The sequence below is a fragment of the Acanthochromis polyacanthus genome, chromosome 9 (genome assembly GCF_021347895.1).
Source record: "Acanthochromis polyacanthus isolate Apoly-LR-REF ecotype Palm Island chromosome 9, KAUST_Apoly_ChrSc, whole genome shotgun sequence".
In the NCBI taxonomy this organism is placed as follows: Eukaryota; Metazoa; Chordata; class Actinopteri; family Pomacentridae; genus Acanthochromis; species Acanthochromis polyacanthus.
This window is the reverse complement of record NC_067121.1, coordinates 30344877-30485742: the sequence shown is the minus strand read 5'-3', so window position 1 is coordinate 30485742 and position 140866 is coordinate 30344877. Positions and strand designations below refer to the sequence as shown.

Below are 140866 nucleotides of genomic sequence, written 5' to 3'. Positions count from 1 at the left end.
ATTTTCTAAGAGTAATCCGATCATTTCAGCATGCATGATAAGAACCGATTCCTTTATAACTATCACCAGTGATAAATCCTAATGCAGAAATATAAATAGTGTCTAAGGCTTGAGAGTTGTAGGTGATGCATGCATGTAGAAAATATTGCCATAATTCAGTAGTGTTTTCTTTAAAGTTCCCTCATTAAGACATATTTTTGTGTTTTCTTGGTTAGCTTTTCTAATTAAAAGGTTTAAAACGGTGCACTTTGTAAATGAGTCTTGAAGGGCTTCTACAGTAGATTGTACATTAAATGAACTACAGTACAACATTGTGTCATCAGCATAAAGACACATATTACAACTGGAAACAGAGGAGACAACATTGTCCATACGAACAGAAGAAGCCCTAGAATTGAGCCTTTTGGCACACCCTTTTCAATTTACACAAGTTCTGATTCAGCATTTCTGATAAACTCCGTCCATGAGGTAGATCTGCAACTTTTACAAAAGCATTTTCATTAAAACTGCACTCAAACAGCTTAAAGCCAAATCCACTCATCTTTTGCAGCTTGCTCAGTGTATATGTATCGGTTTACAAATTTCTTGTTAACTGAACTTTGAACGTCTAATATTTTTTTGTTCAGACCACTTTACAACTTCAAAACATCACTTCTCATAACATGAGTCATTTTGACTTTAAATATAGAGAAAAAAGAATAAACACCTGAGAAATCATTCATTAATTTTTCACACTGTAAAAATTTATTTATTTTTTTTACAGTTTTTCAAGTTAAAGCTTTTCTGTGATTTTACTAGAGATTATCAAATTAAATTAATCTAATTATTTCTCATTTTTCAATCCTTAATACACATATTTTTTCTTTCAAACAATAGCAAATATTATTAATACAACATTGTTAGCTGTAACATTTTTGAAATTTTGCAGAACAAATTATCATTTGTAAGAATACAGATTTTTGATGCAAAAAATTGTACAGTTTTGGCCTGTTCCTGCATTCTTCTTTTACAGTTTTACTAGTTATGATCTGTAATTTAACAGAACAGGTGAACTCTTATAATTTTAAATATACTTTTATTTACTTTACAGTGTAAGAAATTAAACCAGTTTATATGAAGACTTCTCAGTATGCGTTACTAGAGAATTAAAACTTCTCAAAAATTTACTTTGTTGTTTGAGAATAAAAGAGGTAATGGAAATTTGCTGTGAGTCTTTAACACGTTAAATCAAATTATGGTGGTGTCTTCTCAGAATAATCAAAATTATTGTAACCATAACAAAGACTAGTATTAAATTCAGTATCTACATCTGTGGACTTGTATTCTGTCCTGATGTTGCCAGGATCAGCCTCACCAATCATCTTTGTACCCACTCTAATCAACAAATGGCTTCAATAACTGAGACTGAGTTCTTACTGTTAATCTGAGAATCTTCTGTGGTCTGTCTGTAACCCCAGCCAAATTAAATATCTTAAGTTTATTGAACTTGTTTTCTAAGTTCTGCTAATTTAATTCACACTTCATAAAATTACTTTGAGCTAGCGGCAGTCAACTAATGCAACAGGAGAACTTACATTATTAGGCTAAATGAATTTGAAATCATCCACAGTGTAATTTATATCAAATTCATTTGTCCTTTGTTGTAGTTTTTTGTTTCTGCTATTTTTTTATGGTTTCAGTTTCGATTTGTGGCCTCGGTTCAACTAATTTAAAACATCCCTCTGGTGTGTGCACTATGTGACTGACATTTTATATTCATGAGTGAATTATCATTTACTCATAACACAAAATGTTAAACTATTCATTCTCTGATCACTGGGAACTGTATCTCTGTACAATAAACTGACAAATGGAATTACATAAAAAATAGTGAATTTTTGAATAATGAAACAACCCATGAAACACAGACTGGTTATGTGTATACTGTATGCCATCAGTCTCACATTTCTCTAACAAACCTAAAGTGCCAACTTGACATGGCTAAGAGAACTTCATGGATATCCTATTGATCTAACCTTCTAATCAAAAATACTTTGGGGCTAATATAGAACATTTTTCTTTGATTGTTCTACCAGGTTTTTTCCTCTGTAAGTGTTGCATTTATTGACAGGATGGACTGTGAGAAATTAAGCTTTTTTTTTTCTTGTACAATTCAGGAAGAAAACTTAAAGTGAGAGACTGTTTTTTTTTATTTTCTGACAGTGATTCATATCAAATAAAGAACATGATGTTCATCTTTGTTTGAACTGTATTGTGTTCTTGTTTTCTCTCTTTTACTCTTTTAAAAACTCTCTTTCAGGTGTGAGTTGTTTAAAATACTAAAGACAGGCTGTGATTTTCATTGTTAATCTGACAATAAAATAAAACCTTTTGTGCCTTTCTCAGACAATCTTCATTTTCTGGTTTCTATATTAGAAATCTTATGAATTATTTCAGAACAATCATGTCCAGTATCTATGCGATGATCCGTTTAAATCTCACCATCAGCGGCACGCTGCTGGTTTCACTGATGTATTTACTGAGAGACATCTCTGTCTGCTTCAGGTTTATCCTCAGTCGCCTTGATCCTCCCTGATAGACCTCAAACAGTCTTTGTAAAGCTCCTAAACCCTCAGAGGTGAAATGACCCCAGAAGCAGGTCAGTGTTCACCATCTACGGCTTCCTCTCTGTGTGAGCAGGAGAACCTTCAAGCACCGCTGGCTCCTTGACCTGAGTCAACACTAAAGCAAGCTAAGTGAAGTCACCCTAAACATTCAGCCAAAATGAGATCGACCTGGGTTTTTTTTCTGTATTGAAGTCATGGCTGGAATATGGCGACTATTCTTACTGATAATAGAAAATAAAGACGATGATTTCCTTGTTATCTTTGAGGCTGAATTCACAAGACCAAAAACTAAAACTTTCTAACATTTTTCCAAGTGAAGCAGTGAACAGAATAAGAATTGATGCTGTTTTGTCTACGCTCACATATATTAAACGAATAGAATAACCAGCTAAAACACACTGAAATGAAAACCTTCTGTTTCCATCTAATGTACAGAAACGGATCGCGCTACGTGCTCATTTAATCTTGCAGCTGATGCTTTTACAGGATGCTGCTTGTATCGGCCTGAGTTTGTACGTTCAGCAGCGGATGAGAAAAGAGGCCGTGCAGCAATAAATTATGTCCTATCAGTTGTGTTTTCAGTGAGCCTGCTGCTCTGCCACAAACGGCCCTTTATTGTGCAGATGGTGATGCAGAGATGAGGTTTATAGCACAGTCCTGATCTGTATCAGTGTGGGAACTCTGGGATGGAGACTGCAGAAAGCACAGAGAGGATGAGGAAGTATTTAAGGTTCAAGATATGATAGAAAAATGCAAGTTCATGGAAACAGAGCTGGGATGACATGAGCAGTTCTTGGTTTTGATTTGGGGGGTATTGACCAAATTCTGATACATATTCAAAAAATAAAACTTTAAAGAACAATAGAAGTCTTTGTGGAATCATATAGAGAGTAAACAAAGCTTCAACGAGACAGACTAATATTTAGTGTCAGACATCAAGTGTTTTCCAGTAAAACAAATTATTATTAGAACTGCAAATTAACTCGACAAGTTTAGATATTGGCAACCTGTATGACCTTGTTCTGTTATTGATGGTGTGATTTAATCTGAATAATTTACATCCACGAGGGATTAAAACGCTACAAAAAGTGGAAAAACCATTACTTTACCTGACAATCGTACATCTTATCTTGATCTTACAGTGTTATTGATTATGAAGAATAATGTAACTACTGTAATAATGTAGCTAAGACATAAATTATTATTATGGAATTTCACCAAACTAAAGTGAATTTTAAGGCTCAGACTCTGCAGTATAAGTAATAATAAAGATTCACTTGATGAAACATGAATTTGATTAAATCTGGAAAAAACATTGACTGTGAAATAAAAAAGGTTTAACATGTAAAAGAATAAAATGAAAGTATTGCTCTTCAAAGTCTATAAAGCGAACCTGTGTAATGGTCACAGCCTTATTGAGGGGAAGAGGATTTCACTCTTTCTTACATAAAGGAGGCAATCCATGAAAAGAATCCGTACAAGCACCATCTAAAATCTTTAAAGAATATGTTTGCTTGAGGCGTTCTAACTATGTAATCCCTTCAGTTTCCTCATATTGTTATAAAAGTAGCTGAAAACAAATTGATGTAAAATCCTAAAAGCCTTTGTTTCACTGAATGTGACATTTGGGAAGCTGTAGGACTGATGGTAAGTCCAGCTACCATTGTTTTAACATATCGATATACAATCAGCAGGAATGAAAGTCTTCACAAACATCCAGGAAGCTTACATTTCTATCTGGATATAGTTCCAACATTTATCTTTGTAAGAACATCAGCTGTTGTTTTTGTCAACCAAGTCACTGATTTTGAAGCTGCTGACAGTCTTTCCTGTCCTTCCTTTGCTTAAACGTCACTCTAGGCAAGACAGAATCAGTCTTAACCTTACTTTTTAGATAGTTAGGTCCTTATTTTTTTCAACTCATGAAGAAGCTCTTTCTTTTATTTACAAGAGACACCCAGAAAACAGAAGACAGTTGAGTGCTGTCATGTCATTAGCATAAAGTCATTTTTATATTATAATCAGATCAGGCTTTGTCCCTGCATTTTATTATATTAAACGCTATTTTCCAGCTCATGTGAGGGAGAAAAAATAACAAAATCTCAAGTAAGAATGGCTAAATTGTGATAAATCCCTTTGCAGGTCTGAGCTTCTACACTTTGAGCGTTTCCAGCTGCCTCATTTCTCTCCATCTTCACCTGGTCTGACAGCAGCTTCCTCCTCCAGCCAGCCACCACCAACCACGCAGGCAGTGAAATGACCATCCTCATCATCAAATGCTGCAAAGATTCCCTTTCAACTGCTGGTATGAAAACATCTCGGGCCAAGAGGGGAGGGCGCAGACAGAAGGGATCACTTAAACATCTCATCCAGCGCTCCGCTCGCTCTCCGTCCCTCCTTCGGCCTTTGAATTCCCCCTTAAAGAGGGAAGGGGGGCCCTTCCCTTAGCAACTCCCAGCCCCCGGCTCTGCCCGCCTTTTGTCCCCCTCCCCAACAGCAGTTTCTGCTCCAGAAGCCTTAGACAAGGCCTCCATTAATTGCGGGCCTGTGTGGAATACACGTGGGACAATGGGCCCAACAGAGTGTCCGGCCCCCAGACAAGGCTGGAAACAAGTGGTACAGGAATCCAGCAGAATAGATTCGTCCTGGCTGATGTCACTGAATACATTTACCTACCTCAGAGCGCATTCACTCCGCGCTTTGTTTTATTTGGACAAAAAAAGACGGGGTAGGGGGGAGGTAGCGCTATCAATGGAGAAGAGGAGCTGGGAGTGGGGGGGCCCCGGGATGGGAAATAACTGGTTGTCATGGTGATGCGCTGAATCAAAAATATGGTCGAATTTAGCAGAGGCAGAGATGTAAAAAGGGTAGAGGGCATTAGATTAAACCCTGCGTGAGATAAGAGAAGGCTGAAAACAGAGGTTTAGTTTTTTTAGTGCATTCAGGCCTGTTTATACGGCAATAAAGAGCGGATAAAGGAGCGGGAGATTAGGAGACTCATCTAGGCTCATGTTTGTCAACAACAACCTGAGCGGTTTCAAGTCAGCTTATTCCAAGTCAGTACACCGGCCTCGGAGGAGATGCTTAGCTATGGCAAGTGAAGCTGCGGAGGAAAAAGGGGGACCATAGCAACTGGTATTTCAGCATAACAACCTGCCATCTGTCACCTAACCTAGTGGGTCCCTTCATGAAAAAGCCAGCATTTAGATCTTCAACTTGGAGGCAAAGGCAATGAGACTGAAGTCTTATTGAACTCTGGGTCTCCTCCTTTGAAAAGGGAACCCAGTCATCGTCTTATCCCTCATCAAATTGAAAAACGCTTTGAGAGATTCTAAGAGAGGCCTCACATTTAATTTTTAAAACCCAGACATGAAAGTGTTTGCTAAACCACATTCAGCAGTGGAAACTCTTTAAAGCACTAGTTAGCATGTAGATTATATGCATTTCAGTGCATTGTCAAAGTATCTAAGTGTATTTACATGTTAATATGTTCAGGGATACTATCGTCTTGAAAAGGTATTGGGGGTAGGTTGGTGAACTGTGTATTTTCTCTCCGTGCACCATGGGAATGTGATTTCTTTGTGCCATCGATGTTCAAACACATTCCTGTAAGGCCATGGATATTATGAGCACCAAAACAACCTATGAACTTGTTGATTCTGGCACCAACAAGAGCTTCTCGTCTGTAAATATAGTGCGCAAAGTTAACTTAGCCGCAGAGGTTAAATTTGATCTTTCAAACGAGCAGTGAGTTGAAAGCTTCCCTCGAGAAGAGCCGGTGCCCTTCCATGTGGAGCTTATCCTCATCCAAGCTTGGTCCATATCCATGAGTGTGTTTGTGTTGGGATTTATGAATGTGAAGATGCCCCATTCTTGCCACTCAAGATGACTCACAAGACCAGCGTTTTGGCCACTTATGCTGTGAAAGCAGCCTGGGGGATGCCCTTTCAGCACTTGAGGACCTCTGGCTGAGTCCCCTTCACACGGCAGATCAGCCTCACTTGGGAAAAAGTCCCTGCTCTTTACAGACAGAGCTGTCCTGAGGGATGGCGCGCTCCTTGTCCCAGGGCCTCCCTTCTTCACCTGCCGGCTTAGCGCTCATCACTTATGCACATAATCCCTGGTTAGTGCATGTGATCCACCAGCCCGGGCCCAGGCCCCTGGCCCCCGAGCCTCCCCTGCTCACATGCTTGCTGGGTGGCTCCTGGGTGGCCATGGCAACTCTCATCTTCTCATGACAGTTAGGCTTCAGTCATGGCTCTAAGTCCCTCTTCAGTCACAGTGCGTCTTTTTCTGTCCACTGTTTTCCGTCTGCTAAAGCCCTCCGCTGTTTGTGTGTTGTTCCATCTATGGCTCTCTGTCTCGCTTTTCTCCCTGTTCTGGCTGTTCCCAGGCTTTGGCTGAGCCGAGCCTGAGAAACCAGCCAGAACTCAGCAACAGTGTGGCACCGTCAGAGGCCACAGAAGTGCATTTGGGTGTCATTCTAGTCCAAATTTAAAGACCGGATTCACCATCAGTGCAAATGAAGGCCTGACCTCATTTTATTGTGAGTCTGATCTGTAAACTGAGATTGTAAGATACACTTGTGCACTTCTTTTCAGCGCGGTCACTGCAGGCTTCTGAGTGCAGATCATCTTACTGCAGTGCAACCCCGCAGCCTCGACCATTAGTTTGTTTAAAGCGCTGAATATCACTCGGGCCCTCGGGGAGAGCGATGGAGGCGATCCGGCAATGTTGTGTGGCCCCACACTAACAAGTGTCACAGTGATCCGAACCGGTCCTCCCCCTGTGTGAACGCCATGTGAGAGGCGGCTCCATCCATGCCCCTGCCACCTCCGCACAAGGCCCTCCATTGACTTCTAACCTGATGAGGGACCACAGGAGACAAAGAGCCGCTGGGCGGGGCCCGTCCCTCCGACAAGCCTGTGAACAAACGTTAACACGGCTGCAACTGTCCACCCCCTGAATCACTGAATTTATTGACCAACCACAGAGCCCATTCAGGCCTGGAAGCTCTGATAAAGGAAGAGGGACATGGGATGCCACGAAGACCCAGAGAAGGAGCCCATGCTTAGAGGACAGGAGGGAGGAGAGGGCCTTTGTGACCGTCTGGTGGGTCACAGACCTTTTACCAGACGTGGTTGCCTTTGTGTCATCTGTAAAATGAGGCTAGCAGTAAGTGAGCATCAGGTTGGCCTTGTGTCCCGACTATTAATCACGACGAGGGTCTTATGACTGTCCAACGACCTTTGTACAACCTGACAGTCTTCTGTGGACTGAGGAGATTCGAAAATGTGTGCGACACAAAAAAGAGCAACTTACAGTGGAGAAAAGTGTGTCACAGTGGCCGTTACTCTACAAAACACCCGAAGCTACCCTGCCAAGACTCAGTAAACAGACTGTGTGCACGGGCCCAAATCTTGAAAGTGCACGACTCAGACAAAAAAACGTATGGGTAAAAAGAGAAAGGAGAAAAAGTCTAAAATGCTTGAAATAGCACACGTCTGAGTGCAAGCTTGAGAAAATCTTTGTGAGTGAGAAGCTAGCTGTGAGGAAGAAAGACTGTGTGTTTTAGCTTCTTTATGTCTTTCTACCACTCTCCATCTGTTCCCCTACTGATACAAAAGGAATACAGCAGAGTACACAAAAACCCATATTGCTTTGTGGAGAGGCAACACTATCCACAAAACTACATCGCAAACACGGATCGAAAGCAAGACATCCCGGCTCTGTACACAAAAGTGTTTACTGAAAAGATGATCCGCGCAAGTCACAGAGACACACATGAATTCATGATGCCTCCTCATCCTCATCATGAATATTCCCAAAAAGGCTCTTCCCTGATCTGTGGGAGATTCTTTTCTTTTTGGTACAAGCGAGGACCCCCTTCCCTTATTCAGAGTCCCCCCTAAATCCACCCATTCACTGCCTATAGGCCCTGATCTCCACATGAAATGATACCCCTCTTTCTCCTCCACTCTCGCGCCTTTAAGCGCCCATATGCCAGGCAGCGAGGAGGCTGGGAAAGCCCATAATTGATCAGTAAGTCTTGGCTGAAAAAGTGTGACCAAGGTCAGCCCCCCACGAAGCACGCAAGAGTGGCTTAATATACAGATTTATTGGGAAATGTAATGGAAGTTCTGCAGAGCAAACACTGGAATATTTGTGAACGTATTAAAAAAAACAATTCTCATATTGTAGAAATTGGGAAATAAGTACAAAAACTGTACTAACAATTAAAAAGCTTGCTCTATTTTCCAGTAAATACAGGATTCATATTCTTGGATTGATTTAATTTTTGTCAGACTGACTATAAAAAATATATACAACAGTAATTAACAAAAGTTACATGAAAAAAAATCTAAAAATCTGACATTTAAAATCGACTGTTATAAAATTGTCACAGCAGCAAGTGTCTCAATGATTCATGTTGATTAATTTAAATGCATTAATTAATCAAAACATCAGCTATGCACAGTACCTTCCTAGTGTTAAATGGTGGAATTAATCAAACTTTCACACATTATCTTGAAAAAGACAGTCAAAAACTACAAACTATTTCTGATGCATTCAAGGAACAATGAAATGGTTCGTTCTGATACAGTTTCACACTCTCTTTCACACACAAACACACAGTGGCACTGGAATTACAATTTTTGTTTTTTAAAAAGGGACACAGTAATTTCTGCCTCTCTCTTCCACAGGAAGAATTTGAACCAAAGAAACTTTAAAAAAAGAAATGCAGCACTGGAATGTTTTCTGTCTGAGAAATATAACAGCACCAGTCACACTCATTGCCTTAATAGATGCAAGTGTCTCTTGTTTCTTTGAATTTGTAAGATGTATCACTATTTTACAATTATTATGTTATAGCAGCAGCTAATGGAAGTGAATAAATGGAGCTGCATGATGAACGTGAGTGACAAAAAAACGCACCTTGTTGGATTTGGATATTTCAAAAAGTGGATCATAATCAAAACTTAAAACAACGGAATCTGACAAGTCCATATCAGTGTGTCATGTCGTAGCTGCATTTTGTAGGCCAGTGGTTAAGACAGCTAAAGACATTTTACAAAACATATTTACTGGTTTGTTTTTGCTGAGAGCTAAACGAGAAGATTAAAAGCACCTTCTTAGCTGAGGCTGGAAAGAGTAAAACAGCTGCAGTACATCCTCCTACCACCACATTATGTAGTAGGGATGTCCTTAAGAAGTTTGACTTATTTAATCTGATGCCATTTTCCCATAAGATACACATTTCAAGTACATTAAAGCCATTAAAGTCAATCCAGTGTATTCACTTGACAACTGAGCAGCTCCGCTTTGCATTAAGAGGAAAATATATTTCTGCATTCAGGCTGTTCTTTGTCGTTACGCAGGGAGTCATAAATCTTGTTGTAAAGGACACTCTGAAATGAGGGGACGGTGTACTGTGGCTCCAAGAGAAGATGGAAACTGTGTTATCTATATGCGTGACAGGAAGTGTAATGTAGATTAGCTGCAGTACATCAATGTTCCACCAGATTGAATGTATTGCTGTTTTTTTTGGTGCCATTTTTGGCTTTATTGGACAGATTAGTGAAGAGGAAGACAGGAAAGTAGGGAGAAGAATACGGAGGAAGACATGCAGCAAAGGGCCATGAGCAGGAATCAAATCCAGGCCGCTGCGTCAAGGACTATAACCCCTGTTCATCCTGATTGTCTCTAAGCGCCCCGTATTGCTGTTTAATACTGAATTTATTCAAACTATTAGCAGTTCAGTGTTGGCAAGCAGAAATGACTGTGGGAGTTTAGGTGGCAAAGGGCACCATGACAGAGGCCTTTATGATGCTTAATGTCCTCCAACCAAAGCTAAAGTTTTTGTTCCACTTGTTGCACTACAGCTTGTGCTCCCCCTTCCCTCCCCCTAGCTGCTGTATAGAAGTACTGGGCTGAGATTTGTGTCTATGCTGATCACTTAACAAATGCCATAACAGGCCCCAATCTATCACATCAGCCCAGGACATCCCCACTACGTAGCATGTCAAAAAAAGATCTGCTACGTCCCTAAACACAGTACATCAAATGCAGCATCCTAAAAACATCCAGCGTGCTTTTCTGGACATTCTGACTCACTATTCTCTGTGGAGTGAAAAACGTGTCACAACGAGACTGATTCACACAGACTGCAACGAACATAAGAAGAGTGTTTAAGCCACAACGTTACGGTTAAGTAGTATGTCTCAGCTGTATTGTATGCATACTGCAAACAACAGTACGTGTTTTGTAAGGGCAGCTGCAGTATGCTTTGAAATTAAAAACAAGTATGAGATTTGGAATGCTGGGCTAATCTACAATCTAATCATCATCATGAAGCGATTAATTATGGCACCTTAGCGAGTGAACCCTAGATGTTGTTTTGTTTTACCTTTGCACAGAGACGGTCTAGCTGGTTCTCCCTGTGTCCAGCTCTGGTACCAAGTTAAATTAACCGGCTCAAGTATCTAACTTTCAGCAACAAAGCAAACAATTGCATGTTCCACAGTGATGAACTACTCCTTTAGCAATCCTGTGGCTGAATTTCAGCAGCTTGATAGAACAGTACAGCTAAGATCCGACTGAAGGGTGTTCGTCTGTTTTGATGAAGTGAATCGAAAATAAAGAGGACTTTGTGTGTGAAATGTTCACAGTGTCAGTCAGGTGGTAGAGTAGGAGGCCTCCTCTTTATGAAGGCTGTCTTACTGGAATCCAGCAGCCTCTGAATGCATCATCAGTCACATCAGATGTCAACTCAACATACGAGCTTACTGGGAATCCAGGTTCAGTCTGTGCTGTGCTTTGGTCGGCAGTCATGTAAGGCTCAGAGAGGTGGGAGTGCTGGTGTAGGTGACTGTGGACGGCTTAGGAGGCCAGTCGGTGTCTTCCTGCAGCTCCAGAGCCAGATGCCTGTAGCGCACTCTGGGTGGCTTGTTTCTCCGACAGAACAGCCAGGTGAGGAAGGGCCTGCCCCAGCGGTCAATGGTCGTCTGAGAAGAGTATGAAAATGAATAAGAAATAATTGGTTAGTGAGCCACATCATAGATTTTATAACCCCTCTCTGATAAATGGATACAAAAAGTCTTTTCAGGACATGATTTAGTTTTGTTAACTATTTTTAGGTGAGTAGCGTTAATTCACTTTAACTTTCTGACACCCAAAATCTACCAGCGAGCTTGAAAGGCATGTCATCTTAAGGAATGATCAACATTACACCATCAGACTCAGAAACGAGGTGTTGCATTTGGAAACTTGGATTTTAAACTCGCTGACAGTCCATAAGTGTAGCATGTCATGGAAAACTAACCAAAAAGTTATGGCATTTCATTAAAATCACTTTACTCTAGATGTCTCATTTTAAAATTTATATTAACGACATTCTGTTTAAAAAAAAAAGGAGAAAACAACATTACTTGGTGCATCCATGAAGCTATTACTGACTGAGCTGTAACCACCAGTGATGTGATTAAAAAAATAGATATTTTTTTCAACTTCAACTCAACTTCAGCTTTATTGTCATCCAGCAATGCACATAGTACACAGCTAAGCAAAATGGCATTCCTCAGATTCATTCTTAGTGCAGAAATAAAAAGCTAATAATGAACATAAGGTAAAAATTAATATAAGATAAATTAAAAAGACTTAACTACAGGTTGTGTTTACACAGAACAAAGAGGGGACAAGAATGGAAACAACATAAAAATTTAAAAAGTAAAATGCCTATAGTGTGTGGAACTACCTTTTTTGTTGTAATTCTTAATTGTATTTTTAAAAACATTTGTGTAATATAAATAAACAGCTAAAGAAATTCAGCGTAGCGTTTCTTCTCTTATTTGATGATTTTTGGTGTTATAACAGTTCAATATTGCACAGAAGACATTTTGAGTTTCCTCTCCTAGTCATGGTTGTGCTGTTTCCATAGGGGTGTATGTCTTTATTTCGCAGTGGAAAATTAGCAACAAAAAAATAAAAAAATGACAGGAGCAATAAATACCTACAAACTGCTTGGGCTTCAGAGAGTTACAGGAAAATGTACTATTGTTTGTTAGTTTGAAGTGGATGAGGGTTAATTTTGAACTCCAGTGATGATGTTGGTGTATTGTAGCTGCATTTAAGATACATTTAACATGCAGAGCACATTTATGATAAATGTGCAGTAAGTTTTTACACCACTGAGGACGAATGGACGGAAAGATGACACGAAGAAAAATGAAAATGGCTTATCAGATATACTCTCAGCACAATTACTGTAAAAAAGTGCAATGAACTGATTTATATACATAAATGTTTATATTTCCTTGCTTTTATGCTTGTGTAACAGTCCGTTTCATTGACAGATTATGATATAGACCGTAGCAAAACATGCAAAGAAGCAGGAGAATCAGAGTTAAAGACAATGCGTCACCCTCTAGACATGAGACTAGACAAAACAAAGTGTAGTCAAAAGCTTCCCAACCTGCGGCGTGTCGGCTGAGGCGGACTCTGCGGGGCGATTTGCCCCCTCATTGCCTCTGAAAACTAGCCTCCACAAGATGATGTCAAGGATCAAAATCTATGAGAGATTTCAGGGGGAACTCGAGAATCAGTTGATCATGAAGATTGAGTTGCAGCCGCAGAAGCACACAAAGGCAAAAACTAAAAAAAAGCTGGAACGTGAAATTTAAAAACATGATTGATCGATTTCATTAATTAGGAAGCGATGTGCCACTGGACACTGATTCAGTCAAAATCAATGCATGCAAATCACACTGTACAAACTGAGAAAGTAGATCAATGAGAGAAGAGATGTAAGATGCGATGTTTGTAAAGTTTACCTCGAACAGGAAAGACACCAGCGCGTTAACGATGACTATGACGACCACAGTAACACGCCAGTCATGAGGAACACACACGAGCTGAGGGGAGGCAGAGAAGCAGCATGAACAACACTTTACCATCACTGCTGCAGCTTCTCTCACATATTTACACTTTCTCATAGAGTTTTGGACCTTTGACTCATTCAAATCCAAAACCTGGGGCTGAGTTACAGAATTTAAAGGCAGCAGCATAACAGCATCATCCAGACAAAATGGGAAAAACACAGTTCACCTCCAGGAAGCTGTCGATGGCAGGAATCGGATACAGCATGATGAAGAAGAGGAAAAAATACATGACCAGGCAGTACAGCATGAATGACCCTGAGGAAATAAAAATACAGACATTTACAGAGTTATTTCCTGTATAAGAGACAAGATTAGTGTCTGTAGAGGTTGGAACTGTAGAAAGTTGTGCGTCATTCATGTACTGAGTAAGAAAAGGAATGAATGCATTCAGTAAAAAGGCAATAACTAACATTAACTGTTAAACTCCAAGAAATTTACCATTGGCTTTCTATCGTTTTTTTTACACTATATCCCTTCACTATTGAATTTTAATGTTTTTTCGTTATAATATAGAATTCCACAGTTAATCCTGTAAGACTCAAATACAGAAAAAATAATTAAAAAAGAAACAAAAAATGTACAAACACACACACACACACACATATATACAAAAATACAAATAAAACTATTTTATTTTTATGTATTTATTTTTTGCTATTTTTTCTATTTTTGGGCTTATATAAACCCAAACAAATTCCAAAATGAACAAAAAATTTAAAATTAGCAACCGAGCAAAAATTATATCATACATTCATACGATAGAAAATAATAATAAAAAAAGCTGATATTGTATTTTTTCCAACAGTGGGTTTTACAGGGTTAAAAATGTTCCTAAAAAATTCTAACTCACTTTGTCGTGGCACCAACCCGACATCACACACATTACACAGACAACGCTTCAGTTCTTTAACAGCACTAAATACGTCTTACAGTTCTTGTAGCTCGGCTGTCTGAAGGGTTTCCCTTTAGAGAAGATGATGGCTACAGCCAAATACTGGAAGCAGGAGACGTAGAAGAGGGTGGTGTTCTCATAGTTCTTGATGTTTTTATGGTCATGAGGGATTGTTTCATTGACGCTGGGAGAGGGACTGGAAACATTGCAGGCGCTGCAGGAGAAGAGGACAATGCAGAAAACAAATATGAAATTCTACTTCTATAAGAATCGACAGCATACAACAAAACTGAGCATATCACACTTAAGTCGAATGGTTAAAAAATGCATCACCTTAGAGTAATCACATTATTACAGCATATTAAAAAGGCCCCACAGCAGGAACTCAATGCAACAAAAGTCATCTTTCATCACTGAGATTGTCTACCTTTATTTTGAATGACAGCGTCAATCCTCTACCATGGGGGATATCAGTATTACGCCAATTTGTGGAAAGACGTTCTGCTTCTTTGCCATTTTTTCAGCTGTTCTTTACTGAAGAGGTAGTGCTGCTTTGCTCCTCTCTTCAAAATACCCCAAAGCTGTTAGGTTCAAGTCTTGGTCTGGTCATAGTTTTCACTTTTACTTCTTTAGAAAGTCTTGTTTGATTTTGGCAGTGTGCTCTGGATTGCTATCATGCCATAATATTCCTCTTCTGTCAAACTTCTGCAGACTGAGAGTCATCTTGTCATGAAGCATTTTGATACATGCACAGACAATGATGGTGTCTTCTCTAAAGGTCATGTCCACAACAACATTTCCACTCATGCAGCCTCATATCATCACACTCCCACCTCCATGCTTCACTATCAGGACGATGCACAATAATGGTGCGCCAACACTTCTGGTGTACACTGAAGAAATAAATCAGTTAAATGCAACCAAAAAGCATAAAAGTGTAAGGCTCATGCACTGCACTTTCTACTAATTCTTTTTTCTTTAACTCTGGCTTCACTGATTTATAATCCAGAGAGCAGCTGAATGAAGAGATTGAATATTTTTTAGATTACAGCTTTGCATACAGTTCGTATAATGTGTAATCTACCAATATACAGCTTCAGACTGTCTGAGTTAACACAAATTTCAGATTTTCTCAAAGTGCAAAAGGCACTGAGGAACTACAGATGAGCCCAAAACCATCACTGTTGACAAAACAGCATTTTCAGAACACGTCTTTACCAGTCGGTTATTTCACAACGCATCACTAATTCAGCTCACACTAAGGTGAACGTGGAGAGAACACACGTTACTTACTCTGACTGAGGTGTCCATATTTCATACCAGCTCTGCTCTTTAACCAGGAGGAAAGCCAGGACCTGGAAGGCCAAGCAGGTGAGGATCTGGGTCAGGACTGAGAAGAGCAGCGGACCAGAGATCAGACTGGACGGGGGGCGACGCAAGACCAGCTCCTTCCACGCTGGATTCAGACTCACTGAAGACAGAAAAATGACAAACCTGTGAATTGCCTGACAGTAACTGTCTGTTAAATAAACTATCTGAACTTACAATAATGACCGAAAACAGTTGTTGAATTAAAAAAAAAAAAAAAAAAAAAACACGCTGCTCACTTGTAAAGACAGTGATGAGAATGATGGCGATGTCAATGAAGAGGAACTGGAAGTCTCCCAAATTGCTGAGAATCTAGAATATCAGAAAAGATAAAGTCACACAGCAGCAACAGCACAATAACGGATCTACCATCTGCACATCTGGAACATTTACTGACTTCAACGCAAATGTAAATTCCCATTTCACGCTACAGTTTAGTCAGAATATCATTAGCTGCCCTCAGACATGCACTCTTTTCTGATAATTTGATGGGAACTGAACGTGTCTGAATGAGCGCTCTGTTAAACTTGTGACCACAAGCTACATTGTGGCTACACTAAACCTAGAAACATTAATGTATCACTTTCAACGTGGCATGAGTCTGAACTACATGCCGCCACATTAGCACATAGGCACAAATGAACGAAGTATTTTGAGTTGCGTGAAAAGATTTGGGGAAGACTTTTCCCACGTTTTAGCTCCAATATTGGTCCAAAATCACCCTAAAAGACACACTTGCCACCGACCGCTACCACAAAACAGCTTTCGCTCAATTTTGTCCTACAATTCCACATGTACGACCAAATGAAATGTCCATGTAGATTCAACTTTGCTGCAGTGAAGACAATCAACCGGTCAGATTCATGAGGCTTTCCCAGTAGCGAATGTAATCTGGGTTTTGGGAGTTTATCCTCTGAGCTTAACATACCTGCAGCATCAGACAGCAATAGGATCCATGTGAGAGTGGCACACATTTATGCATTTAGCTGTAACCTGATTAATTACTTGCACCTATAAATTGTCTCCAATATGGTTTTCACCTCACAGGTGTGTCTTGTCAAGATTCATTTGCGGAATTTCTTGCCTTCTTAATGGGGTTGGGACCATCAGTTGTGTTGTGCAGAAGTTTTGTGGGTACACAGTTGAGCCCTACTTGACAACTGTTAGAATCAATATTATGGCAAGAACCAATCAGCTAAGTAAAGAGAAACAACAGTCCATCATTACTTTAAGAATGGAAGGTCAGTCAGTCCGGAAAAATCACAAAAACTTTGAATGTAACCCCAAGTGCAGTTGCAAAAACCATCAAGCGCTACGATCAAACTGTTTCAGGACTACCCCAGGAAAGGAAGACCAACAGTCACCTCTGCTGCTGAGGAGAAGTTCATCTGAGTCACCAGCCTCAGAAATCACAAGTTAACAGCAGCTCAGATTAGAGTCCAGATAAATGCCACACAGAGTTCTAGTAGCAGACACATCTCTACATAAACTGTTCAGAGGAGACTGAACAATCAGGCCTTTATGGTTAAACAGCTGCTAAAAAATCCCTACTAAGAAAAAGCAACAAGCAGAAGAGATTTGTTTGGGCCAAGAAACACAAGGAACGGACATTAGAGCAGTGGAAATCTGTGCTTTGGTCTGATGAGTCCAAATTTGAGATCTTTGGTGTCTTTATGTGATGCAGAAAAGGTGAACAGATGGAGTCTACATGCATGGTTCCCACTGTGAAGCATGGAGGAGGAGGTGTGATGGTGTGGGGGTTCTTTGCTGGTTATGCTGTTGGAGATTTACTCAAAATTGGAGGCACACTGAACCAGCATGGCTACCATAGAATCCTGCAGAGACATGCCATCCCATCCGGTTTGTGTTTAGTTGGACCATCATTTATTATTCAACATGACAAGGACTCCAAACACACCTCCAGATGTGTAAAGGCTATTTGACCAAGAAGGAGATGATGGAGTGCTGTCAGATGACCTGGCCTCCACAGTCATCAGAACTGAACTCAACCCAGATGGTTCGGGATGAGATGGACCAGAGTGAAGGGAAAAGGGCCAACAAGTGCTCAGCATCTCTGGGAGCTCCTTCAAGACCGCTGGAAAACCATTTCAGGTTCTACCTCATGAAGCTCACTGAGAGAATACCAAGAGTGTGCAAAAACAGTAATCAAAGCAAAGGATGGCTATTTTGAAGAACCTAAAATATAAAACGTATTTGGACTTGTTTCACATTTTTTTGTTTCCTCCATAATTCCATCTGTGTTCGTTCATAGTTTTGATGCCTTCAGTGAGAATCAGTCATGAGGAGGTGTGTCCAACGATTGATTGGTAGTGTACATCTGAATGGCAGAATGCCGTCACTTTAACAAATTCATGAAACTCACTGATTTTCTTCAATTCACACATCTTTTCAAACACACAACTTTTATCATCTCAGCAGCTCTTGGATCTTCTGAAACCAACATGAAAACATAAACCCTCACAACAAATGCTCTTTTTCAACATTTTTATTCAAAATTTTATCTCCTTTGTAAATATTTTTTACTCAAATGACTCAGCGATTTTACCTGCAGGTCACAAAAACAAAAATTTGGAAGGAAGTTTTAGATTTATATTCACCGAGTAGAGCAGGGTGACGCTGAGGTACTGGATGATGCTGCAGAGAGCCATGAACTTGAAGACGCAGAACGATGTTATGAGGGCGGCTCGGCCTTCCCTTTGGAAAGAAGACAAATGGAGCTCAAGTCTAAGATAAATATTCCCTTTTTTTCAGGCTAGAATCATTCTTAAACGATCAGTTAGTGACAGTAAACTGACTATCTTTGCAGCCCTCCTGATTAAACTGCTATGAAAAGGAGATGCATAAAGCGAGAGAAGAATGAGTAACACCAGTCTTGTGATTTCTTTATTTCCTCTTTGTAGAGGACTAATAACTGTACCTGATGAGGTTGGGAACACAGGAGATGTTTGAGGTGGATGAGGTGAAGGGTGAAGCAACTGAGGCCTCCAGCTCAGACAGAGAAATCCCACTGTGAGCTCTCTTCAGAGCCTGAGAGAAAGACGGATTAGTTAATTAACACGACTCACTTTGCTTTAACAGTGTTACTCAAACTTTATTGTGCTGCAACTCTGACTGAGTAATGTTCTTTAATGCTACATTTCAGGAAAGAAATTGTACTTTTCAAGCTTCCAAAACACACATTAAGACACAAATAAATATGAGATTAAACTTGACAACAAAAGCACAAACAGCATTTTTAAATTCTACTTGCAGGTCAGTGCATTCATTATTTAGACATCTTAATGATGCTGAAAGTCCATCTCCACTCACCGATTAAAAATCTAAACCCTGTGATGTGCCATTTCGCTAAAAAAAAACATCAAATCTGAACCTATAATCATATTTCATTAAGATCAATTTATTTTACATTTCATTTAAAAACTTGTCAAAAATAAAGCATTTGCAGTAACAATATTCTATAAAATAAACAGCAAAGAAGCAATAAAACCATATTGCATGACTTAACCACAAGATTATTGCTAAGTTTATCCATTTTTTAAGCTTTACAAAGACCATCTATGCTAAACGTGCAGTACGTTTCATACGACTGAGGACGTGTTGATGAAAAATGTCATTAATAGAAATGGAAGCTGTCAAACTGGTGGACTCATGAAATGAGCCAAAGTTGTTCTGATTCTCAGCACAAACCTACTGCTTTTAGTTAACATTACTTTAACAGTTTGTAATTAAATTATTAAATAAGCTATCATTTAATTATTTAAACTTACTATTAATTGATAATTTATTTTTTGCACAGCTTATCCTCACCATGTCTGTTCTTACTTTTCCTCCCAATGGCCTTTTCCTAATCTACATCTCAATGAAAACAATCTTTAAAGTACTGAATAATGATGTAACACCAGCGCTGACAAATTTAGCTGCTTCTGAAACGTGTGCAGCAGAGACACAGGAATTGTACTGGGGTCAATATATAACTGTGGGACTTTTTGGAACATAGTTCACATTTTTGCTGTTTTCAGGCCTAAAATCAACATGGCTGCCTATAACCAAACACCACATGGCATTTTTAGAGAAAGATTCTTCTAAATATCATAAACACAATTGAGTAAAATTGGAAATGAAAGTTATTTATGAAGATATCTTAGTAAACCTGTTAACTGCCATAAATCCACACTTCACTCACACACTACTTTATATTAAATAACTCAGAAAGCCTTGGAGTCTTTCAGTCTTTTCTTCAGGAGGAAATGACATCATGTGGAGCAGGTCATGTGATCTGGAATCAACACACTTCCTTGAGAGGTGTTTTTGTAACGGGGAACTTAGTTGAAAGTGATTTCTCGGATGCAGATACAATTAGTAGTTTTCCATAATTGCCAAAAAAACCCCATCTGTCCTGATTATCTCAACTTCATAAAAAGAACACAATCAAATCAATTTTTGAATAAGCTCACTTTATTATTGTTTAGCCAATTAGAAGGTGATTGTTATTAAATATGGACGGTTATTTAGTTGACATTTTAGTGATATCCAGTCATTTTTTATTAATAAGTGATTGTTTCCATAATAAATAATTCTGGAATTTGTAAAGACATGATCATAATGAACATAAAAAGCACTATTTTTTTTAAACTTTTCATAAAAATGTAGGCAAGATACATCCCATGGACTTCAACAGTCCCTGATTTATATATATTGACCCACTGGGTGAGGCGCTCTCAGTGTGGATGGGGGGAGGAGAGTGAGGTGGGATTAACTCAGCATCGTGTTGGACTGTCAGCTAAAGGCGACGGTGGCATCATCCGTCAGCCTAAAACTAATTATCACCACTACAACACACTCGCACAGGCGTTTTTAAACTATGACCTCGACTTTTCGGATCACGGTGTCCATTAAGATATTAGCCTACAAACTGTTTGACAAATGTGGGGCCAGATTGGCATGAAATGTAATTTTTACATCTGTTGGCTGACAATAAGCCCATTTCCACTGATACCATCATCTTAATAGCAGAAAAAAAAGACAGAGAAATGAAGAAAACTGTACTGAAAACAAAACATCATCACAAAGAAGTGTAAAGATTTGTGCGTTTTCATGAATCTAACTCATACTTACTCCACAGTCATTCGCTCCATCACCACACATCCCAACAATGTAACTGGAAGAGAAACACAATGGATCAAAGTTCTATTTACCTGTGAATGTCATAGAAAATTAAACTTAAAGCCCCAACATAAACAAGTCTCACTCGATGCCCTGCAGGACTTCCACCAGCTGAGTCTTCTGCTCCGGAGACATTCGAGCAAACACAGTAGCTTTCAACACGAGCTGCAGCGCCCCCGTGTGGGGAGACAAACAAGTACAGCAACAGTGAGCATAAAACCAGGACTCCAGCAATACAGACACCAACCTAAACTATAATTAATAAAGAGCCTGTACCTTCTGGACCAGCTGAGGAAAGTGCTCAGTGATAACAGCAAAGGCTTTCCCACTGACAGCGAAGTGGTAACTTTGCTCCGGCTGGGAAACTTGATCGTCGTACATTATGTCCTCCAGGTTTATCTCCACAGTCTGCAAGAGAGAGGATGAGTCAGGAGTAATTCAGTTCAATTCAATTTTATTTATATCGCGCCAATTACAGTTGAAATTGTCTCAAGATGCTTTACAGAACCCACATGCCAGAACCGAGTAAACCGGAACGGAGTCAGGAAAAAAAAAAAAAAAAAACCCAGAAAACTGACCAAAAGTACCAACTTTCACCAGTGACAAAAAAGCACTTGAGCTGATGTAGAAGATTTAGCCTGACAAGTGTTCTTTTTAGTCTGTTTTTGACCCTTTTCTGCTCTTATCTGACAGATTCATCCTGTAACTGATAAATGTATGTAGAGATCCATCAGTTTAATTTTCTTCCACTTATTAGAGGTCAGATGGAGGTGGCAGCAGGCGAAGCGGGACCTTTATTTTCCAACTCCTCCTGGAGTATCCCAAAGCGTTCCCAGGCCTGATGAGATATGTAAGCCCTAGAGCAACTTCTTGGTCGACCTCAAGATCTCCTCCCGGTTGTACAACGTCCATCGGAAAACACCCAGAAGGAAGAATCAGATGCCTGAACCACCTAAACTAGCTGCTTCGGATGAAAAATAACAGAGACTCTTCTCTGAGCTCCCTCTAAGCTCCTCACCCTATATGTACGGCTAAGCTAAGCTAACCGGAAACTCATCTTTTCCCACTTGTATCGATAGTTGAATTCGCAGAGTCACTACCCAGAGCTCATGATCATAGGTGAGGGTGAAAACATTGACACATGTAAACCAGTAGCTTTGCCTTCTGGCTCTCCAATAATCCAGTGCATCTTCTGCATCAGTCCATCCCTCCTTCCCAAGCTTTACCATCAATCATCAAAAGATAAAGCGATACTTAAAGTGTTGTTACCTCACCAAGAAATACAACGATTGGCGTACATTTGTCTGTTAGCAACATTACTCAAAAACGGAATAACAGATTTGGATGTAATTTTTAGGGAAGGTCAAAAATGACACAGGGACCAAGTGATTAGATTTTGGCAGTGATGCAGCTTATAGTCAGGATTTGTTGAAGATTTTCGTATCATCGCGAGATAGCGGCACTGTAACTATGACAACAAGTGACTGTTGACCATCACATGATTGTGATCCTACTACAAATCCAAAGCTGCAGACTTTTTTGAGACTTATCCGTCGGAAATGACGCAAGGAACAGGTGATTAAATTGTCGGGGTGTTTCCGAGTCCCATCATTTCCTGCCACCCGCTACATATTTAGGTCACGTGATTCGGTATCCGTACGTAACATACAGCTGCGCTCAGCTCTAGGTCATTTTGTTCGTTGCTACATCTGCCCTCTCTGAGTGCTCTTCTTGTTTTATTCTGTTTTTCTATTCGATGTTAACTTGAAGCACAAATAATTGCAGAGAGACGCCAGAACATGTTACAGTGCTTGAACAGGACTGGGAACACTGCCTTAAGCCAGCTTTAACCACAGATGGGAACGGTCACACCCTGTCATGCTCAGCTCAATTGATATGCTGAGTTTAGACTTCTTCCAAGCCAACATCATGGGTTACAAGTATTTTGTCCAGTGACAAGGCGCTATTCAGAACTCAGTGGCTTTGAGGCTTCACCTGATTGTCTTTTACGCTGTGAGTGGGCGCCTCAGTGTAATGCCATGTGATGCTGGCAGGGTGGAAGTCTTTGGGAGGCAGAGCGTCTGCTATGATGACCTTCTCATGTGGGAGAACCATCCCACAGTCTCTGGCCACTGATATGGCGGTCAGCATGTTGTCACCTAACAGACGAGGAGATGAAGGAAAATGAGGACGACAAAAACAAACGATTTCAGCCACTAGTAAGAGAAGTAAGTGAGCCGCTACCTGTGACCATCAAAGTGCGGATGTTGGCGTGTCGTAGTTCACATAAAATACCAGCAGTCTCCTCTTTTATTTTGTTCTGCATGATGATCAGACCAAGGAACTCCATGTTGGTTTCTAGCACGTCCCTGCAAGACACAAATCACGCATTTCTTCCTGATTATATACATAAAAAATGAACGGTATTAATTGCGATTCATTGAAATTAATCCCCAGCAACCCTGTGATTAATCCGATTGAAATTTTAAATCGTCTGACAGCACTGCATAAAAGTTTTATTTACAGATTCAGTTTTCAGAGAGTCAATATAACATAATGAACAATCACGCTGAATGAATCACACTTTCAGTTCATTCTTCTGACATTCTGTTAAACCTCCTTGTCAACTTCTACCACTGTTATTTTCTGATTTTCCACATTTAGCGGAATGACAGCAAACCCCTAAAAGCGTGTTGCTTGCATTCGAGTTGCCCTGTGACCTCGTAAATCAGACGAGATAAGCTACCAACGCCAGCTCTGATCAACACCACGGAGCTCATTTCAAAGTGAACCAAATCATTTTTCTGCACTGGGATAATTTCAGGCTACTGTGGGGGAAACATTTCACTTTCTCATGCTTCTTCCCCTGCGTGTCATTTTGGATGCACAGCAGTGACTCCAGCTTGTAGTTTGCTTTCTGAGGCTATAAAGTATTGCTCATGTTTGAGATTACAGGAACATTTTCTGGTGTGCCGCGGCAACACTGTAAATATTTGAACATTATGCCATCTGAGCTGTTTGTCTAGTTATCTGTGGAACCAAGTCTACCAGTCACGGACGAAAGTGTTGGCACCAATGCAATTTTTCCAGAAAATACACCATTTCTCCCAGAAAAGGTTGCAATTACAAATGTTTTCTGTGTTAATTTCCTTGATGTGCATTGGAAAAACCCAAAAAAAGCAGAGGAAAAATGCCAAAATTGACAGAATTTTACACAAAACCCAAAAAATGGGTCGGACAAAATTCTCAGTTGAGGGTGCCAACAATTTTGTCAAGTCCATTTTTTAAATTTTGTGTAAAATTCTGTCAATTTTGGCTTTTTTTCCTTCTGCCTTTCTGTGTTTTTCCAATGTACAGCAAGGAAATAAACACGGGGATACCAAAAACATTTGAAATTGCAACAATTTCTGGGAGAAATTGTGTATTTTCTGGAAAAATTCCAGGGGTGCCAATACCTTCGTCCATGACTGTATGTCAGCAGAGGTGGATTTTTAGCACAGTCACAGTGTGTTAGGGTGAGAGTAGCTGCATGTACTGTCGCTGTGTTATTTGTGGATGGAGACGTACCTGCTGAGGTTCTGGACTTTGTGCCAGGAGAGTTTGGACTCCAGCTGTCGATGTGCCAGCGCAATGACCCTGAAGCCCTGCCGAGTGTAGCTCTCCAGAGTTTCTGTAAAATTCTGTGGGACTGAAGGAAGGACAGAACCATGTCAGTCTGGCCTCATTATATGAGCACACATCGGTCGTACTTAGAGACGTTAGTTTAGTTTACTGTCAGTTACTCAGTGAATCTTCACAGAGACATTAAATAAAATTTAAAAAAAATCTATGCCAAACGTTCCACATAGAGACAAAGTGTCTGACCTGTGTGCTGTTTGCAGAGGCTGGTCACAACCTCTGGCGCCCCTTTCAAAAACGCCTCCATGTGTTTTTCCCCCAACCTCCTGACCACCACGCTCATCCTCTGCAGCTCCGATGAGAAGGGAAACTGACGCACGATGCCGATCTCACAGGACTGAGGGGCAGAAGATTCGTGCTGCACATAAAACGAGTCCAGTCGTTTAAAATCCGCTGATTTTTCACCACAAATATACAGAGAATCGCTCTCCAGAAATTTCCCCACATTTCCAGTCTTTGCCAAACTGACAGTTAAGATAGAACAGATAGTGTAACTGTCATTTGCCTATTAATTTAGACTTTTGAGGTCAAGCTGCACCGTGTAAAGGATTTTAAACATGCGATGAAGCATTATCACATGAGACACGAGCAAATGCGGAACTGTCAAATGAGGACAAGGGCATGAATTGTAAAATAACTGAGATGACAGATAAAACCCTGAACCAGACAGGCTGCAAAAGTAGAGCATGTGGCCATTAAATAACGAGAACACAAGAATAAACCACTTGGAAAGGACTGATCAATGGACGAACATAAACAACTCCTGAAAGTTCAATCTGTTCCAATCAAATTAAACTGAATTTCAACATTAGACTCAATATTGAACAGCAACATCTCATACATCATGAATTACAGGCTTGCTTGATTTGGTAGTTGTTTAGTTCAGATGTGTGACTTTGATTTGAAATCAGTAAATGTATCACTCTTCGATCAAAGTGTTACTAAAGTGATTATTTCAAAATCAAGTTTCACTGAAAAAAAGATTTCTTACTGTTAGCTCAGAAAGCTCCTGGACAATAGGGTTAAGATGATATTTTAAGTCAGAAAACTGGCAGGTCAACATGTATTTGTTTATAGCTATAAACAAGCTGATCCCAGATAAAGGCAAAGTGGTCATACCATGTTCTGAGTCAGTGGATTGTTTTGATTGGCTTCATGGGTGAAGTTCTTCGGAGGTCGTACAACTGTGGGCATTATGGGGTTGTGGAGTGCGGTTTCTTCTTCTGTGGGCTCTTCTAGGACCTAAACAGAAGCATTATACAATCATATTAATGTCTTGAGCTTACGGACTCCATCAAGGTAACCCTGGTGTGGCAAAAAATGTTTTTTAAAAATCATTCTGGTTAGAGCTTCCAGTCTTCCCAGGTAAATAAGATTATTTATTGAAACACCTTATTTTACCCCCTTTAAATGAACCTGTTGGTCACACACCTGTCTGAGTTGACTAAATGGGGACACATCTACAGATACATGAGAAACGATTAGGGAAACTCTGGTAAACAGAAGCACCGACTGATAGTCTGCATGTGAGGCATTTAGGGGACATCTGTAAACTGCAGCTTTAAAAAAAAACCTGGCTGACACTCTCACCCTCTAAACTGCATGAAACTCTACATCTGTCACGATATCGCATCCACCACCTAGTAAATATTGAGATGTGACAAAACAGCCAACATTTTGCATTGCATGTATTGCATAGAGAAAAAAATGTAGACTAATCTAACCTCATATAATCTTTACTGTATATATATTACATATATACACTAAAAGTTCAAAAGTTTAGGGTCTCCCAGGCAATTTCATGTTTTCCATGAAAACTCACACTTTTATTCATATGCTAACATAATTGCACAAGGATTTTCTAATCATCAATGAGCCTTTCAACACCATTAGCTAACACAATGTAGCATTAGAACACAGGAGTGATGGTTGCTGGAAATGTTCCTCTGTACCCCTATGGAGATATTCCATTAAAAATCAACTGCTTCCAGCTAGAATAGTCATATACCACATTAAAGAATGTCTAGATTTGATTTCTGATCAATTTAATGTCGTCTTGATTGAAAAAAAATGCCTTTCTTTAAAAAATAAGGACATTTCTAAGTGATACCAAACTAGTGCAAATATAATTTGGCTATAATATACAGAGCAACTCCCATATCACCCTTAAGAAAAAAATGATTAAATGTACAAATCTATACCTGCACCAATATTCCTTTTTATCATCATTTACATAATGTGTTATGAAATTACTAACAAGTATGGAATTTGACAAAAAAAAGTAACATTTGTCAATTATGTATTAATTCTGTACATTTCTGGGTGCAAACAATGTACAGAGTTAGTCTGGGCTCCTGTTACGTGTCCATAATGAGTGATTTTAGCCACTTCAGCCAAGAAGATCTCGAGTAAATGGATGTAACGTTGCAGACTGATATCACTTCTAGTTGTGGTACCAACAATGTTAAACCTTGACAACGTTTTCTCACCCAGCCTGTGGCGCTGAACATCTTGAGGTCTAAAGGGTCTCCAGACAGCTCTCCTTCAATCTTAGTCAGTGAGTGGCAGGTTGCCATGCAGGCCACAAACATGGACTTCACCAGACCTTCTTTAGCTGCCTCAGACTCCGGCGGATGAAAGCTGTAACAGAGATGAAGATCAGACTTCACAATTAGACTCTTCATGACGACTACGAAAGAAGAAAATTTTCCACTGCGTTAAGTTGGCTGGCATGATGCTGTGCGAATCATGTGAACATTTAGAGATAAAAGACCATCCTGTTTTCACAATGACGGCACAGAAAAGCATAAGACTATTTAATAATTTCAGCAAAAAAACTTCTTGGATGCTCTGGAGTCTGTGAATGTGTTTCTTTATTCAGGGCTGTATAAATATAGGTTGCTGTAGGTCAAAGCAGGCACAATAACAGACCAGGATCAAACGGAAAAGTCGACTTTTTGCTAATCCAGAAAATTTAAACCGTGAAAAATGACGGTGTTTGATAACATTGATGCAAAAGTTCTATTTTAATCAAATGCAATACAATGACATATCGAAACACTTTCTCTTGCAGAATATTATCACTGTACTGGCGCCAAATATGATTCAACACCTCATGGCTACATAAGGATGAGTGTAAAGTGAACAAAGGTTAACTAATCTGCAGTAAAGTAAAGAAACTAACCGAGGGGAAATGTGAGTCAAACTGGCACAATATTAATACTGAGTAACAATAATAAATACACATACTGACACCAACCTTTCTCAGTGAATAAAGACAGAATTCCTCCTTTTATTGTAAATGTAGGGGCGTTTTTACCTTCATTTTTATAGTTATTGTGATGCATCGTACATGACTCTCTTGTAATGTATTGAGGCACAATTGTCATCGTGGGCAACATGTTTTGGCAGTAAAGTATCTGGAACCACTCGGTTATTCCCACACACGCTGCTCACTGATTTTCCAAAGAAACCAGCGACAAAAGTCAAAGTAAATATTGTCATTTTGCCTTCTCACACCAGCACGAACTTCTCAGAAATGAATAGGAAAAGAAAAAGAAAAAGCGCCCAAATATACAGAACACTAAAATCACAGTCTTAAGATTCTGAGAAATGTACAATGGATGCTGTTCTGTGATCATTCTGAAGAAACTGATCCTGACAGAGAGCAACAAGCCCAAAGATGCCCCGTCATACTTTACCTGCCATCTTCAACTCTCTGAACGCCCCACAGATCCAAACCATCCTCAGTGAGAGTCCCCGTCTGTGGGATGAAAAGAGAACGTCAACAGCAACTCGCACGAAGCTACCGATAAGGCATAGCATTAGACAAACGTAAAAGCAGGAAATCAAATCAAAGAAGGCTACTCTGGCAAAAAAAACAACAACAACAAAAAAACGATACCACAATGATTGCATTTATGGACTTAATTAATAAACAAATGTATGAATTACATGTTTACATCAGCCTTTTAATGCAGAAGATGGCAGAAAGTTGAGTAGATTTAGTAGCTATTTTTGGCATGAGTTAATTTATTTATCTAAATTATTATTTTAGAACCAGTACATATGCTTGTAAATTAAATACATGTCCCACTCTAATATAAGCTTGCATATACTGTATTTTTAGCTGAATAGAACGGAATGCATTTATGATTCTAAAAACACATTTCATTATCCATTATTGTGGCAAACTGTGTAGTGAAGGGCTAAAATAATAATGTGTGGGCTAAAACGCACAAGAATAATTCCCCACATGTTTACAATCACACAGGTATTAAAGTGTGAAATAACTGCAATAAAAGAGGAGTGCATTTCCTCCCTGGCAACTCCATATTCATTTGAAAAGCCTTGACAAGTTTCCCAAATTACTCCATCTCAGTTACAGCTTGTTATTTAAATACCATACACAGAACTGTAACTGAAGCAATACTGTAATCATTTGTCTTCTTTTTCACAGATGTTGTCCATACAAAAGCATTCAGCTGTTAGTTTGGTGCAGAAACTTACTGTCAACTATTCAAAGATAAGTTAAATAGCTTGAAATAAATCATACACAGATGTTATTCAGAGCAAGGATGACCACTCAGATCCCTCACAGACAATTGTCTTTTTTTCCTTTTTTCTTTCACGGTTATAAAACCATGCAGTCACTCTCAATCACAAGGGGAAATCGGTTTTTAATGGGTGCAATACGAATTTCCAATTATTCTGACTGGCATTCAAACAGTGTCTAACGAAGCATGGTTCCCAAAAATAATTGGGAAATACTGTCTAAACAAAAACCATGAAATTACTCTGCACAACTGTATTTCCGAGTGAAATGGCAGCTGTGGATTAAAGTACCTTGTCAAAGCAAACCACGTTCAGCTGTCCACACATGTTGATCCTCTGAGGACTGATGCAGAAGATGCCGATTCGCTTCAAACGCCGCTGTGCAAAAACGATACCAGCTGTCATGGCTGCCGGTAAGGCCGGGGGCACGGTGATGGTGATGATGTCCAGAGATTCAATGACGATTGTGTTGGCTGGAACCTGCATGAGTTTAAAAACTTACCATCAACAACTGAGATTTAGTGGATTTTGGACATTTAAATATCCACTACAAGAGCAGCGTTACCTTGTTTATGATGCTGAGGACGATGGTGTAGAGGAAACCGACTCCTGCGACTCCAACCAGACACAACAGGAAGAGGTAAGCATCGCGGTACAGCTTGAAGTCTGTGGGTTTAGGGTAGAGGATGGAGCGCACCAGTTGGCCTTTCTCTGTACTGAAGCCTGTGGAACAAACACAGGTAGTCGTCTGATCTGTCTTTAAGCTAAAACAAGGCAATAAGGTGTCTTTCCCAATTTGCATCTCTCTGTCTCACCTGTTCGGACCACGAGAGCCTTCACAAGTTCACCAGAGTAGAAGCGGGTTTGGATGACATGGGTACCACAGAACAGTGTGTGTTTCTTGTGTTCCTCTATATCATAGGTCCTAACTGCCTCCTTCCCTGAACTGGGCAGACTGGTTTTGGTGACTGGCACGCTCTCTCCTAAAGATTCAATGAGAATAAATTGAGTCTCAAACAAAACAGTTGCTGAAATGTTGTACTCAAATGTAAACAAAGACGAGTACTTCATCAAATCTTTGCACAAAAATGTGGCAAAATTAGAAAGAATTTGTCACGAAAGGATCGCAAAGTTCTTGTTCTCCAGGAATAAAACTCCAAATTTTGACATTTGGTGACAAAACTGTCAGTGGTTCAAGTTCCTGTAAGTGCATATATATGGATGCATCCATATATATCCATTTCCTACTACAAATACAGCCTTTGGTCCACATTTCCAGCCAACATTTGAGGTGACCCACATCAGTTGAACATGACGTGTGGCAAGTGTGGTAAGGCATGGTTCTGTTTGTTTACAATTTAGACTGTGGGCATATCCATGAGACCACAAAACCTGGTGTATTGTTATCATATGTCCAAATACAAAAAAACTGCTTCCATGTTGGAATGAGTACATTATGAAAAGCACTGTATTTCATGTTTGCACCTGCCAATTTAAAACCATGATAAGAACAGGGGGTAATAATAAGGAACAGGCAAACTCTGGAAAATATTAATCTGAAGTTTGGCAAAGAAGAGTTAAGAAAATGTTCAAGGCATATGTGACAACTTTGACATCTTTAAGACTCGAAGCTAGTCTGCTCTTGGATGCAGTTTAAAATCCTTCTTTGGATAGAGACCGTTAATTAATATTGCCCAGGGAAGCAACTGAACAAGCAGTGACCTGTACTGCTGAATCTACGCAGTTGGGGCCTTTCCAGAACTGCAATAAAAACACTTTCCTCCATTAAAAGCATGATGGGAAAGACGTAGCAATCTCACCTGTCAGCATACTCTCGTTTACAATGCAGGTCCCGTTGAAGAGTATGGCGTCGCAGGGCATTATCATCCCGTTTGCTGGGATAATGATGACATCACCAGGCACCAGCTCCGTTGACATGGCCTGTTCAGAATCTGTGACGAAAGACCTGAAAAATTACATCATACACACTCTCTCTGTAGGCAATCACAAGGCAGTCTGATTCATGTATTACTGAATACTGAACAAATATAAACGAAAATATTTAGCCTAGAGATGCAATAATAGATCACATTTATACAATTATAACAGAATGAACACAATTTATGTCTTGACAGGCCTGCTTTCACGAACGCGATCAATGCAGCTCTGTTCTAGGATCAGAAATTGAAACGTGCCTTCATTTCCTCTGCACACTGAAACACGGACCACACTGTGCGCCGCCACCATGTCACGAAGCATCACATATTGCTGGAACAAGAGAGGCACTGATTCAAACAGTGAGACAAGTACAGAGTGGCTGCACAAAGTATTCACTCCCCTTGGACATTTTTCTTCAGTCATTAAGAAATGGGAGGAATACGGCGCATGCACAAATCTGCCAAGAGTAGGCTGTCCTCAAAAACTGACTGACCCTACAAGAAAGAGACTAGTGAGGGAGGCCACCAAGACACCTATGACTCCACCGAAAGAGTTACAAGCTTCAGTCAAAGCTTAATGAAAGAGCAGCAAAGAGAATGCCACCACTGAGAAAAGCTTGTTTTAAATCTTAACTAGAGACTGGCACAGGGCATGTGAAGGAGTCTGGAATCAACTGGAAGGTGGTTCTCTGGTCGAGGTTTTTGGCCATCCGACTAGATGCTATGTTTGGCAGATGCTAAATGTTGCACGCCACCACAACAACGCCATCATCACCATGAAGCATGGTGGTGGCAGCATCATCATGATGAGGGGATTCTTCTCAGCAGGAGAATAAAGGATGGTGAATACTTATGCAATTCCTTATTTAACATTTTATATTTTAAATCATTTAACACTGCTTTGACATGAAAATGTCAACTTCTGGAAAAACAATTAGATTTAATGTTGAAAGTGACAAAGGAAAAAACATCCAAGAGGGGTGAATACTTTTTATAGGCACTGCATCTGGAAACACACCTGAATGTCCATGGATAATCATAACATATTCTGATAGAATAACATCACAAAAACCAAAGAAAAAAATCATGTGAACAATGGCAGAGATTGTTCAGTGAACAAAGCTTCACATTTTTCTCAGATACAACTCACCTTTTTAATCGTGTACAATGAGGTAACTATTGAAATGATGGACATGAAAACTATGGCTGACGCGTAATAGTAGTAGGAATCAGTACTCCACAGGATGACACTGAAGAGCTGGAAGACGTAAAAGGGGTTCAGGACCTGATAGAAGAAGAAAAAAACAGACAAAAAGGCATAGGGATAAGGATTAATATAATGGTTATCCATATGGCTGCTTCATTACGGTTAAATTGATGATCATGATTATCTTGACCATGGTTTGTTGAAAATGTTTTTAATCATACTTTCACATGTAAATTGGCCGAGTTGTCCAGGGTTCCAGTCAAAATTGTGATTGATTAGCACGCTGACAAAAGAGCTGTCAGACAGATGTCCTTGAAACTCACCTCCTTAACGAGGAGCTTGAACAGAGAGGGCACTATTACAGCGATCTCATTCTCCCCGAAAAATAACCTCCTGACAAAAGAGGATATGTGACAACGTGTAAAGTATGTCAGTATGTATGAGCAGAAGTAAAACTCAAAGCTGGAGTAGAAGGCAACTGGACTTTTCTCTTTTCTCGCGGGAGTCTCGCGTACTCCCGCGAGATGTTAACGACGTTAACATCAGTGACAATAAAGTGTTCAAATTTGAAATTAAATTGGCGGAAATCCGCGGATCCTTGAAGTTAAATCGGTGGAAATCGGCGGATCCGCAGAAAATTGCCATCACTGCACACCAGCTGGAAGATTGCGCAGGTGGATCCACCTCACATCCCGCCCACAACACACCCACATTTTACCATGAATGGTCAATGCAAAGTAACTCATGAATGTATCTGTATATAAATAAGCTGCTGATCCACGACATTTTACGCAGCGCCGGCCGGCAGTCTTTTCACTGCTGTGGGTCAGGATGAATGAATCATGTGTTGACCCAGGCCACGCTGCCACTAAATTTGTTATGATCATGTCTGATGTACAAATAATTTGCACACTGATTGAATGTACATTTTTTTGGTTCACACAGACAAATTCATTTTCACTCGGAGCCCTTACAGCAACATGAGTGCAGTCAGTTACGCTGATTACATTTGGGAAACCGGACATTGCTGCAAATTGCCGTTTAATGTTGGGCTGTTCACCCACAGTGTAAGGAAACCTGATGTATTGACTGGTCATGTTTATAATGTCATCCAAAACAGCTGGCATTATTGCACTGAGGGATGGTTGTGATATCCCAGACCTAAAGGACATCATTTAACTGTATATCAGACCCAAACGGGATTTAGACAACAAACGTAACCTCATATATTCTTCATATAAAACACATACCTGTCGGCCAATTCCCACTGGAAGGAGCCGGTTGCCAGAAACCCCCGAGTCGTCAGCTCCTATGTCTGTTCCAGGATGGCGTGGTTTCGGCGGGTGGGTCGGTCTAAGACGACCCAGTTCAGCACATAGATTCAAGAGCACTGCTCTAGGGAATCTGAATCGGCTTATTAGCCAGTCATCGTCCAGGAAATCCCCGTAATCCCTAAAATCTCTCTCCATTCTTATCTACCATTTATGTGACTTCCAGCAACAGCACATCCATTGTGCCACATTACGCACGGCTGTCACCCGCTATTTATCCGCTTGATCAGCGATTGGACCGATTGTCACATGCCTTGTCCCAATTAGTAATCAATCAGTGCCATCCACAGCTCTATATCATTTGAAGATGGAAGTTTGATATATGAACATAGTCCTGCAAATACAGTCGTAGGCCGAATGGCGCACTATATGAACATCTACAACAATGAGGGTTTGTGATTATCCGGCTCTACAAGTCTAATATGTGATGACAATAAAGGTTTGAGATCAATCCGGCTTCAATTCACCGCTTCACCCTCCGGCACTGCCGTTCCCTCTGTCTCCAAAATGTGCGTAAGCAAGCATCAAAGTTGGCGCACTGGTGCGCATATTCTCACGCCATGTTTATTTTTATAAATCACAACCTTTGCGTAGAAAGTGGCGTAGGTAACTTTCTAGCCCCGTTTTGTGCGTACGCAAGCTTTATAAATGAGGTACCTGGGCTTTAAGTCTTTTATTAAAGACTGAGTGGGACTTGAACAGAGTATGGTAACTCGTTCCACCACCAGGGAACCATAGAGGAGAAGAGTCTAGCTATCGACCGGCCCTGTTGTGGTGGTTGTATCAGGAGTGAGTGTAGACCTGAATGAGAGAGTTCAGGTAGGAGGGAGCTGTTTTCATTGTAGTTTTGAACACAAGTGTCAGAGTTTTGAATTTTATGCAACAACTGGAAGCCAATCAAGCCATCTGAACAGCGGGATGATCTGCAGAGGTTTGACCATGCATGCAGGGAGGCCTGTTGCTACGAAGTGCAGTCGTCAACGCGTGATATTACAAGAGCCTGGACCAGGAGTTGTGCTGCACGTTCAGACGGGAAGGGTCTGATCTTCCTGATGTTGTACAGACGAATCAACACGACCAAGCAACAGAGGCCACATGAGCCCTGAAGGTTAGTTGGTTATCGATCATGACACCCAAGTTTCTGACAGTCTTTGTGATTTTGAGTTGGGTTGACCTCCTCCTCCTCTGTTTAAAGATGGTTATTCCAGTTTATAAATCCTCTCAACTATCTGTCTTCTCTGTCCATAAAATGAACATCGTCGCCTTCCTCGTGTGAGTCTGGGGTTGTTAATAGGCTGTTAGTGTGATTCTGGGTTGAGAATATTTATCGGAGACCCCCATCAGTCAGTTAAGAAGCCTCATTGACGAGATGAAATATATCCAAACCAAACCGAACCAAAATGAGAAGACCAGTTGGCTTCTACTGCAACTCTTCAAATAACCGCGACCTGGATGACTGTGAATCCATGCAGAGACACGAAGAAACGGCTTGTAAAAAAACTTCACATTTACCTGTAGTCCTGCAGTGCTTTAGAAAGCCCAGAGTTGTGCTCAGAGTGGATGCTTGCACAGGTCACCTTTACATCCTCCAAGCCTCTAGAAAAGCAACATACAGTCATTTCTACTGTAGTTGTGCAAGGCAAGAACATATTTGAGGCATACTGTACAAGCAAGTCAATCATTGAAGCTCAGTGTATTTGAAATAATCAAATCTTTCTGGTACAAGTCTACTAGCAGCACACGGATCTTCAGGGGGACTCTTACTTGTACACTTCAAATTTCTGCATCGCATCATTCCAGTAGTATTTAGTGCTGTGGTGAACAAAGTACTGGATCTAAGAGGAGGAAAGAAGGTAGAGGAGGTGGTCAGATGTTCACAGTAGTACAGCTTCAAACAAAATAAAACCAAAGCAGGTGTTCAACAGATCTGGTGTCTGTGAAGGTTATGGCATGTATCTTCAATACAATAGTTACATAACCAGACTGTTTAATTATGTAATAAAATATGAACGTCCATCAGAAAAGTAACAAAAGGTAAGAAAAGACGGACACATATTCCTGCTGAGGTACCTGAGCAGGCTGCCTATGAGGAAAGTTCCCATGACGCTCTGAATTCGAGTGGCTGGGAATGTGGTCTCCATCTCCATTTGGTATTTGGGTTTTTGACAGCAGATCCAAATCATCAAAGGGTTTCCTTCCGGGAGCCAACATCACATGTACTTTGGCCCGAAACCACTGTTTAAACTCATCCTGTGACAACAATATCAAGAATTAAAATTTTCCGGGCTGTGAGGCTCTATTGAGTCTATCATTTGCAGTGTAACAGTGTGTGTGGCCAAGAATGTCATGAGTGGTTACAGTGGTGCACAGAAGGACAAGGCGGAAATCACATGGACCCTTGACAAATTTAAGGAAAAAGACTTATGACATCTCATCATATCACTATTTATTGCACTTAGGCATGCTTTTGTCTTTGTAATAAGGGGTTCATCAACTGCAACTCTAACTCTATGTCCGGCATTGGCATTCAGTTACTTGAGGAAGAGCGCTTCTGTTTTACTTTACACATCATACTAATGCACAAGCACCCCAGTCATCATCTGTATGAGTCACAATTTCTGACCCTGTTCACAGAAGTCTTTGCAGATATCATTTTAGTCACTGTTTCTACAAAGCCAGTCAAGCAGTATTTGAAGCTCCTGCCATCTGTGCCCCAACAGTGAGTCCTCTTTCAAAGTCACAGTGCACCTGTAGGGAAGCATCTGCATCTGTTGTGTTTCTATCTTCATGTTTCCTCTCTACTCATCAGCTGTAGAAACATGTTTCACCATGCTGAATGTATCTCCAACTATTCGTTTTGTGTCTTGTTTTTGTCATTTTGCATCGTGTTTTTTGTCATTTTGTGCCTTGTTTTTTGTTGTTTACCATATCAGTTTTGCCATTTTGTGTTACGGTTTTGTCATTTTGTGTCTTGTTTTTGCCATTTTGTGAACTGTTTTTGTCATTTTTAATTTGTCACCTGTCTGCAGTGGGCACAGACATCATTTTTTGCAAAGAATACAGAAACTACTGCATTTACAAACCCCTGAACTGTAATTCACAGTATCATATACTAGAGCTGTTCAAAAAGTTCTGAGATGGTTGCACGGCATTGATATCAACAGTAGGACCTGTGTTGCCCATCTTCTTGTGACCACTGGCAGGTGCACATGTGCGATTCCCTCATAGACCTCAAACTAAAGCAAACATCACAGTCTGTGTCAGTCAGCAGTCCAGACCAACAATCCTCATGTCCAGAAAAACCACTGGTGACGAGAGGCAGATATACAGGTATTACCCAGAGAAGAAACAACAGTTTTCACAATGAAAAAACTGTAGTTTCCGAGACCAGATAAGGTGCCTCAGGTCCAAAGGGCACCAGAAGCATGCTAGTCATTTTCTATTGATTCCCCAGAAGCAGACTGTCAAGGCAGAGATCTACTGTAACATCCTGAGGCATCTGAGGGACGACATTTAATGCAAATGACTTGAAGTATGTCTTGATGAATAGGGTTACACACAGGGTTTTGGGCTACAACCATATAATTTTCACTCCTCCCTATTCCTATGTGCCAGTTTTGGATTTCTGTGACTTCTTCCTATTTCCCAAACTGAAATTCAAGTCTCGTATCAGTGCTCATTGCAGGCAGTGCTTGACAGGTTTACATACCATAATTTCTGGACTATTGAGCACACCTGAGTATAAGTCGCACCCACTAAGTTAAAAAGAAAAAAAAAATTGTACATATATAAGCCGCACCTGTCTGTAAGTCGCAGGTGTCCACGTTGTAACATGAGATATTTACACAGAATTTTTTTTAAACTTTTAATTATATAAACGATTTTTTTCCCCCGACAGTGCTTGTAACATGGCAGTAAAACACATTGAGTCAGTTCAACTCCAACGTCTCACCATCGATTCATTGATCGTGCAGCAGCTCTATTTCCAGGCAGATCGATTACCTTTAACTTAAAAGCTGCATCATATGCATTTCTTCATGTGTTTTTCATGATGAGGGTGTATGCATGAAGCACAAAATGACTGATTTTAAGAATTTAGTGAGTGCGTTTGATTTAATTCAAACTGTTTCGTTGTTCTTCTGTGCTCTGTTCAGTAATTTCATTCTGATGTGACGAGGCTTGACGTATTGACGGCATAAAGCTGGCCTATAAAAATCTATACATTAGCCGTATCATTGTATAAGCCGCAGGGTTCAAAGCGTGAGAAAAAAGTAGCGGATTATAGTCCAGAAAGTACGGTAACTGAACTTCCAGGGAGTTCTACAGCAGTGCAGGAGCACTGGGAGCAGAGTCACTGCACAACGAGACCACTTCAACCAGGATGGCTGCCACATTTCATCTTGATCATCCTTCATACATTCTTATTTATATGGAAACAGTTTACAAGAGAAATATATGATCACAAATGAAGTTGCACAAGTTAATCGTGCCAGGTTTTTTTCTTACCGTCGTCCTGAGCAGCAGCGTTTTTGCGTCTCTCAGTGAGGCGGGTGTGCAGGTGCTCTTCACCCCCCACTCAGGCAGCCAGTAGAGCAGCAGCAGCAGGAGACCACCGGAGCAAACGGCCCCCACACCCACCAGGATCGTCTTCCACAGACAGGGCTGGTACCCCCACACCTCCTGCATAGGGGCATGCACTCATGTTACCACATTGTGCACTGCCGCACAAAAATAACAGACTCGCATAGGAAAGCTCAGCATTAAACTAGAATATTAGCAGTTAACTATGCATTTGTTGAGGACTATTTTCAGTCACAGATTAATCCACATTTGGTTTTCTGGTGAGCAGCAGGACGGTGTATGTGAGATTATTCAAAATTAACTGCAAAGTCCTTGTTAATGTTAATGAAACAACCTGTGACCTGGAGTGATGTGTTTGGATGAGGCAAAGAGGAATAAAGTCTATTTGGTTTTAGCACAGCTGATACTCCTTAGTGAAATCAGTTCAATGTTAATTTATTTTTCTTCTGTGTGATTCACCTGCTTTATTCTTTAAGCAGACACATCCAACAGACTATTGCCTTGTCCTAGTAGTGACAAATTGTTGCTGTCATACATTAGCTAAGTCAAATATTGCCAGATTTGTAAATCCTTAAGTTTCATAGAAAGTGGTCGGCATTTTGGACAATATGAGACACATGAAATCAATATTACTCCCGTGTCTAAACAATAACTATTCATCTACAATAAAACCATGCAAGTAGCAGAAGACTTTTTACTTAAACCGCCATAATGCTTTAAATCGATGCCTCCAACAGCGGTCCACCCTTCTTCTTCAGTACTGAGTCGTTCTTTTAGCAAAAATGATAAGCTCAAACCACACAGTCTTTTAGGGTAAACATAACTATCCCTGTTCCACTTATGCACACAAAAATGCGTAACTTTTTCCTCAGAAAGTCTTAAAATTAAGTGAGATATGGGCCTCTACAAAACATTTTTCCGGTTTAATTTTAGAACTAATATTCTTGTTTTTCAAAAGTATTTAGAGGTTTAGCAAAGTTGCGTTTTGTAATAGATTTAAACAAAGTTTTAATCGGTGATGGAGAAAATGTGAAGGACAGAGGATTTATAAATGAATACATGCCACACATTTAAAGAGGTTACTCCTCAAAAAAGATACAAAAAAGCTAATCCTACCAATATATGTGTGTGTGTTGTTAGTATTTTGCGCCCGAATCTTTTGTTTCCTGGCACAAGTTGATTTACCACAATGCCTGAAATAAAAGGGTTTCACACTTGAGATATAAAACTAACTACAGTATTTAAATAACTCATCTGTCCATGAAACATCTCCAACTGTACTCTTTGAAGGACAATCTCAGTCATAAATAGGACATTCTGCTTGTTTCCAGTTAACTGAGAATCACAAACCAACCTGGGGCCTCATTTATAAAGCTTGCGTACGCACAAAACAGGGCTAGAAAGTGGCTTTCTACGCAAAGGTTGTGATTTATAAAAACAAACTTGGCGTGAGAATGTGCGCACCGGTGCACCAACCTTGATTCTTGATGCTTCTTTACGCACAAAACAGGGCGTAAATCACAAACTTTGCGTAGAAAGTGGCGTACGCTGTGTTCGTTGTGATTTCTAAAAAAAAAAACTTGGCGTGAGAATGTGCGCACCGGTGCGCCAACTTTGATGCTTGCTTAAGCACATTTTGGAGACAGAGGGAACGGCAGTGCCGGAGGGTGAAGTGGCGAATTGAAATCAGACTGATCTCAAACCTTTATTGTTATCACATATTAGACTTGTAGAGTCTGATAATCACAAACCCTCATTGTTGTAGATGTTCATATAGTGAGTCATTCGGCCGACGACTGTATTTGCAGAACGATGTTCATATATTAACAGGAGCGGATTGAACATTATTTCATTCGGTCGTTTGACCGAAGGGCCGGTATCTGGGGCCGGTGCGGTGATCTTTATTAAATAATTTTGTTTGCTGATCACCCGGCGCCTGTATGGCTCATCCATTTGTAGGGGTGGTCTCCGACGCAGTGGCTTGGGTTCGATTCCTGCCTGCGGCACTTTTATGCATGTCTTCCCCCTACTCTTCTCCCCATTTCCTGTCACTCTTCACTGCAACTATCACAGTAAAAAGGCCAAAAAAAAAAGTAAAGAATTTTGTTTATTTATCCATATGCGGCCGAATGGGATGAGCGTCCAACCATTAATCAGCCCTGTGCAGGCACACATGCTTCACACCACAACTCCCGAGTGAAAATGAATTTTTCTATGTGAACCGAAAAAATGCACATTCAATCAGTGTGCAAATTATTTGTACATCGGACATGATCATAACAAATTTAGTGGTAGGGTGGCCTGGGTCACACATGATTCATTCATCCTGACACACAGCAGTGAAAAGACTGCCGGCCGGCGCTGCGTGAAATGCCGTGGATCAGTAGCTTATTTAAATACAGATACATTCATGAGTTACTTTGCATTGACCATTCATGGTAAAATGTGGGTGTGTTGTGGGCGGAATGTGAGGTGGATCCACCTGTGCAATCTTCCAGCTGGTGTGTGATTTATCAAGAAATTGCATGCAGCTGTGCTTACGCAAAGTTTTATAAATCAGGGGCGAAGGGCATACGCCCTTTTCGTATTATCGGCGTACGCAAACTTTAGTATGGATCCTACACAATGTTTTATAAATGAGGCCCCAGGTCTTTTACATTATAAAGCGTTACCATGCAATGAAGCATCAGAGAGAGAAGAATGAGAACCTATTTACCATCTCGTCCTCCAGGTCCTGGTTGATGATCTTCACCTCTTTGGCCTTCATTCTGTCAGATGTGCAACAACTACAAAGAAGTGTGAAAAAGATTTTATTTCCAGCAGGTGTTTTCCCTCCTCCAGCTTTTTATCACCACAGTAACTCTTCAACTCTGTCTGGTCAGCAAAGATATGGCAACTTCAATCTCAGTCGTGAATAGATGACTCACATTTATGACTTTTCAAGCACGATTATAAAACGCTTATTCAACCACCTACCTTCACTCTTGGTACTGTTGACTGACACATTTTCTGGAACATGAGCCAATATTAAAGCGCCTGTTGATGGGTTTATTACTCTGAGAGGTGATCTATTGTAGATGACTCTGGACAGTTTAACTCTTTCTACGTTCAGGGTTGCCCATGTTTCAAAAACATCTCCACTAATGTAGCAGAACTGAGGTAGATTATTTCACGGTGTTAACACTGAGTTTGTCTGATTTGCAGGATTGCAACCACCTGAGCTTCACAACTAGAGCTGCAGTGACGAATCAGTAAGTCAGTCTGAGGATATTTCTACAGAATAAAGTCTGAATTCACTGATTTCAGATTCTTCTATGTCAGTATCTTCTGGTTTCTTTTTTCCTCTATGACAGTAAACTGAATATCTTTGGATCAAGGACCAAACAAGACATTTGTCATCTTTTTTTTTTTTTTTTTTTAGACATTTTCACCATTTCCTGACATTTTACAGACCAAACAACCAATCCATTCATCAGCCCGACTCAACGCGATAACCTGTAGCTTTGCATGATCCCAGTTCAATAAAATCACTTTCCTTTACTGGCACCAAGTTGTGAAACTCCTTATAATAAATGTGACAACTGTGTCAAGCAATGACCCGGTGCAGTTGAAACCTTTGCACCAAACACACACATTCAATAATAGTAATATTTGACTCAGACCGGCTGACGTGACCTCTCAGGGAACAACATGCCTGTAAACACTCTCCTTTAAATTTTAGCGGTTTCTATGCTACTTTCATGATTATTTTGTTCTGCAGAATGGCCTTCAAAAGTGAACAATTTTAATGTCTTAAACAATCTTAAATAGGCGCAAACATGACATATTAATGCCTGTAAAGTCCCCACATTTGCTTTGACACATGTCAAACTGAAAGAAAGCTGTGAAGAGACAAAAGCTAAACTCTTTCTCCATCACAATTCTTACCTGTACAGCTTCTTATATCAGCATGAACACCATCACACTGCAGAGATGCTCCTCAGGTCCTGGAAGGCTTGTGGAGGTAGACCATGAATGAAAGGAGCAAAACAAAAAACAAACTAAAGAAATCCCACTAGGAGAGTTTCTGCAGTCAACAAGTCAATCCAAAACTGGCTTCTAAGCAATAGCATCCCCCACAATAGTGTCCTGGAGCGACCGTCCGATCCAGAATTTGTGGCAGGAATTCAGATGAGCTGCTCAAACATCCACACATGACAAGAGTTCAAACCCTCTAAAGAGTGCAAATGTGCTGAGTTGGATGTATTCAATCACTCTGGTGGGTGTGACTGCTGTAAAGGCTGTTTGCACTGCTTTAGTGGGTTACTGATTCCAATTAGCCCATCATAAATCTCAGCTGTAAAGCAATAACACAGTCCGGGAAGGAGGAGGAGGAGGAGGACACTTGATCATCCTGCTCTGCTTTTGCTTGTACACGTTTTTGAATGAGAAACTTTCCAGATTTCCAGTCAGAATGCACAGATTCCCACTGTTCCAACACTGGATCTGAACAGTGAGGCCAGTGGTAGTTTGCAGCTTCTACCAAGACAACTCAGGCTCATGCAACAGCCCGCTGTGAAACTGACATAAGGCGCGTTTACGAAAAATTCTCCCAGAAACGTCACATTTTGCGCGTAAATGTGCACAAACACACGTGTACCGAGCACTTACCGACCCCTGTCCTCTCCTGTATCAGCAGCAGCTCGGACTCCGCATGGTCCAAGTGTCTGAATAAAATTTGTGCAGCCTGCGTGAAACACCGCAGCGTGTCTGAAGGGAAACAACCGGGATCCACGCTGCGCCGCGGCCGGACGGACCGTCCCAAACCGGTCCGTGCCAAACCGGTCCATTCACAAGGAAGTGGGAAAACAGGATGTGAGGTCATTAGAGGACACCTTGTTTTGGGGCTCAATCTGTGCAAGCTGCAACAAACCAGAGCTGGAGACGTTAGAGCAGGACGATCAGCTGAACCTGCTGAGCCAAAAGAAGAAAAAAAGCGAGATAAAAATGAGTGGAAGAACTTTTACTCATGTCTCTGCGTGATTTTAGCAGCTCTGTGTGTTCAATGTAATCAATCCAGCTGTTGTTACGAGTTGATGTAGCTTTAAAGGGCCAGTTCAACTCATATAAAGCAGTGTTCAACTTGTTAAAAAGTGCCTGCAGGACACACGTGGGACTGAAATGTTACTAAAAGGCACCAGGAATGGATGAAATGCACTCTGTCTGGTTGCTTATCCCAATGGAGAGACAGATTAAAGAAAGTGTATTTAATGGAAAAACTAACAGCAAAACTCCATTTGAAGTTGGTTCCTTTATGAATTTGTGGGTTCCTGTTATTGCTGACTTTAATTGAATTAGATTTTACACATTTAACAGGCTTAGAGATGCTTTTGTTTGAAGAGTTTATCTTTAAACTTAATTCTCCTCTTTATGTGGGTTCAGATGATGCCACGAGTTTGTGTTGCCAAATTGTATATTTGTGTTTGTCGTGTATGTTTTCGTTTGTCCATTTTTGAGCTACATGTAAAAAAAAAACATGTAATTTAGATTTAAAAAATGGTTAAAAATAAAAGGCATCAGAACTATTGATTTCAAGCTTGAATACTGTAACATATAGAATAATTTGCAAAACATTCTTTACTTCATACAAGACTCTTTTGTTGCCTTAATATTAAATCATAGTCAATATTTGCAACAAAAGAAGACTCTCTAATGTCAAAGTGAAAACATGTTTCTCCAAAACAACATGAGTTCAATAAAGTATAAAATGGAAGATAAATTCACCCTCAAGTTGGGGTTTACACACCCTCACAGCCGGAAGATCACAAAATATATCCTGTAACTTTGCTTTGTGGAAGATGATAGGAGTATTCAAATCATAATGGCAAAATATAGCAATATAACTTGTAAAAGAGGTGTATCAGAAAACATGCCAATACATAAAGGTATAATATGGATGAAATCTGTCTCAAAATCAAAAGGCAAAGTATGAACATGTCTGGGCATGTCCTGTATGAAGCATGACCCAATGATAACCTAATATCCTCTGTAAAGTGAGATCTAGTGTGAAATATGCTAACCTGACATCATGATCTGACCAGCAGATTTAGAAAAGTATAATGGTGTAAAAACTGTCACTCCAATCATACGCCCTACAGGTGTGGTAAAATGACCAACTCTCACAGACGACGCACAGCTCACGATCTCCATCTTTCTTGGGGTGTTATTGCTGCTAAGAACTTCTGGATTTTTATCGACAATGAATCCTGCTGTCTCCAAATGCTGACTTCTCTTGGTGATTTTTTTGAAGATCTTTAGCGTTTGAACACGGTCAAGTCCAAGACTCTGGCCTTTGATTTGTGACTTAGATTACACTTCGTCAAGCCCTCGTCTAGTTGACTTCAGAGTCTCTCACAGGCCTTTCCAACAGCTGTTTTCTCTTTGTCACTGTCCCATAAAACTTTTACTTGTGAAGAACAGTTGTTGTATGTACAGTCTCTTCCATCTCAGCCGTTCATAGTTCTCATAGGTGTCTTGGTGGCCTTCCTCTCTTACTCGCACGGTCACTTGGTTTTTAAAGGTGGATTGCTCAAAGCAGATACACTCATGTGCCATATCTGCTCCATTTCCTAATGATAGATTTATACTTGAAAGGATCTTCAGTGACTTGGAAATGTTCTTGTAGACTGTTTAGTGACTTTTTCAAAGAGCTGCTTGGACTGTTCTGTTGTCATCGTGGAGTAGTTAAAGCCAGGAGAACTGATTCACAGTGACTGGACCGTTCAGTTACAGATATCTCTATACTACAATCACTTGGGACACTTTGTCAGCACTCGGATGATCTCTGTTTCTCTCACCCCTCAGTGGGTTAAAAGAAAAACGTTAAAGGAGGCAAATACTTATGCAATCACCTATTTTAAATTTTAGATTGTAAATTGACATAAGCTTGGAGACATCTGTTCTTAATTTTGACCAATCTTTTTTCTAAATTCTTGCTTAACAAGATGGCCAAGATTCACTGTTACAAAACCAACCAAAAAGTGAAACTTCCAAAGGGGTGATCAGATTTCATATTTACTATATACACGTGAACATAGGACACCGTACTATAATACAGCCAATATTACCAAAAAATCTTTCCTGATTACTGTAAACACTTCAAATTTATTCAACGGAGCTGCAACAATCATCTGCCAACTACTGCAACTCCTTGATAATCTATGCATCAGTCTGAGTTTCTTTAAGAAAAAAGAGTCTAAGTTGTTTTATTTGAGCTTCTGAATCTTGGATGTTTTCTGGTTTCTTTTCTCCTCCATGATAGTAAACTGTATATCTTCAAGACATTAGGCTTGAGGAAACACTGATCAACCTTAGTTGCCGCCCTGGTTACAAGAATCCCTTCACAAAGACATGCCTGTTCCGTCAGCATGGACATAAAACTCTGTATTTGCAACTTATTTCTTCTCCTGATAAAAAGTAATACGGCCACTTCCTGACATCTTTACAGCGTCTTTCCAGACAGCAAAACCACGTTTTATGATAAGCGGCCCATTGGTTGGACAGAACGGCATGTTTCAGTTGGGAGACTGGAGTTATTGCAGGTCAGCAGCAGAAAGAAGAAACAGTCTGTGACTTGGCTGAGATTTCACCAAGTCCTGGGTTAACCTTCTGCATCTTTGTCACACTGTTACGACAAAACACACAAAAACTGCTGTTCGGTTTTAAAATAAATGCAGCTTTGCATTAGAAAATTCCATCAAATCTTTGCCAGCTTTTCACATTGTCAAACTGCAGAGTGAAAATAACTCAGTGTCCTTTCATAGGTTTTCATATATATTTAGGAAATTGATTAAATTACAGCTAAATGCACAATGTATGGTATTATACAGGGTGTCCCAAAACATATGACATCATATCGCAGGCCAAAAATTTTGGCAATTCTTGTTGAAATAACCTCAAATTTTCACAGAATGTACAGAAACAGTTCAAGATTTTATATCTAATGTTTTGTTTTTGTTCTGTTTTCAGGTTGAGCCATGCCGTTCACTCCCATACAGAGATCATTCTACATCTTGGAATCTGCTCACACAGTCACCCAAGACTGTGCAGCATGCCTTCAATGCAAAATGTGGAAAAACTTAACCAACTGGCAAACAAATTTGGACTTGGTACCAAAAATGCTAAGAGGAAGGCTGCTCATGCAGGGCTAAAGGATCTGGTAGACCATCATCATCAGCATCAGCATTTTCCAAGATGCAAAATGACTTCTCTTGGGAGTGAACGGCATGGCTCAACGGGAAAACAAAACAAAAAACATTAAATATAAAATCTTGATCTGTTTCTATGCATTCGGTGAAAATTTAAGGCTATTTCAAAAAGAACTGCCAAAATTATTCGCCTGCGAAATGATGTCAAATTTTTTGGGACACCTTGTTCATGTATTCTTACATGGTGCAGGTTTTACACCAAAACACTCAATCACACCCAAAAAACATGAGAGCGCAAACACACATTCAGTTAGTTTACATCATGACATCTTACACAGCCATGCCCCAGATCATTTAGATTTGTAGTAAAATTTTATTTGACCAAAGGGTTTTCTTCACCCGCAGCAACGGCATGAACAAGTCACAAAATATGGTACGATTGCATTAGAAATGTTTCAATTATGTCTCTTCCTGGTAACAAAAAAATAAAGACACATCCCAAAGTATTCATGAAATGTCACAAATTTCCAAAAAATCTAGCGTCTTTCACATATCAGGTGATTTTGGTCATTTCTACTGTGTTCTAGAGCATTTTATCACCGATGTGGGTCAGCGGTCAAATATGATTCCTGTCACCTGAAGCTGAAATCAAACAGCTTTATAAGAATATTATTATTCTCTGAGAGAAAGAGCTGCACATTGTGGCTGATCACAAGACGGGGAAAGGCTACAACCTCATGGTAGGAAACTGGTGAGAATGGTGGAGCAAAAGGCCCAGAAGAATCCCAGGATCACCACCAGAACCGTTCTGATGAATCTGAGCAATTCAATAAGAAGCTAAAGTTGTTCTGGGTATGAATACTTTCGGGCGCAACTGTAGTTTTTAAGGTTTCTCAGGACAAGTTACTCTTTACGCTTTTTCACCTTTTTAGGAGCATCCTGTGGTGTGGCAGCTCCCTGTCCTTTACCTGAAAGAAAGACATTTTCAAATGTATTTTTCATAATGACCATCAAAAGTCATGTAAAAATGAAATAACAGGAACATAAACTCCACATTATCGTGTACTAATCTGAACTTTGAGATTAAGCCCATTCTCTGACACCACAAAGGTATTGGCACTGACTACTAGTTGGGACATAAAACAGAAGCAATGAGATAAAAGACAGGCGTGTATTCATAGAGCTGATGTCCACAGGGGTTTTCATTTTCAGGCTTCCTAATTACCCCTGGTGTGGAGGGTTTTGAGAGGTGACCACCTCATTTGCATAAAGTTGAAGACTAAGCTACATTATGCAAATCAGGGTTATGCAGCGCAACTCGTCGTCATGGGAAAAGACACACAAACTTTTAAAGACCTCCTCTGCTTAAAATTACGTTTTTAAAACCTTGGTAACATTTCCATAGGGTGATTTTAATATGCAGGAGGACATATTATCAAGGTTTCATATGTATCAAAGCTGAGAAACCAATCCTGTGTTTGAAAATGGACTTCATAGATCTACATGGTCTACAGTAGGAGTGTCAAACATGCGGACCGCAGGCCAAAACCGGCCCTCCAGAGGTTCCAATCCGGTCCAACTTTGTAAAGTGTAAAAATTACAGAGAAGACATTAACTGCAAATTGTAAATTTGTAAAACTATAAATTTGCAATAATTTCTCAACCATGACAAGTTGATTTCATCACAAAGTAAAAGGCCAGATTGCTTATTGTTGTTTTGTCACTTTGCGTCTCATTTTTGGAATATTTTGTCTTTTTTTTTTGACTGATTTTGTCGTTTGTCCCATGTTTTTGTTGTTTTGTTTCTCGTTTTTGTCGTTTTGTGTTCCATGTCTGTCTCGCTTGTCTTTTTGATTTTATTTTGTCATTTTGTGTTTTGCTATATGCGTTGTTTTGTGTATCATTTTGCGTTTTTTTTGTCATCTTGTTTCCGCTTTTGCTATTTTGTGTCTCATTTTCGAAGCATTTTGTTTGTTTTTGTTGTTTTATGCGTTTCTTTGTCTGACTTTTAGATCATAAAGTAAAATACTATACGATTCAGTTTTGGATACCTCTGTGACTAAATGCTTTGTATCTTTGAGACACTTCATAAGATCTGTAATCTGTAAGTTGTAATGTGTAAATGATAAACTGAGGAATAATTTTGCTAAAATTAAACTTACATTTATTAAGACATTTCAGTTTCTTCATAAAGTTTAGTAAAAAGATAATTCCTTCAATGTGAACATTTTCAGAATGTATTTTTTTGCACTAAAACAAAGGAGATGTTTGGAGTTTTGCTTATTTACAGGTTATTATGCTGTGATTTAACTGGTTTGGCCCACTGAAGATCAAACTGGGCTGTCTGTGGCCCCCGAACTAAAATTATTTTGACACCCCTCATCTAGAGGAAGCAGACTCACATCTAAGCCATTTTAAGGCAACAGGGGATTAATAGAAAAAAAATAATAAAAATCTAATTTTGCAACTGTGATACACAGAGCTGAGATTTTAAGAGTTAAATCAGTGACTCGAGTGAGAGTTTAAACAAACGGTTGTCAATGAAAAAAGAGATCAGACTGTGCATGTCTGATTTCTCACCTCGTGCTTTTAGAAACACATTTCGATGATGTGTCTGTCTCCGTATTAAGAGTAAGTTTCCAAACAGGCCACCATGTTGATTCATGTTTATGTGTTTGTAGACGGGAGCAATCGTCAATCATGCATTGTGGCAATGTCTAGTCGCACACCTACCAAGCCAACAACGCCTCGGACACGTACCATGACAGGTAATGCAGGGTCAGATGAAAATTCTCCATATGTTCATCACTTAAGAAACCAAATTCACGTTTCACATAGTTATGTGTGACTACCAACTTCTCTAGCAGTAAGTACAGCGTTACCTTTTTTGCTCTTTTTTCCACCTTTCAGGCTTTTTTCTTTGCCTCCACGTCCCTCTTTGGGAGCCCCCGGAGCTGCAGATTGTCCACTGGGACGCCCCGTCGAGCCTCCTCTGGCACCTTGCCGACCTTTTTCACTCTTGGCTCTTGCATAAGCTACGGTCACTTTGCTGCCATCGATCTCACAGTCCTCCATGGCTTCTTTGACAGCTTTGCAATTTTCGTCGCTCTCAAATTCCACAAAGCCAAACCTGATGAGGATGTAACATAAAACAGCAGCAAGTAAAGAAAAAAAAGATGGCAATCTGTTTAGATAGTTAGCGAAGTGGAGAGACAACCTCAAGCTGCCCACCTCTTTGAAAGTCCCGTCTCTTTATCTACAGCGACTCTTGCGTCGACGGATCCTTCAAAGGCGCCTCTGAGTGTCTCTGCTGTCGTCTTTTCAGCGAGGCCCATTACAATCAGTGTTTTTGAAAGGACTTCAAGGGAAAATTAAAGATTTAAAAATTAAAATAAATGTCAAACAGGTCAAAGAAAGCAGCCGTGTGTACATGAACACTCACAAATACCTTCAGGTTTGTCTGCCTTTGCCTTCATACAGAACTGCACTGTGGCTTCTCTTTTGCCGACTTTAATCTTTTTGGGTGACTTGAGCACCTTTTCAGCATCTGCTACAGTTGCAAACTCTACAAATGCAAATCTGCAGAGAATAACAGATGGGTTTTGTTCTTGAAAACATTTAAATACTTCCATCACGTAAAAGTAAAATGAATCGGCGTAGGTTTGCCTACCGCTTGGGTTTGCTTTGGCGTTCAGGTATGCTGATACTAACTGCATTCTGAAAGACGCTCTTTAGGTTTTTTTCATTCACATTGGAGGACAAATTGCTCACAAACAGAGTATTGCTTGGAGGAGGTGCAGCTGTGAGAAGGAAAGAAAACGCTTTTCAATGCAGGGAAGTCCCGTAATAAAAATTAAATTTAATAACTTCAGAATCATTCCAGCGTCTGACAGTAATTTACCTTTTTTGCTTTTGCTGTCAGCATCAGCTTTGGTGACTTCTGACACATTTCTCTCTCCTACACAGTCCACTATCAACAGCCGGCCTCGGATTCGAGCTCCTTGTTTTCTCTCCCGCACCTTTGTAGCTATTTTTTTATTTTTAAACTCCACAAAGGCGATACTGTTGAAAATGAAGAACACTTAATTGAATATATATGGCAAATATTCATTAAACATGTAGCTTTGACATCGCTGTATGTTAGAAAGCAAACTTTATCGCAGGTTTTTCAAACTCTCACCCATGGCTTGGGCCTTCAGCTCCACCAGGAAACCGGATGGCGATGGCCTTGCGGAAGATTTTCATAATGTCTTTTTTTGTTGCATTGTACGGCAAGTTCTTCAGAAACAAACACCTGGCATCTTTGGCTGAAAAAACAGCACACACACTGTTGATCTCCATGAATCTACTTGGTCTTTGTATTGTTTCGTATTCCAAGATCATTACATCATAAATCTAGTATTTAGGAATACATGTGTTTTTTTAAACTCCATAATGAATGGCCTGGTGTTAGATTTTATAAGCATTGACATTACGCTTCCATCTATATCAAATGGCAAGTAGCATAATTTAAGTCACTGATTGATCGAGCAGTTCTGTTACCTTTTTTATCCAGTGGAGGAGGTTTCACTTTCACTTTCTCCTCACTTTTGTCCTTTGCTTTGGCCATTTTCAACGGCCTATCAAAGACTGTCTCTCCATCTAACGCCAAGGCTTTGGTCAAATCCATCTCTGAGGCCAAATTTACAAAAGCATGTTTTCTACAAGAGCAGAAAACTACTTTTGAGTTATTTAGCATAGCAGCAGTGTTCACAAAGCCCAGCATCTAATGAAGAACCGAACATGAAAATCCAAACACACTCACTTGGACCGATCTAACTGGATGTCATCAAACAGCAGACTTTGTGTCACGAGGTAATTTGCTAATGAATCTTTGAGTTCTGCAAAGGGTTTCGAGGTGTTCAGGTTGCCAACAAAGAGACGGAAACCTGCAACTGAATAAGGCAGTAAAATGTGTGACGACAGGAAAATCAGACATCGTACATGACAATGAATTTAACATTTCACTGTAATGTGACTTCATACCATCACTGACAAGCTTTGTTTTCTTTGATGGGGAAGTCTCATCAGCAGGGTCTGCCTTCCGTTTCCCCTTTACTGCAGGAGAGAGAAAATTGGATACACATCAGCACAGCTAGTATGAAAACAGCGTGTAGGATTTGGACTTTGTGATGCTAAAAAACTGTGGAATTGTTTGTCTCTTGAATTTCCCTCGGGATTAATAAATTATCTATCTATCTTCAAGTGTCCCCAAATCTGTGAGGTTGCTGAAGCTGATGGACTTTGGGGCTACTTTCATTTGTAGCTACATGCTTTCCATCAGTGGTGAGAAATTCCAAATTCTTGAAATCCTGCACTACGTCCACTCTCTGCTGTCGGGATGGGACGGTAACAACTTCCAGTTACAGGCTATTTCATAGTGCTTGACAAGCCTTAGGGAAAATCATTTACACGGTGCTTCAGTCCAGTCTGTAACCAGCTGTGGAAACATAGACTGTATATAAAGATGGACGTAGCATCTGGCTCCAAAAATGAAGCCCACCCGGAAGTGTCAAAAACTTGAAATATCGCACCGTCCACTAGGGTTGGCTCCAAAAAGCTTTTGCTCCATAGACCCCAATTCATCACCGGAAAAAATAAAATTTGATAGACTGATGTTCTACAGCTCAGAGTTTTTTTCCCCGTTAATTTTCATGGTCAAAATGAGAGATCAGGTGGCCGATCTCAAAATAAATCAATACTGAATTTTAAATAAATCGTTAAAGTTGGCGGAGCCAGGGGGCGTGGCTATACTTGATAGACAGTCTTGTCTCGAGTGATAAGAGATAAGAGAGTCTTCAGCTCTCAGTCTGGCCCGCCCATAGACTGGTCCTGCCCCTAGTTGCTCTCCAGTCCAGCCTGTTTGACGACGCTTTTTACATCACTGGCTCCAAAAAAATCCAAAATGGCAACTAGGAAGTAGCAAAATCCGGGTTTCATTTTCTTGGCGTTGAAACCAACGGGTGACGTCACGGTTAGTTCACGCTTGTGTGGAAAGTGCAGTCATGGCATTTCAGAAACATCCGTGGGAGCCCTGTGTGTTGATCTGTGTTCAATCAGACAGCCGGCGCAGTTAACTGCCGAGCACCTGTTGCAGTATTAAAGAAGCAGCGAGTGCATCTGACACCCACTCTTTAAAAGTCTGGTTAGTCCACACAGAGAGACCGTGATCAGGCCTTTACTTGTCTAAACCTAAAGTTTGTTTACAAGCAGTTTCGATGAGGTTTCATTAAAGTATTCAGACTAGGTGGTTTTAATTAATTTTAGCTTGAAGGGACATGGATACTGGTGATTTTTTTAGACATTTTCAGAGTTTCAAACTTCGGCTGAGATGTTATAGTGCTCCCATTAAGAGATTCATCCCAGTTTTTGCATACATCCATTTTGAGACAAACAAGGTGACTGCATTTAAGAGTATTTTGTGAGTATGACTAAATTATGAAAGGCAAAGAGCAAAAGTAAACAAAAGACAAAGAAACAACGAACCTCTACCTGAGACAGTTCTGTCAAAGACTAAATGTTAACTCTCTGATGTTCCTCCAGGATGAATAAAGTAGATTTCATTTTATCTTATGATAAGATAAAATCTATTTTATTCATCCCAGAGGAAATTATTTTGCCAGATTACAATAAACAATAAATGACATAATTACACAGAGATTAGTAGTAAAATAGAAATAAAGAATACAAAGTACAAAATGCAAGTTTCTAAAAGTGTTTAAAAGAGTTTGTGTGAAGTGTCTTAAGTGTCTGAAGTGCCAAGAAAAAACAAGAATTAAAATAAATAAGAAAAATAAGATAATAGAAGTACAAGATGTAAACTGTATACAAATACTAATAACAATGAGCGTACCTGCTGTCTTTTTATTTTCATTATTTTCTTTCTCAGTCTTGTTCTTCCTCCTCTTACGGGTTACGGCAGGCGTACTTTCATTTTCTTGAGGAGCGGTTTCCATTTGAGATTCTAAAGAGGAAGCACTGTTACTGCTATGGTCCAGGATTTAACTCAGACACCTTTATATGGTGGTGTTTAGGTGTCATACCCAGTTTTACTCCACATTCCTCCATCTCTTGATCCACTTCTGTCTCTGCAATGTGGCTTGGAGCTTCCTCAGTGGGACAGACAGCAGCATCAGCCGAAGAGATGATCTGGGACTGTTCTTCTGGTAAAAAAACAAACAAAAAACACAGCCCTGCTATCACTTGAAGACACGACAAAACTGATGTGAATGTGTTCCCTACAAATTTCTGTGGCTTCCGGTGAAGATGGAGTTTTTCATTTGTAGAATTAAATGGAGTTCAAGTCTAAAATTGAAATATGTCTTGCAACTGACAGATCTTGTTATAGACATGAAGTGCCATTTTTTAGGTTTCATACAATAAGACTCAGATAATGAATGGAACTTCACTGACACATACATCTCAGAGGAGGAATAATAATTCATGTCATACAGAGTAATAAAAGTCTGTACCACTTCCAGTCATCTGATCATTTGCATCGGTCATCTGTTCTGTGTCATCACCTTCTCCTTCCTCTTTCTTCTTCTCATCCCAGGACACAGTTACTGTTGGGGTGTTTCCTTTTACCTCTATGTTCATCTGAGAATCTAAAAAGATATTTTCTTTATTCGCACAACTCAGAATTTCAGTCAGACATCATGTGTTATGCGTGATCAGTACCTTGTTCATCTTGGTCCTCCTCCTGTTGTACCTCCACTCCTGTCCTCTCAGTGGGGTTGTCCTCCTTGGCCTCATTCTGCCCTTCTGAAACTAACATTGATTGAGTGATTCATTGTCATTACTCAACAGAAACAGTCATATTTACTGCAAATTTCATGTTGTTTAGAAGAAATGACTTGACTGTGTTAGCGCTGTCCTCCCCTTTACCTTTGACAACTTTGCTTTGTCTTTTACTACGTTTTGTTGCCTGAAATAAAGATTAGAACAAAAACACATTTGTAACATTGTGATTGTATGAAATTGCTTGTTTGTCAGTTACAAATGTATCTGGCTTTTCCAAAAAAAAGAAAATCTGTTATTCTTCTTTATATTTTCCGCACATTAGCATTTACCGCTATCCAAATACTGACATATTAAAATGAGTGCACAACTACTATGTGCAGCTATAGATATGTGCAAAAGAGAACGCTTAAAGTGAACCAAGTGTGCAGATTGTGATAATAGAAATAAATACAGTTATTAACAATAAATATAATGGTATTGACACTTCGTTAATGCAATGGAGCTTTGACAAAAAATGGAAAGCAAAATGAAAGCAGCAAATTCTCACACTGAACAGGTTTGACTAGCACAGGTTCTGGTATTTTGCCTTGGTAGACTACTGAGACTATTAACTGACTTTCAAAATTAATATCCTTTGACACTTTACTAATAGTTGAGTCAGCTAATGACTCAGTCTTACTTTGGGTGAAATTAAACAGCGTTTTCGTGATGAAGCACCCAAGTAAACCAAACCAACAGGTTGCACAGTTATGCATTAACAACTTAAAACAGTGCTTGTCAGTGGAAGAACGCTGTTTTTCATTCGCTAGCTAACAAACTGTTAGCTATTGAGTTTGTAGCATGTAGCATTAAATAACAGTAAGCTTAAACTAATAAACTGAAGCCTGGATAATATAAATGCAACTTAACGTAATTCTTACGTCGGTTTTTGCCATGCTGTGTATTAAAACACCACACAAACACAGGCTGGAACCAGAAACAAGGTAGCCGGTGGACACACGTGTGATCTGCTAAAAACATCCACATGAGCAAAACCGCGGACTGCGCATGCGTTTGGTCTACTACGTACGGATGCCCGCAAGGAGAAAAAGCTTCTGGTATGTTTACGCGATTTAACGACTACAGCTTACGGAACTCCCCTCCTCAGAACAGCACGATCTCTCACGATCACACACCGGGTAAATATTTGGTATTAATGTATAATGTTTTGCCAGAAAAGTAGTGTTTTTTCCCAAGCTACAACCGCTCAAATGTATTTTTCTGAAAGGTAGCCATGTAGCTAATTAGCTTCAATTGGGTTGGTCAACTCCTAGTTCAGCTTCATATTTTGACTCCGCACTAATTTCAAGTGTGTATTTATGTCTCTCACAAATACTGAACTTCGATATGTTGTCCACACTGTGTGGGCGATTGTTCGGCTGTTGCTCCGTGTTGACTCTAACAGGTTGAAGTGAACTTTGAGGCAACCTCAGTCCGAAGTTCAAGTTACAGCCCCGACGCGACAGCTCAGTCGGAGCAGGCAGCAGATAAGTGATTATCGGGTCACGCCATCCCCTCAGCCTATCAAAAACAGCAGCATGAGCTGATCATGGAGGAAGTGGGACCGATTTGAAGAAGGAGAGGAGAAATACGGCTACGATGGGGAGTCAGCGGAATGGTTTTAAGAAGGAAAGCTTCATCTTGTCAGTGGACGTTGGTACAACGTCAATTAAATGTCATGTCTATGACAAGGAGGCAAAAATCCGGGGATCATGCATCACCAAGGTACCGCCCCCTCATCTTTACCCTTTTAGCTTTATATTTCTCACCCACAGCAAACATTTGCATAATTTACAGTGAGTGTTTGCATTTAGAGTGTGTTTGCTTTTCCGTCAATGCTTCTCTCCAGGTTGTCCCCTTGTATCCAGAGGTGGGACATGTGGAGATGGACCCAGATGACCTGTGGAAAGGGTTTATCACTGTGGTTAAGGGAGCAGTGCAAGGTACAGCTGTGCACCCTTCCTGTTTTCACATCCCCCTACAGCTGTATTAAGGGATTATACTGGGTGTTAGTGACATTAGTCACGTCCTTTGACAAATGCAAATGTGATGAAACATTGCAACGCCCCAACAAACGTCACAGTTTTCATGACAGAACATGCAGCAGAAAAGACAGATTGTATTTCTTTAGGTGCACTTACATTAATTGTGGTTTGATACGGCAGTCGTCCAAAAAAGTAACACTCAGCTCGTGAATCATACGCATATTCAATTATTTAAAAGCTATTTGTTTGTTTGTCTGGAGGCTGTATCCTGTGTTGTTGTTTTACAGAATTACAATTAACTGAAATGTGAAAGGATGTTTTGTCCATCATAGACTGGAAACCATTTGCAATTCTGGCTTTAAATAACATTCCTGCATACATCTCCGTGCTTGTTCTTGTATAGATGCAGGTGTACAAATGCGTCAGATAGAAGCTCTCGGCATTTCTACTCAACGAGGTACCTTCACTACATGGGACAGGTAGGTAATAATAATAATAACATAATAATTACATGCATTAGTTGCTTGCTTTGGTGGGGGAGCTAGTAGGGAACCAATTTAGCACACCGCCTTTGTGTGATTCATTTTCCACACTGGTTCCTTCTCTGTTTTGTTTCACTTCTTCTCGTTCCATTTCGACAGGAAAACTGGAGTTCCTTTCCATAACTTCATCAGCTGGCAGGATCAGAGGACCGCAGACCTGGTGAAGTCCTGGAACAGATCCTGCACCATGAAAGTGAGGCTCCTTTGCATCACTTCATTTCATTTATTTTATTAAGGTTCAAAGCTCAAATGAAGGATAAAACACAGGGTGTCCCAAAAAATGACATCATTTGAGACGTCCATATCGGAATGACTACACGGTCAAGAGGAATGATAATTAGTAGGATTTATTTCGGACATAAAATATCTTATTCCTCAAATTTCAAATGGAAAATTCTGGGGGATGGTAATTTTAGAATGTTCCAAAGTTATTACAAATGTTCAATGTCAAGTCTGTAGTGGAATTCCTGCCACGCTCTCTGCAGCATGTCATGTGTGACACTCTCCAGAGCCTCAGTGATTCTCTTCTTGAGTTCTTCACCACATGTGGGAAGTGGTGGGATATAGACCAGGGCTTTCACGTAACCACACAGAAAGAAATTGTACGGTGTTAGGTCAGGTGAGCATGGGGGCCGTTTCAATAGCAAATTGTCTCCTTCATTAGCACGTCCGATCCATCTCACTTTTGTTGAGCAAACAAATTTTAAACAAATTATTAGATGATGAAATGATGTCAGTTTTTTTAAGACACTCTGTACTTAAACTCCTGAATTACTCTGATACAGCCTTTGAGTATTTCTTGGACCAGTGCTGGGTATACTGTCCCTTCATTCATTGTGGTTTGTTGTTTTTTGTCAAATATCTTAGGCAATCCACGGCGTCATGAAGATGGTCTACTTCCTGACCAGACAGAAGCGATCCCTCGCAGCGAGTCTCATCGTCTTCTCCACTCAGCACGTCACCTTTCGCCTCGTCTGGGCCCTCACACACTACAAGCAGGTGTGTGGATGTGTTCATTAGTCATATTTAACCCAGTTAGCTGATCTGAACTTAGATCTAGGGCTACTGTGATGCACATTGACCTGCTTGATAAATGCAGTAAACAGTGTTTGCTAGTTTAAAGTGCCGCTCAAATAGTTGTGACTGATGCCAAAAAAACTACACTAGAAAGGAATGTGCTATCTGCTCAGTGCTCTGTCATGCAATACCAGAAAGTAAGACCTAATTCTTTTGCCCATGTCTCACATCTCCACAAGGTTTTTTGAAATCTGCCTGTTAATTTGTCTAAAATCCCACTGACAGGCAAACAATCAGCGCTGAAAACTCCCTGCAGGCGCTCTTCTTGGCAGAGGCACAATGAATCCTGGAATAGAGAGCTCTGAAAAGCGAAAGCCGCAAATAAAGTTATGTCACTGCTACCAGAAGTTATGTAGTGTACTTTCAGAGATTTCACAGTTAATCTAAAACATAACGTTGCAGAAAAATCAGCAGTGATGATTGTTCATCGTGTTTGCTGAAAGCTTTGTTAAAGCTGCTGTCCGGAGTTTCCGTTTGTTTTCAATTTATGTATCATTTTTTAACAAAGCTTAAATGTGTTAGTCTAGTTCGATACTATAATATAAAGTTAGTATAACGCGATATGAAAATTTATTCCTGAGCCCCGCCTTCCTCTCATAGACCCCCATGTTATTCCAAAAAGCGCCGGTCGCTGCCGACCAATCAAGTTCGAGCTTCAGCTTTGTCATGCTGTCAATCAACGGTTACGCGCACAGCAAGCAAGCCCATGCAGAGGTGGGCGAGCTACGCACTATGCAACCGCGCGCACATTTGTTTTGCTTGTGGAGGAGAGAGCATCAGGGATCAGCAACTTCCAGAAAAGTTACCAATCCCACGGCTCGTCAGGCCAAGAGACTGCAGGACGTTTTTTGGCTCGGGGTGCTCGCCTCGCTCCCCGACCACGGCCTCCATAGCCCGCCTGACGGCTTCGTTTAGATGCCCGACCTCTGGAGGAAGATGTTGGGGCGTCTGGGACATACTCTTCGTCAGAGGAGTCATGCAATTCTGAACTCTAGATAGAAATAAATAAACAATGTAACACATATACACTCGTAAATGCACTAAGTTTGATAAACAACGTCATCGAGAGGGATACACGAGTGTAATCACATATTGAAACTTTACTCGTTCGTCCTAGCAGATTCATGTTATTTTGGTATTAGGACAAGTTAGACTCAATACAGCATTCTAACGTAATTCCTTTATTATTTACTAAATGTACTAAATGTAGAAGAGGGGAAAACAGCAAAACGGGCAAGATGCTGCAGCACTCCGGGCACTCCTCTCATGTACTGCGCGCGTGCACAAATAAAGGGGCGAAATCAGAGGGAGGGAGGGTGGGACCACCGGTGTTTTGGGAGACGCTGCGATTCAAACTCCGGACAGCAGCTTTAAGTTGCAGGACCAGAAAATTAAAATTATCCATTGATTGAATTCACCGATTCTTAAAGTTGTCAGCTTGAACGAGATTGGCTTATTAGTTGGTGAATTTACAGCCACTGTTCCATCCGCAGAAGGCTGACATTGTCTTTATGTGCTGACAGGATTTAAGTCGGTTATACATTAATAAATTAGTTGTTTCAATGAATATTTCCACATAAGTTAAAAAGAACTTTCCAAATGTGACGTATGAGGACCTCATTTTCAGCGTTTTTGGGCCTGAGATACATCAGAGTTCCACATTTCTTTTTAAATTATGTAGAAATATTAGTAGAAACCATCAATCTTTTGTGTATGATCAACTTTTTTTGTTTTTCTTTTTCTTCAAGGACTTAATTTTTCAATGTTTACGAGGCTGAGATACGTCACTTTTGCCCATTTTTTTAAAAATTCCGTCGTAATATTAGCCGAAACAAAAGTTGTTTTTGTTTTTATTTTTCAATGTTCTTTGTCTCAAATCGCTCAGATCCAGTGTTCAGGCCTGAGATATGTCACATTTGCACCTTTTTTGTTAAATTACGTAAAAATAATAGTAGAAACAACCAATCTATTTATGTATAATCGACCTAACCCTGTAAACCCAAATATGAAACAAAATGAGCAAATCTATGTAAAATAAAAAATAATAAGAAAAAAAATAGAGCTGATGTTGTATTTTTGTAGCAGTGGGTTTTTACAGGGTTAATGAATAGTTTAACATAAATAAAATCCAGGTGCAGCATATTGTGAGATGGACCGCAGCACTCACTGGCTTGTTCTTTCAGCCTCCTCATGTTTCTTTCTTCTTCCAGGTTCGTCAAGCAGTAGATGAAGGCAACTGCTGCTTTGGGACAATAGACACCTGGCTGCTGTTCAAACTCACAAAAGGTGGGTTTGGCATCGTTTGTTTTTCTCCAGCTCCCTCTGGGCACAGTGTGTGTTTGAAATAGTGCAGTCCTACATGATTTGTCCACTGAAATGCATTTCATACAATCTCTAACAGGACATTAAGTCCCAGACAGAATGTTCTTTGTTTCTGCAATCCTGTTGCATCACTGATTGGCTGAAATTTCTCAGGAATGTTTCAGCTCCCTTCTGTGGGAGAGGGGGTGTTGGGGGGGAATAAAAGTGACCTGGAGTTTGTGCAAGTTGGGTTTTTAGGGTGTTTTTTTGTACCTTTTTAGAAAGTGACTTTTAATACATTATTATTTGCCTTTTGTATTTTAGGACAGGTCCATGCCACAGATTACTCTAATGCCAGTGCAACAGGGATTTTCGACTCCTATCAGGTCTGTTGTATATCATGTTTGTTCACCGTTTTTTGTCTGTGTGTGTGTTTTTTCATATCTCTGTAATGCGACTTGTTTCACAGATGTGTTGGAGTGGCTTTCTCTCCTCTCTTGTGTCTCTGCCTCTGTCTATTTTCCCCAAAGTAGAAAATACAGGGTGAGTCGATCATTCATTTCAAATGCCAACAAACACTTGAATCTCCTTCCTGACTTTTAGCCAATAAAAATCTTTCTATATAAAATATTTCATTTTTATCACATTGACCTCTGATGCACTGTTCACGGTGTCCTACAGTTTGCCGGGTTTTTATTGTTTTTTTTAAATTTTTAATTCCAGATGATAGAAGTAAAGTAGGGCAGGAAAACAATTTAACTCTTGCGTCATTAAAATGTATTTATTGTATGCACTTTTCTCTGACTTTTTCTGGAAATGCTGTCCACACATGCAGCATTTATTTTATGTGCATTGAAAGGCTGGGAAATGTAATTGAATGCAAGGTGCAATTAAGAAGTTCCAAGACTGCATCCATAAGAAGTAAAAGCTGTCTTCAATATAAAATGGCTTCACACTAACCTTCTTGAGCAGCGATATCCCTCTCCCAGTGCTCTTGCAGTGTTTGAAACGAAGGCTGTTGTGAGGTCTCTTAGTTGTAGCTGTAGACCCATTCCCAGTGAGCGATCCAAATATGACTGGAGCACTGGGAGCAGGGTATCACTGCACAGGAAGACTAGCCTAGCCATGCTAGACCCATGTTTCTGACGGCACAAGGGTCTAGGGAAGCTCGACAGGGAGGGAGGCGGGCTGAAAGGTTGTCTATCAAATCCCTCTGCAGCAATTGGGTAGGTATACAACCAATCAACGTAACGAATAGGCTGACGTAGTTCCGAGAGCACCGGCAGATTGTGGCTAAGTCCCATTAGCTTCCCAACCAGCGAAGCCACGGAGCCAACTGGTATATTAAGGATTTGCCATATCCCGTCGGCATCAGTCCAAATACGTCTTTCTTCTCAATGAAACACTTCAGTGCCGTCCTTTGTTTATCTTTCAAGTTGAATTTTAGCTTCAAATCTTTAAGGGCTGTGGCCAAAGCCGAGTCGAAAGATAACTGTTTATTGTGCGCCGGTTGTTTCTGTCAGAATCGTCGCGCCTCTGTCGTCACTTAGTTACGCCGGCCTTCTGACTCTACACTTCATGGTGATTGGTCCGGCCAGTTTTAGGAGAATCCAGCCTCGAGCCTTATGGAGGGTAATTAGACCCACCCTGGCAGAGAATTAAATTCGTTGCCGTGGGTTGTCTAGCGCGGCTAGGGTACAGGAAGACCACTTCGAAGAAGATATTGGCCACATTTAATGGACATGTTGTGCCTTTTTTTGGGCAAAACTTCTTGATCTCACCTTGTACAGAAGTCATTCAATCAAAATAAATGAAACGCCAAAATTATGCTTTAAGGTGTTTTGAAAACATTTAGTCTGTGCCAACAGTTTTAGCTGGACATGATCGTATTTAATGTGATTTCAAAAACACATAATAGCATTAAATGTCTGTATATGACAGAGCTAAATTATTGTATGAAAGTAATAATTAATACTAGTTCTTATTATCAGTGACTGCGTACGATAAACTCTTACATCATTTCAACATTTCTGTGCCATTTTAGTGCAACTGTGAAGCATTGCACGCTTTTTACGTTGTTCTGCGGCTTGCAGTTCACTTTTAGATAAGAGTAGGGAAAGACACTGTGCGGCTGAATCACTGTGTCTGATTTTCTCCTTTGTGACGCAACAGCTTTGACTTTGGTTCCACGGACCCGTCCATCTTTGGAGTGTCCATTCCCATTATGTCAGTGGTGAGTTATCAAAATCTTGGCATCACACAATCTGATTTTGATAAAGAACATTCATTGCAACCTTCTAACTTTATGATGCCAGCATGTCAACTCCGTTATGTCATTAAAATGACAATTAACAGAGTTGTTTATAGCAGGTAATATGTTACTCGCGATAACCTCGTCGATCGCCTGAAACGACATATTGCTCATAAATGCGCACAGATAAGACAGAACAAGAAAAGCAATAAGACTCATGGGATGTATTAAAACAGTGTGGTAACAATAAAACACATTTATAAACTGGGATAGGGTGTAGACTTTGGCCCCCGTTTAATGTAAACTCTCGCTTTTCCTTTATACACACAATGTGGGTTTGAGACGTTTTGAGCATTGTACGTTTAAGTGTCGAGTTGTTTGGCATTCATTGTTATCACAGCATGCAAATGTCTTCCTCCGTCCATCTGCCGTAGATGGCAGACCAGCAGGCGGCCATGTTTGGAGAGTGCTGCTTCGACGTTGGTGATGTAAAGATCACCATGGGAACAGGCACCTTCATGGACATCAACACTGGGAGCAAACCGCATACGTCTGTAGCAGGTAGAGGAGTCAAACACGCTTCAGAAAATATCCACATTTGTCCACACAGGATCGTTTCAACCCCTCGTCCTCTCGCTGTAGGTCTGTATCCTATTGTGGGGTGGAAGATCGGCTCTGAGGTGGTCTACCTGGCGGAGGGGAACGCAGCAGACACAGGGACCGCCATCAAATGGGCTCAGAGACTGGGTGAGCCATGAGGTGGATGCAGCAGCTGTGGGGATTTCTTACTGTGGCAGGTTCTGTGCCACTATAAGAACAACACATAGGACTTTTTAGCCAACAGAGCTACTGAAGTTTTTGTTTACTGCAGAACCAGTTACACATCCAAAGCCTGCTAGGTGGTAGTTTATGTCAACTCTGCAAAAGCTCTGCATAAAATCTGTTCTTCCAAGTAGAGCCTTTGAGCTTCTGCTGTAATTCAGCAGATGTCCACATTGACACTAAAAACCAGTTTTCTTCAGACTCCCAGGTGACACACTTATAATAATAATAATAATAATAACTGTTTTATGTAGCACTTTCAAATCGAAGTGCATTACAGAGCAAGCTACAGATAAATTAGAATAAAATGATAACTGATAAAAACAAAGGCTGAGAAGACACAATAACAACAGTAAAACTGATAAAAGCAATATCTAAGAAGACACAGTACCTCACAAGTTAGGATTCATATGCAACAGAGAACAAGTGGGTCTTTAGCTTAGCTAACGTTCCATAAAGACGGTGCACTGAAATAAAAAGCGTGCACATCGACCATCTTGTTTTTCACTTTTGGGGCAGTCAGCACACCCGTCCCCTGAGAGCACAAGGACCTTGATGGTTCATATGGGACTACCAGCTCCTTTAAATACGATGGCCCAGTGCCATTTACAGCTTTATATGTTAAAAGGAGTATCTTCAAATCAGTTCTAACATGAACTGGGAGCCAATGAAGTGAGACTAACACTGGGTGGTCTTACTTCTTTGTTCCAGTCACCCGTTCTTCTCCATTTTGCTCGTTTGCATCCACTGGTTTCGTTCACATCCACTCATGACGATGATGTTGTCCTGATTCCTGTTTGATTGATTGATTGATTGATTGATTGATCATTTTTATTTCAAACCAGCTTCTAACACCACCAAAATCAGACAATTAACATAAGTGATTTGAAAAGGGGATGGATGAAGCAAAGCTTCTAAATTCCAACCCCCCACTCACCACCAGACCCCAATACAGGACCACACTCTCCCGCCACACACAACATATAGACGAGACAAAAGACGAGAGAAAGACCCATTACAGTTCAAACCCACACCACTCCCCCCTTTGAACACTGAAACATCTCAATTAAAACAATGGTGTCAATCCTCATTCTTTTAGGTAGATACACAATACATCCACACAGATCCTTGAGCATCTACTTATGCTAATACATACCAGCAACATACAATGTTATACAAGCACATTTTAGAAAAGACCGGCTTCTGGTTCTCGCTGACAGCCCATAGTTCAGTTCCAATCCAGTCTGTTTTTGGCTAGTCTGACTCACCAGATGTAGGATGCAGAAATAATTCTGCCATTTGCTGCGGCTTTGTTCTTGCTTTCCGCTACCTGCATAATACTGCTTTCTCTGGAAACAACGACCAAATCCAGTAACCTACCACACTGAAAATCTTAGGTCTTGCAGAGGGTCTGGATCGTGCAGTAAGACAGAATCTAAAGACAAATATGCAAATTTTCCATCTAAACAGTTCCGCGTGTCACTATTTTGACCCCTAACCAAATCTTTGCTTAGAAATACAAACAAGCCAAAGCATTTCCCCCCCAAATAGCAGAATGATAGTGAGGACAGAAACAGAACGTTAGAATCATCTGCAGTTATCCTTGTTGAAGTCATCGACTTCTTTACAATAAATAAGACGGTGGCTGACAGATTCAGCGCGTGACACCGGTGTGTGTTGTTGCAGAGCTCTTCTCTGATGTCACAGAGACCAGTGATATGGCTTACAGTGTCAGTGACTCAGACGGAGTTTGTTTTGTCCCTTCCTTCAGCGGCCTGCAGGTAAATGAATACATTATGCTTTTATTTTAACACACAGTCTGTATTATGTATTTACTCAGAATGACGTCTGTTTGCTGTTGGGCATGTGCATTGATTTCCATTTCTGTCTGTGTAACGTGGTTGTCTCTTTTTTTTTCTCTGCCTTCCATTGTGAACTGGCGCTTGTAAGTGTTTGTCACGAATGTTTATGGTTTAAATGCAAAGATCTGATAACAAAATCAGTTTTGTTATGCTTCAGTAATCAAGATTTATTGCTGTAACTGTGCAGAACAGTAAACCTACTACACCCTTGCTGACTATGCAAAAGATACAAGGATCTGTTTTTTTTTTTTTTTTTTTCCAAGGCTCCTTTGAATGATCCCAAAGCTTGTGCTTCCCTCATGGGCCTCAAACCTTCCACCACTAAAAGCCATCTGGTCCGTGCCATTCTGGAGTCTGTCGCCTTCAGGTGACTCATTTTCAAGAGATGGTTTCTGTACAAATGTCTTCACTATTATTCATTGTCTTTCATGCTGCTTGATGCTCATTCCTTGTGCTCTTATTCTTTCCAGAAACAAGCAGCTCTACGAGACGATGCTAAGAGAGACCCGCATTCCCATCACAAAGATCAGGTACAGTTTTTCCTCATCCACTCTGATTCTAGTAATGTAGATGTTCTGTACATGTCATAGAGACTCATGGACATTTGTTTTATGTCTGACCAGAAGAGACTAGAACTGTCACAATCATGAAATTTTAGTTGACGATTAATTATATGTATTATTTATTACAAATATTGGTTTGATTCCGATTCAGAAAACTTTATTTTTTCCCAGGGGGCAATTAAAAAGGCATGTAGAGCAGGCAGTGTAACGGTGACGTCATAAAGAAATAGGGATAAATATATACCGGGCTTTGGAAAAGTTCTGTTACACTTGCAAAATGCAAGCAAAATGAACACAAAATTTTTTGGTGCCATAAGATAATTTTTCATTTTCCAAATATTTCAATATATGTGTTAATGATAATATTAATCAGAAATGTGGCCAGCCAAAAGTTTTATCTTATTGCACCGAAAAATCTTTGTGTTCATTTTCGTGAATGTCTCAACAAGTGTAACAGAACTTTTGCAAAGCCGGGTATATACAAATCTAGAAAAAGAAAAAGTGAACTTTCAAGTTTACTTTAAATGAAGAACAAAAACAAAATAAAAACCAACTGACATATAAATAAAAACTATAAAAAAATGCAAGAAAGCATACTGAATGGAAATCACTTTGCCACAGGTTGTTGTTTTTTCTCCAAAAACAGAACAAAACAGAACGTTTGTTTTTCCATAAAAATCTCAGTCTTTTTTTGTGTTCATAACGAATTCAGCTTTGTATCTTTTTCACATTGATTTGTTTTTTTTTCTGAACCACCCCTTTTTAAAATCTTATTCTTCTCCCCTGAAACTCTCCCAGATCCAAATGAGGTCACATGCAAAAAAAAAAACAAAACAAGAAAGACAACAAAAATAATAATCATAATATTCAAAGTCAAAAAAAAATCTACAGAAAGAAAAAGACAAAAACACAACTTAGTAGCAAACGATTGGAAAAGTAGGTGCATCATGGCAGGGAGGTAGATATTAATAGTCTTCTTCTGTTCATTTTATGCCTCTATTAGTTTTATTAATGCTCCTGACTGCAACCTATTTGCTGCAAATTGTCTCCACTAAGTTATTTGCTCTCCATTTTCATTTGGCTTCAAACCAAGCCGCGGCCACAGTGGCGCTGCGGTGTTTGACTCTGCAGCCAAATCCATGAAGCTAATGTCAGTAGATGCTCGGTGATATTCAGCCGGTCAAATATTAGAAGTTAAGTGCCTTGATATAACCAGTTGGTGCCATTAAAACGCAGCAGATGAAGGGAATGGTAGCAAACGTGAATGGAAATCCTTCTAACAGTTCTGCATAGTGACCGCAGTCCACCCAAACAACAGCGATCAGGTGATTATGTCAGACTGTAACAGGAATAGGAGAGGCGTCTTTTCATATCTCGTGTTCATATGTGATCTGGATCGTGTCCAGCAAACTGGGCGTAGCAGACTGGGCTCTTGTGTATCCTGCTTTTAGTAGTAATGCAGTCCGGTTGTTTTATTAGCAGTGCATTACAGGCGTGTGTTTCTCCGATACGGTTACAGTAAATTGAGTCGAGGTGTAATTGAGTGCTCTCTTCCTCTCCGGTTCAGGGTTGACGGGGGAGTTTCCTCCAACGACTTCGTCCTGCAGCTGACTGCGGACCTGTTCGGCAGAAAGGTGTCCAGGCCCCAGCACAACGAGATGTCGTGTTTGGGGGCCGCTTTTGTCGCCGGACTTGGAGTTGGTACGCAAAAACACACTCGCACATAAAGAATATATATAAATGTTTGTTTTTTAGCTTTGAGAGGACAGTAGTTAGTGCAGGTGAAATGCTTTTTTTAACCCTCGTGTTGTGCTGTCTTAGTTTGAAAATGTGGAAAAATATATATATTTTCACAGTGAAACTTCTGATGTCCACCTTTTCAACATTTTTGGGAAATCTTTGGTCATATTTTGGTGGAAAAAAAGAAATGTTCAAAAATGCGAACATTCACAAAAAAAATCAACCAAAATCCAGCGAAATTCGCTGGATTTTGGTTGATTTTTTTTTTTGTGAATGTTCTTAAAGAAAATAGAAGTTTTATTGATATATATGTAATCACTTTAGATATTTTTAGGATTTTTTTGGAAAGATTTTTACTCCTTTTTTGAAAATATTTGCAAGAGTTTTCTTTCCAAATTTTGGGGATTTAAAAAAAAATTATATTATTTTGAAAATATTTTTTTATATTGTATTTTATATTTGGATATTTTTTTAAATAAAACTTTTAAGGAATTATTGGAATTTTCTTCCTGAAGGTTTTACAATTTTTCAGAAATTTTGGGAATTTTTTTTGCAGAATTTTTTGGATTTTTTTCAGACGGGGAAACAATATTTTTTGGTGCCTGTAAATGAGGACAACAGGAGGGTTAAGCATAAGAGCTACTGTTTTGTGAGTGGCACTTTTTGTACTCAGCCTGCTGAGTGAAGCTGAGACGTCTCAGAAATGCTGCTCAGCACAAACTACAAAATATGGAGATGAAAGCAGCTCAGACAGCGTTCCTCTGTTCTTTCACTGTAGTGTTTCTCTAAAAATATTGCAACACAACAGCTCATGACAAAGTTTCATTTGAAAAGTTTTGATCAAAAGTCCTATTTTTACACTCGCCGACTCTGCCAGAAGAAACAAAACGAAGTGCTGCTGTTTGTTATATAACCTGTTTTCCGTTTAATTATTCACATTATGTAATTAGATTGTTATACATTAGTCAGTGCTAAGTCAAATCAGACTAAAACGACGGATTTGATCGTGTTGTTGTGTAACAGGCGTGAACCAGGTGGTGCTGATGACTGGATGATAAAGTGAATCATGTGTCTGAGGAACCTGGTTTCTTTGCAGATCACTGAACAGTCGTGGAGATAATTAAATCGTTTCACAGTGTGCCATTCACTCTGCCAAATTCTCCTCTTTTTTTTTTTTTATTTCTGCCAGTGTTGCGCATGTTGTGCGTCTTTTAAAGTCTCAATCTGTCTTCTGCTGTCACCGCAGGATTCTGGAGGAGCCGGGAAGAGCTGAAAAAGCTGCAGAGCACCGACACAATGTTCTTGCCCCGGGGTGCAGCCAAGGAGGGCGCCGGCAGCACAAGTCGGGAGTACATCCCCGTCCTCCAGAGCTGGGAACGGGCTCTGCGTCGCTCCATGAATTGGTACAAGCAGCCTTGACACTGGATCCGCACACGGGGTTTGACCGAATGAAAAGATAGAAGTGATGTTTGGGAACGTGTGAAAGCTGATTTTAAATTCAATTACTGCTCGAAGAAATGACGACCATCAGCTGTGACGGTGAAATGAATTTAACAGTTAATGTGTTTTCTGAACCACATCCTGAACCGCTTACTCTAAAGCCGTGGTATGAAGCTTTTAGTGATGATGGAGGTGCTGGTGTGCAGATTTTCTAGGGGGAACAACAACATGTTTTTTCATACATAAAGCAGGAAACACAACTGAAGGTGCACTGACGTAATGGTACAGCACTGATGACTGCGGCTGAAAGCAGGATTGTGGGTAAAAACACTTTCCAAAGAGCCAGCAGCAGCCACGTTACAGAAGTGACTGTACGTCTTCCCACCATAGCGGCCTGACCAGGAGTGCATTTCATTCATTCCGCGTCTAAAGTCACTGGTGCTATTTCATATTTCAGTATTTTTTCCAAGCTGTAATATTATTTTACATTTTCCCACATGGGGGCGCTGATGACTGGCTTTATGAGCTCACCATAGCAACCGCTGCCAAATATTAATCAGAAACCGCAGACTAAAAATCACTTATACCAGATTCACATATCAACGTCTGTGAGAATGAAAAAGTGGGAACAACGGGAAAATCGACGCGTCTGTTCGTGACTCCTCGGGACCCTTCAGGCCTCCACAGGGGACACAGTTTGAACACATTTCATACAGAGCATTTAGTATTTTTGCAATGTCATTCTTTTATATGTAGCTGCTTCTTCTTGATTAATGATGGTTTTTTTCATGTTGCCATTTCAAGAAAATACTGACCTCTCAAGAACACTAGTGATGCCTTTTTGGAAATCTGGAGCGACTTCATTTTTGTAACCTTTAATTCTGCGTGTTTTCTAGTCATGAGATAATGTTGATAAATGTGACCGCACCAAAATCTCACTATGTTTTCCCTGAGTGTGGGGGATTCCACTGGATTTCTGTGTTTGAATGTTATTTTTTCTTCTTCTCTCTGCCTCAGGTTTGTCTCATAACTAACCGGTTGTGTCTCATTGAAGTGGAAAAAGTTTTAAATGTGACTGGAACAGAACTCATTTTGCTGTACAGGTTTTGATGATATCACAGTCAGGGATTCAAATATTCACCCTAAACAGAAATAGGGCATGCAGAGATTTGTGTTGAGTTCATTTCCTTGTGAGTCAATGTTGTGTAGCTGCTGAAGGTGGAGCCAATTTGATGTCATGTGATGAACTTGTTCAAGATTCTGTTTATGTTGTGATTAAATGCACTGATGTGACCGAAATTACTGCAGAAATGTAAACTATGGATCTTCTTTGCGACTTGTCATGTTTGATGGGTATTGTTGCCTTTCTTAACCCTCCTGTTGTCCTCATTTACGGGCACCAAAAATATTGTTTCCTCGTCTGAAAAAAAATCCAAAAATTCAGCAAAAAAAAAATTTGCCAAATTTCTGAAAATTTGCAAAACCTTCAAGAAGAAAATTCCAATAATTCCTTAAAACTTTTCATTTTAAAAAAAATCCCCCAAATTTGGCAAGAAAATTCTAATAAATATTTTCAAAAAAATGAGTAAAACTCTTCCAAAAAACATCCTAAAAATATCTAAAGTGATTACATATATATCAGTAAAACTTGTCATATTCTCTTAAGAAGATTTACATAAAAATCAACCAAAATCCAGCGAAATTTGTTAGATTTTGGTTGTTTTTTGTGTGAATATTCTTAAGAAATATATTAAACTTTTTTTCCACTAAAAAATGTTCAAAGATTTCCCAAAACTGTTGAAAATGTGGACATCAGAAGTTTCATTGTGGAAATATATTTTTTTCACATTTTCAAACTTTGAAACGGGTCAATTTTGACCCGCAGAACAACACGAGGGTTCATACTATACAATTGTAGTAAACCAGCTAAACATCATGTGAAGTGATACTATGCATAATGCCGAAACTAACGCCTCAGATTCAGACACCATTCCAGGTCAACGTGTGAGATGTTTCTAACACTTTTTTTACTTCATTCACTTCTTGAATGGCTCATGTCATCCCAAACTGCTGGGAAATAACAAATAACACACTTGTGTAGTCATAAACTGCCTAAAAACGGAGTATTTTGTATGTCTTGGAGGGTTTTAGTATTAAAAACGTGATCTCTCAGCTGCTGGTTGCGGTGTTTTCTTTCTCAGCTACTCAGGTGTCAGCGGCTCGATGAGTGAGCAGATGCCAGACCAAAGTATTCACCTAAACATGGGCTCGGGGGGGCACAGGGACGCTGTCACTTTAGGAATCGTCAGAGGCACGAGGGCTACGAGATGAGTCGAAGGGATTGAGTCCCATTGATGTGACCAACCTCGCTGTGAGGGTTGCTATGGCAGCTTGCGGATGGAGTGACTGAGAACAAATGGGGTGTGTATTCCTGCTCATGGTGCTGGTATGGTGAAGGGGGCACTAATTGAGTGCACGAAAGGGGGTTTTCCTAAACAATGGGAGGATTGTGTGTGTCTGTTCTCTCCGAGGAAGAGCAGAAGTAGTGAGTTCTGCGTACGTCACACACAAGATCCATACAAGTGTGTCCTTTCTGCACGAATCCAACACCCACCCATCCCTCTTCTTTTCAATCTCAGCTTTCAAACGTGATTCCTTCGCTGCTTGGTTTTGCAGTGGATCTTGAATGTGTGTGAGACGGACAGGGCTAGCCCATGAATCAGCTCTCACACTAATCAGGGAAGTGGGCATGAGTGCATGTGTGTGCGTGCTGGCATTGTGCCTGGTGCTGCATTGTATGAGTTGTGGTGGGACCCCGCCTTGCAACAAATTCAAAGTGACAGCAGGAACTGGATGCAGTGCGACCACTACTCCAGTCCCCCTCCCCCAGTGCAAGCTGAACCCTACATCAGGGGTCATTATATAACTCCCTCTTCTTCCATTCTCTCTCTCTCTTTCCCTGTGTGACACACTGGGATTGTTCGCTGGAGTGTCAGGGGGTTGGAAGTTAAGCTTTTGGCTTTTTTTTTCTTTCCTGTGACCCTTTCAGCCTCTCTCTCCTTCCTCATTCTCCTCCTCCTCTCTTTCCTGCCAAGACATTTAACTCCTCTGTCAGCTCTGTGAATTTCACTCATCTCTGGCAGAGCATAAAGAAAATGGAAGCTGAGTTAGTTAATAATGCCAGAATAAGTTGCTATCCTTTGCCTGACTCCATAGTTGTTGGTGGGGTTTTCTAAAAAAAAGTGTTAATCTCTGTTAACTTTGACACATCTGTTTACAATCATGTACTCTGTATCCTCTCTCTCTCTCTCTCTCTCTCTCTCTCTCTCTCTTCCTTCCTGTCTCTTTCACACACACACACGCACACACTAACACACACAATCTAGTGCTGAATTGCCATAGCAACAAGGATTGGCAAACGTCCCAAATATCTATGCTCAACCAGTCAGTCACAAATAGCATCCTCACTGTCTTCAAATATGCTGATCACTGGCGCTTGTGTTCCTACATGCATGAGTGTGTGTGTGTGTGTGTGTGCAGCCCATAAGATTGGTTATTGCTTTGGTGACTCAACGCTGAGGAATTGTGTGCAGAAGAGCAAGGATTCTGCTGTAAACCCCCCGAAAAAAATACCTCCAGTGCGTCCAAATTGCAGTTTTGATGCTGGAATCCTTCATAATCTCAATGCATTTTTCATACATTTGATGATTTTTTGAAAATCCGTCAACCCTGCAGATATGAAAATGGAGATCCCGGCATCTCCCCCCAAAAGGCGTGTAGCCATCATAATGTAATTGGTGATAAGACAGATAGTGTGCGCTCTATTTATAATTTTTGCGCGTAACGGTGCGTCTCCGTGCGTCTCTCCGTCATTAGCCAATGCACATCCATCTGGTCGCACTGCATCAGCTGCCACGACAGGGCTTGTGTGTGGACGTCACAGTTTTTTTTTTCTCTTTCCTCACCTTCCCCTTTTCGTTTTTTTTTATTTGTTCCACCAGAGCATCTCTCTCCTTCTGCTCTCCCTCTTTTCTACACCGCCCACTCCTTCCCAACCATTGATCCGACCACTCACCGCCGCCTCGCCGGCTTCTTCGCCTCATTACATCGCCCCGCTGCGCTTTTCTGCATTTTTTAAAGGAAGGAAGACAAAAAAAGAAGCGCTGCACATTTTGGACCAAAAGATAACTAAACAACAACAGCAAAAAAGAGAGAAAGAAGCACCACCATCATCACCATGGCGAGCACCGAGGATAAGGCGGCCAACAAGGAGAACGTGTCCAGCTGGAAGGACTCCATCTACAACCCGAGGACCGGGGAGCTGCTGGGTCGTACGGCCAGCAGCTGGGGTAAGGATCCCCCCGTTATTCAGCACTCAATTAGTGGCTCTGCTTTGACATTCACGGGGCTTACACCTAAGCCGGTGTCCCCTTCGTTTCATTTTCAAAGGGATTATAGCAGACATGTGTATCCAGAATAGACAACCTCGCATGTATTTCTCTCTGCATGGATGAATTAAAATGATCTAGATGGTGGATTAGCTGAGGAGCCACCACAGGCCTACGTGGAGGTGTAGAGGAGAAGCCTGCACCGAGAGGCTGAGGAATGATGCTATCAAAGGTGTGCACCAGCCCTCTCTTTGCTGCAGAGGGAGAAATAACCGAGCAGGTGATGATCAGTGAGGGACTTTTTTTGTTCTTATTAATATGGATCATCTGCATTAACAGAGGAGGGGACTGGATTCACACCCCTGTTACCTAATCAGAGTGCCACAGTGATCAAGAGCTGAATCTATAGAGCTGATCAGGCCATACATTTATGTAATGATCCCCCAGTTATTTCCAGAGTGAGGTAGTAACAGGGCACCCTCCCTCCAGCAGCCCAGCTCCTATAGGCTAGCGCAGGCTGTCAGGCTGCCTGGGCCCCTGTGCTGCTGTGCAGTGGGATGCTCCATTGCAGTTGCATGGCCGCCCACATTAGCATGCCTGTCAAGGTCAAATGGGATTCCCTCTCTCCTCTTTCTCTGTCTTTCATGCACTAGGCAGGTGCATTGTGGGATACTGTTGGAGAGGAATGAGAGGAAGGGGGGGTGTACAGCAGGAAGCAGAGGGGTCCATCCTTGATTCTTTTCTTTTTTTTTTTTTTTGGTCAACTTAGAGGGCATCCACGTTGTGCTGGAAGCTGGATGGTGGTGAACCATTTTGAGTCAGATGTTTCCATAAATGCAGCTTTTCTTCCCCCCCCCCCCCCCCCCCCCCTCCCCCCCCTCCTCTGCACTTGATGAACCACGCAGCTGATGCTCTATAGCACTGCAGCACGCTCTTTCGATCTTGTCTGATTTGGAAAAGTGTGGGTCTCCAGTGGAAAAAAAAGAGGGAGAAAAAGGCCTCACGTGCGTTAGCTGTAGGTAGCGTTTCCTCCTTGATTCAAAATGGTTTCTCTCAAAGGGCTGGTTCACTCAAATGACAGGTTTCTCCAGCCTGAAGACGAGGAAACTTGGAAAATCAGGAGGCAATTTGTTCAAGCCCATGTGGTTGAAGATGGTAGTTATACATGACCCCTTTCTGTCTCCCTCCCTCATTACGTCTCTTTTTCTGTTTCTTGTTCTGTCTTTGTTCCCTCCAGCCCTCATCCTGTTGTTCTACTTGGTTTTCTATTGTTTCCTGGCCGGTATGTTTGCCCTGACCATGTGGGTGATGCTGCTCACTCTGGACGACTATGTGCCGAGGTACAGAGACCGCGTTCCCTTCCCAGGTTAGTGTTCTTCTCAACACGCAGCACAAATGCAGCAGGACTTTCAGCTCCCGTAACTGGCAGCCTTCATCTCTCTGGCATTCATTATTCATACTAACACCAATGAGACGCTGTCACAATAATGTGCTTTTTGCATCGATCTGTTTTGGAGCCTCTCGCTGTGTGATATCAGCAGTGGATGTTTTCTTTCCGGCTGTAACTTAAGACAAACTCCAATAGCTGTGCATTAGTTTCCCATTGTCGAGATCATTTCCCTCGTTACGTTTACGTCTTCGCTTCAGGGCTGGCAATTCGTCCAAATTCACTGGATATCGTGTTCAACAAATCTGACGCGGCGCAGTACAAGACTTACGTCGACCAGCTGGACGCCTTCCTCAAAAGTAAGTGCACTTCACTCTCATACGTCAATACACAATAAAATGAATGCCACTCTTCTGCTGCGACTGACTCCTGCCATGTATCTGAACGTGTCTCCGTCCGTTCTTTGTCAGGATATAACGACACGGAGGAGGAGAAGAACGAGGCCTGCATTTCTGGGCAGTACTATGATCAGGAGAGTGAGACTGAAAAGACAAAGAAAGCTTGTCACTTCAAGAGGGGCTCCCTGAGTCTGTGCTCCGGCCTCTCTGACAACAGCTTTGGATATCGTGATGGAAAACCCTGCGTGCTGCTGAAGATGAACAGGGTAACACCCACCTTTGTTTCGGCATCCATGAACATTCACAGTTTTGTCTTTTCTGCCTCCTCTTGCTTCCCAGACAGCTTCTGCTCTCGATCCGTTCAGCCGCTCGCTGACAGCTCCCAAAATAAATGATGTGCTTAATTTCTAATTTTGGACACATTCTTGCTGCAGCTTTAAACACTGTTTCTGTCCCTTCACAGATCATTGGCCTGAAGCCAATTGGAGAGCCTTATATCAACTGCACAGTAAAAGTAAACATTGTTTTTTTTTCTCTCCACGCCACACATATCTTTCTTGCCTGTATGTGTATTTTTCTGTTTCATTTCTGTGATGACCATAATATTTTCTTTCTGTTGATCTTGTTGTCATTTTTTCCTTCTTTTTGTTTGTTTTGTGTCTGATATCTTTCTGCATGCTGTCACTGACGGCTTTAGGGTAAGATAAATATGTAAATTATCAGGATAAGGCCAGTAGGGGTGTTAACACATTTTCGAATATGTAACGGGTCATTCTGCAGGTGCCTCTAATCCCATCCCAGTGCCATTCTACAGTTTATTTTTACTCTAATCAGCGTAATTTCTGCCAAAAATGTCACTTTTCCAGCTTCAGCAGAACACATCCTGTTTTCTACTTCATTTAAATCTTTTCACTAACAACACGAAGATGTTTCCTCTTTTTTTGTAATGTCCCGTCTCATGTTGTCTCATTTGCCATTAATTTAACATCAAACTCATTTGAATGTGAAACTTACATGAACGTGTGCTCCTCGTTGCAGAAAGACAACCCAGTTCAAATGCAATATTTCCCCACCGAGGCCCACTTTGATAAGATGTATTTCCCCTACTACGGCAAGAAAGCCCATGTAAGTATATATCATCGGTCAGATCATGTGCGCCGACATCCTGGCATGTTAATAGCCACGTTTACATGAAGTTTTTTAATTCGGAATGAACTCGTTCGGAATTAAAGTCTTGTGCTTCGAGTTTACATGGAAATACTGATTCCGAATTAAGGTTTACATGTTTATTCCCTTTCCTTAATTCCAATTTAACGCTTGGGCATTGGAAAGGATTCTGATTGGACAAGGAGTGGACGCGACGTATCCCTGTTTACCCGAAGAAAACAAACTCCATTTGCCGCAGCATTTCTTTTCCCCAACAACATGGAGGAACAACTAATAAGCAAACTTTTCGCTTTGCTTTTTATTGTCGTTTTGAAACATCAACTCGACAATGGCCTACTACTTCTGCTGAAAATGCAAGAATGTGCTCACACCAGTAAGGTCGCAGAACGTGTACATCGCTACGTCATCGCTACGGGAGGAGTCAAGCATGGGCAGAATGACCACAATTAACTGAAGCAGAATTAACTGTATATGTGAATAGAACGTACACAGGAATTAGTTTATTCGGAATTAACATCCGAATAAACCGGGTAGTTTATTCGGAATTAAGTTCATTCAGAATTAACTTTTTAATTCGGAATTAAGTGTTTACGAGGAGGTTTTAAAGCGGAATTAACTTTAATTCCGAATTAAAGAGGAATTAAAGGTCTCACGTAAACGTGGCTGTCTCTGGCTCTGATGCAGGAGAACTACCTGCAGCCCCTGGTGGCCGTGAAGCTGCTGCTCACCAAGGAGGACTACAACAAGGAGCTGTCGGTGGAGTGCAGGGTAGAGGGCTGCAACCTCCGCAACGACGACGAGCGGGACAAGTTCCTGGGCCGCATCACCTTCAGGATCAAGGTCATGGAGTAAAACGCGGAGATGACCCGCGACACATAAAAACCAGATGAGGCTGCCCACGTTTGCTAAGGATTTAGGTTAAAAAATATATATCATATACAAGGAAGGAAGTGTCAAATAGGTCACAAAGACGGCATTTTGAAATCCGACGGAACGGTTTGGTGCCGACGAGTTTGGCTTCTGGTAGGAGAGCCGGGTATGCAGTGATATCAAATGTTGCTTTGATGACATTTCTGACCCTTCTTTCCTTTATTATTCCTTTGCTGACCTCTTCAAAGACCCCAGAACAAAATGCAGGCTCTGTTCCTGCCCCCCCCCCCCACCCCCCAACCATCCCACCATCCTTCATCCCTGCTTTCACCTGTTGCACTGTTCATTCAGTTTCTTATGTTTTTTTAGCATTGATGTGATTAGCTTTCTTATAGCCATTGCAACCAAGCCATTTGGAGCTGTTGTGTAACTGCTGGTACAACTTTTTATTTTATGAGGGGTTTTTTTGTTTGTTTTTAGACCTTCCTGCTCTCAGGAAGAGTGTGTTTTCATCAGGACAGTATTATCACTGGTGTCAAGAGGACTTCTATCTTGCTGTGTAGTATAATTGAGAAAGTAGAACAGTTCTGCAGAGTATTCACATGACTCATCACACATCACAAAGGCTTCATAGGAACGTACGTCGATAATCAAGTATAGCCACTGTATCCCTGTATATGAAATGCCAATTACAAAGTCCCTTTCTACTATAAATACATTGTGATCCTTACCATATTTAGGGAATTATAGATAGATCTTTTTGTGTTGTGGCCTCGCGTTGCCACAACCCAGTCTTGTGCTGTCTGTCTGTCTGTCTGCATGTCCGTCCGTCTGTATGTCTGCCCGTCTTCCTGTTTACTCATCCCTCCACTGCAATAGCCAACATGTGGGTGAGCCCTCCAGGACTTAGACAAGTTGTCTCGCTCCGCCTGGCCGGGTGCTGCGAAACCGATGGTGGCTGAGGCGGCACACACTCACAGAAGGTACCGTGTAAAAATTGCTTCTGAGACAGAGAGGCGTTGGCAAAGCGCTGCAAAAATACGAAGTTCACTGTAACTATGTACTGTATATCTTTACGTGATCTGTATATCTATCTGGGTCTCAAAGATTGTCTGTTGGTTTTCTCTCTTCTTCAGCCTGTTGATCTGATTGTCTGCCAATCTATTACTCTTCAATGTATATATATATACACTATCTACCATATTTACTTAATTCACACTGTATTTTTGTCACAAAACACAATGTCTGTGCACTGTAAAGAAATAATTTAAGCAAAGATTTACAGGAAATTATCTTATTCAAAAAGTATGTTTACACAGTCTTTAAAGGAACCCACATTTGAAGGAACAACTTGTAACATCTCTTCAGGGTGCCTTAAGACCTGATGAAATAAATTGTGGAATAAAAGTGATTTTGAAGAAAAAAAGAAAAAAATTTCTCCTGTCAGTTTTTAATTTAGTTCACTTTCAATAAAGGCATTGTCAGTAATAGAGTAGAAAAAATGTAACATTCTTTATGTCTTGGTCAATGTAGTATGAACTATTTCACAAATATTCATATCAGAGTCTATATGAAGACATTTATTTTAATATTTTTATTTTGAAGTGCTATACAAACATAAAACATCTGCAAGCACAGACTTTTTTTTTCTTTTTTTTTGGAGGGGACACATTACATTATGGGTCTGGGATTCCTTCCTCAGGAAATGTTGAGCATCATACACTAAATTTTCCTGCATTCTGATGAATTTTCACGCACCGATTCCAGCTATCTCTGCATGCATCTACATTGGTGCATCTATGAAGAAGGTTATAGGTCAAAATTAAAGCTTCTTCCTGCTGAGGCAGTTTCTTTTTCATGCACATACATTCACCTTATCAGATACACACATACTGCCTCTTTTATTTCTGTATATAATACCTACTTTCATACTTCTACTTCATACAAATACAATTTTTGCATATGGCAGCTCCTTCCATTGCCTACAATTTATCTTTATCACTTATCTTGTTTATTGTCCAACTTAGTAGTGTAATAGTGTATCATTCTATTGTTTTATGCATTCTGCATCAAGAAGAGATGTCACTACAATTTAGTTGCACAAAGGTATAATGACAATAAAGCTTTTTCTCAGCTAACTTCACCATCCTTACAATGCAAGAAATTCTGCCACAAAGATGTATATTCAGTTTTTGGACTTTCCTGTAAGATAATTTGACTTTTTTTTCTGTGAGAAGATACAACAGGAAACCAGTCTACTCACAGTCATGACACCCAACGAGACAGTGTTTTTGAGGGCACACAAACCAAACAAAAAGGTTGGTAACCACTGATTTATTCTTTTAAAAGGAATTGTATATTGGTTAATTTGTTTTTTGCTTAATATCCTAATTTGTAAAACAACTGGGTTGCCAGAAATGTAGTGCAAAGTCGAGTATATTTCTGCTAAATCAAGTGAAGTATAAAGCAGGATGCAATGCAAGCAACGTCCCTCAACAACTTTAAGTTTTTTGTAGTATAGATTCATCTGTGTCTGTCCATGTCACATATGTTTTATGTTGTTGAGATGACGATAGATAAAGAAGACCGCAGAGACAGGACGTGCTTAAGTCTGGCTTTCTTTTTACTGTGTGTTCTTGCTCTAACTTCATTACAGGTGACATACCAGTAATACATGTGGTAGCGCTCCTAGCGGAGACTATTATAACTACACATGACATCTCCTTTTTTTTTTTTAAACTTAATGAAACATACTTTCAAACCAAACACTTATTGTCTAAAGTGAAACAATGTAAACAACATTTTTTTTTTTCAGCATGTCTTAGTTGACGTTTACTATAAGTATCTTTTAGGTGTTTTTATCACCCTGCCATAGCGAGATGTTTTAGCTGCTGGACCCTCGTTATTTGGTGTAAAAGTCTGTGACGTCGCAGCTGGAACAGTGTTACTGTCTTCTGTGTGTCTGACTTCAGCAGTAGATGTTTCAGAGTCTATAAGGTCACCTTCAGCTGCTTCTTCCTTGCACTTAAGCAAATGTCGCCTATTTCTCCTGAAGACACCGCCTTGAGGTGTGCGAACGACATAAGAGCGTGGCAGGTTGTGGCCACTTTGAACAACTGCTGGTTGCCATGTTGTGCCAACTCTGACTCGAATCGCTTCTCCTTGGTCCAATCCAGGAAGGTGCTTTGCTCCTCGGTCGTAGTAGTGCTTTTGTTTCTCTTGTCTTTTCTTAAGTTTTGTATGAATGTCTTTGTGTAACTCAGGTTGAAGTAATTGAGCGCTCGTTGGTAGTTTGGTTTTCAGACGTCTACCCATTAGTAGTTGAGCAGGTGACAGCTTCACTCCATCCAGTGGTGCGTTTCTGTATTCAAGAAGTGCAATGTATGGGTCACCTTGACATTCCCTTGCCTTTTTGAGCAGATTCTTCACCGACTGAATAGCTCTTTCACTTTGTCCATTAGATTGTGGGAAACCAGGACTCGAAGTGATGTGTCTAAACTCCCAGGTTTCTGCGAAATGTGCAAACTCTTTACTTGCAAATTGGGGTCCATTATCAGACATCAATGAATCTGGGATTCCATGACGAGCGAACATGGACTTGAGAGCGGTGATCACTTGTTTGCTTGATGCCTGTGGGAGTCTTGCTATTTCTGGATATTTTGAATAGTAATCCACACATATCAAATATTCGTCCTGATCAAAATGAAACAAATCTAGTCCAACTTTTGCCCATGCTCTGTCTGGTATTTCATGACACATAAGTGGTTCTTTGACATTGTTACGCTTGTATGAGTTGCAGACAGAACATTTCATTACAGTGTCCTCAATTTGCTTTGACATCCCTGGCCAATATAGGATATCTCTCGCTCTTTCTTTACACTTGACGATGCCCAAATGAGCTTCGTGTATCTTTAATAGCATCTCAGCTTGCATGCTTTGAGGAACAATCAACTTGTCGTTTTTAAACAACAGTCCTTCAGAGTATGTGATTTCTTCTTTGAAAGTCCAGTATTTTCTTATTTCAGGGATAACATGTTTTATGTTTTCCGGCCATCCTGACATGACTGCATTTTTCACTTGCTGCAGCTCATTGTCATCTGCTGTCGCTCTTTTGAACTGTGCCAATTTATCTTCAGAGATAGGGAGGTTAGTTGAAAGGGCGTTTATTTCTAGTTCCTCCTCCAACACTTCTGTTTGCTCATTTAGAAATGCTCTGCTGAGTGTGTCGGCAATGTACAAGTCTTTTCCGGGTTTGTAAGACACCTGTAGGTTAAAGGATTGAAGTCTCATTAGCATCCTTTGTAGTCTTGGTGGGGCTTTGTGTAGTCCTTTTTTGAACACAGCCTCCAATGGCTTATGATCAGACTCCACATTGACTTGCTTTCCATGCAAGTATTGCTTGAACTTTTCACATCCATAAACGATTGCCAGAAGCTCTTTTTCTATTTGAGCATATCTCTTTTGCGTGTCTGTTAGTGCTCTAGAACCGTAAGCAACTGGCTGCCCTTCTTGCAATAATGCAGCTCCTAAGCCTTCTGAGCTTGCATCTACGGATAGAGTCACTTCTTTGTTAATGTCATAGTACTTCAAAACAGGTGTATTGCATACAAGAGTCTTTAGCTTTTCAAAACTTTGAACCTGTTGAGATTCCCAATGCCATGCAACTTCCTCTTCTAATAGCTTCCTGAGGGGAGCACTCACCTCCGACAAATTGGGAATGAACTTTGCCAAGTACTGCACCATGCCAAGAAATCTCATCAGCGCAGCTTTGTCCTGTGGCTGATGCATGTCTGTGATAGCTCTTATTTTGCTTGGATCAGGCTTGAGACCGTCCGCAGTCAGTATATGTCCAATATACTGGATTTCTGTCAGTCCGATTTTGCATTTGTCTTTGTTCAGTTTTAAGTTTATGCTTCTCACTCTGTCAAGAAGCGCTTTCAGTCTTTTATTGTGCTGTTCTTTGTTTTCTCCCCATACTAGAATGTCATCCATAACATTCACAACTCCTTCCAAGTCCTCTAGCCGCTGAGCAATGTATTTTTGAAACACCTCAGGCGCAGAAGAGACACCAAAGGGGAGCCGCTTGAACCTATAACGACCAAATGGCGTGTTAAATGTGCACAACTTAGAACTGTCTTCGTCCAGCTGTATCTGCCAGAATCCATGGTTGGCGTCCAGGACTGAGAAGAACTTTGCATTTGGCATTTCTGCGACTACTTCCTCCACTGTCCGAAGTGGGTAATGTTCTCTTTTAATGGCGTTGTTGAGGTCTTGAGGATCAATGCAAATCCTGAGTTTCTTATTGGGCCTTTGAACAGTTACCATACTGTTAACCCAGTCTGTGGGCTCTGTTTGCTTTTCCACAACTCCGAGCTGCTCCATCCTTTCTAGCTCAGTTTTGATTTGGTCTTTCAGTGCTATTGGAACTTTTCTCGGTGGATGAATAACTGGTGACACTTCTGGGTCAATCTTGATATGGTGTAGTCCAGGTACACACCCTAATCCTGTAAAGACATCTTTGTATTCTGTGAAAATGTCGGTATCAATGACTTTCTCGATATTGTAAAGTCTTTTTATCAGTCCCATTTTTGCACAAGAACCTCCTCCCAGTATTGCTGGTAAGTTTGACTCTATTATGTGAAACTCAAGTTGATGATTTTCACATTTGTATTCACATTGGAGTAATGCCTTACCCAATGGCTCCACCTTGTGTCGAGAGTAGGTCACCAACTTGAAACTTGACTTCTGTAGTGCGTGCTTTGGGGCCACTTGATTTAGTAATGATAGTGGTAGCACGTTGCAATCAGCACCGGTATCCAGCCTGAATGTAACCTTTTGACCATTTATTTTCAGCACTTCTTTCCACTTTTCATCATCTTTGTTTGACTTTTTGCCATTTCTTTTCCTGTTTGACTGTACTGCTCCAATAAACAGCTCATTTTGCTCCTGTTCAATCTCATTTACAGTTCTTTCAGTGTTTCTCTGATATTTTCTGGGCTTTTTAGACCTGCATACACGGGCGTAGTGGTTTTTACGTGAACAGAGCTTACATGTTTGGCCATATGCGGGGCACTTACCAAACTCGTGTTTGTTTCCACATTTACCACAGTCTTTGTTCTCGTTAGCTTTAGCCTTTTTTTGGAGTTTAGCTTTAGCAAGTTTATTGACCGCGATGTCACTCTCTTCATTTAGCACTTTCATGTGACTTTGTGTGGCTTCGTTTGCTCTGCAGATGTCAACAGCTTTAGTTAATGTGAGGTCTGGCTCTCTTAGTAGTCTAGCTCTGACATGTGCGTTATCCACGCCGCACACAATACGATCTCTGATAAGGGAATCAGTTAACAGTCCGAACTCGCAATCCTTTGCTTTATTTTTCAGATCTGTCACGTATGCGTCGATGCTTTCGTTTTTACCTTGAGCCCTTGTGAAGAACATGTGTCTGAGATATGTGATGTTCTTTCTTGGTTCGCAGTATGCACGAAACTTCTCTTTTAGCACTTCTATGTCTTCCTCTTCTTCATCATCAAAGACCATTGTATTAAATACCTTTATCGCTTCGTCTCCGGCCACATGTAGAAAAGTAGCGCATTGTACTTTTTGTGACTTCTCCGAGATACCGCTAGCAATGAGGTACAACTCGAACTTCTGGATCCACGTTTTCCAGTTCTCCGCCAGATTTCCTTGGTGGCTTTAGTTGCTCCATCGTTCACTTCTGACACCATGTCACATATGTTTTATGTTGTTGAGATGACGATAGATAAAGAAGACCGCAGAGACAGGACGTGCTTAAGTCTGGCTTTCTTTTTACTGTGTGTTCTTGCTCTAACTTCATTACAGGTGACATACCAGTAATACATGTGGTAGCGCTCCTAGCGGAGACTATTATAACTACACATGACAGTCCACACCCAGTCTTACTTTGAAAACAACACACAGATGAATCTTTAATTAAATAACCCTAACCTTATATCAGAAAGCTACACAAAATTTCAGTCAACATTGTGCTCTATAGCTTGACATTGTGGAGAAAGCAGAAGGGTTGCGATCTTTCACCATCACTGTAGAACAAATCTGCAGCCACATGAGGGAGCCACAAACAGCATGACCTCAGCAAGCTGTTAGTGAAAGTGTGACTCACACACGGTGCTTCCAGAGGGAACTACAAGCAATTGCAGAGAAACTGGGGTCAGTGAAGCTTTTTCCTCACCTCTGCGTTTAGTGGTTTTGAGGTCATTCCTGAAGGATGTTGACAAATCTAGTAAATATTCAATTCGAGATTCCTTTATTTCACAATATCACCGTGAAAAAAGACTAACGGGTACATGCGACACTGTATCCAATAACAATTCTCGAGAATGTTTATGCTAAAATGCATTAAACAAACTCCTTTATTAGGTTTCTACGCCACCTTTGCAAGCTGTCTGGTGCTTAGTTCTAATTATTCTGATGTTGACTTGAACCTCAAGCCGAGTAACCGTGGTTGGACCTGTAAGTGCCCACCACAGCGACAGAAGTGAAAGTAGAGGTCAGAATTTATCTGGTCGCTAGTAAAAGAAGCATGATCACACCTGTTTGCCCTAATTTCACAGCACCTCCATCTGTCCAGCTCCCGCAGGTCTGTCCTTCACTGTCAACAGCAGTCTGCCCACGGCCTGCTCTATGTGAGATAATCTCTGGGTTTAGCTGGAGCAAGAATCCACCTTAATGTCTGCTAAGCTCTTACCGTCCTTGAGGTAGATCACTGTAAACAAGTGGAGACAAAAGACAGTACTAGTGAGATATTTTTTAATTGGTGCATATCTTTAAGGCTGCAGAGGTGGGAAATGTTGGGACTACTTACAGCTGAAAGTATCGCACATAAACGAGTGCATCTGTGTTTTATTGGCTATTACTTTTGCAAAAAAGTTGCTCAGAAATGCCATTAGAAGGTTCAGTCCCCCCCCCCCCCCAACCAGCACTCATAGACATTGAGACTATTTTAATTTTCATTTCATTCCATTCATGGTTCATTCTTTCAGAGAAATCAAATGTCACAGTGTGGTGAAATAATGTTTTTCTGTCATCACTGTAGCTGTTGATTTCTGCTCAGATCTCTCCCTTGGCAGTAGTGCTGAGATGCTGCAGAGCCTGAGGAGGGATTTGAAGCTGATTTAAGCAAAGGAGGCGCAAGGATAACACTGGTTATCGCCTTATCAGCTAAAAGTTGAACTTGCCAATTTGCGGCCGCCTCGGAGCACAGCCTGGCCTGCAGTCAGCGTCCTGATAGGGATTAATGCAACTGATATTTTTGAGGTTTTACTCCAGAGTCCTCAGGAGCAGCGTTTTTTCTGTGGTTATAAATAGCCCAGAGAACATGCGTAACATGACACAATTTGGGGCATTCTCTGACGCTGGTGCTACAAATGTGTTTCAAGCCTGAAGACTGCAACACTAATGACAAACAATGCATATTCATAGTCAGAGAAACACGCATTTTAAAAGACATGATTTAATTTATTCACATGATTCAAGATTCAAGGAAATTTATGCTTTACATCTGACCTTTCTATTATAGCAATTCCTCTCATTTTATATTTACAAGTACATGTATCATATATTTATATCATATTAACATTAACTGTAAAAACTCAACTCTGCCCAAGATCTGGAAATTTAAAAGCTTCAACAAATAATTACCTTGAGACAAGTAAAGAAGAATTACAAGAATTTTCTTTGAGCTATTGTCCAAGTCTCTAGACTCGGCTCAAATACCAAAACAGTGGATTTTTTTTCAGCATCTGGCTAGTTTGAGTTATTTACACTCAGCTCAAACTAAGAAAAGAGGCCTGAATTATTGCAGGGTTTCAGGGTCATGGACAGCGCAAACTGCGCATTCCTGGTACAGGAATTTATTGCCCAATTCCTCTAAGTTTTCCTCCTTCACGTGCAGCAATGAGCTGCTATTTCTGCACTCATCTGTACATCCCAGGGCTAGAGTCTCCATTTCTCACAAGTTGAGCCTCATAGCACCAACTGTTGAGTGACTAAGTCAAGAGATGTTTGGTATTCTTCATTTTCTTTACAATAATACTACATTTTAAATTACATATATCTTTCCCTTTCTCCCTGTGCACAGATATAGATATAGTTCTTTATTTACAATACATACAATTGCAACAAATGCTTTTAAAAGCTTTTATAAAACTAAAGTGTTGTTCAGAACGATAACCACCTGGATGTAAATGCAGTGTAATTGTGAGGTATAGGATCACAGTGTTTAATTAAACACTACAGTTATCTCTTCCATATGTAGATTAAAAAGCACTTTTCATTGCAGAAACTGTGTGGCCTTCTGATGGCATCAATAAACGGCATGAAAGTGCTGTCCAAATCTACAATTACACAGTTCACTAGAACTGAACCATTTCAAGGTCTAGAAAATAATTCAAATTTCTACACGTACAGTCCTGAATGCAACAACGTTGCTTCAGTGGATAATACTGCAAACACTTTCAATTTCTTAATTCAGACAGTTTTTGATAAAGTAAAATAGTATTTCAGGTTTAATGACCTTTAACTTACTCTCCTAGCACTAGCGTCATAATGAAAGCTTTTAAAACCTATGACTACCTGTCATTTATGGTCAACATGGTTGCAAGTCTACAACATTAGATATCTTCGAGAGAAGCTTTGAACCACAGAGATGATGCTCCGAACATCTTTGCAGCTTTCATATTGTATTGAACTTTTCCTCAAGAGCAGTTGATCTCTAAACAATGAGCATCCTTACAAGAGAGGGCTGGTACATCTTTCTCAACAAAGATGTTCGCCTCTCACGTAACATGATTCTTTTTTTTGCATGTGTTACTTTACATGTGACTGAGAAAATGAAAGTGAACGTTATTGCTAGTGTTTCAAACGTGGCTGCTCACAGCAATATGCACGTGCCAGACTTCTTTTCATCATCCAAACCTCCTCCACCCTCTTTCCTGTTGGGATCATTGAGCTCGTCAAACAGTCCAGTCTCAATCATCTCCTGCTGCCACGGGATGGGCACAGCACCGGTGCCGAACTCCTTAAAGAACTTGTCATCCTTGGCATCGAACTCGATGCCCTTGATCTCAGAGAACTCTGCTATGTCACCGGTGTCCTTGGCATAGACGACGTTGGGCTTGGGGACCCATGGAGGATCCACCAGCCCAGCCTCCAGCCGGGGAAAGTTGATGGACTTGAACCACTCGTGCTTCCTGGGATCCTCCATGTTGTTTCTAAAGAAAAGGCAAAAAAACACTTCTCCATCAGAGGTACTTAACTGTAGTAGCTACACCAGGACGCTTGCAAATTTCTCCCCAATAACTAACCATTTGGTAGTGTCCTAAAACATCTGATACTAACTTCAAACACAAATGAAATAAATGTGAATTTCTGCAGCTAAATATCAACCCATAGCTATGAGAGACAGAAGACCCTCTTACTTCATGCCCAGTCGCTCCTCAATTTTTTTCTTGAGGAACTGCTGGATGATATCTTTGGTGGGTGCATCAAAGCACTTGTGCTCCCACTTTGGCTCCTCATTGAGAATACGGCGCTGTACCTCCTCCTTCTCCACCTTCTCCTTTTTGCTTTCGGGGCCTTTGAACGGTGTGTAGCCGGCCACCATCTCATAGATACTGCAGCCAAGGGCCCACCAGTCCACTGATGTCCTGTACGGAGTTTTGCTCAGGATCTCAGGAGCCATGTAGGCTCCGGTACCAGCCTGGACGAGGGGGAGGAGAAGTGGGAGTAGGACAATGGATATATTAACAGTAGTAGTGATATTAGTGAGTATTAGATACAACTATGCATGATTACATAAAGTACTTATCAGAAAGCATGACATGTTTGTATGACTGGACACTTTTGAGAAACTTGAACTCAGTGCATGCACAGTTCACCTCACTCCTCAGAAGAAGCAGGGAATTCAAAATCATGATCAAGTCTTTTAACTTTCACCTTTAGCTCTGTTCCCCACTTTCTTCCTGCTCTTCTGCTCCACTACACACTCCGCCTCTCCCTTCCTTTCCGTTCATGACCTGATCTGCAGCCTCGGACCAGGGCTTTAATCCTAATGCTAAGTCTACTACCTGTCAAGTGTTATGTGTGTCTGCACACTGACAGAGTTGTCCAGCCTCTTACATAAGGCTTGGCCATTTCTGGATTCTTCAGCCACCAGCAGAAATACATCCAGACGACATGTAGCTCTGATGCACAGCTGAAGCACATACGCAGCAAACTGGCACAGAGCTGGATTACAGAATGCACTTTCCTTTCATAGTTACTTAAAATAGTAACATCGAACAGACGCTTACTATGAGTTCAGAGCGCTCCTATTTATGTGTTTTACTGATACTGGGACCGGTGTGTGGAGTTGGCATGTGCTCCATGCATCTCCACCCACAGTTCTAAGACGTGCAGGTTAATTGGCAGCTCTAAATTGTTGCCTGTTACGTGTCAGCCCTGTGACTGAATGACAACCTGTCCATAGGATACCCTCCCTCTCAGCTGGGATAAGCTCCGGCCATCTGTGACCCTCAAAGCATAGCTAATTGATGGATGGCTTTTCAATTTCTGCTGTTAAACTCGTTAGCATGAGCGATTGATTGTAATCACTACAAACTTCTGGTGCTTCTAACTCTGACCTGTGCTTTAACTAGTGTTACTCCACCACAGATCCACAAATGTGCTTAGATGGACCCCTCTGACTGATTAGTGAAGGCATGATACTAGAATACCATTAACCAAATTCAAGCAGGGTTGAATGCACGTTCAAATGTCCCAATACCTACTACAAAGACACCCAGCATGCAAATCTATTGAACTACACTTGAGCTTCTCCTGATCTATACATGTATCAACATCCAGGTTACAAAATTAACACCAAATCTTACCTAATTTTAGATCATCTTCGGGATTAACTTCTAGACGTTTATTATCCATGATTAAGTTACCTTGTTTGTAAACTACCATATGTAAACATATTATGTTTAAGTTTTACCTGGATCTGTCAATCTAATCAGGGACAGACTTGTGTAATGCCCACTAAGAGGATTAGAGAACCAAAGCCAGCCTTGCCTGTAGGAGGTTAGCCCAGTCACTTTGGCTGGCTGAGGAGCATCAGAGTGCTGGATAATGAGCTTACTGGACTTTCATAGAGCCGAGAGCTTTACTCTTTGCTCCTGCAAGAAAGTTCTGTGGAAATTCTTCATATTTTTCAGATCTAGAGGCTATTACAGTTGGCCTATAATGTACCATAGGTATAACAAGGAAGGAAATTAGGAGTCTTCTATTGGTCATTTTATAAGATTGTAGTCTTTAAAGTACAGATTTTTGTATGATTTCTTTTTCATTTTTGAAACTCATTGATAAATCTGACAGACTAATTGTGAAATTCTGTTGCACTGAAAACTCTACGTGTTTGTCAATTGATCCTCAGTGCATGCAGTCAGTGTGGTGCAACATGATGAACTCTTTAATAATAACTGCTATCTGTGTGACTTTTTGCAAAGAAAAAGAAGAATTACAGGCTATAGTTTTTATAAAGTGTTGCAGGAAGAAACTCCAGTAGAGTTAGCAGAAACTAGAGGGGCACTCAGAGAGTGTAGATCTCTGTCAACGTTAATTGTCTGCTCTTTTACAATGTGCAATTTTGCAACTTAAAATAGATCTCCACAAAGACTGAATATGCACTTTATTTGCACATGCACCACCTCTCCATCAAGTTTCATTAAAAATTAGCTTGGTAGTTTTCACATAATGTTGCTGAGAGACACACAAGCACTAATGAAAATATCACCTCCTTGACAGAGGTAATAACTAAATCTCTGCAGTGAAATACCTTCTTACAACTTAGCAACTGCTACTCTAACGAGGCTTCAAAGGTCACTAACGTAGCCCCTGCACAAAATGTTGGCCTATAAATGGACAAGCTATAATCTGACTGCTAAAGGATCCTGAGAGTTATATAATGGAGTCAGAGACTCTATTGCACAGATCTTTAGGCAATCCAGTAATCCCTGTCCGGATTTAAAGTAAAAACCCCACCAAGATTGACAGGCTGTCCAGAACTGGAGATCAATTTTTAACTCCTTCTTCCTTTAACTGAACACAGACAGGGTGGAGATGTAGGTATAGGTACCACCCAACAAAAAGTGTCCCTATTGGACTTTTTTAGGTTGTGTGTGTGGTCTTAAGATGATAAACTGACTAAACCAACAGAATCATGGTTAGAGTCTTGCCTGCCCTTTAGTGTATGCAACATCACAGACTTTGAGGCCTTAAGGATCGCCATTTTATTCATGATGCAAAGTTTTCTTGCTAAATCCCCTCATGTTAACAGATTCCTAATGCTGCACATGGTGTTCCTGATTGTGATTCAGATGTGAAAAAAATACCATTTGCCATTGCAAGTAGAATACCTTTGTTATACTGTACATCTACTCACCATCTGGGTGACAGTCTTGTCTGGAGTGATCTCTATGGCCAGACCCAAATCGGAAAGTCGACATTGGCCTTGGCTGTCCAGCAACACATTCTCCGGCTTCATATCACGATATACAATATCCATGGCGTGCAGATGGAGAATGCCAGTGGTGATCTGCGCTGTGTAGTGGATAATGCGCTTCATCTCAATGCCTTTGTCCACACCCTTGCCATCATAGCCTATGTTGTAAATGTGGTACTTGAGGTCTCCTCCATTCATCAGGGTCATGACAAGGCACAGGTGGGTCTTGGTGTCATAAGCGTAGGCCAAGTTGACCAGAAACAGGCTGTTGACCTTCTCTAAGATCTTCTTCTCCAGCAGGGCCATCTTCTCACCGCCCTTCTTCTTCAGTCGCTTTTTGCACAACTTCTTGCAGGCATACATCTGGCCTGTGTTCTTGACCTGAACAGCACATACCTGGACAAAGAGAATACATATTAAAAATGAGGGCTTCTTTATGACAAATATACAGTTGATTTTTTTATTCATTTCAATTTATTTTTAGATGGAAGCTAAGTATGGCCTTCTGGTACCAGATTGACAGACAGACATTTAGGTCTGAGCTACACTAAGAAAAGGCTAAGATCTCACTAGTTCTCTGTAATTGCACAGAAATTCCTGTCTGTGAACAATTTAAAAATGTATAACGAGTCCCTACTTCAGTATTATCCCAGTATTTCCAACAAAATGGATGTGTGATGCTTTAAATCCTAAATCCATGGTAGCAGATATTCACAATGTCATTATGGACACAATCAAAAAAAAAATCTTTGTTTAAACCAACTGATAGAGTTTTGGTTGTTGTTTTCTCTTGACTCTCCAAACTCTGATATAAAAGCACTAGGCAAGAACACTGGTTCAGGAAGGCAGTCCAGTTTGATAATTGCCAATTTGCTAATTGTCTCACTCACATCTTTAACTAAATATTTTACGACATGTTATTCCTTTCTCTATAGATAGAACAAAATATTTCCGTTGAATACACAATGATGCATTAGCCGTTTAAACAAAAAAAGATTGTCCAGTGTGGCTATTTAGATTCATTGTTTAAATGTCACCACAGTATATGCAGATTGATTGTTGCCAGTTGACCAGAAACAGGCTGTTAACCAGATACTGATTACATTATAGCAACAACATCCAAAGTTGTTTGAATGAACACGATAGCTAGCAAGACAGACGTCTAAATCTTTCTATACAATCATGTTGCTAAGAACTTGACTCAGAAAACAGGTTCCTCAGGGATCAACTGTAGGTCCTCTGTATTTGCACCTGATGCTATTAGCCTAAGCCATGACAGCATGCCATTGTTACTTAGATTTTCTTCAGATATCCCCTATCAATGTCAACAACGTATTTCATTCACAAAAGCCTCTGTTGTTATTTTCTGTCCCTGAAATCACCACACATATTGCAGTCAATATGCAGTCTTTAAAAGCCTCTTAAAACAGATGACTTTGAAACAATCTTCTGGTGAATCATTTTGCTTTCTTAGTTGGTGATTTGTATATTTTTATGTTCTGCATGAAGAGGTATGACTGTCTGGCACATGTCTGTATAGACAGCTTAAGACAATATAAATCTTTGCGATTATATTTTTTTATGCTTCAAAACAAATACATGTCTATATCTTAAGGTTTCCCAAAGAACTGAACAGACACTGCATTTTATCTAATCTGAGGAAACTCCTGCAACTAAAGTCAATGTTGAAAGATTAATTGTTAAAAGCACATCTTTCAAAAGAGTTTTTTTACAAGTATATGTTGCTGCATTGGCACACTTACCTCTCCAAAGCCTCCTTTTCCCAGAGTTCTGAACTCGTAGAAATATTTGTCACTGATGGGTTGTTTCTCATACTCTTTCCACTGGAGGAATTTATCAAAGAATGGGCTGGCCTGGTAGTCTGTGAAGGGTTTGTCTTTCAGGTATTCTCTTACACCATCCTGGACCTTGCTTTTCATCACCTCTTCAAAGTTGGCATCTGTGACTGACTTGCATTTCTCCAGAGACTCTCCAGTAAGAAAGGACATGAAGTTCTTGGAGTCGGGCTTGCAGTACTTGTTCATGATGGCTGTGCGTGCCTTGTCTTTCGATGGACCTTCAGCCAGATCCCAGTCATAAAACTCATCCAGGAAATCAGCAGCAAGCTTAAAATCTGCATTACTTGCAAGGAACTCACGGAAAAACTTTTTGCCAACAGGCTGCCGTTCACAAATTGACGTAAAGTCCTTTTCGATGGAACTTCGTACTGCAGCACATTGTTCAGGCTTGGGGAGAGACAAGCTCCGACGGCGCTTTTTCATCTCCTTGTCATCACCACCCTGGGCTTTTAGGTAGGCCGTGTTGGCCACCAGGTTATCCAGTCCCCCCATGTCACACATCTTGGCGGCTGTATGTGGTCTTTCCCCCCTAAGTGACTGGGTTCTTCAGCAGCTGCCCACGGATACCCTCTTACTTTAAAAATGTGTGTGTGCAATTCGCTTCAAAGCCAGCGTGCAAATGAGCTCCTTCACCCAACCTACCTGCAAACCTAAGACACACTGACACACCCAGTAATTACTCATTTAGAATTAAATACCAGGGAGGGATTTTGGCTTAAGGATCTTTGTGTGGTCTATTCAAGGATGCTGTGCACAGAAAGGGAATCGTAAGCGGGCTCTGCCTTAAGAGGCTTTGTAGCCCTCTATATTTGTTCATGGTGTTCAGCAGTCTAACTGGTGGTTCAGTGGGTTCTGTTGACTATGCATTAAATGGTGTGGTACTAAAAGATCAAAAATCAATGAGACATTCTCTGGAAAGAGGGAGACAGCATTAAGAAAAAAAAAAGCCTGTGGTTGTTGGGGTTTCTTTTTATGAGCATTGTGAGAACATGGAGAGAGGCAGTAATGTTTGGTATTTACATAAAATTGTGAATAAGTACTAATGGGGTTATACAGGTGTTTCTTAAGTATTCATTCTTAGATTTTAGAAAAATGTTTTGATGGGTCATATGCAAATTTTTAAACATTTATTTAAAATACACATCACTAGTTGCACATTAAGTGTTGTTTGGGGATACGTGGGAATCACAAAAAAAATGTTCAATGTTTTGCATATTGAAAAGTAATGCATGTATATTATTGGCTGCATGAGTTATAAAGCATAAAAATGTCTTTGGTGTCATTAATATCTCAAACCCTTTAGTCTTGCACAGGTTTCAATGTTTATTCTGCATCTTTCAGTCACTGAGCAACAAAAAAAAGATCTTACCATCAAACAAACACATAAATGTTTCCACTTTCTAAATTCCTGATGTGGCTTTGCAGCAATTAACACAGAGATTCAGAGGATCAGTTTAGTTTGGCACCAGAGCTGCTTTCTACAGATTTATATAAGAGCCTGAAGTGTATGACCCCGATCATGTGACAGGCTCAGGTTAAACCAACAAGTTGTGATACCGTTAATACCCAACGGTGATACTGTACGCACAAGGGAGGAAAAGTTAATAGATATTAGGCAAACACAGTTTTTTTTTTTTTAAACTGGGCTACATTACTATCTGTGTTAATCTGTTGTCCTGTCATACGGCCATTCTGGTATTAGACAGCAATAGAAAATGCATGTGTACTTCATGTGTCTTAAGTCAGCATTTGCATTTCACAGTTGCATCACTTGACTTAATATTTTCCCATTTATTATGATGAACTGGCATTTTGCTCCCTTTGTTGCTATTGGCAGTGACGCCACACTAGAGCTATGGTGATGTAGGCTAATTCAGTAAGATAAATCTCGGATAATATTAGCTAATCCTTTCTCAAATGGTCTCAAGCTGTCAGTGCCCTGTAGAAGATCAAGGGCTTTGCTTGCCGTCAGAGCGCTCCAATCTCAGAACTTTTGACTAGCAAAGCCCCAGGAAGACGCCCACACAGATCAGCTAGTGTGAAAAGGGGAAATATTTTAAGAAAAACATAAGCCATAGTAATCAATGAAAACAATAAAGAGAAACACTGTGGAAATTTAGGAAATAATAGAAATACAAGCAGTAGCAAAGAACCTTAGCTCAGCACACATATCATTTACTAATATTTCAACCAACTACCCTTGAAAACTCCTCAAAATATAAAGAAAGAGCCACCTTGCCAGTTAAAGACACCTGCCATAAATATCAAGTCAGTCATGTCCTAAATGGATCATAGTGTCAGTGAAGTACTTAAGCCTCCTGTGAGGATGAAAAGAGGCCACAGGCTTCACCTTTTACTGGGTTACGGATGACAGAGAAAGTTGAGCTGAAAGTTCACTCACTCTATAGGATTCCTCTTTACTTAACAGAGAATCTCTGTTCATCCATGGAACAATCATGGAGGGTTCATTAATAATAAATGCATTTACTGGAAAAATATTTACGGCACCAGTTACAACCAACTGAAATATGGGACTATGGGATAAGCAAAACAGTTGTAACAAGGTAGAATCAAAGATATGATGAGAAATTATACATATAAGAGTAGCTTATATTACTCTTCTTTACTCTGTTTTAAATGTTTCATCTTCTCATGTCTTGATGCTTGATCTTTAACCAGCCTAACCTTGGGACGATTAGCTTTTCCTGAGGAGACAGTGAAGGTTAAGATGAGCAGAGCGTTCTGTCTCTCACATGGTCCATAATGTGGTCTTTACGTAGTCTGACTCAATCCTCTCACGGCATCCTTTCCACAATAAGCATCAGTGGACAGAAAATATTCTCAGAAGAGCAGAGGGAACTCAGCAAAGGCTGGGAAGATGTTAAACTTCTTTTTTCTGGCGGTGCTTGCAAATCAAACACATTGAACAGGTTTTAATTTAAAAACAGTCCTATGCGGCACCTATGAAGCTGCAATGTGTCTGAAGGATTCTGTTATTTTCCCAGCAAGCCTCAGGAGAGGTTTGTTAAAATATCAGTTTATGTAAAGGAGGACTTGAAACACATGTAAGTACAAGACAATTACATAAAAAGATGGATCCAAAGCTGGCCTAGGCCAAGACGTTAAATCTAAATTTGATGTCGGGGAAGGCTTTCCTCTCTCCCACAGTGCTTTTAGGTGGAGAGGCTGCAAACGGACTGCTGTTTGCACATATTAGCATTGCAGTAAAGTAAGTCAGGTGCTGAAAGGGGCTAAATCAGGTGATCTCACAGAAACCAGAAGATTCCAATCCTCCCCAAGTCAAAACACAGCTACAGGTGTGTGATGGGAACAACACACCTCCCTGATCCAAGACTGGACGATGAGCAGGTGCTTAATGAATCAAAGGTCAGTGTTTGACTTGGCAAGTGTTTTATTAGATCTGAGGATATGTGTGGTGAACCCTCAGGTGATGAAAGGAAATGAGTTCACTGCAGGATTACCATCTGGCAGTGAGTAGGCACAGATTGGTCAGGCTTCCACCTAGAGCAGGTTGGTTAGGAATGCTCGATTTAGAGATTCAGGTTCAACAATGTTGCCCCCAAATCAGAGAGAGCTAGAATCCTGGTCACTTAAACTGTGCAAAGTCTGTGGACACAAGGGTTTGGAATCCCTGAAAGATCTGAAGATCTGAACAAGTGTAGGCCAGTACTGTCAGTAGCTAAATTGCAGATCTTGCATCCGTCTGACAGTACAAGCAGTTAAAGGAACTCCTTACCCTGACAAATATGGCATCTAGAGACAAGGCAAACAGAAAACTATTTAGGAGAGTCACCAGCACAGACAACGTACAACGGGGAATTGTGCTGAAAAATGCCTTTAAGAAAACACAGAGGAGGCCAGTAGCACAGGCAGTTGCTGCTCACTTCTACCTCATCTCTGCCTGAGGTTCACCTTTGTTTATAGCTTTAATCATTGCTTGTCTGTCATTTCAGAAAATTGACTTCAGAACAAGACTACCTTTTGTTTAAACATACACATGAAAAACCTCCAGACACTTGCACATCTTTTATATATATCGCTGCAACACTATCAGACAAATGTGTCCTCAGACAGACAGAAAGATGTTTAAACACCCTGAAAATAACTCAGCAACAAAGCAGTAGTAACAACAAAACCAGCCACACCATAATGGCTGGTAGTCACCTCCAACATATCTGCACACACCTGGAGCATAAGAACACTGAGTAGGGCAAAGGTAAACTGAATGAGATGGGAAAGCAGAGGCAACAACGATAATGTGCCATTAGCACTAGCAGCTTGTGCCCCCTAGGGGACTTTTGTCTGTGTGCACTACACTCATAATCCCATCAAAACTCACAGACATTATCTGTTGTCTTCCGGGAATCCAGATCATGATGTAACATAATCCACTTATGGACATGACCAGAAGTGTTGGTACCCTCATACCTCAGGGAATGCTTGTATGTGCTTCCCAAAAAGCATTTTTTTACACTTTATTATAACAGTTGCAGTTTTAGTGATATTTCTTGTTCACTCATGTGACCAATAAGTATCTAAGCATGTTGGAGGAAAATCCAACTCAAGGCAATCTTAATCATCTTTAGGCAATAGTTAAACTCATGTTTGCAAACATTTTAAAAATGTATCTAACATAAACATCAATCATGGCCTAAATTTAGACTTACAGTTATCAATGGTCCTTATATTTTATCGATTTTGTTATACTTTGTCTGCTATATGTGGAACACTGGCACTATTTCAGATTAAAGGCACAGTTTAATGAAAAGAGACATTGTCCATCCATCCTACACTGAATAATCCTCACTAGGTCTCGGCCTCGGTCTTCAGTCTCCTGCGGCTGATCAGCTTCTGCAGCTGTAACTTGCTGGTGAAGAAGATGTGGCGCCAACCCACCTCCAGTGCCAGAGATGCCACATCAGCTGAAACGGTGTTGCAGCGCCGCCGCACTGCCTGCTCCCAAAACTCCTCTGACCCACATAACTGAGGAGCAGAAGAGAAAAGTGAGAGGAATATTACACGAAATACAGGTGCTCCTTTTGTTGCATGTATGCACTTTTAAAATCATTAAAAGAATCTTAGAATAGAGTATTACTTTAAGATTATGAGCTGCTGATGTACAATGACGGACAAAAGACAAAACACCAAATAATGAAACCTTAAATAACAGATGTAAATATGGCTAATCTTAGGATGCAGTTTATTTAAGTTATTCGTCTCTCACCTGCTTGAACTTGCGAGACGTTCGTCCAAGCTGACCCATATCCTCAAGCTCGAGATAATTTATTATCCGAAGAAGTAAGGGATCAGACAGGCGCTCCAGATAATCAAAATGTCCTTGGCACAAAGATTTGGCATACTGCAGGATTCGATGGCCAAAAACCATTCTGACCTCACCTGGGAGGAAGCCCAGTATAATCTGTCATGCACATTCAAGCATTCGGATTGTTCTTACATTTACATGACATATCTGAATATGAAACAACGCTTTCAGCACTACAACAAAAGAAATTGTAAAAAGCACACAACAGAATGCACTAAAAATTATGTGACATGTAACAATCTGCAGTTATCAAAGCTTGATTAAACGTTTGATGATATGGACATATCCAGAGGAACTGTATGTTTTGTTTAGTTTTTTTTAAATAAATAACACAATATGAACTTCCAAGTTCTTCAATAGTAGTTAATAACTTTTTAAGGATATTCAAAAGCAGTCCTGAATGGGGTGAGAGGCACCCCGGTTTTAATCAACCCTTCCATGTAACAACAGGGAGCCACAAAAACATACAATTTACAGATGATTGTAATCAACTTTTTTCATATCCTGGCAGGAAACCGCTGGTATAACTGATAACGTTAAACCAAATAAATTCCATGTAGGTAAGCTGGGTCTAGGGTCCAGCTGTTGTGTCTGCTGGTTAGCCGCTGTGACTTAATGTGCCACTTGATGGAGCTGAGCCATCATTAACTGTATTCTCTTCAATGATTATATTCCTGCTCACTTCTTTAAGCACATATGACACAGAAGCAGATAGCCTTTCTCACATCCTAACTGATCACTCTGAGAAAACCAAAGAGTTAAATTAATAATCTGATCTAATTAGGATTCCCAGTGGAGCAAGACAGTGTGGCAGCGTGAAAGCCTGCACAATACTGCAAACCTGAAACTGGATCAAGTAAATGAAACACAACAACCAATGACTTCATTATTTACAGCAGTGCTTCTTCTACTCTGACATATCAAATGTCCTTCGTAAAAAGCGCACGTTAGGTCCTCCAGTTACAAGTTGCCTCCGTTTCAATAAAACGTTCGTAAGTCTGTCTTAATAACAGAATATGAACTTCCTTTTTAACGTCAGACACAATAGAAATCGCCAACACCACTAAGAATTCACAGCGTTTTCCACATAACCGTAGGGAGCCACAAAAACACACAATTTACAGATCACTGTAATCAATTCTTTTCACATCAGGAAATGACTGGAGTAATTGACAACGTTAAAACCACATGAATTGAGTTGGCAGCGTGTAAAAAAGCAATCACAAGAAAGTGGTATATGCCAGATCCACCAGCACAAGCTAACTGGTTGAAAATTGTGAATGAAATATACATTGTGGAACAGCTGACACATAAGATAAGGACTCAAGAAGACCAATGCCAAGGAAAACGGGAGAAATGGACCATCTACTCACCAATGACAGGATAAGGACTACTACACTAATAATACAGAGACAAAACTGTAGAGGCATGGCAATCCAACATGTTTTTTTTGTTTGTTTGTTTTTGTTCAATTGTCTGTTGAAAAAAAATGGATTAAAGAAAAAGTATTTTAAAACCCCACATGAATTGCATTTAACTATTTCTGCTCACTGTGTAGGCACATATGATAAGATAGCAGAAGTTGACCTTTTTCATATTCTCAGAGTTAGATTAATAATCTGTTCTAATTAAGATTCCCAGTGAACCAAGACAGTGTGAAAACATGTACAATACTACAACCCTGAAACTGAATCAGGTAAATGAAACATTGATGATTTCGTTATTTACTGCTCTGGTTCTTCTGTGACTTATCTTTGGTTAAAAAGGCCTACTATTTTTTCCAGTTATAAATTGCCTTTTTTTTTAGCTTCTCTTGCACTCAAGCGAAGGAAAAACGCAAATGGCAAACCAAAAGATTGAGAGGAGAACAAGACTTATGTAGTGAGTTGTACACACAGGACTGAATATCAAGTTCTTACTATGCAGCCCAGTGTCATCCAAGAAGTCCTGGTGAGTCTCCCTCAGCTCCCCAGGTTTGGAGTAGCGGTCCACGGTTCTGGCAGATATCTTCCACCATCTCCAGATCACCTGGAGATGACCAGTCAAAGTGTAACAGGTTAGACATATTTTGACACCCAGCTATAAAAAGACACAACCTTTTGCCTGAATGCACTTTTTTATTAAATCCTCAAGAGTGTTCAGACATAATAAAGACATCAGTTCAGCTTAACAAATGCACACACATTCCACAGAAGACAGTCAGTATAGGAGAGAAACACTGGCTAGGATGACCAGCGAGTCAGCTGAGTTAATAGTAAACATAGCAAGTAACGGGAAACTGATTCAGACTATACATTTTAGAGGTGTATCTGAATGACTTACACTTAAAAACTAATTATTACCTGTCAGCAAGCAGATGCTGATATTAAACTACTAACTTGCCAACCGCTAATCATCCAAGTTGTGCGTTTGCAGCGAGTTTAGCTAACGTTAAATAACCGTTATTAGTAGCTTAATTTAGCGAGCCGTAGCTAACAAGAAGAGGCCGGCGTAACAAAAAACACAGTTTTTACGGATAGTGTGAAGAACAGGTCTTATCAAAAAATCATTACTCACGTCTGACTTGGTGAGAGAGAGATGATAATAGTTCTTGTTGGGTGCAGGACCCCGTCCAGAGATTTCAAACAACGGGTCTGTGAGCAGAGACGCCATGACAAAGTTTGGGTGTTGTCATGGAAACGAGACTTTCAGTTAGTTCAAAAGTCCGAGTGCAAACTGAAGAGAAAGTATTCTTTATCTATTTGAAGAAATTATTTATGTTTTTATTTTTATATTTCAGCATTTTATGCTTTTTAAAAATATATTTTTAAATTATTATTGTATTTTTTTAATTTAATATATTTTTTATCTTTAATTTTGCGATTTATTTTATTCTTAGTTTTAGTTTTTCCATTTACAAAATCGAAATTTTATTCAAATAAATTATAATAAGGAATTAATTTTACACACTAGTGCATGTAACAGGAAGGCGACCTTTACAAGCGTATGTACATTTTTGTTCATGACTGTATGTTGTCTAATTGCAGTCTACACTGTGCTCCAAATTATTATGCATATGCTGTTTTTGTTCATTTTTCCTAAATAGTCAATTACAAATGACAGTTGGTGCAATTTTTAAAGAAAATTCCCAATCCTAAAGTGATGTATTTTGTTTGTTTTGTTATATTTAGACTACTATTTTTGAAACTCCAAAACTCTTCTTTTCTCATTAATGTGTCCTCAAAGATGGGACTTTCCATAATCACTTTTTGTAAATAAATTCATCCATAATCAGACTACTTGATCTATTAGTCAAATATTACAGATTCAGAATCAATGGCCTAATGAGAAAGGACAATGACATTTTCAGGCATTTCTACTTAATAGTTCCTGAGATACTGTCATTAAAACACATTTGCTCAAACTGACATCAATTAGATGAGGATATTTGTAAAACTTACTTGCTGAAAGTTTCCAACATTGCTAAGGGCTGGATTAATTGCACACCTTAGGTATTAGTGCTGATTAGTTTTAGGAACATAGATCTATTATAAAAGACATTAAGCAAACTCAAAAACTGTAGTTAAAAATCATTTAATTTATTTATACATATATTTATATATGTACACATTTACTTACCTATTCTTGTAAAGACAAGAAACACATTGTCAAATTCATTGTTAGTTATGGGTGGCACGATTGAGTCCCAGGCGGATCCATTAACGTAACAGTCCCTGAATTAATGTTCGTTTCCTTTGCCTTATTTTTAGCAAACTGGGTCAATGTTTCTCCTCATTCTGTTTTCCTCTTCAAAGGTTTTTCAATAACAAGGCAAAGAAGAGGACAGACATCAAGGGTAAATAGAACATAACTTACCGCTAATAGGCGTATTATTTTAAGTTGCAAGGTTTTTCCAGACAGGATGGTGTCAACCTGTGCTTCCTGTCTAAAGGCCACGTAGTCTACAACAACGTGACAGACTACTTTGTTTTGAGGTAAACCAATTTGGATCCCCGCCACAACCCTGAATCTTTCATTAACAGTCTTTCCTTTTGTCTCTACCATGTTCATAAAATATAGTGAATATCTGAAATATGCTCTTCTGACATCTCCGCACAGAAGAAGTGAGGTTATTAGAGTATATGAAACACTTTTACCAATGTTTTATCGATTAAGCAAAATAGCGGGATTAAGAAATAACGATCTCAACACCCGCATTTCTCATCTCTCCTCCATTTGTGCTCTAACAGACATGCCTGTCCCTTTACCTGTCAGGCTAAAAACATCTCTAGTCCCTGCTGGTCTCATATTCAAAGAGCTGCACTTGGTTTCAAAATTGAGCCCATTTTTGCTTGCACAATTTCACAGATATTAGCAATACTTAAGCAGATGACTAATAGTCCAGGATCAGTGCTGTGTCCCGTCCACCTGCTCTAAAAACATGTGGGTTTGGTTGTTTTCGGTTATAGGCAACTTATGTCTCTTAGGAAGAGCACTCTGGATTTGTACGTTAATAAAGGAAACTCCTTAGTGCCAGTATAGTAGCAATAAGCTTAAAATAACAAAAAGAAATCCCTTTTGCAAATGACACAACTGCATTGTCATTGTGGCTGCTTCAAACCACAGACTGCAGATTTGGATGGAACCCTGTTAATAATCTTAAAATGTATACCCTTACCTACGTAGATAGTTTGTAGTGGTTTTTTTCCACAAGGTGTGTGTATACTCACCCTTGTTAATTCAGTCCTTTGTTATACATAACATGTACTTAGTTGTGATTACAAATGGTGATATGCACAGAGCTTACAGTCATAAACAAAAAATAAAAAGCATATAATGTATTGTATATAGTCCAAACAGCACATTTCCCCCCATAACAGTCCCTTAGTCTTCAATATAGTCCTTTGTACTCCTTCATAGTGTTGTAAACTTTTTATGAAAAAAAAAAAGAAGTCTTTTTTATACGAAATGTACTGCCACTAATTGCGTGACGGAAACAGTGTTGAATATGTGCTGCATGCTGCCCTCTGGTGGCGAAGACCGGGAGCTGTGCTACAGGAAAGGGTTGGTGGAAGAGGCTCCTGAAGGGAACGAGCCGGCTGGAGCCCCCGCCTGAAAAAAGGAGTTGAGATTTAAAACACTGAAGAAAACACATACCTCCCTTTAACCTCTTTACGCCTGAATTTATTTATAATTAAATAAAACATTTTGTTGGTGTGTTTTTGCTTTCCAGCTGGTGTTAAAATAAATGGAGATTGTTCATTTATCTATTACACATAGAACATATAAATATAATAATAATACTAACAGATGAATAATAACTAGGTCTCACTCCGACCAGTCCTACAAGAAACCAGTGCTTGCAAAAGGTTCCAAGGTACGTATTGAATATGTACAAACCGGCACTGAGGGAATGGATGCTCTGTCTCAGCTGCAGTCTGAATGAAAGAGGTATGTTGCGAATTTGCGACAGTAGGCGTCAAAGGATTAAATTAAATGTCGTAATTGGAAAAGCTTTTTGTGAAATAGCTTTGTTTACTTGTTATATTACCCTGACATAGCTCTTCAAGAAGTCGGGGAAACAAAAGACAACGTATACTCACCATGAATGGGTTATTGGACAAGCCAGGGACAGCCATGGGCTGGCCAAAGGGTGTGATCGACGGCTTGCTCTGGCCATAGACTGGGAATGCAGGGCCTATGGGCGATAAAGGGAAAATGATTTACATAGACTGAGTGTGCCCTCTCCAGCAGTAGAGAAAACAGCAGTGCAAACAGCTTGGAGTTCTGTTTTATTTCACTGCTATATTTATATCAACTCACCATAAAGATAAGGTAAAGACAAACATCCATTTTACAACTTAAATTATGACAATTTTTTAAATTGTGAGGGACTACAACTGCAAAGAGGAGGAAAAAAAAAAATCAATGAGAGCCAAGCCCCAGCACATCAGATTGCATTCAGGTACGAACAGAGCCTTAATGTGTGATTTGTCATTGTGTTTTCGGACCAGAGCAGAACCCTAAAGCTTTGCACCCTAAATGCAACCTTTAATCACTGTGCAGTAGCTGCCACTGATAAGTCATTTTAATTTACGAAATCTTCATCTCAATTCTTAATGCAGTGGGCCATTGTATAAATAAGGTGATCAGAAAAGGCAGGAGATGCCCCTAAATCACTGACAGGTACTGCACAGGTGCAACAGGGTAAGAAGACAGAGGGACGTGGGAGGCCACTAACCATTAGACTGAGGGTGATAGGCCCCAGGCTGAGAGTAAGGGATGGGGGCCTGGCCGGGGAATTGCTGCTGGAAGTTTCCGCTGAAACTGGTCGGGAGGCAGAAGGAAGACGCATTCCCAAAGCCGGCGGGCATGCTCATAGAGCCAGTACCAAACGAGGCTACGAGACACACACGGCATGTGTGTGCAGTGGATGTACACACATACCCACAACACACAAACACACACACACAAGGAGGAGTAAATTCTAGACACTTTGGAAAAAAATCACAAAACTACTGACAATGTAACTGGGTTACATCAAAATAACATAGATGTCTAAGTAAAAAAGGATTAAGTACGTCAGACTTTATGAGCACACACACCTGCAGCTGGAGCTCTGCCATTGGTCTGAAAAGGGTTGGTGGCCATGTCTGGAGGAATGGCTGCAGCAACAAAAGGGTTTGTGGATGGGACCGCTACATGGAAGAAATTCACAAAATGAGTCTTTAAAAAAAAGCAATGTACCAAAATGTATTTTCGCTCTGTATGCCTCAGTGTAGCAGTAATCACTACGGCCACCTCCAAAGCCAGGCTGCATGCTGGGTAACACAGGCGGATTCTGAGCTGGTGATGAACCGAGCGCTGGTCCAAACAGGTTCCTGTGAAGAAAATGACGTGACAAAATGCTAAGCACACGACAGGCATCAATCAACCCATATAACATACATGTTTTCACACACATCCTGTGAGGAACATTATTCAACAAACACTGAACACTTCATTCATCAAAGTCATGTTGTCTTCAGAGTATTCATGCATGTTTGCAGAAGGACTAAGTGTAGGAAATGAACTGTTTGCAGCATGTGTGTCTGCTAGTCTCTCACCCTTGCACATTGGCTCCTGTAGAGGCCGAAGCAGAGGAGCTGAGCTCGTTGTCCAGCTCAGCCAGAGCAGCATAGCGGTCCTCTGTGCAGCTCCCCGTCTGAGAGTGGGCAGCGACTGCACTAGACATTGACGGAATTGGCACTCCTCCCCCTTTAAACAAATATTTGGGGAAAAAAAGCTATTCAAACATCAATGGCCATAAGCATACAGACACACCCAAATACTTAAAATGCCCACTGGGTGTCCGCCGTCACAGGCCCTATTCAGATGACTGTCTCCGATTAATTCAGATTAAAAAGACGCACTGATGAGTTCATGGCTCTTCTAATGGGCCAGAAATTAGTGCTCACTGTGCTGAGCATGACTTTAAAAGCCTTTAAAATCTTATCCATGAGAAACGTGCTTCCACAAAGCTTTTTCATGGTTGCTTAGCAACAACAGTAGTGGTGACCAGAGAATCCTTTGCTGGAGAGAGAAAGGGCAGCCCAGTGTACAGTAGGGCTGCAACGGGTCACAACACTCACAGTTTGGATTGTATCACAGCGTTTGAGTCGGGGATCGAATCAGTTTATCAGAAATAAATTATTAATTTAAATAATGAGAGAGCAGACAAGACGGTCACTCTTAACATGCACCATTCATCTGACCACACAACTGCTGTGCAGCTCGTCACGGCAACACGACATCAACATTTAAGAAATGATTCCTGCCTGAGTATGAACTACGCTTTCAGCATCATTTGTTTGCCTGTAAGCACGATTATGCAAAAACCACCAGGCCTACTCTCATGAAATTTAGTGGAGAGGTAGAGCAGGGCCAGCTACAATTTATTGCAGATATTTCTTTAAATTTGCAAGACAAGATACTGGTGATGGTGGACAACTGTGCTCTCAGGGTGTCCAGTAAAATGTAACAACAGCAGTAAAACTATTTCTTACACTAAGACGGTTGAACTTTGCAATCAATCTACAGCTCACACGTGTACTGAAACGTGATCCGTACATATCACGGATTCCGGAGCCACAGATTGCTACACCACTTGTTAACACAGTAAAATGAATTTTAAATAAACAGTGAGGTGAGGGTGAGTATGTGTGGATACGATGGAGGGAAGACACTGGTGGGGAGGGTGGTACCTGATGAAAAGGACTTTGAGGGAGGTGACGTGCTCAGATGGGATGGAATTGCAGTGTTTCCAAATGCCTCAAAGTTGGCAAAGTTGGTATTTGAATTACCCTGAGGTGCTGCAGTCACACAAGGAAAAAGTAAGACAGTGAATGTGGAAATAAAACGAAATGACAGGGGAAATGCGTGAGGTAACAACAAGACAAACTGTTTGACCTTTTGGGACGCCTTAAAGGAATCTTACCTGACTGGCTGGGAAAATGTGCAAAGTTGGCAAAGTTGGTAGAACTGGCAGTTTGAGCGGGTGGAGCAGCAAAGATGTCTCCTCCCAGGTCTGAGAGCAAGTCGAACTTCTTCTCCTGGGCAGCACTGTGAGCCTGGGAACGGCCTAGCCCTGGAGACTGGGCGAGAGAGAAATTTAACACAATGAAAAGGAGTCAAAGGGGATATTTTGTGGAGTGAACGGGGCTCGGGTGCACTTCTCTTACCTGGCGCAGCGGGGTCTTGTTGAGCTGCAGGGTTTTGAGGGGTTGGACTTCTGGGGTGCTGCCGGTGCTGCTCGCTGAGGAGCCGGACACAGAGGCCTGGACGCTTGCTACCGCTCGAGCCTGGTCTGGAGGGACATACCTGGGAGTTCAAGGAATGAGCAACAGCACGAATGAACAAACGCACTTAAGGCTGGGTTATGCTTTCCACACGAACGAGTTGCACGGAAATGAGACACTTGGAAATCCACTCGAGAGACTGTGTGACTTTATACTTTATGCAGCGTCTGCTCCCAAACTGCAGGGGGCAGTGTATTGCAAACACACGTCTACACTAGTCTAATCTAGCACTAAACTAGAGTAGAAGTTTGCCATCGTTCACACCACTTAGTTGCATTTCAACAGTAAGTTTTAATTTCACACCATGAATTGTTAATAACCTGGTTGTCATGGTGATCTCTGCGTGATGAATCGTATAAATGCCTGTATTTCTGAACTTCTGCTGCTAGGAGCAAATGTTCTTCCACCAGCTTTCTGCGTGTCTGTTTGAAAAATCTGGAGGTGCGTGACGTGAAATTTTTCCACTTGAGAAGGGGCGTGGCTGCTAAAACGACACAATTTGTCCCCACAGAGCCACATGGACCTCGCGGAGCTTGTTTTAACAAGCTTTAGTCCTGACAGATACAGCTACTGACAGTTACTTTAATGACACAATCTCACTGAAGCCCAATGTAAACATGCAACAAATATTATTTTTCAAAAAAAGATTGCATTTTCGTTATTTTTGTTATATGGTTGCGAAAATTTTGATTTACTTAATTATTTTAGGGGAACAGTTTTCTCTGGTTCAACCGGGCCTTTCTGAAAACTCCAGGAGTGTTTGACATTTGTGCTTTTTTTCCCCCCACAAACTCTGCAGCAAAACCCGGAAAATGACACGTTGACTTAAAAAAATGTCTTGGACAATGAAGAGTGTGCTATCAAACTGAAACATATGGTTAACCAAGTCCATAACTGCTAAATGGTTTTTGGCAAAAGTAACATTTAACTCTCAGCAGATTTCTCTTTCCATCACAGCTGATAGAAGTAAGCCAGCATTACTCAGTGATCTGCAGAAGCTCTGTGCACTATGGAGTATTTACTGCCTCTCCAAAAACATTATTTAAAGTTTGCAACCACGTAAAAATATGTTTCTATGCAACCATTTATTCCTTTAGGCAATATGCATCCACAGGGTACAGAACATCAGGTTTTACTCTTTCAACTATCATCAAACGCAGAAGAAAAATACGTTGAAGTTACCATCTTTTCTTTTCGTATTTTTCCTGGAGGAACTCTTTTACTTTCTGTGGTTCTCGGAAATCTGGAACAACTGATGTCCTGTCGTCATAGAGGCCCAACCAGATGTGTTTACAGACCTACAGGGGGCACAGGAATGAGGAGAGTGGGAGGTAAGGAGAGCATTGGGGTGGGGGGGTGGCAGAGTCGGGAGAGAGAGAGAGAGAGAGAGAGAAAGCGAGAGAGAGGTGAGAGAAAGTAAAGGGAAGGGGGGAAGGGATGGCAAGCAATGGGAGAAAAAGTAGAGAGAAAGGAATGCCAATAAGCTGACAAGGCAGAACTCAAAAAAATACCCTGATGCTACTATTAAATCAAGCCACAGCAAAGAATAAAGCAGTGAACAACGGGAAATGCAGCGTTGAGCTTTCGTTGTGCAGTGTGCAGGATACCTCATTGCTGTGTTTCTGTAGGAACTCAATTTCCTGCTGTGTGAATGTGGTCATAGAGATGGACTTCACTCTGTGTGGGGGATTCAGTCCTCGCCTGTGGGTGGAGGAGGTATACGTTAGCTAAAGAACAAGAGAAGCAGGACTCAGCGCTGTTTAGGTAACACGAAACCAGCAAACAAAAACCCAAACCAAACCACAGAAGTTGCATTTTCTTCTCAATGTGAATGCATCCACCACGAGAACGTAAAATTTGGGATACGGAGCGACACATTGACACACGTTTCTAAAATGCAGAACAGCAAACAATCACAGGGAAGCGTCCTCCACAGACATAATGTTTACAGTTTAAATCTTAAGGCTTGTAACTGCAAACCTAACATCAAATTAAAGCCATAGGTTAAAACAGAAATATTTACGACTTCCAATATGATAAGAACTGACCCAAGTCTGATGACACTTGTAGCAGATAATATCTTTATATATTTATACTGTCAATAAAAATTACAGACCTAAACAGCTCTTTTCAGGAGATATCATTTTAAAAACATCAAATCACAATGAAGAACTCCCAGCATGAATTCACAACTACATACCTACAGATGCATGATAAGAAAAAAAATCCATCGAGAATAAATATAGCTATAAATGACTAAATAAATAATTGTGTGGTCATAGCAGTAAGTATATACAAACTGTAACACACAAATATGCTGTAAATAGGACGTATAAACCCCAGTTGAAATCACCTGTATGTAATTAAGGTGAAACAGCTGATAAATTAACACATTAATCAATGAAAGGTGCAGCAGTTTGTGTCCTCTGTTAAACTCTGTTAAAAATGGAGTGAATTAATGACTGCTTGTATAGGAAAAAATATCTGATTTTTGTCAGAGCAGAGACATGAAACACACCAGTATAGCAAAGTTAACCGTGAAAAATAATAAGTTAGTTGTGAATCTATGACGACGTGTGCAAGAAACACCAGTGAGACAGGCTACTACAAGTGTCTTCGCTCAATAAACACATATTCTCAATGAAAACCTGAACTGATTTGTATAAGTTTTTGAATGAAATGATTCCAACGATGACAAATCATGGAGTCTAGATGTCCAAAGCTGATAAAGACTTCAGTAAATAGACTGATACCGACTTCAAGAAAATGAATATTCATGTAAAATTTTATAGTGTGTTGTTTGTTCTTCACTTACATGGTAGAAGTTTCACACCTTAGTCGCCACTCTTTGTTAAAACGATTCAACAGGACCACTAAAATCTAAATATATAAAGGGTACAATAGGGTAAAGGCTTTTTTTTAAAGTATTGTTCACCATCAACATCGCAATGTGTGCATACACAATACTCACATTGCTACAACTTGCTGTTTGTCGCCAGAAACAAAAGGAAAACTCACACGGTTCTCATTTGCCGTGACTCATTTACAAGACAAGTCTGTGTGACACAATTTACCCTCATTGAACAGCTCTTTAGTACAGCGAGTCATTTCTTAAAAAATGTATTCACAACAAAGGGTTTTGCCAACATGCAGCCTCCACAAGTGCACGGCAAAATGAGCAACAAACAGGAGAGAAACACTAAAAAGTAAAGCTGAAATATGGAAATATTACAGCCACAGAAGGGATGATTGTTGAAGGAAAAAACGCTGTCGGCAGCATCCTGCAGTTGTTGCTACTAGACGAGGCAACGCGACCAACTTGTTTCATCGTTTACATCAGCCACCACTAATACAGCTGTGCAAGTCATCTGGTACAAAATCCTGCATTTTTCATATCACAGTATGCTGCAGAAAAACTAAGCAAAGTCAGCGTTTTCCAAGGTCTATACTCAAATGTTTGTGTTTATTTCATAATTTCATGTGTCCTGACTGATGTGCTCCTGTCTTTTGTTGTGAAGCTTAATAATGTTACAGACAGAAAGCCATACAACTTGAAATATTAACACATATTAGAACAATAATAACTGTATTTGTATGGCACCTTTGCTCTGACAGGTAGAACATAGTGATAAAAAGAGAAATAAAAGAGAACCTTACTGGAAGGCGAGCGTGTAAAAGTGGATTTTAAGAAGTGATTTAAAAGAATTTACTGATTCAGCGAGCCTTATCTCCTCACAAAGCAGGTCATTCCAAAGCCGCGGGGCCCTGATGGAGAAGGCCTGGTCACCCTTGGATTTAAGCCTCGACTTTGGAACGACTAGGAGGGACCCACTCAAGGATCTAAGGCTGCGTGAGGGGATGTATGGGGTTAGCATGTCTAAAATATAGCCAGTAGTGATCAGTAAAATCTTAAAATCAATTCTAAAACAGACCAGGAGCCAGTGGAGGGAAGCTAGAACAGGGGAGATGTGATGCCGTCTGTTAAAACCAGTAAGAAGCCCAGCTGCTGCGTTCTGGATCATTATTAGTGATATGAATCTAAAAGATTATCTCCATCCTAAACACTGCATGTCCACCTAAAATACTGCTTGTATGTATGCTTGCAACACCTTAACCCTCCTGTTGTCTTCATTTACGGGCACCAAAAATATTGCTTCCTTGTCTGAAAAAAATCATCAAAAAATCATCCCCACATCTCCGAAAAATTTCAAAACCTTCAGGAAAAAAATTCCAATAATTCCTGAAAAGTTTAATTTTTAAAAAATCCTGCAAATTTGGCAAGAAAATTCTCGCAAATATTTCAAAAAAATAAGCAAAAATCTTTCAAAAAATCCTAAAAATATCTATAGTGATTACATATATAATCAGTAAAACTTCTCATATTTTCTTTAAGAGGACTCACAAAACATGACATGGTTGATTTTTTTGTAAATGTTCTTAAAGAAACTTTTTTAACATTTTCTTCCACCAAAAAATGTTCAGATGTTTCCCAAAAACGTTGAAAATGTGGACATCAGAAGTTTCACTGTGAAAATATATTTTTTTCCCACATTTTCAAACTTTAAATCGGGTCATTTTTGACCCACAGGACAACACCAGGGTTAAAGAAAACAATCGTAGGAGTCTATTTGATTTTTACTGAAGCTCCTGACCTAGATGACTGAGAATCTTCCCAGACTTACTAAAAACAGTTTCACAATCTGTGTATTCCTTACTATTTATGACTTTTCCTGTAATGTTTTTCCACCACGTCTTCTGTTATTGCACAACCTTGTGGGACAGTCACTTTGCATTTCACTCCCACACTATATGAGCATGTGACTAATAGAAATCACCTGTAACTTACTGACAGCAGCATTGGCAGAAGCCTCAATATCAGCAACTAAAGCGGGTGTGGACAGGAAGCAGATTGCCTAAGTCCTGGCTTTGATTACTAAATTCCTCGAATTTCTGAGGAGGAAGAAGAAGTGGTTTCATCACACAGCAGCGATGAACGACCCACTACCCCAGTGTTTCACCTACTTCCCAAGTTCAGAGACCCACCCTGCTGTTGTTATCTGGCAAGGTTTGTGTGTTTACCTTGGTCCAGTTAAAGTTCAACAACTAGAGGAGGTCCCCCCGAGACGAACTGTTTTCAAATATTAGCCACACTTATGAACCGTGCTAATCTTGAGCACAGAGGCAGTAAAGCCGCTCAGACACCCGGCTCAGTGTCCCTACAACAACACATCTTATCACCCTGCTGTAAACAAACCGACCTGCCGACACTCCCCGGCGGCCTCTGGGGCTGAGCCGAAGGTAGCGTTACCTGTCCCGGCTTGCAGCTAACGAGCTAACGGTACCGCCAAGTCAGGGCTGCGGACCTCACAGGACCCACAGCGGCGCCTCGGTGGACCCCCGCAAACCGTAAATACAACACTTCTGAGGCGCAAGGAAACTCACAGGATCCCGGAGCAGGTGGTGCAGACGAAGGAGCCCACTGTCATGTTGACATAGGTCGGGCCGCGTTGATCGCAGTCGAAGCATTTCCTATTCGCGGGCAGGCTAGTCATTTCCCGGAGCATCTTTAGATGAGTCTCCTCCTGCTTTCGCTTCGCGCTCGTCGCCATGGCCGAAAAACAGCAGCTGGTATCACTGGGAAGGGAAAAGTTTGGGACCCGGGGCAGGGCGGGTGTCTTCAGGGATCACTTGCCGCGTAAGACAGCGGTGGAGGCGGCGGTGGTAGCCGGGGAGACACCTTGCTGAGCGGTCTAGCGGGGAGACTGGGCGACTGGCTAAACTTCTTCGACTCGGGGAAAGTGACAAACTCAGCGGCCTCACCGGCAACAGCGCCATCTGTCGGTGTCGCTTCCTATTTCAATGAAAACCCACACTTATTTGGCAATCATCAACAAAACATAGTATGAACAACCCATGGTGTCCATAAAGTCTCTTTATACAATTTTAAGAGAATTTATTACAAAGGCAGTTGATAAAATATCTTAACCAGATTTGTTTTTTTGTAATCAATGGTTGTTTTTTCTACTTCATTTAATACACCTCTATATGGTCACCATTAGTTGCACGAAGCACATCAAGACTGTACTTGATTTCTTTCCATGTTCGCTGCAGCACAGCCTCATCAATGGTGGCAATGGCATCAGAACTTTTTGCTTCAAGTCAGTAATGTCCCGTGTCTTTGTTCGATAAACAATCTTTTACATAGCCCCATAGAAAGAAGTCTAAGGGAGTGATATCTGGTGAACGTGGTGAAAAAGGAATCGGCCCATCCCTTCCAATCCACCGGTCATTTAACAGTACCTCTTTCACCAAGAGGATACCTGAAACACACGATTTCAATTTAGTTACAAACTTTAATACACACTGATTACAATAAAACAAATCTGGTTAAGACATCTTATCAACTGCCTTTGTAATAAAATTCTTAAAATAGTAAAGAGACTTTATGGACACTCTGTATAATAAAATATAGCTTGCATCTAAAACATCACATACACCCAAACATTATTTTAATTAAAAAAAGACAAACATCATTATATATCAAAAAGCAAAACATACAATGTATACATAGCTTTTACATTTTTTTCTTCAAAATGAAATAGCATTTCAGATATGGATTTAAAGATCTATCTCTTTAAAGGCATTACTCCACTTCTGTGCATGTTTTAAAATTCAAGTCTTTTGGTCTCAGCCTTGGCAGTCTTTGCACAGCAGGTGCTCATTGAATATCTAGCGATGAGACGTCCCCTGTCTCCAGTTTTGGCCTCCCAGACACTGATCACACTGTTCTCTTTCATGGCCTTCCACCTCCTGCTCTGCTTCTCTTTGCAGGAAACTGCTGGATGCACTGAAGAAGTGCTCAGTGATTTGAATTGTTGCGCACCAAATTGTCCAGACAAGATTATAGCATTGTCGCTCATATCTATGGACAAAGATTTGAAATGAGTGATTTGTAAGACGCCTGTTTGGATTTCTTGAGTGAAAAACTAAAAGGCACTTCATGAATATCAGTGTTCTGCAACTGTAAAACCATTATCCAACTCTGAAAATGCAGACATTTCTACATTCTTAATTGTACAGACAATCAAATAAAATGATTGGAATACCATTCAGTCAAAAGATGGTCCAAAAGTGCAGACTTTTAGCACAAGAGTGTTGCATAATGGTGTCGCAAAAACAGCTTCATGGCACAAATCCAAGACAAACTGAACGGATAAACTGGGACATGATGTTTTGAGATACTTGAGGCAGATAAAATCCAGAGGTCGATTCATAATCATATCCAATATTACATGTATTTGTAACCAATTCTTTCGCTATAATAATTTTACTCAATATGCACATTGCTTCCACACATCTGTTATCAGTCTCCTTGATTACTAGCAATCTGTACTGCTGCTGAAAAACCAAAACATTTTGGTCGACCCCGATAAAAACAACTCCCTTCTTTTGTCGAATGAGGCAGAAATGGTGTCAGGCTTATTTTGACTTTGGCCTCTTTTTGTTGACGCTTGAAGAGTCTGCAGTTTCCATAATCTGGAGGAAAAGAGAGAGACAAAATGTTTAGACAAATCAAACCACAGAAAGTTCTACATAAGATCACATTTTCAAGGCTTTATGACGGTTAAACTGAGTCAAAGGTTGATCCAAGCATTTCAGAGGTGGTTAATTTCATCATTAAGTGTTTTTAGCCAGTTAATCAAGTTCTCAAATTGTTCAATTCACATTTATTTTTGAAAAGGATTTTACAATTTTCACCTGTCCTCTTTTCCTGGTTACTCTAAAGAAGTCCTCCATGCGAGTCTGTTTACTGTGTCCTGCTGTCTTTTCCTTTTCTCTCTCCTCCCGCCTGTTTTCCCGCACCGTACGGAACTTCTCCATTCGATGACGGATCCTCTCCTCCCTAAAAAATAAAAAAAATTCAACATGGATAGAGTTTAAAATTGTTTGAATTTCAATATTTTACAGAAGCCTGTGAAATCAGTTGGGTCTATGGAATAACACAAGTACTTACTTAACGCGTTTGGTGTGACAGAGAAACCCAACCACTGCTTCTTCATCTGGTTCGGTCCAGATGAGCTCAGGAGTCGGGGTTCGTGGTCCGTCCAAGAATATCTTTCTTGCTTCTTTGTACTTCCAAAGATGAGGTACAGGATGGGTCTGAGGGCAGCAGGTATTCTGGTCTGATTAGATATTATGGTAATATAGTGTAGAGACAGAACAACAAACTCCACTGGTTGTCTATTTACCTCTCTATTGATGTGCAAAACCACATTCTCAATAGTACGGTGCTTCTGGATCAGTTTCAGAGCTTTCTTCGGACCCAGACCATGTATTTTGTCACAGTAGTCGCAGCCCAGCAAGATACACAAGTCAACAAACTGGCAGAAGCACAGAATAAGAGACAGTAAAAGTAACATAACATGTTGTCTGAAATATGACATTAATAAAGAGACAGGTGACAATTTAAAGGAAAAACCAACAACAGGCATCTTGGTAAGGTGTTGGGTCCCAATGTGCTCCCAGAACAGCTTTATTTGAGGGATTCACAACATTCCCTCAAAATATACTCCCTCACTTGGTGTTTTGGTGGTGGAGGTGGAGAGCATTGTCTAACAAATCACTCCAAAAATCTCTCATAGGTGTTCAACTGGTTTGAAATTTGGTGATTGCAAAGGCTAGCAGGAAGCTGAAGAGCTTCTTTCCTCAGGCTGTGAGACTTTTTAATGGCCCGTCCCCACACAAACACCCACCTTTAATCCACTTTAGAGAGACCGGATTGTTTGAGTGATTTAATTGTTTTCTATCTGATTTGATTGCTATTTATTTGTTTATTATGATGTCTACATTTTAACATGAAGTACACTATTTATTGATGTATTGCACTGCAGCCACGGGTCGAGAAGCAAAATTTCGTTCTCTTGTGTATGAAAATGACAATAAATCTCTTTTGACCCTTACACCAGTTAATTCATATTGTTTATATCAAACCATTAAGTCAATCAATCAAGCAAGCAATCAATCAAAATTTATTTGTAGAGCTCTTTACAACACTCAAGGTGACCAAAGTGCTTTCCAGTTACGTGACCCCTTGTGCCCTATGGATGGAGGTACTTACCCACTTCCATGAGGACAGAAGTGTTTCATTGATTTGCAGTGACATAGACAAGTGGATCCAGCAAAATGCCCCCTACAGTACAACAGAGTCACCGAGTCCCCTTATTGTAGCTGTCAAGCCTTCAGGTATGCAGGCTATGGTGAGATATGGCTCTATAGGATTTTATCATTTTTTCCAAATTTCTGTGGTTTCTGCACCACTGACCTCTCAAACATAGGCGTCAGTTTAGGGGGGGACGGTGGGGACGTGTCCCCCCCACTTTTTGTCAGGGGTCATTTTGTCTCCGACACATTCAAATTCTTCACATGCAAGTCGTTGTAAACCCAGTTATTTTCAGCAGTCTAGAAAATTCCGACGCTCCTGAACGCACCATCCACACTCGGCCGAGAGTTGCACAGACATGTAGCACACCTTCGTGAGATTAAAAAAAAAAAACGTGCAGATGCAAAATTTGCGCCCGTGCCAAGTGGAAGCTCCGACCAGAGACGTGCAAGGGCAAAATTTCGGCTCGTAAGAATTAGTATTATAACGGCCCACAGACCCTTCAATCCGCATGCGTCGATGGCGCAACAGGATGACCCTCTGCCTTTAGTTCGGTGGTTGTGAGTTCGAACCCAGCTTGTGGCATTTTGCCGCCGTTCTTCGACATTTTCTCAAAGTCCTGTGGTCTCCGTCCCCCCCACTTTTAAAAACAAACTGACGCCCTTGCTCTGAAATGTGCATCTATCTGTGTAATGACAGGTTTATGCACTGCAACCCTACAATAATATCAGTCTCTTTGCAATTGTGGAGAGAATCTTCTTGCTGACAGTCTGATCACGTCCTACGTTGAATTGCTCTTCGTTTTCTTTATATGTCGTACTAATGCATGGTCATCAAATGTGTCAAACACAGTTATCCCACAGATCTAAATGCAGGTGTCACTTTAGTTACTGTCCCTCTTGAAACACCAGTCAGTTGAGCAGTTTTTGTGCCTGAAGCTCCTGCCATCTGTGCACCAACGACGAACCATATTTCAAATTCACTGAGATTTTCACACAAAAAACTGGGAAAGTGTTCAGGTAAAGTCTGATCAGAATCAACTGCTCAGGATGTTTATACAGAGAGCATGATTGGACATTAATTGTTTAACTGCATCATTCAGTTCACCTTTGTGGAAGAATCTAGATTCATAGTTTCTTCTCTCTTTTAATCACAGTTTTCCTTTAATTTGTCACACGTCTGTATACAATACTGCTTTCAAAGATCTTTTAATGAAATTTTCAGTCTTACCTCCTCCTGGTTAATTTGGAGTTTCTCTAACAACTTGGGTAAAGAATATTCAGTGACTTCGCTGTGAAAAAGAACACAGAATCAACATTAGATCAGCGTAGAAATCTCCCAGTGCCTTGTTTAGTTTCAGCAATATTTTGGATTTTTGTGAATAAAGTAGCATTAGGTCTTCCAGCTGGTCCATCAGGCACAGTCTGACCTGAGTATTCATTATTCACTATGTATTTAGTAGTTGTATCTGAGAAAACTAAGCGTAGCCCGTCTGCATGTTCAGCTTCCGTTACATATGATCTCATTCATAAACTATGTGCTAAAGGACCAACACGTCGCTGCTGTGATCTGCTAGACAAAATAAGCTCTACATTTGCTCTTCTTTGCTTCTGAGAAACGCTGTGGCTTAAAATAGTTCTGTGGTGAGCCACCAGATAACAGGTCGAGCTGTGATTATGGGATTCCTAACCTCACCTACTATAAATACAACAACTTCCCTACCAACTTCTAATTACCTTTTGTCAGAAGTACTGATCAGGCATCAGCATTTGCACATTAACACGAGTATGAAGGACATGAGAGTGTGTGTTGATTTTTCTGCTGACACCAGCCCTAAATCCAACACTGTTTTCCAAAGTCTTTGAAATGTAATTCAATGCAACAACCCCAGAAAACCAATCACATTTCATTACAAATGCAGTACATTGCAAAAACACCATAATGTTGGTAAAGATATAACTGAGAACTCTATTCACAAGGACAAAAACAATCTTAAGCGTGTAAACAAGTGTCTGTTAGTGTATTTTGGTAGAACACGACAATGCTGACAAACCAGAATCAAGGTACATTGTCTAATGTACCTTATGGAATCTGATACAACTACTGTCTTACTACCTGTCAAAGTCACTTTAAATCACTGTGCCTTGAAATGTACAAATGCTGTACATTGAATTTTAATTACATTTAGTATTTCTATAGATTTTAAGATTTGCAGGGGCTTCTTTTAATAGTAGCATAAAGCAAGTTTTTCAGTGTATATGCTAACCTTTAATGTTAATGTTGCTACCTGGTTAGCAAATTATTTAAGATACAAAGTACCACGAAATCAAAGTATTCAAGTATGTTCACCTACCTCAACATATTTTGACAAATATAACTGTGGTGGCTGCATTTCACTGTTAATTCTACATTTAGGTGCTATTAATACTTTAAAAGAGGTTTCTATTATGTCGGGTGCCATAATTTAATAACTTCAATTTGGCTAAGCCAACAGTCAGGTGACCATGCTAATGCTAGCAGCTAACAGGTTACTACTAACCTGCTTGTTTTGTCTTTTTGTTATTGTTGTATGTAAGCTGCTGAACACTTGAATTTCCTTTGGGATTAATAAAATATCTATTTATCTATCTATTGAATGGATTAAAATGTAAAATAAACTCAGCAGAATCCTCTGAGCAACACATGAATTGCACAGTTCCTACCTGTCCTTCTTGGCATTCAGCTGGCGAATAACAACACTGGCTCCAAACGGCAGCGTGTCCATGTCCTCTGATGCTACAGCATCCACAGTCCCCTCTCTCACCAGATGTGCACACAGCGCCTCAGCGTCCCCTGGAGCCTGGGAGATCAAATGCATGAAGTGAGGGAAGATGGAGGAGATGGTGAGGGAGAAAATATTCTATATCTATTAAATGTTTAGGAGGTTGTACCTGGATGACAGGAACGCCCAGATGCTTCAATAGCTGCAGACAATCTCTGGTCTGGGATGATGCTGTTCCTGTCCGGTTGAAACAGTTCCAACCAGCTGCCTCAGCTCGCTTCATCAGCTGCAGAAAAAAACAAGCTTCCATCAGCAGGAGTCATCTGTATCAGCTGTCTGCTGTCTCTATCATGCAGTTCTTTAAATGTACTTCCTTGTTTACAATTGTTTTTATGCAGTCAACAAAAGTAAAGAGACCAGTTCTACTACTATGAGGTAAGGATGTAGCCTCTCTCTGACCCATGACTGTCTGACACCCACCAGGAGGAAATGTTCAGTGTCAAGTTGAGTCAAAAGATACAGACGTCAAGCGTCACTTACAGCTGGTGTCTTTTCCCCGGGAGGCTTTCCATCAAACACAAAGACTGGTTTTATGTCATGTTCCAAGAAGGTGAGCGTGCGAAAAAAGAGGCCTGTCAGGGGGCTGGAGAGAAGAAACCAGGACATTTCACACAAATACACTGAAGAACAGAAAGCTGTTGTTACACACATCATGAAAATACTGTGTCTCAGATGTCTTTGTTCACCTTAAAGGCTGCGGGTTGTGGTGGTGTTGTGTTGGATCATATTAACTGGTCAGGTGTTGCATTACAATGACAATCATATGCAATGTGGTAATTTTGTTAGATGGTTTCTGTCATACAAGTGTAGCTCTGGATACTCAATGTACTGGGTTTATAGAAGACATCAATACACATATTTATGTAGTTGGAGTAAAAAGGTGCACATCTGGTTTTGCTCCAAGACAGAAGGGGGTATTATTCATCAAAGAGCTCACCTCAGTGAAGGCGTTGCTGCACGGAACTGGTTCATAACAATAGAGGTGTCCAGTGCGATTACTTTTCCTGTGGAGGTTCAAACAGCAGCATGAAAGCAAAATAGTACAACTTCTCTTTGGTCAGTGATGACTCCTGAATCAAATCTACTCCTGCACAGAAGTCAGAGTTAACTGACTGCATTCATTCAAGTGATTCTTAATAGATCTGCCATATTGGGAACTGATTTAGATGTTATATTTATTAGGAATCTATAGATTTTATATTTACTTCATACTAACTCTGTTGCTATCTTGTCTAACTTATTGTCAGTACTGTACGTTCCAGTTACCAAGACAAATTCCTTGTGTGTGACAGGTAACTTGGCAATAAAGCTTTTCTAACCCTGATCTTTCAACATTTCCTATGGTAAATATTTAAGTGTAAACATATTGTATTTTCATCTGCCCTGCAGCACTTTGTGACAGTGTGTGAAAATTGCTTAACCTAAAAGTTATTTACTTCAAAACAGCTTCAAAAATGTTTCTAGCAGCACTGATATGCGGTCTTTAATGCAGATTTGCATGCTTAAAGTGTCCTTTAACTCATTTTCAACTGTAAACAGTGCTGGATCAGGTAACATACAACACAGTGTTATTCACTTTAACACAGCTTTATGTAGTTATAAATATTCGATAACATTAAGTAACTAATTTATTGATGAACTTTAATATTTAAAGAGCCGACGTGATATACATACATCACCGAAGTAAAAGTAGTGAAAGCAGTTATTCTAATGCTACTCAAATCGTGTTTTAAATACTAAAACTTAAAGTACAGCTCGTTGCTCTGAGCTGCGATGCTACCTGGTTAGCAAGTTATTTAAAAACACAAAGTACCGGGAAATTAAAGTATTCGAGTACATTACAAGCAGCTACCACAAAATACTTGGATAAATATAACAGTAGAGGCTGCACTTTATTGTTAATTCTACATTTAGGTGGTATTAATACATTTAAAGAGGTTTTTGATACGTCAGGTACCATAATTTATTAACTTCCAATTTGGCTAAGCTAGCAGTCAGGTGACCATGCTAACGCTAGCGGCTAACAGCAACCATTGTTTACCACAGAAAACCCGGAAAGTTATGAATGATCAGGTGTGTCTACCTGCGTAGTCGTCGATTTCCTTGTAAGAAACAGCATCAGGAGCATCTAAGCGGATTAGATCTGCCAGTTTAGTGATCCCCATTGTGCCAGCTCCACCGATTACCCGTTTGATTATTACTTTAAGTAGAAGACGAGGGCAGAAAACAGCGTTAGATGGTTTCACTAAATGATCTGTGGAGGATCCTTTGCTGTGAAGACACGGACTAAAGCATGATTAAATAATATTTCTCTACAACGAGGTCCAGTTTAAAGCCCCTCATCATCGCCCTGGTACTGCAGATGAGCTGATGGAGCAGCAGGGGTCAGTACTGCACACAAACACAGCAGAAACCAACTAACATCCATCATTTATTACAGCAAAAATATTTACAAACAATGAATGTGTTCATATATTACAAAGAAAGTACAACTCCAGCTTCAAGTGACACATGTAGGTACAGTGCTGAACAGAGCAATAGTCACTGCTAAAGCTTCTGTATTTAGTGTGATGAATAAATCTGCAAAAAAAAATAACACCGAGTTCATTATTTAAATTCATATACATTTCCATCTATTACACATAATCGTACAACATTGGTTCTAAGACTTATATCACAATGTCTGCTGTATAAAACCACATGCTTTTAATGTAGGTGGAAACACATAAAAGCTCAAATTCTCTGGAAAAAAAAACTAAGCTGTATGAACAGCAGAGAAAATACGATCACTTCACTTCCATTTGTAGTTTTGTTAGCACTTCATCAAGAGAATCCCTTCATATGTGATGGCCAAAGAGGTAAAAAAAACAAAAGCAGGACAGAACATTTCAACAATGGTCTATTCAAGTACTCTACACAAATGTTTGGAGTAGTGAAAAACTCAGGGGACATTCGGGGTAAATGTTATGGCATCTAGATTTAGTAATCTTATTTTGACACTTTGAAAAAGGTAGTTTATGGCCAAACTGATGAAACGGACACAACAGGTCAGGTCTGAGGTTTGGTCCTGTAACTACAGTTCCAGCTCTGGGTTCCCAAAACATTTGTCACGTAAGTAAATCCTTGTTTGCCATCAAAAAAAACTTTTAAAGCTTTTGTTTACTTTCACAAAGAGGAATAATAAGTGTCACTGTATCTCTTGCTGAAGAAAGATTTTCCTAGCTCTTTGCATAAAATACCCACCCATCAGTAAGGGTTGACAATTTCTGCTGATTGTTCCCAGGCACTCGTTTGCTACTTAACACAATCTTCTATATGATCTGAGGGATGAACTACGAAGCAAGTTTGATAGTCAGATTTTAATTGTGTAAACTGGCTCAACAGATCGTCAAACCCCACGCAGAGGGAATGGATACTCTGATGCTGGTCATCAACTTTCTCTCTCTGGCTCTGAGTTTATTTTCATAACACATCATTTGATTATTAATCATTCTCCTTCCGCACAAAATGAACCAATCACATGCCACTGACTGGAGTAAAGAAGAAAAGGTTGCTATAATGGAAAACTATATAAATTATGATGCTAGTGTCTCCCACTGTACCATAATGAAAGGAATCACTTTAATTTTTGGCCAAATCAAAGTGAAATTAATGCTAATGATCGATTGCTCCCAGTTGGCAGCAAATGAGGCAAAAGCATTAAAGCATATTTATGTATTTTCTGCATCACCAAGTGAATGCATGCAGGTTTCCAGTGGCAACGTGACACATAGTTTGTGCTGTAACAGCACAGCTTCATTCGATGGCAATACTAACGTACAGCTCAGCAGGTTTGCAGATGACGTAACGTACTCCCTAAACTCAGAATCTGGTTATAGAGAGTATGGTCAGGGAAAGAATGAATGACAGGGTAGCACTTTTTACACTAAATTTAAATCCTAAACTGTGAACTCAGCCTTCTCTGGAGCAGGTTAGCGGCACAGCATCAGTTACCACGGTGATCTAGCAGGTTAAAAGAACCACCATCTTGACAATAAATACTCTGACTTTAGGCTCAACATATCTGGCTTCGTAGAACAGCCTTCTGCACCATATTCAGTTTATTTCTAATGAAAGTAAATATGAGTGCGGCATCTGAAAGTCAGAGAGTTTGGCTCAAACTTCATCAGACTCTGAGATAAAATTCAGTGTGCACAACAATCTGTACTGTGGCCAGTTTTAGCCTAACAAGGTAACTGCTTATTGTTGAATGCAACATATTTATCCTCAGTTTTTGTGCTTTGTCTTACTAGTAGTTTGCAAGATTACATAGGAGTAACGTGAATCTTTAAATTTGTCTGCCGATTTTAGCATACTCTAGTTTGAGTTCTGTTGCTACAGCTCAACGCAATCACTCTGAATAGGACACTAGCCATTGTGAAATTCTGTAACATTGAATAGATGCACTAAAGGTTATTAGGTTTTCCTGTCAGTGCTAAACTAAAAACCCAAAAGTCAAATCTCAACAGAGAATTTGCTTTGAAAATCTGGAGGTTTGTAGCTGAGAACTTTTGCCGGTGCTGTAGTTTCCACGGTTCTCTTTATATGCAAGTAAAGAGTCATGCAGTAACTCAGTGATTACACCTGCAACAAGGAATTGCTTTGGCTTCCAGTGTTTTGGGAAACTCAGTTTCGTCCCAGTTTAGCGACGGAACCAGATCCAGGTGTTAATGAGCCAGAACGCAACTGTGGCAGAATACAGGATCACCTCTCGCCTGGAGCGCTCTTTGTTCTCTTCCTCCAGCAGCTGCAGACGTCGGTTCAGCTTCACAATCTGAATGACAACGAGATTTTTAAAGGTGACACACTGCAAGAGCTGGACCAGCCGAAGATTCACTTAAATAAATACACAGAACTGTCATCTGTTTAGGATTTGATTTTAGCATGCAAAACAAAATCAAAAGCAACAGTGTTTAGATCAAAATCAACAACAGTCACAAATAACTGGTCCCTATTTTAGATATAAAAATAGTTTTATACGAAACCATAAGCACAGCTGGAACTGTTAAAAATGTTGTTAGATTCAAAGAAAATTTTGTGCATTTCCTAATTTACAATACAGGGGGTCCTCAGTTTACGACGTCCTCGACCTACGGCGTTTTGTCATTACTGGTTACTTAGAACTAGCTGGCAAGCAGAACAGACGAATACGTCATCACACGGTGCTATAAGATGGCTTTGTTTGTGTTTTCTGGTTGTACGCCACCTTGGATTGTGAATACATTTGCTAACTTTTTGCCCTTCATTATGGCTCCCAAGCACAAGTCAGACTCTTCAGATGGCAGAGCTTCAAAGAAAAGGAAAGTCATCTCCATTGAAGTGAAATTAGATATAATAAAATGCTCGGAACAGGATAAAACACTGATGAACATCGGCATAATTAGATTGAGTTGTAAAAACAGTGCAACATATTCTGTTATCTTCTAGTAAAATGACTCATACATGCATGAAAGTCATTGGTATCCATGACTTTTCTGAAGAACTGATCAATATCGTGATGCACCCAACGATGTTGAGTTCCTTCTTTTTGTTTGTAAAAGTTAAGTGTCTGAAATTTCCAAATATAACCAAACACAGCTCTGCACTCTTCTGCCAGCATCATTTATAGGCAACCACACTATATCGCACTATAACAGTTAATTGTAATCCTAAAAACAGGAGAAATACTCACGACACCGTAAACAACAGAGCTATTAGGAGGCATATTAAGCTCTTATCAGTGACAAAGCCGGTTGTTTAGGCATGTGAGACAGTTTACCTGTCTTCGCAGTGACGAGGCGTCCACTAAGCCAGACTCATCTGGGTTTATATCCAAGGCCAGGTCCAGGTGTGTCCTGTGGAGACCAACGAATCTTAAATTTACTGACATACTTTAACTCAGTTTAGCTCAATAACTGGATACATAACTACAGAAAACTACAGTAAACACACATCTCTTCTGAAGACATTATACAGGGTGTCCCTAAAGTCTGGACACATAAGAAATCTCATTTACTATCATTTTTTTTGCCTCCACAGATAAAATATGGCTTTGTCGAAAGAAGACATAGTGGAACTGGTACTTTGCAGTGGAAGTGAAGGATGAACATATCAAAGATAGCAGATTAATGCACGTCATCCAAAGAGGATTCCACAGGGGCGAAGGTGGTTAAAAAGTTTAAAGGAACGGGCAGTATCATGGACAAACCACGTTCTGGATGACCAAATGTATCAGCAGAACCTAAAGAATTGGTCATGGCTAAAATTCAAGCTAGCCCCAACAAAAATCATTTCTCTGACTCTAACTTTCGGTATGTGATAGAGAGAAAGAGAGACAGACAGGCACTTTATTAATCTTGAGGGAAATGGAAGTTACAGTTAATGAAATTTCCTCTGTGTCCAGACTTTAGGGACACCCTGTAGAGACACTGTCCTTGCAAAAGCAAGTCTGAAGTTTCCAATTATAAAAATAATTATTGAACAAGTGGAGCACTTATACAGCTCAGGGGAATGACACAAGTTAAGGCTGTGAACAACAAACACTTAGTTTTAAATGTTCCTAATGAGGACAACCAGCCAAGTTAAAATTTAATCCACGGGTCGTCCAATGATCGAAGGGTCGGCGGTTCGATTCCCGCTCTCGCCTAGTTATGTGCTGTTGTGTCCTTGGGCAAGACACTTAACCCACCTTTCCTCCAGTGCTCTTCACTGGTGTAAGAATGCGTGTGAATGTTGGTGGTGGTCGGAGGGGCCGTAGGCACGGATTGGCAGCCACGCTTCCGTCCGCCCCAGAGTGTGAATGTGTGAGCGTATGGCTGAATGGAAGCAATTGTTGTGTAAGCGCTTTGAGTACTCTGATGAGTAGTAAAGCGCTATATAAGAGCAAGTCCATTCAAAACAAACATCACTGCAGCACAATTTAAAATAGTAAATTTTTACTTGTCCTGTTTGAGTTCTTATCTAGATTAACAAAAGTGTCTTTACTTCACTGCTGCTGTTTATTCTGAGAAACTTCTAAATGTGGCAGTTTCTGACAAACTCAGTGACAAAGAACAGAAATAACCTGCGGTGGTTGTCATCCAGGACCTCAAGGACCTGTTGGTACGCACGGCGTGTCGTTGACTGGATGTAAGACAGAAACCCAGCAGCTGTGAACAGGTTGATGTTCGCGTCTTCGGGGGAACAGAGGGGAGGACACAAGCGGACTGGGGGGGCAGAAGGGGAAGGAGTTACACTGGGGAGAAAGAAGATATGTTTTTGTTTTTTTTTAAACCAGCCAAGAATGAAATAAGAAATTTTGAATTCTTATTTGTGAAGCAATGACAATGTTCACATGCACAGTAAGATTCCAACATTATTCTGATTATGACAACATTCTGAATTTGATGTGGGTTATGGCAACAGCTTATTCCATCGGATATTCAAATTAGGTCTTATTCTGTAATTAAGCCAACATTATTCAGGTTTAAGGAGTCTTTGCAGGGTTTTAAGTGCAGTTTGCAAAACACAGCCTCTCTCCTGTTCACAGTCACAAACCTACTGACAAACATTCTTGCAAGGTTAGAGTAGAGATGGAAAACAAAAGTCCAAATATCTGTTTGGAAGGAAAAGCACACCTACGTTTAAACACTATGAAAGACACAGATATCAACAGTTGTTAAATATAACAAATCAGCTTTGGGACAACCTGCCTTAGGAGATAAGGCTCGCCGAATCAGTAACTTCTTCTAAATCACTTCTTAAAACCCACTTTAATAGGCTTGCTTTCAAGTAAAGTCCTCTTTTATTTCTCCTTTATCACTCTCTGCCTTTTTATCCCTTTTAAAAGTTTCACTGCTTGTAGTCCCCCTATTTAACCTCCTGATCTTAATCTAGTTCTATCTTTTATTTTCTCTCCAGCTTCTCTCTTAACCCCCTTGCGTGATGTTGTCCTTTTAACCAGCTTTTAATTAGCAATCCATTCTGTACATTTTTGTCATTTTTTTATGTTCTACCTGTACCTTCTTAAAGGTGCTATACAAATGAAGTTACTATTATTATTAAATATTGTAACAGCAACCTTTTCAAGAAGGTCGCTGAAGGAATGAAGGACTGAGGCTGTGTTTGCCCGGTTGAACAAGTCCACCAGCGGATCACATATGTGGATACAAAGAAGCAAAATGGCACAAGCGACTACAGTCACTATTTCTGTCCAAATTTTCAAACTTAAATGATATGATAGTCACATTATTTGGAGCACGCATGTTTGCACGTAAACAGGAACAGTAGTGGAATATTGCTTTTCATTAGCCTGCTTAGTAAAAACACTGTGTTTTTTAGAGTAAGGGGAGAAACTGGAAATTTCTTTTGTGCACATAAGCAGAGTCAGCGTTGCAACAGGTGTCTGAAATCTAATTCTGTGCTTACCTTATATCACCTCTGCTCATCTGACTGCTGTGACGGCCAGACATGTTCTCACTTGCGCTCCTTTCCCTTCGAGACCGAGCATGAAAGTTGGCCTGTTCAGACAAAAGATTTAAAAGATTCATGATCACACTACAGCTAACAGGTGGACAGGTTAACGGTAACGATACATGTTTATTAGATCAATTACAGCCAGGTGTAGTTCAGTCTAGAGAAATGCAGCAACTGACAGCTGAGGGCTGTTTTTGACTAGTGAAAGGGAAGTTCTTTTGGAAGATTGCCACGTCTTACATTTTCCTAAAGGTGTTCGTATTTTTAATTTTTTTCTAGTCTTCTTCTTCATTGTATATAAATTTAAAAAAAAAAAACTACTGCAGTCCAATAGTGGCAGCCTGTTTTTAATCTCTCTGTGGTATTTCTTTATTCCATTGTGCTTTTTTTCCCCCCTTGTGCCACCGGCTGACTCTAATGTGTGACATTTCCAAACACCTCTGTGCTTGTCACAGCCCGCTCAAGCACACACCGAGCACCTTTCCTCCTCTAACAAAAATGTGTGTTTCCACCTCTTTGTCCCTCTGATTTACCATTTCACACAGCTGTGGTTGAAGTTGTTGTAATGTGCCTCTTGCGAATAAAGACAGCTCATCTTTACAGGAGAGTTAATTCACCTATCTGTAGCTGATAGACATACAGACAGAAAGTCATTTTTCTATATATCCCATGATTATATCCACTTTCTGCACAAAACTACAGAGCAGTGTGAGTTTTAGGACAGTTTCCTGGGAAAGTTTACATCTAGTAACCACTGAACACTTTCAGCTCATATAAATAAAATATGCACGTGTAAACTCAGCAGAGTGGCCTCAATATTCGGTAGAAGGAGTCTGGTTTTAAGGTTTGAATAAGCAACCATGTAACCGTGTCTCCTCTTAATTTTTAATCCAAGTGTTTTGCTTCAGGTAACTGTGTAGAAGGACTCAAGAACTAAAAGGACCTTCACATTATAACTGATCTCTATGAGTTTAAGGATCGACACTGTCTCATCTTTAAGGGTATGAGTAATATTTTACAGAAAGCAGAATAGATAATTCTTTTAATATTGGTATTCATTATTAACAGGTACGTTTTATATGATCAGCTTTCTGCAACCAATTTGACTAATAGGTAATTATTACTGTGTTTTAAATATATAGTATTTATTTTTATCGAGCAATATGTAAGTATACATACACCTAATTTTCAGAAATAAAAATACATATCTAACTAATGAGTTACATTTAATTATTATACTTTAATTCTTCAGTAAAGTAATAACATGAATCATGTATACAATGTTCCATCATTTTACGTGCAGAATAGTGAAATAGCGCAGCATTAATACAAGCAGTGTCAAGGGTGGTAAATTAACAAAATGCACAGTAATAAGAAATAAAAGAGGACGCAGAACTGAAAGCTTGATGTCACTTACAGCGTGGCTGGGATTGCTCTGTGAGCCGGCAGTTTGTTCTGTTTCCAGAGAGTCCAGAGGTTGTTCTGTCAGCGTGAGGACCCGCGGTGGGGCCTTCATGCTCAGGAGGTCCACAGGAGGGATGGACTGAATCAGATCCAGGTCTCTTGGACGAGCAAATCGGGGGTCCTCATCGTCACCTGCACGTCAGTGAGGGGAAGAGGAACACGAGGTCACAAGGCCACCTCAGCACACTTGTCACAGTTTCAGCTTTCAGTGGGTCATTGTGTTAGCACGTTTGTTTCCCTGCATGGGCTACTTTTGTACTGGTATTTCTGTCCTGACAAAAGGTTAAGGTTGTAACATTCACGTGTTTTCATCTTGCACATTTTACATCTCAGACTGTTGTTTAATCTCTGCTGGCCTCACCTGCAACAACAATCCTCTCAGGAACCTGCATCAGAGCCGTGTGAGGGGGCAGAGGTTGGTGAAGTGGCATGGACCCTGCCTGGTTCTCTGGGGCCACTTTGAGGGTGTCGGGGATCCGCATGCGCTGGCTGATGCCCTCCGTATACTCCAGCTCATAATGGATGCGGTTAATCTCAGCCACCTCTGCAGGAGGTGAGGTGAATGTTGGCCCACTCATCCAGCCTGAAGACACATTCAACGGAAAGAAATGGATATAGATTGACACCAACTAGATATCTAAACTGCACTTAAGCTTTAATGGCACTCTCTCACAGAACATTCAAATGGTAAATAACCATATCAGAGCTCATATCTTAAATCTCTCCATGTTTACAGTCAGTGCCAATAGCCTGCCTGGTTTTCTGACTACAGTTGGAAGCATTTATCATCACATGGCTGACTTTAAATGACACACATGGAGAATTTAGCTCAGCAGCAAGTGGTACCACACAGAACATGCTACCTAGCTAGTATAAAGGAACATGTCCTGTAGGTAGTGAAGTACCTGAAGCCAAAATAAAGTACTAGAAATAGGATTTCACGTTGTATTGCATGAAATTACATAACTGTGGCATAAGGTGTAGCTGTTGTTAACACGCGGCTTCAATGTCATTGAATGAAAATCCACGTAAGCCGCCATGTCTAGACTGTGTGTTGGCTGGTATCAGGCTAATATTAGTAGTATGCTGTCTGACCAGCTTTAGTAGCTGATGTTATCTTTATCCTCGTTAGCTAACCAGCGCGTTAACAGCCCTCACTGCCTACAGTAACATGCTAACCACACATTTAGCCGCTTAGCTTTAGCCACAGTGGCTACTCACCGTTTTGGTTTCAGCGCCGAGGTTTAAAATGTCATGAGTCAAAGAGACGGAGCTGGTTCTGCAATAAAAAAAACAGCATCAACCGGGACGGACACCGACTGAAACCGAGAGACGCACCACTTCAAGCTACAGCGAGTGTGGCTGCCAAACACCACCCCGTGTGAACGCGGGGGCGGAGCTTATCGAATGTAGAGGCCGTCCCCGCCAGCCGCACGCAGCAGGTGGCACTGAAGATAAAATCAAGCGCACACAATTACTAAAGTCAAATTAGCTGTTTTACTAGCAGTGTTTATAGAAGTTGGCCGTATTTTTTTGTTGTATTGCTGGTTAATTATCTATTTGGGTTGTAATGTAACTTAACATAGCATTGCATTTTTTCCCAAAATACATGCAGCATATGATTAATGTAAAAAATGAGAGACTTAGATGTACAGATTGGGAAATTACCAGGCTAGTGTACATAAAGACATTTCACAACTCTTGTATTACAAATGTAGACTTCAGCTATCTCCTCACTGCATATTGTGTAATCGCTTAAAAATCCACATTATTAAACCTTGCTCACATTTACAGGCTATAACAAGAGTAGACTCAGACAAATATATATTCCCAAATAATATGTTGATTAAATTCAACCAATAGTTGTTTGCAGAAATACTGTGACTTTACTAGTTTGTCTACTATGAACTGATTTTAAATGTATTTTTATATAAGAGTTTGTTTATTGAGAAATAGTCCACGTGAATGTGTAGGATTCCTGGTAGGAAATAAGTAAATGGAGCACTTCAGCACAAATATCAGGTACTTTACCCGTTACTCATGCCACTTTGTTCTTCTACGAGAACAACAAAGAAATGTTGTACTTTTTCCTTCATTTATCTGAAAGCTTTAGAAACTGTTTACTGAGCAAAATGAGATTTTTGCACATAAGATATAGGATAAAATGTAATGTGTTGTTATAAACTAAACTTCACAACAGTTTATACAAGCACAGCTGAAAACAATTAGTCGGTTAGTCAAATGATGAAAAATTGGCAACAATTTTGATAATAGTTTAGTACTCTTGTGATAGCACTTTTCGCTGCTTAACCAAAAAACCAGTTGATGAATGGGAGAATTAATCTACAAACTAATCCATAATCATTAATGCAATTATTGCAATTCTACACTTTAGCAGACACTTTTATCCAAAGTGACATACATCTGAGAGTCGATAGAACACAAGCAAGGATCTAGTCAGGAAAACAATCTGGATAAGAGCCATAAAACAAGTCCAAGTGTGATAACAGGACCACGGTGCCTACAGGCAGTGCAGAACTTATAGGATTTATTGGTTTTTTTTGTTTGTTTTTTTTCAGTCTCTCAGCGCAAAGGTGTTCAATGAAGAGCTGATTTTTTGTCTTTTCTTAAAGACTCTGAGAGAGACTCACCAGCAATCTAATTAGCATTTGTTGTAGTTGGATACAAATAAAAATCTAAATGAGCTCCACCTAAACCAGCAGCAGCTGTAGAAATTGACTTTTGCATTAATCTATGTGAATTTATTCTAGTTATGTAATACATGATGGTGCAACAGCCACAGGTGAAATCACCTAAACTAAAGGGCTTCAAACTTTGTCCCACAGCACAGCAAGAGAAATCATTCAGGATTAAATAATACACTTTATAAAGTATCTATTATTCCAGTTTAACCAGAGATGAAACAGTCACTCTTTTGCTAAGAAAAGTCACTATAAATTCTACATGAAAAGTAAGCTACAGAGTTTACAACTACAACTCCCACAATTCCAACGCCTTTGAAAGTAAGGCGCATGCGCCGTCGGTCTGGGCCATTATTTTGTCCTCCTCAAGCTTCAAATGAACAACAGGCTAAGCGCTCCTTGAAATGAATTAAATATTAATTCACGGAGAGAGTAATTTTTCCTCCCGTTCGCCGCCGCCGACATACATGGAGCCTCTCGGTCAGTAGCTGGTTTGTCTCGCCGGGCTGTGGAGTCCTCCGGCGGACTTGGAGGCCGAAAACAGTGCGCGGAGTGACAGCCCCGTTAAAGCCAGCAGATTGGGTGTTTATCTAGTTGGCTAGCCACCTAGCTAGCTTCCTAGACAGCAGCGAGGGGAGGAAAAACCACGAAAGGACAATTTGATAAACTTCGGGAAGACAACGCTGTGGCCGTCCCTGTCCCGTCCAGCCAGCAGAGGGGATGGCACACCTTCGAGACATGCAAAACCAGGTACAGAAACCCTCTTTTCACCAACTGTCACCTCCCGTCTTCTTGTCCAAGGCAAGCCGAGCCCCCATGACTGTCAGGCTTTCCACGAATAGGCTGGGTGGGGGTCTCTGGCATCATCATCAGTGGTAAAGAACACTATATATATATATATATATATATATATATATATATATATATATATATATATATAATATACACAAATTCATGTGGGTGTCATGTTCTTGCTGTAAGCAGCATCAAACATCTAGATGTGATTAGAAACTCTAAATTTCATCAGAATGTTCAGCCAAATATAAAAATTCCCTATAGGTTCTGAATTGTTGGTGTTGTTCACAGGAAAATGTTTTAAATGTAATGATTTCTTTAAGTGCCGCCGCCTCATCATCTCTCATTTCCTGCTGTTATGAAGAGAGAGAAAACCACTGAACTTTCAAGTGTCATGCTTCTTGAATTACATCCTGGCGCAAAGTTCGATGTAGAGTCTCGGTTATTACATGGGCTGTGACTGAATAGACGGGTATAGACACAGACAAGAGAAGTTAATCATCCATCCCATCATCTTTTTGAAATAGGGCAGTGCTGGAGGATACTGTAATATACAGTCGCACGTAAATGTAACCATTATGTAAAAGTCCTTGTTTGCTTTTAGCACAGAGTTTCTGTGTGGTTCATGTGCCTGACAAGAGACACCCACTCATACGCACAAATTAAGCTGTAAGCACCATCATCATGACATGCACTCCGTAGTTCAGTGCTTACTATGCTGTCCATGGAGCAGAACACCCGGCTGGACCCTGAGGAGTACTTCACCAAGCAGGAGCGCATTGGGAAGGGTTCCTTCGGAGAGGTCTACAAAGGAATCAACAACCGCACCAAGGAGGTGGTGGCGATTAAAATCATAGACCTGGAGGAGGCAGAGGACGAGATAGAAGACATTCAGCAGGAGATCACGGTGCTGAGCCAGTGTGACAGTCCTTTTGTTACCAAGTATTATGGATCATACCTGAAGGTGAGACGATAAAGTGATACCCACACAGCAGCGTACATCTTCAGCTTTTAACTGCAGAAGCTTAGAGGCACAGTCACCCACACAGCGCTATGCGGGCTGTGGTGTTAAATCTCAAACTTTACATGTCTGTCATCAAGTCATTTTTTCCCCTCAGGGGACCAAGCTGTGGATTATCATGGAGTATTTAGGTGGAGGATCTGCTCTGGATCTGGTGAGACGATTTCTATTTTTATACAGCTTACAAAGCCTTATTTAAATCTTACAATATTGCATTATTTCTAAAACTATCTCAATGAATCCTGTTCACTTTATTTTAGGACTTTATCCAAAGTGACATAAATACACCAAGAGTGAGCATATCTTAAGTGCTAAAAAATTACATGCACTCTTTTGGAAAAAAGTCTTGCATTCCAAGATTAGTAAACTGGGTGAGACAGATGTTAATAACCTTTCCTCTAGAGAGAGTGGCACATGTACGAAAAGGGAGACAGGATTTGTTTGAGACAGCGTGGGGACCCTGTTGCTTTTGTGAACTCCATAAATTTAACAGACGACAGTGATGAGGTGGAATAAATATTTGTGATGTAAACGTCGTGGAGCTGCCAGAATGAGAGGAATGACAAGACTACCTGCTGTTCTGCATAAAGTACTGTATTTACGCATTTACATGTCTGAGAAGATGTTTGTTTGTTGTTCTTTTCTTCCTTGTTTTTATATTTTAAATCTTTTCTCTCTCTCTTTTCTTTATTACTTTACGTATAATGATCTGTTTAATATGCAAGTGCCACATAATGGTTAAAAATATTTGCATAACCGAGTAAGTCTTGTAAACTGCATTGCATATATGTACCTGCATATAAAAACTGTCAATAAATATATTGTTTAAAAAAATATTACAATATTGCTTTTTTTTTCATTTCAGCTCCGTCCAGGGCCCCTTGAAGAAACTTACATTGCTACTATACTGAGGGAAATACTAAAAGGTCTGGAGTATCTGCACTCTGAAAGGAAGATTCACAGAGATATCAAAGGTAGTAAACGCCGTCTTCATGCACTGACAACCACACACTGGGCCAGGCACGTTTTATGCTGTGAAAGTCCTCTTTTTTTTTTTTTTTAACAGATGTCAGTTTATACCAGTACAATCTCATATATCATATCATGTCAGTGAGATGCCTCCAGTAAAGCATCCACAGCATCCAGCTTTCACCAGATGCTGATCATAAGTCTACACGCTGAAATACGTTACCAAGCTGTATACATTTAACACCATCTGTGTCTGAAATCTCACAGCATACCGTAGGCGTTAAATCTTTACCCTTTTGCACGTTATCGCAAGTGGAGCTCATGTTTTTTCCGTTGCATGCAGGTGATACTGTGCTCTTAACTTGTTACGAGACAAGATTTTGGTTCGTAATCATTACAGGACGCCACAGAAAATACATTATTATTTGTGGATTTTTATCGAACATAGTGTAAACTATCCTGACAAAATCACTGAACATCTCGTGATGTCTGAAACCGGAGAATGCACGTGTCTGGCGTCCAGCTGTCTGTCCATCTGCTGCGTGTTGTATGCTGAATGCTGCTGATCACATTTTGACCACATTTAAGGCAATAATTAATCACTGATTTTGCATTTCAAAAAGGATTCTTGATTCGCCTGAATAAGACACAGTAACGCTTCGTCACTCATTATTATCTCAGAATGGGACTCATGTTTTCTGACGCCTGATACAGAAGCAAACTCGGACCACGTTTGCTCGTATTTTGACCGTCTTTGGTTTCTTTCTTCCAGCTGCCAACGTGCTGCTGTCAGAGCAGGGCGACGTGAAGCTGGCAGATTTTGGGGTTGCGGGACAGCTGACAGACACCCAGATCAAGAGGAACACGTTTGTCGGCACGCCTTTCTGGATGGCTCCGGAGGTCATTAAGCAGTCAGCCTATGATTTTAAGGTGAGGGGTCTGAAACTGCTTCAAGAGACGCTCACTTTTGCACTGAGTTCTTGCAGAGGTACGGTTAAGTTGTTGGTGGAAGTATGCGGATTAAATGTTCACCATCGAGAACTGGATTTTGTGCAGTTTGAGTGTCTGGAAGAGAAGTGTACACACGTTGCTCACATATTTTCTCTCCCACTCAGGCTGACATCTGGTCTCTGGGAATCACTGCCATTGAGTTGGCCAAAGGGGAGCCCCCCAACTCTGATCTCCACCCCATGAGAGTCCTCTTCCTCATCCCCAAAAACACTCCACCCACACTGGAAGGCCCTTACAGCAAACCCTTCAAAGAGTTTGTGGAGGCCTGTCTAAATAAAGATCCTCGTTTTGTGAGTACAACGCCTGCGTCCGTCTGTAAGCTCTGGTGGCAGATCCAAAACGGGATCAGACATGCGTATTTAGGCTAATTAAATCGGTGCTGTTCTGACTGAAGGCAAACAGTGAAGTAAAACAGCGCTCTTTTATCCCACCAAATATTTTGAGTGGATTAGCTTGTCCAGTCCTTAATAGGCATTCAAGTTTGTTTTGTGCTTTCTCAGATATCCAAACAGGATCCAAATCACGTTATTCACAGGCGCCAATAATTTTCTGAAATAATCTGAGTGGCATGATGTGGTAGAAGCTCGTCACTGCTCTAATCCCCACTGTATGCCTGAGCTTCTAACTCCTGAAATTACTATGATTTTGTGTCTGAATGTTAATTTTTCATGCTGCTGCTCCTTTCTTTGTTCCGTCTCATTTCCTTCAAATGGACACACATAATATATAGTAAGAAATCTCGTTAGACCCAGCCGTCAAACGTCTTTTACCGACTGAAAACATTTGCATCAGCTTCATGCCATTTAAACACAAACATCATTTGTGCAGGTTAAATATTATTTCAGCTTCGGTAGGCAACAGGAAGGCAGTCCATCATCATTCACCGGTTGACCCACATGCTTAAGAAACATAAAACCAAGTAAATACTCCACCAGAATGTGTATGTAAATTAGATGAAGTGTGTTTAAGACCGACCTAATTAATGTCCTGTGGCAGCTTGTTCCACTGAGACCAAGTCCAGATGCTCCTGGAGCCGCTTTTCAAACTGAAACTGTCTGGTTTCTTTACTTTAGAATGAATGAGTACTGTCTTTTTAGCCAGCTCATCCAGTCAGTAACATTTATTTTAATTTCAACTACATTCGCCATATATGCACTATACTGGAATATTTACACATTAAGCAAAACACCAGCCTAAAATGCCTGGCTGTGTAATAATTGATGTTTTTTGTTGTACCTGTTCCATAAATCCAGAACATTCATTTTCTTTCGTCTGTGTGGAGTCATATACTATGACCTAAGTACCTTTCTTAACCGGATAACTTTGTATCTCATGCAATTTGAATTACTTTGAAAGCTGTAAAATGAGCAAAATTTTACAGCTTTGTACTAGTGCTGGCCCCGAAAATCCAAATATCCGAATATTCGTTCACTACGGCGGTATCCGGATATTAATTTTGGTATCCGAATATTCAGCCCCCCTCCGATCGGACGTTACCGGGTGGAACGAATATTCGGATATTCGTCTTTAATAGGGCCCGAATATCCGGAGACCAGAAACCATTATTCTGGGCCAGCCCTACTTTACACTAAATGAGGTTAGTCATGCAGTCTGATTTTAAACTGTACATACACAGAAAACTATTGGAGTCACTTCATTTGTGTTGTCTTTTCTGTGTTTCTTTTCTGCACAGAGGCCAACCGCCAAAGAGCTCCTGAAGCACAAGTTCATCACGCGTTACACCAAGAAGACGGCCTATCTGACCGAGCTGATCGACCGCTACCGCCGCTGGAAATCGGAGGGACACGGGGAGGAATCCAGCTCCGATGACTCAGACATGTTAGCATCCAGAACACACATTTATTCACGCCATTTAACCGAAACATCAGGATTTATTCGTAGAGATTGACTGAAAGCAGCGGTTGCACGGCAGTTTAATTTGATAAGATGCTATTATTTAGAGGTTGTTCATTTATTTATTGATGTGCATGCCTGGATTTTTTTTATCCCAAATATCAAGACCAGTTTATGGGAATGCCTTGAGAGATGACATGCTGCATAAATTGAGCTTATTCTTTGCTAAATGTAGTTTTGTGTAGCAACAAATGGCTGCGCTTCATCATCATTTTGCTCTAGCAGGACTGCTTTACCTCACGATAAGAATCCTCTGCAAACATTTTAATTGTCGCAGGTTATTAGTCCTGAGGTGGTTGTTGCTTCTTTGACTTTGAAAATGGTGAAATGTAGAAAGCAGAGGGGGAGGAGAACGCTGTGTGCAATGTGTGGCCAATGGCAGGATTATACCTGCAGTCTGCATCCAGTGAGTCAGACTGGAGCAAAAGTAAAACAGGTCATTGGTGCCCCTTAGTTTTTTGACTGTTTCTATCTGATATATATTTCCTTTTTGTGAGCTTCTCCTTCTTTTTGCCCTTCCTTCAGGGATGCTGACGGTGACGTAGATCAGTGTCCCGTGTGGACCTTCCCCACAGTCCGACCCACCTCTATGAACAAGTTACAGAAGGGCTACACACACACAGATTCAGAGGTCAGACATCTGCAGCACAAAGGCAGTGATGCAGAAATGAATCTCTTGTTTGGTCGTTTTTTTTTCTTACACCCTTTCTCCTCTTTGCAGTCAGGAGATTCTGTGAAAAGGCAGCCCAAGTCACAAAGCTTGTCTGCCTTGGTAACACCCATCTTCAGAGAGGTACGCCAGACTGTTGCTTTTTATTTTACCTCCACTTAATTTAGATAAAGCCCCCAAATAATAGGCCTCAATTTAACAAGAGTTCTGAACGGCAGAGCAACTCGAGTGAAATTTTAGGACAAAATGTGTACCTCTAGCCCCCAAAGCAGGAATCATTATTCATTACCAGTGTCATAAATGAGGAAAAGATGATTCCAGCACTAAGTACATGAAAGTGTACTCTCCTGTACACATTTAAAATTATACAAGGAGCAGAGGTAATCTTTCCCCTTGTAGCTTTTTTAACACCTCTGAAGTTTTCTTCTTGGCTGCTGAGCCAAATGAACTTTAATTACAATGTTCTGAAAGGTTAGAATGGAATTATTTCCCAAGAACACCAAAAACAAACTGCATTAAAACGATCATCACTCATAAAAAATAGGAACATTTAATAGCATGGGTTACAGTTCCAATGTGGGCTGCAGAAATTAAAAATAAAATCAGCACTACCTTTTATTTGTGCACATGAGCAAGGTTTGGAAACTGACTACTTGGAATTTATTGAGAAGCTGCACTTCGATTAGAGAGCTTTATTGTCCCCGTAGTTTCGTACCACGTCGTCGTGGTGACGTCTCTGTTTGTGCAGCGAACATAAAACACAGAAGAATGTAGTGCACTGTGAAAAGTAGGCCGTTAAACAGTAACCCAGGTAATAAAAAGTGTAGCTAAAAGATTATAATTAGTAAATAAAAGTATAAAAATGTGACAGAATGGGTTTGGCGATAAGCATACCAGCATGTGTTGTAGAAGTAGAGATAGTGTTTGTGTACAGGAAAAAGGCCAATCCATGTGAGTGTTTTTACTTGTGCAGTCAGTTAGTGCATTTCTTCCGGTGAGGGGCTTTTCATAAATTAAGTGCTTTAGTTAAAACAAGATATTTAAAAACCGTGTCTTTATAATAGAAATTAGACTTGAACCTGCACCTCTTACCAGCAAGACGATAGGTGTGGTGTATTATTAGTCAGAATTAAACAGCAGAAAGCAGGAAAACCAGAGTACCAGAAAGATGTTTGTTCAATTTTAGCTTGAAGTATAAAATACTCCCCAATAACTTTTTAATATTTTCTTGTACTTTGTTCTACTTGGATAAGGCTGTCTAGCAATATTTTAGTTTTTGTGGTACAGTTTGTTAAACCTGACCAATCAGTTATGAAAGTTCAGCGAGATTCACTTTTTCGTTTTAGATTTTTTTAAAAAGTAATGCATGTTTTGTTTTTACACTGCATCAGCTGCTTGCTGCCGATCACATGATTGTGATCCCACTACAAATCCACTACTGCGGCCTTATCGAGACTTATCCGTCCGAAATGATTCAAGGAATAATCGATTAAATTGTGGGGGTGTTTCTGAGTCCCATCAATTCCCATTGCCCGCTACATATTTAGGTCACGTGATTCAGTATTCATACATAATGTACACATGTATAAGACACACCTGTGCTCAGTGCAAGGTCATTTTAATTGAAGATTTTAGCCGTCAGGAAATGATACAAAGACTTAGCCTTGGCAGAATACTGCGCTCTCTGAGTGCTTATCTTGTTTATCATTGTGACATTCAACTATATGTTTTGAAACATGTCCGTGGTTCACTTTTGCGATATAAAGGCTTTTGTTAATGTGTGCTCAAAGATGGGATTTTCCAAGATGGCCTCATTTTTTTCCCGTATTTTAGTACACTTATAATCAGAGGTTACTCAATCCAGTATTGCAGATTATAAATCAATGATATGAGAAGAAATAATCATTTCACATTTCAGCGGGCAAAAATGAGTGCTGAAAGTGGTCAAACAGGCAGTTTTTTAAAAAAAAAGATCTTTGAAAGTACTTGATGCATTCATTTAAAATCAAAATTTTCACAGATAACATTTGAAATATCCATAGCACAAAACTTGATGATTTTAGATGGTTTAGATTTTAGGCTTTCAATGAGATTGTATTCTTTGGTTGAACGCTCCTCCTGAATAGCAAACCAACACTCTGACTTTCCGTTACCATCAGTTGAAGGAGAAGCGGCGGGCGAGTGGCGGCGGTGTGGGAGCCATTGAGGAGCTGGAGAACGCCTTCAACCTGGCTGAGGAGTCGTGTCCGGGCATCTCAGACCGCCTGGTCTCACACATGATGGAGAGAGTGTGCAGGTGATAGACCGACCGACTTAATTCATCATACAACAGAGAACACACTCCTTTTGTTCTAACCTGCTGCTATGTGTCGCTCTTCCAGGTTTTCTTTAAACGGTAACACCACCCCGTCTTCGCGGTGAAACCCCCAGCTGGATGTAACTTGACCCCGTCCCCGTTTTTTTCTGCCTCCCGTACCCACCCAGCTTCTCAGATAAGGACCACAGATGAACCCCCGCCCGCCCCCGGACCCTCGTACCTTTGCGCCCCTCCCAGTCCTGTCCCTCTGAAGAGATCTTTTAATTAGTTATAATTAAATATTTTTACAGTTTTTCTTTAAGAGCGGAGAGTATTTAAGACAAAAAAGCCATGACATTTAGAGCGTTGTGTACACCTGTTAGAGTGAGAAGAAAACAACAATAATAAAGTCTATGGAAAACGGCCCTTTGTCTTCAGTCTGTTGTGTCCCATGAATTCCATTTATTTGCTCCATTACAACATGTTAGCTGGGTCATGTTGATGCTTGTGTGCGACATAAACACATTCTAACTGTTTGAACATCACGTCTTTGTCTAGTGCTGCAGGTAGCCTCCATTACTACAGTGTAAAATGCACTGATTAACCCTCCTGTTGTCCTCATTTACACACACCGAAAAATATTGTTCCTTTGTCCGAAAAAAAATCCAAAAATTCAGCAAAACAATTAACCAAATTTATGAAAAGTTGCAAAACCTTCAGGATGAAAATTCCAATAATTCCTTAAAAATTTCCCTTAAAAGTAAAAAAAAAATCCTCCAAATATGGCAAAAAATTATTGTAAATATTTTCAAAAATGAGTAAAAATCTTCCAAAAAAAATCTCAAAAATATCTAAAGTGATTACATATATATCAGTAAAACTTCTAATATTTTCTTTAAGAACATTCATATCCATCAGGTGTTTACATCCAGTGAAATTCACTGGATTTTGGTTGATT

At 40.4% G+C, this 140866-nt stretch overlaps 11 protein-coding genes across 22 annotated transcripts in view; 3 read left to right on the top strand and 8 right to left on the bottom strand.

The window, feature by feature from the left end:
- LOC110964851 (transcription factor HES-1-B-like) overlaps positions 1-676 on the bottom strand; it is a 3230-nt gene extending 2554 nt beyond the window's left edge. The window contains exon 1 of the mRNA XM_022213693.2: positions 1-676. This exon is cut by the window's left edge and continues 1180 nt beyond it. The gene's annotated coding sequence lies outside the window, so the exon portion shown is untranslated.
- An 8029-nt stretch (positions 677-8705) lies between these two features.
- LOC110964863 (polyamine-transporting ATPase 13A3-like) lies at positions 8706-43297 on the bottom strand. 4 transcript variants are annotated; one of them, XM_051953559.1, is made up of 33 exons: positions 42926-43297; positions 42203-42269; positions 40992-41061; positions 38201-38374; positions 35765-35944; positions 35459-35529; positions 35207-35290; positions 32687-32756; positions 32307-32441; positions 31415-31487; positions 31040-31171; positions 30035-30202; positions 29785-29942; positions 29511-29699; positions 28367-28428; positions 27155-27305; positions 25785-25907; positions 24852-25002; positions 24555-24675; positions 23232-23356; positions 22983-23146; positions 21264-21395; positions 21073-21152; positions 20940-20982; positions 18742-18851; positions 18422-18518; positions 16043-16115; positions 15729-15906; positions 14474-14649; positions 13710-13798; positions 13436-13516; positions 13078-13173; positions 8706-11611 (listed from the first exon to the last, which is right to left on the bottom strand). In XM_051953559.1, exons 3-33 carry the CDS (start codon positions 41040-41042, stop codon positions 11435-11437), a joined length of 3714 nt encoding a protein of 1237 aa, XP_051809519.1. In that variant the 5' UTR covers positions 41043-41061; positions 42203-42269; positions 42926-43297; the 3' UTR covers positions 8706-11434. The 4 variants fall into 4 exon arrangements, with proteins under 4 accessions (XP_051809519.1, XP_051809518.1, XP_022069395.2 ...); XM_051953558.1 differs by having other exon boundaries at positions 24852-25023; positions 42926-43294; XM_022213703.2 differs by lacking the exon at positions 13078-13173 and having other exon boundaries at positions 24852-25023.
- Positions 43298-46814: 3517 nt separating this feature from the next.
- LOC110964873 (nucleolin-like) lies at positions 46815-55315 on the bottom strand. Of its 7 annotated transcripts, none has more exons than XM_022213731.2 (16): positions 55164-55315; positions 54388-54427; positions 54181-54270; positions 53973-54107; positions 53544-53663; positions 53354-53464; positions 51487-51558; positions 51266-51395; positions 51004-51161; positions 50642-50768; positions 50363-50523; positions 50132-50261; positions 49910-50040; positions 49693-49819; positions 49344-49591; positions 46815-47429 (listed from the first exon to the last, which is right to left on the bottom strand). In XM_022213731.2, the coding sequence occupies exons 1-16, from the start codon at positions 55176-55178 to the stop codon at positions 47365-47367; spliced, it is 1860 nt and encodes a 619-aa protein (XP_022069423.2). In that variant the 5' UTR covers positions 55179-55315; the 3' UTR covers positions 46815-47364. The 7 variants fall into 7 exon arrangements, with proteins under 7 accessions (XP_022069423.2, XP_051809240.1, XP_022069447.2 ...); XM_051953280.1 differs by having other exon boundaries at positions 53544-53660; XM_022213755.2 differs by having other exon boundaries at positions 54024-54107.
- On the top strand, positions 55302-71037 carry gk5 (glycerol kinase 5). Of its 2 annotated transcripts, XM_022213783.2 has the most exons (17): positions 55302-55421; positions 55688-56007; positions 56132-56225; positions 56671-56746; positions 56909-57002; positions 57677-57808; positions 60097-60172; positions 60512-60573; positions 60657-60730; positions 62360-62420; positions 62873-62999; positions 63081-63185; positions 64947-65041; positions 65386-65489; positions 65593-65652; positions 67253-67386; positions 68672-71037. In XM_022213783.2, exons 2-17 carry the CDS (start codon positions 55882-55884, stop codon positions 68842-68844), a joined length of 1593 nt encoding a protein of 530 aa, XP_022069475.1. In that variant the 5' UTR covers positions 55302-55421; positions 55688-55881; the 3' UTR covers positions 68845-71037. The 2 variants fall into 2 exon arrangements, with proteins under 2 accessions (XP_022069475.1, XP_051809241.1); XM_051953281.1 differs by lacking the exons at positions 60657-60730; positions 62360-62420.
- Positions 71038-72774: 1737 nt separating this feature from the next.
- Positions 72775-77367, top strand: atp1b3a (ATPase Na+/K+ transporting subunit beta 3a). Its single transcript, XM_022213793.2, has 7 exons — positions 72775-73214; positions 74491-74619; positions 74901-74999; positions 75111-75304; positions 75502-75552; positions 76077-76163; positions 76890-77367. Exons 1-7 carry the CDS (start codon positions 73103-73105, stop codon positions 77055-77057), a joined length of 840 nt encoding a protein of 279 aa, XP_022069485.1. The 5' UTR covers positions 72775-73102; the 3' UTR covers positions 77058-77367.
- An 8176-nt stretch (positions 77368-85543) lies between these two features.
- On the bottom strand, positions 85544-93647 carry grk7a (G protein-coupled receptor kinase 7a). Its single transcript, XM_022213804.2, has 4 exons — positions 92358-93647; positions 90535-90990; positions 87530-87810; positions 85544-87322 (listed from the first exon to the last, which is right to left on the bottom strand). The coding sequence occupies exons 1-4, from the start codon at positions 92952-92954 to the stop codon at positions 86983-86985; spliced, it is 1674 nt and encodes a 557-aa protein (XP_022069496.1). The 5' UTR covers positions 92955-93647; the 3' UTR covers positions 85544-86982.
- Positions 93648-93763: 116 nt separating this feature from the next.
- fbxo36b (F-box protein 36b) lies at positions 93764-101227 on the bottom strand. The gene is made up of 4 exons (XM_051952930.1): positions 100354-101227; positions 99717-99825; positions 97699-97871; positions 93764-97457 (listed from the first exon to the last, which is right to left on the bottom strand). Exons 1-4 carry the CDS (start codon positions 100447-100449, stop codon positions 97281-97283), a joined length of 555 nt encoding a protein of 184 aa, XP_051808890.1. The 5' UTR covers positions 100450-101227; the 3' UTR covers positions 93764-97280.
- A 127-nt stretch (positions 101228-101354) lies between these two features.
- agfg1b (ArfGAP with FG repeats 1b) lies at positions 101355-112408 on the bottom strand. 2 transcript variants are annotated; one of them, XM_022213827.2, is made up of 12 exons: positions 112056-112408; positions 108221-108314; positions 107796-107911; positions 106497-106635; positions 106253-106409; positions 106020-106127; positions 104883-105033; positions 104578-104657; positions 104382-104474; positions 104018-104176; positions 103380-103474; positions 101355-102888 (listed from the first exon to the last, which is right to left on the bottom strand). In XM_022213827.2, the coding sequence occupies exons 1-12, from the start codon at positions 112220-112222 to the stop codon at positions 102829-102831; spliced, it is 1419 nt and encodes a 472-aa protein (XP_022069519.1). In that variant the 5' UTR covers positions 112223-112408; the 3' UTR covers positions 101355-102828. The 2 variants fall into 2 exon arrangements, with proteins under 2 accessions (XP_022069519.1, XP_022069529.1); XM_022213837.2 differs by lacking the exon at positions 106020-106127.
- Positions 112409-113105: 697 nt separating this feature from the next.
- On the bottom strand, positions 113106-120953 carry zgc:110269 (probable flap endonuclease 1 homolog). The gene is made up of 10 exons (XM_022213861.2): positions 120678-120953; positions 119532-119598; positions 119075-119177; positions 118704-118820; positions 118476-118612; positions 117004-117064; positions 114863-114994; positions 114628-114773; positions 114372-114516; positions 113106-114149 (listed from the first exon to the last, which is right to left on the bottom strand). The coding sequence occupies exons 1-10, from the start codon at positions 120757-120759 to the stop codon at positions 114093-114095; spliced, it is 1047 nt and encodes a 348-aa protein (XP_022069553.1). The 5' UTR covers positions 120760-120953; the 3' UTR covers positions 113106-114092.
- A 59-nt stretch (positions 120954-121012) lies between these two features.
- LOC110964987 (mitochondrial fission factor homolog A-like) lies at positions 121013-129951 on the bottom strand. Its single transcript, XM_022213871.2, has 7 exons — positions 129752-129951; positions 128892-129113; positions 128484-128662; positions 127019-127110; positions 125676-125846; positions 124392-124467; positions 121013-123407 (listed from the first exon to the last, which is right to left on the bottom strand). Exons 2-7 carry the CDS (start codon positions 129106-129108, stop codon positions 123276-123278), a joined length of 867 nt encoding a protein of 288 aa, XP_022069563.1. The 5' UTR covers positions 129109-129113; positions 129752-129951; the 3' UTR covers positions 121013-123275.
- A 1612-nt stretch (positions 129952-131563) lies between these two features.
- Positions 131564-140332, top strand: stk25b (serine/threonine kinase 25b). The gene is made up of 11 exons (XM_022213849.2): positions 131564-131982; positions 132761-132991; positions 133146-133202; positions 133914-134022; positions 134790-134947; positions 135133-135318; positions 136722-136867; positions 137468-137573; positions 137664-137735; positions 139772-139908; positions 139994-140332. Exons 1-11 carry the CDS (start codon positions 131953-131955, stop codon positions 140031-140033), a joined length of 1272 nt encoding a protein of 423 aa, XP_022069541.1. The 5' UTR covers positions 131564-131952; the 3' UTR covers positions 140034-140332.
- Positions 140333-140866: the final 534 nt, after the last annotated feature.

Excerpts from the sequence above, each read along its gene's own strand:
- LOC110964863 (XM_051953558.1), bottom strand. The coding sequence starts at position 41,042 with ATGAAGGCCAAAGAGGTGAAGATCATCAACCAGGACCTGGAGGACGAG. Across the intron at positions 31,488-32,306 it reads CATTGTACACGATTAAAAAG|CAATATGTGATGCTTCGTGA; the intron begins GTGAGTTGTATC and ends CTCTTGTTCCAG. Across the intron at positions 25,908-27,154 it reads TGTTCAGCGCCACAGGCTGG|GTCCTAGAAGAGCCCACAGA; the intron begins GTGAGAAAACGT and ends GCTTCTGTTTAG.
- LOC110964873 (XM_022213731.2), bottom strand. Across the intron at positions 50,769-51,003 it reads TCCTCCACTGGATAAAAAAG|CCAAAGATGCCAGGTGTTTG; the intron begins GTAACAGAACTG and ends CTGTTTTTTCAG. Across the intron at positions 47,430-49,343 it reads TGGAAAAAAGAGCAAAAAAG|GTAAAGGACAGGGAGCTGCC; the intron begins GTAACGCTGTAC and ends TCTTTCTTTCAG.
- gk5 (XM_022213783.2), top strand. The coding sequence starts at position 55,882 with ATGGGGAGTCAGCGGAATGGTTTTAAGAAGGAAAGCTTCATCTTGTCA. Across the intron at positions 56,747-56,908 it reads ACCTTCACTACATGGGACAG|GAAAACTGGAGTTCCTTTCC; the intron begins GTAGGTAATAAT and ends CCATTTCGACAG. Across the intron at positions 62,421-62,872 it reads CCATTCCCATTATGTCAGTG|ATGGCAGACCAGCAGGCGGC; the intron begins GTGAGTTATCAA and ends CATCTGCCGTAG.
- atp1b3a (XM_022213793.2), top strand. The coding sequence starts at position 73,103 with ATGGCGAGCACCGAGGATAAGGCGGCCAACAAGGAGAACGTGTCCAGC. Across the intron at positions 73,215-74,490 it reads TCGTACGGCCAGCAGCTGGG|CCCTCATCCTGTTGTTCTAC; the intron begins GTAAGGATCCCC and ends TGTTCCCTCCAG. Across the intron at positions 75,000-75,110 it reads GCTGGACGCCTTCCTCAAAA|GATATAACGACACGGAGGAG; the intron begins GTAAGTGCACTT and ends GTTCTTTGTCAG.
- grk7a (XM_022213804.2), bottom strand. The coding sequence starts at position 92,954 with ATGTGTGACATGGGGGGACTGGATAACCTGGTGGCCAACACGGCCTAC. Across the intron at positions 90,991-92,357 it reads GAAAAGGAGGCTTTGGAGAG|GTATGTGCTGTTCAGGTCAA; the intron begins GTAAGTGTGCCA and ends CTCTTTGTCCAG. Across the intron at positions 87,811-90,534 it reads ACAAGACTGTCACCCAGATG|GCTGGTACCGGAGCCTACAT; the intron begins GTGAGTAGATGT and ends CCCCTCGTCCAG.
- fbxo36b (XM_051952930.1), bottom strand. The coding sequence starts at position 100,449 with ATGGCGTCTCTGCTCACAGACCCGTTGTTTGAAATCTCTGGACGGGGT. Across the intron at positions 97,872-99,716 it reads GGATGACACTGGGCTGCATA|GTGAGGTCAGAATGGTTTTT; the intron begins GTAAGAACTTGA and ends GCTTCCTCCCAG. Across the intron at positions 97,458-97,698 it reads CGTCTCGCAAGTTCAAGCAG|TTATGTGGGTCAGAGGAGTT; the intron begins GTGAGAGACGAA and ends TCTGCTCCTCAG.
- agfg1b (XM_022213827.2), bottom strand. The coding sequence starts at position 112,222 with ATGGCGACGAGCGCGAAGCGAAAGCAGGAGGAGACTCATCTAAAGATG. Across the intron at positions 107,912-108,220 it reads TACAGAAACACAGCAATGAG|GTCTGTAAACACATCTGGTT; the intron begins GTATCCTGCACA and ends TGCCCCCTGTAG. Across the intron at positions 104,658-104,882 it reads ACAGGAGCCAATGTGCAAGG|GAACCTGTTTGGACCAGCGC; the intron begins GTGAGAGACTAG and ends TTTTCTTCACAG.
- zgc:110269 (XM_022213861.2), bottom strand. The coding sequence starts at position 120,759 with ATGGGGATCACTAAACTGGCAGATCTAATCCGCTTAGATGCTCCTGAT. Across the intron at positions 119,178-119,531 it reads GCAGCAACGCCTTCACTGAG|CCCCCTGACAGGCCTCTTTT; the intron begins GTGAGCTCTTTG and ends TCTTCTCTCCAG. Across the intron at positions 114,150-114,371 it reads TAACCAGGAAAAGAGGACAG|ATTATGGAAACTGCAGACTC; the intron begins GTGAAAATTGTA and ends CTTTTCCTCCAG.
- LOC110964987 (XM_022213871.2), bottom strand. The coding sequence starts at position 129,108 with ATGAGTGGGCCAACATTCACCTCACCTCCTGCAGAGGTGGCTGAGATT. Across the intron at positions 127,111-128,483 it reads AGAGCAATCCCAGCCACGCT|GCCAACTTTCATGCTCGGTC; the intron begins GTAAGTGACATC and ends TTGTCTGAACAG. Across the intron at positions 123,408-124,391 it reads CCTCGTCACTGCGAAGACAG|ATTGTGAAGCTGAACCGACG; the intron begins GTAAACTGTCTC and ends GTTGTCATTCAG.
- stk25b (XM_022213849.2), top strand. The coding sequence starts at position 131,953 with ATGGCACACCTTCGAGACATGCAAAACCAG. Across the intron at positions 132,992-133,145 it reads ATTATGGATCATACCTGAAG|GGGACCAAGCTGTGGATTAT; the intron begins GTGAGACGATAA and ends TTTTCCCCTCAG. Across the intron at positions 137,736-139,771 it reads TAACACCCATCTTCAGAGAG|TTGAAGGAGAAGCGGCGGGC; the intron begins GTACGCCAGACT and ends CGTTACCATCAG.